This window comes from Hipposideros armiger, unplaced genomic scaffold (assembly GCF_001890085.2).
Source record: "Hipposideros armiger isolate ML-2016 unplaced genomic scaffold, ASM189008v1 scaffold_354, whole genome shotgun sequence".
Classification (NCBI taxonomy): Eukaryota; Metazoa; Chordata; class Mammalia; order Chiroptera; family Hipposideridae; genus Hipposideros; species Hipposideros armiger.
The window spans coordinates 951,935-1,096,113 of record NW_017731704.1 but is presented as its reverse complement, the minus strand read 5'-3'; the positions used below and the strand labels follow the sequence as shown (position 1 = coordinate 1,096,113).

Here is a 144,179-nt window from a genome sequence, read left to right as displayed (position 1 = left end):
CCTACTTCTGACCAAGGAACAATGATAGCTATACCTGTAGCATCATCATAGTTTCATCATTTATACGTACTTTTACTTTTTCTCTCCCAAAGAATATTAGAAATACAAACAAAACATAGATGCAGCAGTCTGAGGTTCATTACCAAAAATTCAATCATTATTTTCTGCTTAGCTCCAGAGTTCCTGCATCTAACACACAAAAAATGTATATCACTTTGAATGACCGCTTTACACTCTTTCAGATTCATGTCTGAGCCAAAGAATCCACCAGTCTTAAATCTCTTTTATCTCTTTTATCCTTTATCTCTTTTACATATCATTAGAACCAACCCTTACTAGAAAATAAAAGTTGAATACCTTTCCATGTCATAACAACCATGTAACCTAAATAAAATGCCTAGAGCTACCTAATTCACCAAGCGTTTGGTGCCACATTCAAAGAACACACCCTGGTAATCAAAATAATTAAAAGCAGCGTATACCTTTAACTGCAGCTCCCAAAACATCAAAAGTAGATCCAATCCATAATTCCTGGCATTGTGATGCCATTCTTTAATAACTCATTCTTTGCCATTGATATACAGCTAATATATGGCATAAGTGAGATTTAATCCTAAATTATATCTGACTTCTAAATTCTTTCCAGCTACATGAAATCTGTTTATAGAAGAAGAAAATATTAACAATAAACATATGACTAAAAATAATAATTCAATATATCTAAAGTGATGACTAAGAATAGTATGTAAATAAAAGTACACACATTTATACATTGAAGGTATTTATCTTACTTTTACACAATAAAAAAATTAGAAGTTTTGAGGAAGCAGTATCAGAAAAATCAAAATCAGCATATTCGTATCTTGTAAGATGAGATTATGCTTCCATGGCAGAAATTCTAGTGTAATCATAATTGAAAGCAGTTTATTCTCTCTTTCACTTCACAGTGGCAAGGATTTGGGCTACTTTCCTCTCATTATTCTCTTGTTGTGGTTTCCGGTCTCATGGTCCTAAAGATAAGTCTTTCTGAATTTCTGCTGCAGCTGCAGCCATGATCTCCACCTCTGCCTTCCATCTGTCAGGGAGAAGGAAGGTGTGCAAGAAGAACCTAACTTTGTTCCTTAATGACATTCCCTGGACCCCGAACTTGGCATTTCCCCTACTTTCTGCTGGCCAGAATTTTGTCACGTGTCAAAACCTGTTTGTAAGAGAAGCAGGAAGGTTTTTTTGTTTTGTTTTGTTTTTTATCTTAGAGAGCTTGACACCAGTTAAAAATTAGAAGGTTATTTATTATGGAGGAAGAGGAGAATGAGTATTGAAGGAAAACCAGAGTTTCTGCTACTCAAACCTAATCTCATTATCATTATCCATGGCTAGGTTTTCCTCTTGTCATTATCAACAGCATCACCCTTTTTTCCTTCACTCAGACTCAAAATCTTCTACTTTTAAATATATTTTAGGGAGGCAATGTGGAAAAATGAGAGATTGTAGAATCATACAAAATTGGGTTTGCACCATAGTTTTTTACTTGCAAGTTCTTTTTATTAAAAAAAGTATTCTATCTTCTTTCTGCCTCAGTTTCCTCTTTTTTAAAACAGGAAAGACCATGGCATTTGACTTTGAGGTTTGCAAACATTACATGAATTAATTTAAGTAAATATTTAGCATCATGCTTGACATGGGGTGAGTATTCAGTAAATATGAGCTTCTTAATACTCTCTTCTTCATTTTGCCTCTTCCTTTCCCCTCGTGATCCACACCAAGTCAGCTGCCACATCCTTGAAAATTAACCTATAGAATACTCACAACTTCTTTCCTTTCTCTGTGCCCAGTGCTCAGCATTATCTCATGAGCACTCAAGTAGCTAAAATAGTTAGCCCCCTAAACTGACCTCCCTGCTTTCATTCTTTCTTCTCTGAAAGCCATTTGACCCAACATGCTAGAATTTTTTTCCAAATAGCAACTCTGAAGAAGATCTATGTTATCTATAGAAAAATTTAGAACTTCTTATATGAAACAACATAGATGAGAGTACACACCACAGTGCTTCACACAAAGGAAGTGAGATCCCTCCTATTTTCATAATCCCTTTACTACATGTGTTCTTGAGCTTGGTGTTTATATGTCCAGATATCAGTTATATGATAACCTTCGTTTCCCGTTGTCCTTTATCCGGCTAGTGTTTTGTTCCTAAGAAATCCCTGCTTGGCCTTATCCAGTGCCTTTCCTTACAAAGTTAATTTTAACTGGCATGTCCACTCCAACTTTTCCATCATCAAAATTTAAATTTTGAAGTAAATATGGCAAAATGCTAATAATAGTTGAACATAAAGAATTTGTATATGGGTTTAACTGTACTGTTCTTTCTGATTTCTGCATTTTTGAAATTTTGATAATAAATATTTAAAGTATTTAAAAAAGAAACCCAACTTGTTTCTCAAAGGTGAAACAACTCTCAAGCTAGAAATATTCATTCTTTCTTCCTCTTCTCCTCCTTCTCCTTCCCCTCTTTCTCCTTCTTTTACACGGCAGATAGGATGTTAGTCTCACACTACCTTTAATTTTTAGCTTACATTATAGTCAATTAGCGTATGGATACTGGTTTCTGCTTATTAGAGCATAAGCTCTATGCGAGCTTAGTGCATGCCTCACTCATCAGCAATTAAAAAACAAGGTACTGACACTAAACCCTGATATTTTAGTCAGTTCAGGCTGCTAATACACATTAATGTAAATTGGGTGACGGAAACAATATTTATTTCTCACAGTTCTGGAGGCGGAACGTCTGAGATCAGGGTGCATGGTTAGTTCTTGGTGAGGCCCTTCTTGGTTTATACACAGCTCCCTTCTTGCAGAGACAGAGAGAGAGCTCTGGTCTATTCATCTTATAAGGGCCCTAATTCCATCATGGGAGCCCTGCCCTCATGACTTCACCTAAATCTAATTACCTTCCCAAGATCCTATCCCCAAATACTATCATATTGGGGACTAAGGCTTCAACACATAAATATTGATAGGACACATTCAATCTGTAGTATCTAATACCTTGCATACTTAATTGAATTAAAAAGCGAGATCTCTATCTAGCACATGTTGTCTGTGAGTGAAACTGATTTTATAAAGAATTAGTGAAGAAAAATAAAACATAAATAGACAAAAGCAAAAATAAAACACTATAAGAAAACATTTTTCAACATTAGAAGTTAGTGAAAAATTTGAAAAAAAAAAGAAAGTTTTCCATAAATTATTGACAATTTTCTAGATGCATGAAGACATTTTGCTGATTAGCATCATTCCCTTCCAGATCATTATTTACATCCAAAAAGAATCTATTAAGAACTGACTCTGAGTTTTCAACCAAGGGAAATCAACAGTCACTTATCCCCAAACTTCATAACACATGACACTGAATTTCAAACATGTGCATGTCATAGGACTCTGAGTCATGAGAAGAGAATTAGAGGTCATAAGATTTGGTAAATTGAGCAAAATAAAAAATGCTTATTATAAATGTGGAAGTTGGCTAGATGAAGAGATACAGATGCATAGAAAAAGGAACACATTACTAAGTATGTAAGAATATATTTGACCTCATAAATAAGTAGTCATTGAGAAATGAGTATCTGGAAGTTGAGTTAGAACCCTCCACATAGTTTTACAATATGTATGAAAAGTATTTTTAAGTTCTATAAATGTCTCATTTCACTCTAAGTTCTTAGTCATTCTTAACAATTTTGACTCTTACTTATTCCCAAGTTAGATATGCTATGACAGCTGCATGATCAATTACTTTAAGAATTGTGACCCAGAGTTGGTAAAAGCAAGAAAAACTGAAACTTTACTATATTAAAGAGCAGTATTAACTTCTGTAGTCTTATAAATTATAAATATAAATTCTAGGCCCTATAGGTTACTTAGCACATTTAAAGCATTAAACTATTCAAAATAAAAATTTTAGAATAATATCTTGAGAAATATCAGTGTAAGCCTCAATTTCCAAAGCAATTCAGTCCTACAGGAGAAGTTATTATTGATCTATTCTTGCTAAAAAACTTATTATCAGGAAAGGTTATCCCTGGGTCACTAGGATGAAGGCTAATACTGAGAGAACAAGAAGAGTAACGGAAGGTCTGCCTATATTCTTAATTGAAAGGCAGGAAGTAGCAGGGTGACGTTTCCTCTTGATTTTTATCCCAGTAATTACGTGTTTACAAGTTGTTAATTAAAGAAACAGAAGTGACTCTTAACCTAGATGAACAGGTATAGCTATACTATCAAAGATGAAAACTAATACTCAAAGCAATTTCCCCCAAAAATTTCTTCCTGATTTATAGATTCTTGCCTAAAACATTGACTTCTTTCCATCTGGTTTTACTTTTAAAGATTATGCGATGCATAAAGAAATTATGCCATTTTGTGAAGGGTAAGTATTCCCTGCTCACAGCACTCATATGTTGTTTGATCTCATGCACCATATTTACACACAAATAAATGCACTGATGTTTTATTTCTTCAATGCAAATTAACACTGTTGCTTAAGGGAGCCTATCTTATTCTCTTAAAAGTCATTTGAAGTATTCCTAACCACCTTTAAAAATTGCAAACTAAATTTAAAAAAGGCTTCTGGGATTAATAGAGGCAAGCACTGTGCCATGCTCACTGATCACTGAGAAGTGTGAGAAAAACATTCTGGTTTCACCATACGAGTACTGGATGGCTTTAGTTTAGACTAAACCTTCCTTCTCTTAGCTTGGACATGAAAAATGGAATAGGAGGGAGAATGGGCTGGAGAGACAGAAAGGAACAAATATAAAACAGACACAGGACTTGAAAAGACCAGTAGCACCCAGTAAATACAAAATGGAATGAAAGATCCTATTTATAGAGCAAAATTGAGGTGAATGCTTCTCTTATAAGCAGGATAGGCATCTTCATAACTGCACTAAGGCACAGTCTTCCTCATGTTTACAGTGCATATACTGGGACGTAGAGTATGGGGTGGGAAACATTGGTACAACAAGAGAAGCAGCTTACAAACTTGGGCTTCGGAGTTCTAGATTCTGGCTTAACTTTGTGAAATTGGGCAAGTTCCTTAATCCCCTAATTTCAATTTTCTCAACATTTAAACTATATGCTCATGGGACAACCCTATTAAGTAATATGTTAATATAAATTTAATAAGTATTATGTTAAGTAATACTTGATGCATATACAGATTACTACATGGCTGTCACTGTGGTAAGTGCTTTTTCATTCATCAGCTCTTTATTCTGCACAACGCAAAGAGGAAGATACCATTATTACCCTCTTCTGTACATGAGAGAACTCTAGCAAGTTAGAGATAACACGTGCAGAGTTCTTGCCTCACTCTCTCATACACAAGTGGCGCTCCATAAATAAGAACATTCTATTTAAAATATTGTCCATGAATTTTATATTGGAGGGGGGGGAACAGAGTTGCATAAGAGATGACTATATAATCTAATTGCTGAAACTATCTAGAGAATATAGCCAGTGATAAATATATTTGGATAGAAAGAAAATATCTCAACAAATAACTAAAGAAAACTATAATTATATCTATCTGAGGGCTCTTATTGAACTAAAAGTTGATATAAATTTATCATCTTCCTTAAAAAAAAAGACTCAATTATTCATCAAAATAGTATAATCATTAAAAACCAAAACTTCCTTCTTTAGATTTAGAATGCTTTTTCCTTCTAAGGTTTAAGAATGAGAATTATGGTTTTAATTCTGACATCCACAAAATTTTGAATCATTAAGTATGAACTTTAGGGAGTAATATTTATCTGGGCAATTCCATTTCATACATAACCAGGATGGAACAAATGATATTTAGTGATTTTGGGTTTTTTAACAAATACTTCTCTGTCTTCCCCGCCCCCTCCCCCCAGGGAAGCAGAATATATAGTTCAGAAAAAGTGGTCAGTTTTTAATAATTCTGCCTATTTCCTTTTTAAATTTTACATCTTAATAATTGTTCAGAAGATGTTCTTTAGCAATAGTCCCAGTTTTCTGACAGCTACATAATACTCCATAAATCCTAAGTCTTCTTCTGTAATTACTTTTTGCTTCTGTGTTCTATCACAGGTGAAATGTCAAATAGTTCTTTGACACAATCTATCTTATCACAGATTTGAGTTACATGTCCTGCGAATAGTTTTGGGCTAGTGTTTGCCCCCTTAGCTCCATTTTAGGAACAGTTGGCCTCAACTTGGTACAAATATTTGCCAAGTTTCTCTTAGGAGTCATCTTGATTTAAAATTTGCAGCTCAGAGGCCAGCTGAGTGGCTCCGCTGGTTAAGAGTTAGCTTAAGAGCGCGAGCTCTGAGCAACAGGGACACCGGTTGGATTCCCACATGGGCCAGTGATCCTGTGCCCAAGCTGAGCTGCCACTGAGCTGCCAAGAGGTGTCAGGATGGCTCAGCTGGTAAGAGTACGTGCTCCTAATAACAAGGTTGCCTGTTCGATGGTGGGCTATTCCCACCCATAACTAAGACTGACCTCGGCACCTAGAGCTGAGCTGCCACCAAGATGGCTCAGTGGATAGAGTGTGCACTCTTAACAACAAGGCTGCTCGTTCGACTCCCAGATGGGATGGTGGCTACACCCACCTGCAGCTAAGATTGAACACAGCACCTTGAGCTTAGAGGTCACAAGCTGCCCATGGGCAGCCAGATGGTGACTGGCGCCCTCCACAACTAAGATTGAAGAACAACAACTTGGCTGGTTCCCTTCCCCGATTCCCCAACACTGTTCCCCTCCCCCAATTCCCCAATTAAAAGAAAGAAAGAAAGAAATAAAGAAAGAAAGAAAGAAAGACAGAACATAAAGTTTACTTAAAAAAATAATAAATAAATAAAAACTAAAATTTGCAGTTCAGGGAAGCCATCTGGAACTTGATTATCACTGGGGAAATGGGGGAGGATATCACTCCCATTATACAATGGAGACAAAAAAGTGTTTATTTCCTCTCATGCTGATTAAGTTTTAAAGGGATAGGTTAAAATGGAGAACATGAAAAACAGAACTTTGGTCCCATATGTTCTCATTGCCTACTCATGTAAATTTTAAAGCACCCTGTGATCTGGCAGCTCCTGAGACCTCCAATAGCAGGAACTGAAACAATCTAAAATTAGATATTAACGGGGAAAGTCTCCGGGCTGTTAGAAAATGTTCTTTTGTTTTCTTTTGTGTCATTAAGTAAATGTTATAAATCATAGGTCAAAGGTTCTGAGATGCTTCCAAAAGTAAATTCCCTTTTACACTGAGCACAAATACCAAGAGAATTATGGCCAACTAATAGGAATTCACTATGAAAGAGAAACACACTCATAACAATGAACTGGTTATATTAAACAAACAAAAGACAAGACTACCAAGTAAGATAAAGTTGAGCCCTCAAACTAGGTAAGAGGTTAGATAGCAACAAACAACAGTTCAGAAATTAATAAACAAAATATGTATTTATGACATGCCATTTTGAGAGAGAGCAAGAATGACAGCAAGAGCTAGAGAGAACTGAAACTCAGAATCTCAGTCGGTCATTACCTATGGAGGAAATGCTTAGCTTTCAGTCATAAGCTCAAGCCTGACTTGCCAGCAACTCAGTGAAGACTTTATGTTTAATAACATAACGGCAAATGCCAGTGAATAGTCCTAGCTACTGGGGGAAACTGATAATAAATAATTAAATAAATCTGTGAAAAAATGGCTTAGAAAAATCTATGAAATTGACAGACTTGGTACAGCATTTCAGATAGAGATAGCAAAGACAGTGAAACTTAAGAATACATAATGTGTGACTGAGAGTGATAGAGCTAGAATGGGGCTGGTGAAGGGATGGTGATAGCTGCCACACAGAAGCTATGAGACTCCAAGTGCCTTGAATGCCAGGCCAAGGAATTTACATGTGATTTTCTAGCCAGAATCTCAATTAATAGGGACTCAGAAATTTACATTTTAACAAGCTTCCAGGATGATTCTTATGCTAAATTATCTAGGCTAATCAGATACAATAACCTTTTGGCCATTGTGAGAGACCATTAGCATAACTGATATATTATTTTCCCAATATAGTATAGCATTATTTTTTTCATATTTTTAGAAAAATACATTATTGAATTTGCTGGTGGTTTTTCAATTGAAACAAGACACTGCCATTTTATAGGCCAAAAATTGTTCAAATATTAGTAGTTACATACAATTCAATTTATTTACCAAAAAATTATAAATATTTAAAGAAAATAATATTAAATATTTTAGGTCTGTTATATCTTGAACCTTATTATTTAACAAAATCTTTGTCACAAACACGTCAAAAACCAAGTCTTAATGAATCAATGTATTCAGTGCACATGCATGTGTCCCATACATGCTAGTTGAGAGCCTAATATGATCAAGCATTGTTTGAAACCTCAGGGACACCACAGTGAAGAAAGACAAAAATATTTGTTCTCAGAGAGCGTATATTAATAACTTGAACCCTTTTCTTTAAAGCTACCCTAGAACTAGGGTTAAAGTAGGAAACACTGGATTTTAATTTTGTCTTGTTCCTGACCTGGCAGAATTACTTTGAGAAAAATATCCAACTCTCTAATCCATGACATAAAAATGTGTTATATAATTTCTACATGTAACCTAGCCATAAAATTCCAAGCTTCTGTTTTCCCCAAAATTTCATAAACTTTTATGCTTTTCTCAGATTTTTATGTCAATAATTTATAAATATCTTCCTTTACAATACTCTTCACTTGCATTTTGCTCAACCTCTTTAAAGTCAGAGTTCCATTTTGTTTATTGCTTCCTTTCACTTTCTTTTTATGTAAACCTCTGACAGGCATGTTTTCACTTTCTTCTTGTTATTCAGAGTCATAGAGCTAGTATGAGACAGCTCATTGTCCTTAAGTATAGCAGATTCTGGACGTTACTTTTCGAAAACCTTATAGAAAAAGACAAAGAACCACAAGAAAGAAGGCTGTATTCCCTCTGAGCAACACCTTCTTGACCTGAACAAACTGTGCTTTCTTTGGGCCTAATGTTTCCAAAATACAAAGGAAAGGCGGGAAAACAAGAAAAAGAAAAGAATGTTGGTTTCAAATATTTATAAAGGCAAACTAGTTTTATATATTTATTTACTCTTAAATTTGAGACATTTAAAATAACAAGTGGGCTATAAGCAAAATAAAGTTCACAATTTTTTTCAATTCAAAATATAGTGAAGAATAAAATAATTACAGTGACTGTCTTCTTCAAATAACTTAAAAGAATAAAGGAGGGCCAAAGTAGGGAAGTATCTGTAATAATAACTATGATTATTTATTCCTTTATTCTTTCATTTACATAAACATTTAGTCAGTAAAGCTGTCAGAAATCAATAAATACGTTTTAAGAGTCTTCTGTGCCTCAGGGACTATAAAGGAGACAAAAATAAAAAAGTTATAAAACATGTCTCCTGCTCAAAAGGATTTTTCATTTACATTTCTGACTTCCACAGGTTGTTATTCTCCAGGGAACTGAAAAGGAAGCAGGAAAGCTCTTGGGACCCCAGCAGGGAGGGAGGAGAATATGGGGTGGGGGGGTGGTCAGTGCATCCTGTCGGAGCTTCAGCCCTGGATGTTGCAAACACCCTGCTTGTTCCTTCTTTGGAACGTTTTGGGGTGGGGGGGTGGGGAGGAGAGTTCTAATAAGGATTAGCGCCTGGGGACCACATAATGAGTTTTCAAAAATTCAAAACCCCAAATCTCCAAATTTTCCATTCCATAAATTTTTCTAGATGGAACTTGTAACTAAAATAAATCAAGAATAGTATTGTGCCCAGAAACAATTTCTCAGGAGTACAGACAAAACTGAATTTGCCTTTTGACTGCGTTAGCCTTGAAATTCCTTCTGGCTGGCTGTCAAGGTGAGTCAATTGGTAGAAAGCCTTAAAGAAATCACACCACAGGCAAGTTGCAGATGTAGTCTCGGAAAAAAATTACTTTCAAGATTTTTATCAGTCCAATGATGCTTCAGTATCCTTGTCTGCATTTGCCTTGCCTCTGAGAGACTAAAATGAAAGGAATTTAGTTTAAGAAATATTCTAAAGGGTATAAATGAACATCTTAGGATTTCTTTGCCAAACTTTCAAAACTATTTATATTGCTATAAAATAGTATAACATACAAATAATAGCAAAAATGGAAAAGTTTTAATTCTCATCTGTCCATGACAATTTGTGTCATAATGAGTGAATGACTGATTGATGGTAAATTAGCATAAGGCTTTGGATTCCTTGATTTCCTAAATCTGAATTCTGAACTCTCAATTTTATGTTCCCTTTCATGTGATTCCTTTGCATTTCTCTCAGCCCTGAAATTAGTCTGCATAGTAAGAATTTTTAGACTTTATACTAGTTTGCCTGGAAAGGATCTTTAGTTTTTGAAGGCTAACCAGTAGGTTTATAAATATTCTTTTCATTTGTTTACAAAGATAATTCCATCCATGTTTATGGATGAGACTCCCAAAGTTTATGTACCCAGGACAATTTAAGACTAAGTACAGTCATATTAAAGAAGCTAAACAGAGGAGTAGATACAAATTAAATAACATAGTATATCCAGGGGGCATCCAATAGAGGGGTTGTGGGATTCTCAGGCTGCTATGATGCCACTTCAAAAAAGAAGCCCCCACTTAGCCTTAATACCAAGAGCTCTTCTAAGTAGTTCAGTTAATCTCCCTGATGAGATATTGGATGCCCCAATCACTGCTGCTTGGACTGATATGGATGTAGTTTGCTTAATGGAATTGGTCAACAAATTATATGTCCTTTATGGCTTCTACATTATGGTTTACTTGTTCAAATGACCTCGGAAAGCACTTTTATAAAAAGGTAATTAATTTCCTGAGTACACTGAGCCTTTCACCAATGTATATGTAGCCTACAGCATTTATTGCTTATAACGATCTTGTGAATTCACCTGGATATTTTGTACTGTCTGCTTATTGGAAAATAAATTTTAAATATGTCTTAAAGCTACTCAAAAGATTTTTCTGGCTTTTATGCAAGAAATATTTTAATAATTGAAGAATGTTTAAGTATATCTATCAATTCACTTATTTATTCATCAATTCATCAATAAGATCTATTCAAGGCCTTGATGTGTCAGGTACTATGGAAATTAAAAGAAAAAACTGGAATCACCCTACCTTGGCCCATTCAGGAGACATAATCTCACCTAAGCAAGATCAGGTGGGAATAATTGCAATAGAATTGAGTGGCTTCCACTACTATGCATCTTTCAACTAAATTAGAAAGGTAAATTATTGGAAGATTTTGAAACAAATGAATGAAATGAGGATTAAGAAATATTGAATTGTTGAAAAAGTCATGACTTATTTTTTCTATATTTTTCATTGCAAAAATGTATCATGACTTTTCTGACAACCTAGTATATACATAGCCTCCTTCTTAGAAGAAAAGATGCATTTCTTTTTTTAAATTTATTTTTTTATTGTGAAATATACATTTTTAAAAATTAGTTTCAGCTGTACAACACAGTGCAACAACAGTTATACTTTTTACCCCTCAAAGTGACAAGCCCCCTCACCCAATCTGCCGCCCCACTTCCCACCCCACAATATCATACATATCTATTACAATTCCCTTCACTCCACTCCCACACTATACTCCACGTCCTATGACTATATATATATATATATATATATATATATATATATTCACTTATAGTTGACATACAATATTATACAAAATCAGCTTCAGGTGTACAGTGCAGTGATCAAACCTCTATCCCGTCCATGATGTGGTCTTCCTAATAAGACATGTGACCATCTGACATCCTAAAAAATATTTGCAACATTATTAATTATATTCCTCGAACTGTCTTTCATATCCCTGTGGCAATATTGTAGTTTCCTATTTATGCTGTCTAACCCCTTCCATTTTTCCCTCATCCCCACCCTGCTCCTGTGTAGAGCCAGAGGTCTGCAGTAAGGGTGAGCAGTGTGGGAAGGTTGCTAGATAGATCTCATTCTCCACTGTGCTGCTGCAAGCCTACATCACAAACAACCTTGAAAGTTACAGAGTGAATTGCCAGTCTGTTAGCAGTTTCTACTTGCTATACTTTGTCTCACTTCGGGAACATTTGCTTCCCCACTCCCTCAAGCTCCCAAAACCCTTTACCTATAGAATTCTACTTCTGCTATAAAAACTGTGTGCAAACGATAAATGGTGCCACTTTTCACCATCAGTAGACAGTGGACCTCCTGGGCCCAACTTTCATCTCTGTGTCTTTCTTTTCTAATCTCCTCATCCAGTCCACTCAGGTTAACCCTCTAGGTGCCTGGCTGACGAACCAGGTGGCCACTGCAGATGAGTGGGCCTCGTCACCCTCCCAACTAACAGCCATCAGTTGTGTCTCTATATCTCTGAGACTATTTATGTTTACTTTGCTCATTCATTCAGTTTTTTAGATTCCACATATAAGTGAGATCATATGGTATTGTCTTTCTCTGACTGACTTATTTCACTTAACATAATAGTCTCTAGGTCCATCCATATCGTTGCAAATGGTATGATTTCATTCTTCTTTGTAGCGGAGTAATATGCCATTGTATAAGTACCACAGTTTCTTAATCCAGTAATCTACTGATGGGCATTTCGGTTGTTTCGAAGTCTTGGCTATTGTAAATAGCTCTGCAATGAACATAGGGGTGCATGTATTTTTTCAAATTAGCATTTTGGGTTTCTCTGGATAGACACCCAAGAGTGGAATTGCTGGGTCATATGGTAGTTCCATTTCCAGTTTTCTGAAATACCTCCATACTGATTTCCATAATGGCTGCACCAATCTGCAGTCCCACCAACAGTGCACCAGGGCTCCCTTTTCTCCACAACCTCGCCAGCACTTGTTGTTTGTTGATTTATTGATGATCCATTCTGACCGGAGAAAAGATGTATTCTTAAGTCATGGAGGAAAAGATAGCTTTCCTTGACCCTTTCTGATTTCCCCTTGATTAGTAGTTCTTATGGAATAAGAAAGGGAGTAACTGATTTAAGCTGTGCTAATAGCTTCTGGCCTGTGACTGAAGCCTTTCTCTTCCTTTCTTTTTTATTTCCAGCTCTAAAGTAACGCACAATGTAATACTGCTTTTTAAATCTCTGAGAAAATGTGAAAACAGGAGAACAGCCTATAGAAAACAGATAAGCATGTTTGTTTGAATTAACTTTATAAACACGCTTCAAAAGCTACTCTTAAAAACTCTGGCCATTGTGGGAATATGAGACACTGGAACAGGTTGGTGGAGAAATTTGAAACCACTTAAATGATATCACATATTCATTAATCTACCTACTCTATTCCTGAGCAACGTTGGTCCTTTCTTGAGAATATTGTCTACAGAAGAAAGCAAAATGCTAGAACAAATTGCACAATAATAGGAGGTGATACATATTATTATTTAACAAAGTGCCATAATCTAAATTGCATAGCTGAATTATTTTATGCATTCTCAGTAGTAAAAATTAACATTCTTAAAGACATTTTCTCTGCTTGTTTGATATAAGCCAGAGAATGAATTCTAGCATATCAGTTAGAAACACAATTCCTCAAAGAATGGGAATAACTGCTAATAACCAAAATTTCCAAGAAAACATAATAATAAGGCCTTGGAATCTGATTAAAACTAATATAAAACATAAAATCTTAAAAAATATAGTAATATGCAAACAATTCACAAATTGTCATTAAATTCTGTGAGAAAGTTTTTCGTTCTTGCTAATTCATACATCTAAAAAGAAAACATCCTTTCATATGCATTTATTCTGGAATATTATTGAAAAACTTTTTAAAAAACTAATCACTCTTAAAGAAACTAGTCATATAATTCAAATTACAAATGCCTCACTTTTATATGAAAATTTAACAGCAATAGCTTGAATACCTAAATATTCTTAAACATTCAATTATATACTTTATTTTTGCTCACATAGGTGCACATAAATGCATTTCTGTGCAGTAGAAGCTGATAGAAAAAATTATTTTCAAGCAATTATATTGGAGTATAGAAAGAATCCTTTATCTCACTTGTTAAATATTTTCTATCCTCAGAATTCTGGTCTCCTAATTCCACGAATATATCTCCATGTAATTTTATCCACAATAGTGTGAGCACTATATGAAATCATCCTTGTTTCAAGTGCCTGAGATTTTGGCATTGTTTGTTAAAGCACTATGACTTTTTCTACTTTTACTGATGCAGAGCCTAAAATTATATTATATCAATTACTTTAGGAGAAAAAAAATTCCAAAAATTGTCCATAGTTTAGTACTATGCCTAACTATATTCAAAGCAATGATTTGATTTTATCAAGTTAGCCAAAAGACTACTCATTTCATACAGAAATCACTCATTCTTTCAACAAATTTTGAGTGGCTACCATATGTCAGTCATATGTCAAGATCTGAGACTAGAATAGTAAATAATACTTAGCATATTCCCTCATTATTTTGGAACCTAGTTTTAAAAATTATAAATGAAATTATTCAGTTTCATATTAGTAAATAGTATTAACAAGATACGTCAGCAGTGGTAGGGGAGAATACCTGGCCTAGTCTAGGGTAGCAGAAAATGTTTGTTTTTATTTTTTATTTTAAGAGAGTAGGACATCAAATTTCACACTTGAAAGATGAGAAGGAGTTATCTGAATTGGAGGCTTTAAAGCAGTAAGAAAATTCATGACAGAGGAAACAGTTTGTACAAAATCTCTGTAGTCCAGGGGAAGAATGTCATGTCTGTGGGGCTAAGATGCTTAATGTGACTAGCATGGAGGTGTGGTGTGGTGACAAGAAAAATGACTGAGGAGTTAGATAGACGTGGATCATGAAGGGCCCCGTGCATGAGAGCAAGGCAAACTGCTGCTTGTTGAATTAAGTAAGGGAGTCAAATGAGCTCTCTATACAGCGGTCTGAATTGAATGAGTGTGTGTGTGTGTGTGTGTGTGTGTGTGTGTGTGTGTGTGTGTGTGTGTTCTTCTCCAGAAGCAATGCATATTGAATATGTGCAGTTAATTTACTTCTCACATGTGATTTTCTTGGAATAACTGTTAGCCAAGGCAAAACCATGTGTATATTGTTCTCAGAGAACACTCAGAGTGTTATAGGTGAAGGAAGATGATAAGAGTGATCATTTTAATAAGGTCAATTATGTCCAGGAGCAAATAAGCTCTAGGAAGGCCACTTCTCAGTAAACTGCAAGCTTACTATTGTCATTTGTGCCTCCAGTTTATTTATTCTTTCCAATTTCTCCCATTTGGTACCATCCTTTCCACACCCTTCTGATGCTTCTAAGTCCTCATGGCTTTCTACCTTAATTCTTAGCAAGATCTGGTGTAAGGAAGTGATTTTCAGTTTATTCACTGCAAAGAAGAAAGAGTAATAACTCAAATAACTTTGGTTTATGGCAACAACAGCACTTCTTTGAAAATCTACCTCAAGTTATTTAATTTTTTTTATATTTCTGGATAACTTCATTTTTTGTGGAGGAAGGGGTGATCCTTTGAACAAGCAATCTAAGAATCTTCTGTCCTCAAAATCATTGCAAATCACAAGTGCATTTATATGGGATCTATGGAAACCATTGAATGTTAAAATTTTCTGAATCTACACTGTTCATGAGCCTACTATTACCTTTTAAATGTATTGAAGAGGAACCAAGGGAAAAACATGGCACCAATTAGTAGGCTATTACACTAAATCAGATAAGGAATAAGTTAACAAAAGCAGTAGAAATGAGTGGAAAAGAGTCTTAAGTTTGGGATAAATTTTAGAGTTAAAAATGAAGACTCAACTTGCAATTCTAGTTCTCATGTAAAGACTTGGAAGTCATCCTTGCATCCTAACAAGTAAAAAGCTGAACAAACTGAAAAATCCACAGCTCCTTTTAGACCCCTAAGAGACAGTCACAGGGAAAATTGCTGCCCCTCAAATTGGAAAGACATAAAGGCAAATGCAGAGAATCACAACTTACCAGAGCAGAAAACTCTTTAGGAACCAGAGCCAGAGTAGGAACACCTAAACTGTAATTGACAGATTGCTGCAGGCTCAGTGTGGATACGTCTGAGAGATAAAAACTTCAGGCGGAACTAGTCATAGGAGGGTCCCCATACTTTGTGAGTTTTACTTCCTGGAGACGAACCAGGTACCCACAGTGACTATCAAACAAAAACCCTCTCATACTGCCAGCAGATGGAGGGAAAAAGACTCATTTTGAAACATGCCAGAATACTCAGTTCTTCTTAACAAGGTCTGTCTTCAGGAGAAACCATTTAACCAGAGCCTAAACTGCTGGGAATTTATCAGAATCTAACAGAACTAGGGGAAGGGAAATAGCCAACTCCAGGCCACTATAGACATAATTCCCACCTAAAGAAGAGGGAGGGAGGACTGAGAAGCCCTTGTAAAGTTTGCAGTCCAGAGGCACAGAGACACTAAATTGATACCTAGTCATAGAACTATAGAATGCTTCTCCTCCCCCACTGCACCTTACCACTACATTACTAAGGGCCTATTTACAGTAGTTCCTTTTACCCAGCACAATGATAAGGCATGCTAAAAATCAAGAAACACATTTGAAGAGGCAGAGCAAGCATCCAAACCAGACTGAGCTATGGCAGGGAAATTAGAATTATCACACCGGTAATTTAAAACAACTATGATTAAGATGCTAAGGGATCTAATAAACAGAGTATAAAGCATGTAAGAACAGATGGGAAACATAAGCAGAGAGAAAAATTGGAAGATAGACACTAAAATAAGTGCTAGAGATAAAATAAAATACTGTAATAGAAATGAAAAATGCCTTTGATGTGTTTATTAGTAGACTGGACACAGCTGAGGAAAGGATTTCTGCACTTAAGGATATCTCACTAGAAATCTCCAAAAATTGAAAAGCACAGAGAAAAAAAATGGAAAAATATGGAACATAACATTCAAGAACTGTGAGAAAAGTAAAAAAAAATATATAACATATGTGTAATAGGAATACCAGGAGAAGAAATAAAAGAACAGAATAAATATTTGAAACAATAATGACTGAGAATTTTCCCATATTAATGTCTGACACCCAACCATAAGTCTAGAAAGCTCAGAGAATACCAGACAGAATAACTGCACAAACAAAACAAAACTATGCCTAGACACATTATATTCAAACTACAGAAAAATCAAACATAAATAATGGTTCCTGGGAAAAAGCCAGAGGAAATAAGACACCTTATGTATAGAATGGTGAAGATTAGAATTATATCTGTCTCCTCCTGAGAACCATGCAAGCTGGAAGAGTGGAGTGAAATATTTAAAATGTTGAGAAAAAAAAAAAACCCACCAATCTAGAATTTTGTGCTCTGAGAAATTATCCTTCAAAATTAAAGGAGAAATAACAAGAAAAAGATAAATTACATAATGATAAAGGGGTCAATTCTCCAAGAAGACATAACAATCCTTCAGATGTATGTGACTAGCAACAAAATAAGGTAGAAATTGATAGAATTACAAGGATAAATAGATGCATCCAGTATCATATTTGGGGACTTTAACACACCTCTGTCAGAAATGGACAGATCCAGCAGGCAGAAAAATGAATGAGGACATAGTTGAACCAACAATATGACCAATCAACTGGATATAATAGTCATCTATAGACTACTTCATTCAACAACGGCAGAATACATAAGTTTCTCAGGCTTGCATGGAACATCCACCAAGATAGACCACACTCTGGGCCATAAAACACACCTTACCAAATTAAAAAGTGTAGAAATCACACAATGTCTGTTCTTAGACTACAATGGAGTTAAACTAGAAATCAATAACATAAACAAGCTGGAAATTTCCCCCAAATACTTGGAGATTAAATAGCATAATTTTATATAACACATGCATTAAAGGCAGAATATCGAGAGAAATTTAAAAATATTTAAATTAAATGAAAATGAAAACACAACTTACCAAAATTTGTGGGATGCAGTAAACGTAGTGCTTAAAGGGTAATTTATAGCATTGAATGAATATATTAAAAAAGAAAGTCACCTAAATTCAATCATCTAAGCTTCCATCTTAGGAAACTAGAAAAAGAAGTGCAAAATAACTACAAAGTAAGCATTGGAAAATAAACAATAAAGATTATAGCAGAAATCAATAAAATTTAAAACAAAAAAATCAATAGAGAAAATTAATGAAATCAAAAGTTGGTTCTCTGAAAAGGTCAATAAAATCAATAAGTCTCTCGATAGCCTAATTAAAAAGAGGGGAGGTGGGACACCAGTTCCTAATGTTAGAAATGAAGGAGAGGACATCATCACAGATCCCAAGGACATTAAAAGAAACAGCAGCTCTATGCCCACAAATCTGATAACTTAAGTGAATTTGATAACCTAGGCCAATTTATTGAAAGACACAAAAGAAGATACATAGATGATAAATAAGCATATGAAAAGATGCTCCACATCATATGTCATCAGGGAAATGCAAATTAAAAAGTCACATACCACTATACATCTATGAGAATGGTCAGAATTCAGAACACTGACAATACCAAATGTTAGTGAAGATGTAGAGCGTAACAGGAACTCTCATCCATTGTTGGTGGGAATGCAAAATGGTACAATCAAAATGTCTTGCAAAACTAAATACACTCTTGCAATATAATTCAGCAATTGTGCTCATTGGTATTCTACAAAAGAGTTCAAAATTTAATGTCCACACAAAAACCTGCACATAGATGTTTGTAATGGCTTTATTTGTAATGGCCAAAATTTGGAAACAACCAAGACATCTTTCAGTGGGTGATGGAAATATAAACTCTGGTATGTCTAGACAACGGAATATTCACTATTCAGTGCTAACAAGAAATGAGCTATCAAGCTGTAACAAGACATGGAGGAGATTTACATACATATTGCTAAGTGAAAGGAGCCAATCTGAATAGGCTATGTGCGATTCTAACTATGTATGGTATTCTAGAAAAGGCAAAACTGTGGAGATGGTAAAATAAGATCAGTGGTTACCATGGGTTGAGGGGAGGGAGGAATGTATAAGTGGAACACTAAGGATTTTTAGGACAGTGAAACTATTCTGTATGATAGTTTAATGGTAGATACACATTATTATATGTTTGTCTAAACCCATAGAATATACGATACCAAGAGTGAATCCTAATGTAAGCTATGGATTTTGAGTGATGATAATGACATGTCAACACAGGTTCATCAATTGAAACAAATATACTATTCTGGTGGAAGGGCTATGCATTGTGTGGGGACAAGGGTATATGGACAATCTCTGTAGTTTCTGCTCAATTTTGCTGTAAACCTAAAACTGCTTTAAAAAATAAAGTCTGCTTTAAAACATGAATAGGCTGAATGTTTCCACAGATGCAGGAATGAAATGAGAGTGAAGGACGAGGGCACCTTGAGTGCTTGAGTCAAAAAGATGCTGCTCAGCACACAAAACGCAGTGTGAGGTAACAGGCTTGCTGGCAGTTGTGGCGGTGGTGCTGGTGGTGGTGTTGATTGTGATCTGTTTTGGCTTGCAATATGTGGTTCCCTGGGAAGCCAACTCTGACACAGACTATTGGAAAAGAAGTTTGTTAGGCAGTGCTCCTAAGATCAATATCTGTGGGAAAAAGTGAATTAGCAAAACTAGGCAGAGTGAGAAGTTGGGCTATAGGGCAGTAATAAGATCTCAACCAACCCCACAGGGAGCTCTGAAGCTGGACACGGCCCTTTCATCTGTCCTTGCTTGAGGAGCCAGTCATTGAATACAGACTAGCCCTCTTTGAGATGTGTGACCTTGGGTCAGGTAGACATTTTTGGCTGAGGGAAATTTCTAGAGAGAACTGACAGCTTACAGCTATCAGGCAGGGCCTTCTAGCAAGTAGGGGAGTAAGTCCTTCAGTCCTGAAGGAGGGTGTGGGTGGCTGGAAACAGCACCTCCAGCAGAATATCTATGGAAAATCCTGGTAAACGTGTCCATTAGGCCATCCAAAGAATAAAAATTATGCTGGAGATGCAATTACACTGGTTAGGTGAGTACTATCAGAACATCTCTTTTTGGAACAGCATCAGAAAGAGTATCATTTTCAAAAAATTGCTCTATGCAAAGCATTATTCTAACATTCTTTCATGTATTAGTTTATTAATTTGTGACAATAGGTAGATTTTAATATCTTCATTTTTAGAGAAGACTTTAGTTCAGTGAGATCTGCTTGACTCTCCATTCCTCTGTATTGTTTACTGAGACAGCTTTCATAGCTTGATCTTTAGAGATTAGAATAGATCTGAATTATGAGGCTCTGTTTAGTGGAAGGGTTTGGGGGAAGCATGCCATTTGAAAATGGGAAGCTCTGGGAAGCCTCTGAGCTCTTAAGGAACAATAGATCAAGAGATTGAAGAAATAAGCTCTCAAAAGGGGGTAGGATGGTGAAAATAATGATTTCACTCACTTTATATTAGCAGAACTCTTCTTTAAAGGCATTGGTCTCAGGTCAAATAAAATTAAGCCAGTGATTATTCAGCAATGTTGGCTGTCCTTTCTAGGCAAACACCATGGTGGATAATGAAGCCATTTCTATTTTCTGCCAATGGTTCATTACTGCCCATAATGGTAAATGTTTGAGTTTGCATCATATTTTAAAGCTAGAAGAGAGGAAGGACAACCTGCATCTTACTTATTTTGCATCTGACCCAAATTGAGTCAACACATACTACAATATAAATCCAGCACCCTGATGCTAACCAACACTTACCTGAAAGAAAGTTTCTAATTTACATAGCAGGTATTTTCAATTTTAAAGTGAATAGAACCCTGATTTCCCGGACAGGTATGAGATTCATGATGGTGTTTCACATAGAAATGTTTATAGGGTACAGACAGATAAAGCAAAAAGTTTGTTTTGAGGAACACTGAAAAGTCCTGGGAGATTTTGTGTTGAACAGCATAGAATTAATGGAAGTGTGTTGAGATATGAGACTAAAAGGGCATATTGGAGCCATATAGCAGAGGGATGAGAATGTCAATCCCCCAAAACCAATGGATGTTTTTGAATGGTGCTTGAGAAAATATATTTAGCCACCTTGTGGAGGCCGAAAGAGAGAGGTGAGAGGGTCAGGCAAGAAAACCCATTACCATGCTTAATATTTCATTATGATTTGAACTCAGGGATGGAGTGTTTATATTCATAAACATCACAGTTTTATGTCATCCCAGGCCTAGATTTCTTCCCCAAACTTCTAAAATATATTCCACTGCTCTGGTCAATAACTATAATCTACTGGTGACATAAACTCGCCAGAGAAGCTCTGGACCTGCTACCAGAAGAAAGCCCACGTACCCAAAGAGCTACAGAAACTAACCAACATATGCTTACAGGATCTGGAAAAGTACATATTATGATTGGATTCTAATGGTGCTCGATCAAAAGAAGGTGGAACATAAAGTAGAATAAAGGAGAGGTATCACATGAAAGCCTTTTCCTTTGATACAGACCATGTATCAGGACCATGGGAGATGGTATTAACATGTTTTTGAAGATGGCTCTTGGAAGCCTGGATATAGAATTGTTCCATGGCAAATAGTAGACAAAGACCACAAAAGGCTCAGAGAGTTAGCATCCTAGATTGAGAAACCAATCAGACTTTAGGAAATGAACAAATAGCTTTCCAAGTATTAAAATAATAAGGAATGCACTGATGAGAGAGGATTTTAGCATTACTGAGACCGTTTTTTATAGGCAAATGTTGTTGAGAGAAAATGCAATTACAGACCTAGGCTTCCTCAAAGCAATGGGAATGATAAGATCCCAAAACAATAGAGACCAGGTGTCAGCATTTAATTATGAGATCCAAAGTGGGTGTAATATTGTTATAAAAGTTAACATCAGAGTGGCAGCCAGAAAAGCCTGGTGTGCAGAGACCTCTGGAAATAGTTAATAAAACAGAGTGTTCTTAAAGTCAAAATAAATGCGTAGGCAATGTGAGTTTTTCTCAATTTAAACAAGTAGAAAAGTCACCGGTAATCATTAGGAGGATAATATCAAAAATATCATGATCCTTTGTCCTATTTCCAGACCTAAGCTATTCTCAGAGGCCTAATCCAATTACTGAAAGTGCCACATGAAGAAGAAATCTTCAACACCATGACAAATGTATAGATTCACTAAAGGTATTTTATGAGATCAGAGTGGACCTTGGACCCGAGAACCAGCAGTAACATCATGACCCTCATTTTCAAATAGAGACATAGGGAGCTAGGTAATAAATGGTATCCCGCACCATAGCAAGATTACAGTAGATCTAAAGGAGTCACAGACCCAGCCAGTAGTTGTGTCTCAAGTATCGAAAAGTATGATTGGAATGAATAATCATAGCAGTTGGAAGACTTCCCTATTGCTTTTGTGGTTTGTACAGTAATAATTAGCATTGTGAAGAATATCAAATGTGATCCTTAAAGGGGATATACTGGTCCAGTTTTTGTTCTTCGTTTGAGTAAATATATGAAGGACTATCTCAGCTTTGAGGCTCCCATAAGATTGGCTGAGTACTCTGTTGCAACTATATTGCACTCCAATTTCCCGTTCTGCCAGGGTTGCTTCTCTCACTCATGTACATGGATTGTTCCAAGTGACACTTTCCAATAAACTTTCCACATGCCTTTTTTTAAATATTAAAGTCAGTTTCTGGGAACTTGGTCTAAAACAATGACCTTTTCAGTTCAGTCTTCCTGGACATATTATATAAAAGTCTAATCTCCTATCCTCTCTACCACTCCCATACTCCTTATATCCATTCTCTGTTTTGTGTCTTAACATTCATTACCATCTATAATTCTATGTACTTTAAATATTTATCATGTTTATTGTTTGTGTGAACCCCTTACTTACTCACACACTAGAATCTAAGTCCTATGAGAGGAGGTATCTACTTTGTTTACTGCTGAATCTCCCATGCTTGGTACATAACAATTGTTGAATACACTGATTGCTGAATAAATGAATCCTACAGTTCTAGAGGTAATATTTCACACGCTTAATCATTTGGGAAGGAAAACCATGCTTTTCCAAAGTGGAGCAAACAATATATATATATATATATATATATATATATATATATATATATATATATATATATTGATCATTCACTATTCACCAATTATTTCAATAAGCAAAATTGTCTTCTATGTACTCTCACTTTAGAGTCTGCCAACAGACAAGAAGAACTAAAGGGCACAATCACTGGAAAGAGTCCTGCCTAGCTAATGAGGAAGGACAAACTGACTGGCAGAAGATTTCTCTTAGGAATTTGGAAAGTGAAGAATTCCCTAGTGGGTGGTAGTAAATGTGAAACATGATGGAGAATATACATATTTATTTATTTTTCTTAAAGAGGGAGTACTATGGAAAAAAGTCAACTATGAAAGAGCAAGATATTACTAGTGAGAAAGAAAGCACGAGTGAAAGCTAAGTTGGGACATCGAGTTAGGAAATGAACAAAAGCCCAACTAAAGTAGAGAAGGTGTTGGGAAACGAGAAGCAATGGGAAATATATTTGCATTGGGTTGTGCGAACTAGGTTACTGATTGTATGGAGGCAATATGAAATAAAGACTTCTGGGGTTTTTTTTATAAGAAAAATATAATAATAAAAGTTGGGTTTTAGAAAATTTAACCTGGTACATACAGTTTAGACTGGGATAGTCAGTGACTAGAGTTAAGAAACCTAAGTAAGACATGGTTAAAATAATCAGGACTGAATTTACTGAGGAACAAGATTAAGGGAGCAGGTAGTGGAAATGTTGTATTAAAGAGACATATAAAAGAAATCTTAAAAGAGACAGGATTTGGGACAGGAAGAGGCTCCTTAGGAAATAATCGTGACTCTCATCTTCTGTGTCAATTAAACTTGTAACACTTTTTATATCCCATAATTATTACATACAATCATGCCCTAATCCATAAAGACAAGTATGTAGAATAAGTAAAGGTTCGACTCCAGTCGACTCCAGTGAATAAAAATACATATTTGTATTACCTCTTAATACATAAGAGCTGCTTCACGTTGGCACTGTAAACTTATTGCACCATCTGAATGTTCTAATTTGAAATGGCGAGTTTTGTTTGCCCTATTCCCTCAAGATCAAAAGACTTCTCTCAGGAAGTCCCCAGAGATATGAGCTATCTGGAGGAAATACCATGCACAGAGCTCCTAGAAGTACACATTTGAGCACCATTAACAGAGGGAGGGTTTGCCTCAACTTTCATGGGAATATACAAGGATATAAAAGGGCATTGCTAAGGCAGCCAGGACTCAAACCACCCAGGGACCCAATGCCTGAAGTCAACAACTCCTATAAGATATGAAAACAAAATAAAGAATAATACAGATGGCAGCCTGTATTGACAATTTCCAGAAGGAAATTGAGCCATTGGAGCCACGTATTGTAGTCAGCCACATGCCACATACTCAGGAGAAATCCAGCTTGGTGACTGAGGAAGCCCAGGTAATACTGGCAGAAAAGGCATCTCCAAAAACGTAGGTTGAAATTTCAGTATTAAAAGCAGGTGGGACATAATTGCATGTCATCTCAAGCTAGGTACTGAATTATAAACTTAAAACAGTGATTAATCAAACTTTTTAAAGGCTAATGTCAATTTCTGAAGATTCCACACAGACCCTGGCCCAGAATAGCAAGAGGAAAAACAACTTGCTCCACGCAGGCTTGTGGGATTTCAGTGACCTTTAGGCCTGAGGTCTCATTCTCTGTATTTTACCGTAAGTAAGCTTTTCTTTCTTGCACAGTCTGGTGCCAAAAGAAGATATTCCCAATCAGGCTTATGCTGTGATACAAAAAAAACAAAGCAAACAAAAAATGCTGCAAAGATTATAGAAGTCATTCTCAGTGAATAAAAGACCATGATGCTGCTGCAACGCAAACAATGTCTTCTGCCTTCTGTGTGTGTGCATGGGTTGTACGCGTGTGTGTGCACATGGGTTGTACATGTGTGTGTGTGCATAGGTTGTACATGTATGTGTGTGTGTGCACACACATGTGTACACAGGGCAATCTACCTCTTTTAGCTGGCCAGTATATAGAAGTCTAACATGATAGTGTCTTGGATAGATTTTTGTTTTTAAGAACAAACAGAATTTATGGCCATGTTTTTTCCTGAATGAAAAGCATCCCATTTTCCTCTTGTCATTTTCTATCAATTTTTCCTCACTATGGAATAAGGTTTAACAATAGAAAGGGAGTGTGCTAGTGTTATTTTTAAGGCTGAGGGGAAAAAAAGCATACATGTTGGGCTAACAGTTGTTATTGTATATATTGACATTATTCCAGACTAACATTGGGCTTTTTCATTGTTTTTTGTTTGTTTGTTTGTTTTGTTAGTCACTCTAAAATTTCTAGGGTATTAAGATAAACACTGAACCTTGGGAAGAAACTCTAACCATATGGTCATCTCATCATAGTACAAAAAGGAAAAAGTTCTCTAGGTCTCTGTCAATTCATTAGCAAGAAATAAATTTTCAACATTTCCTATGGCTAGCACTGTGCCAAATACTGTGGAGGACATCTAAGCTAATAAGATATTGTCCCTACTCTAATGGAATTTATTATTTTATTTCCATCATTTTCTTAGGTTCAGAAAGCTATAATCCTGAGTGAAGCATCATAGACTAACAATCCAGCTCATTAGTAAGGCTGTGTCCCAGGCACCCAGGGGATAGGGCTGAGAAAGGAAACTTTCTTTTCTCTCTGGTTCTCTCCAAACTCCCTCCCTTAAATATAGATACAACTTGTATTTTATGTCAGGATTTTTTAGTCACTGATGAAAAATATCACATAATAATCTAATAAAGTTGATGACTGAACATGTTGGATTACGCAGAAAAATGTGAAAGTTTATAATTTTATACAGAGCAGAAAATGCATACTTCTCCTGAAAGAGTTGGTCAGTTTTAGTCAGTAACCCACTTAGGAACTCTTACTAAAATGCATACTCTTTCAAAGCCAAAAAGGGTACATTTACTTGAATACAAATTATAGAAAGTATCCAGTCAGCTCATAATTGCCATGGAATATACAAGAACCTTGTATATTCAGGGTATTATGTATACTCAATTTTGATATAAAAACAACAGGCAAAAATATATTTATTTTAATGTTTGTGTCCTTTTGGGTTGCTGTCAGAGTGGACTCTGCTCACGGGTGAGTATAAATAAACTAGTCAGTGCAAATCTTGTTCCCCTGGGGCAGGCCCTTTGCATTGTAAAAGCAATACTACAGGATTTGCATGAATTCTTGCATACCTACATTTCCACGTCTTTATACTATCATAACATGGCTTTGGAGGGATGAAAGTTAGAAAGTTTTGACTATGCTTATGTGTCTGAAGCTCAATATTTTATGTGAAAAAGTAAACAAAGCAGGCACATGTATTTAATTTGGAAGCTTATTTCCTTCTTGTATGAATATGCAAAAACCCACCTGTTTAAACTTTGCACATGATTCCACAAGAAGAACAGCGCTGACATGCTGATGGACTGACTATATTATAGAATTTCTTGGTTAGGTGCATTCACAGGTCCCAAAATGGAAATTGAAAGATTTGCCAGTTGCCACAGGTAGCCAACTCTCTTTGTAAGGAAAATATTGATTGACTACCTAACGAGTACTTTATGCTTCATATAAACCCAAAACAATGTACAACATAATCTCTGTCCCCAAGCTTGCACATCTTCAAGAAGTATATGATATTTATTGTGGCAATTTAAGGCATGAATGGAACGTATTTGGCTATATTGACAGTTCTTACTTTTCAGGAAGAACCAAATTACCTACTGTTTCAAAGAACATTGCTTTTTATTCCATTGGTACCAAATCAATGAAAGTCCCTCCAGCACGACACAACAGCTGTTACTTAATGGACCAAAAGAGTTAATGCACTATCTCTAAATTGAATACAGTTCAGTGTCTACACCAAGTGCGTCCTCGATTAACGTTGATGGATTGACTTTTTTACGAGCAGTAAAAGCTCAATTTATACACATGGATCCTTTGAGATACAAATTAAGAATTTAAGATCACACTGTGTTGAATTCTATGTTTGTGGCAATATAAAAATATGTACAAATACAAGAACTACTTCTATTTCTGTGTTTTAGTTGTTTTCTAGTTAACTGACAGATATTAAGAGATTCTCAATAATTTTGAGTCATAATCTAAGCATAGTTACACTATAAATTTGGATGATTCAACATAAATATTCTGATAGCAATATTGGAGTGATTATGAATATTTAAACTCAAATATCTGAAGATCAAATATAAGCTTATTGTTAGTTATAATAACTTAAAATCAGTCATAAAGGTTGCCTATTATTGTGAAACATTCCATTTGAACTACTCATTGCAGATTATCTTTAGTGTATAGATTTTGACAACTTTCTACATCATTGTATGTTATTCTTTAAGGAAGATGAGCAGGATTTTGAAGATGTGCCAGAAGTGGCCACTTAATTTGATCAGGTGACACCCTTTGATCAGGTGACAGCTCAGAAAGCATCTCCTTAGTCAAAGCAGAATCTTAGAGTGAGGGGGTGGGCTTGAGTACTTCAGCAGAGCACGGCTCTTACAGCCTATGTTCAAACCAGAGCTGAGCTCCACAGCTGAAAAAGTTTGAGCTAATAAACTGACAAGTATCTAACAACACAAGATGGGAAGCGGAATTAGTTCAGAGAGCAAGGAGTCAGCCAAAAGGTCAAAAGAACTAGAGAAAAAGCTTCAGGAAGATGCTGAGCGAGATGCAAGAACTGTAAAGTTGCTGTTATTAGGTAATTATTTTTTTCTTTTTACTTTCAAAATCCTGAAGTTTTCTTCAGTTGTGATGTACTGACTTTCTCAAACTTTAAAATTAAGTGTATTACCATATGGGATATTTATTATGGAAATGTGTTTGAAAATTAGATAAATGTTTTGTGTGCTTTATAAATATTTACTTGTTTTGTTCAATATTTTATTACATGCTTTTTGTTATGCAAACAGACAAATATCTACCAGATGACTCAATTTCCCTATGTCACTAATACAACTTACTATTAAGAGAAAACATATACATTTATTATTTTATTGCAGCCTAATCATTTCTTGAATGTGAGCTTTTTAATGCTGAAAAACAATCCTTTAATTACAAGTGATAAATATTTATGTTATTTTGCTTGAACAGACATATATTGAGTTGCTTGATATCCAAGTTAATATGTTATTTAATTACTTGTGCTGTTAAAACCAATTAGTCGCAAGTTATTTAAAGAGTAATGATAAGGTACTTTAAATTATATTAATAATATTATTATGGCTTCTGAATACTACCTGTGATAGTGTCTGTATACTTGAAAAATACTCCATTTAAACATTTTAGGATATTTATACATTCATTCAGGTGAGGAATTATGTATTTCTATCTTTTCATTCCCTCAAAACTCAGCACAATGTCTTACCACAACTCTACATTTGATAACTTTTCAATGAATTGAAATATGTCACACATTTTTCTAAACATAAAAAAAATTCACATGTGGCAGTTACAGGAGAGAAATATATTTTTAAAATGAAAATAAAGACCTACAAAAAATACAAGAGCTTTAATTTAACCCTAGTTGTGTGTCTCTCCTGCTCTTAGTTACACACGAAAGGACTTAATTTGAGGATTGTGAAATTTCACCCAACAAAACGTCCTCACTTTATAAGTGTCCGTTTGCTGTGTTTAATTTGCTCCCACTGGCAAGAGTATCTCAGAAGCCAGCTGTGGGGTTACCAGCACTTGCCCCTCAAAGGAATAAAAATGTTCTTCCCCTTCATGCTCAAGTTCTGTGGCTGCACACTCAACCACAGCACTCGAAAGTGACAACCTAGAGGTTGGTGACTTAGAAAGATGTTGGGGTCAGCTCTCATGAAGCTGGCAAATACATTTTCCCTAAAACTCCAGAGCATTCTATGAGGCTTTGATCAAGAGTGAAAGTAGGGCCGGCCAAGTGGCACGATGGTTAAGAACTGGCTTGGGATGCCAGAGGGCCCCGGTTCAGATCCCACATATGAGGGCCAGTGACACTGCCCTCTACAGCTAAGATGCTGAACAACAGCTCAACCTGGAGCTGGGCTGCCATGAGTCGCTGGCCACCGATAGGCTGCAGTTCCTGTGGCAGTGGGTTGCCATGGGCTACCGTGTGTAGCCAGCAGCCAGCGTGAGCAGCCAGCAGCCAGCGTGAGCGGCTGTCCAGAAGCCAGCGACTGATCTGCCTCGCCCAGGAAGAGCTCAATGATGGTGCCAACTTGGGCCAGTGAAGCAACGTCCTCCACAACTAGACTGAAGAACAAAACGATGGCAACTTGTCTGTTCCCCTTCCCCCAATTCCCCAGCGCTGTTCCCATCCCCCCAACTCCCCAATAAAAATCTTAAAAAAGCAAAAAAAAGTGAAAGTAAGGTGAACCTAGAAAAAACAAGTAAAAGTGAGAGGGAAAGCCAATCATTTCCTGCAAAGGCATTCTGTGTCCCTCTTGTATTAAAAACAATGGTGTAAGAGTCGTGATAAAATACATTCAAAATCTCTGTTTGAATAAAATTTCAAAAAAATAGACATTTTCAATATACTATGTTCTTTTTTGTTTGTTTTTGTTTTTGTTTTGTTTTGTTTTAGATTAAAATGGTGGGTTAGATCAGAAGAAAGGGTATCTTTTGGTATAAGAGATATCAAAGAATAATTAGTGGTACTATTACATCTTTTGCTTTCCCAAGACAGTCACAATTTCATGAATTCAGTTTCCGGGCAGAAGAATTCCTGTTTTTAACTTTAGCTAGGTCGATAATTATTTTACTTATTCCTGGTTTTCTATTAAAATACTGCAAAAGGCTGCTGTGTCTGCATTCCCATCACCTTCATCTAGAATCTCTTCCCCTCCCACCTCAGCCTAGATGACCACCCATGTAAAATACAGTGATCAGTTATCTCCAAATCTCACTGAACACACATGTATTCTCTTCTACTTCAACTAGTTTTAAGGAAGTTGTGATATTCCATTTTCATTTAAGGCTAATTTCAGTCTTTGTGCTATAAATTTTATCACCTTCCATAGCTTATGAATTTTACTTTATGGATTATTTTGTCCCTGCCATTTAAAAAAAGTATTCTCTACTAGGTCTTTCTTCTTGGTGTATATCCTTTCTGCATTAGCCTAAAAAACGTTGACTCAATAACCCCCTGAATTCACCTTATATGGGTACCTTTTAAAATCTTTTTGTATTGAAATACTTCTCCAAGAAGTCCATGCTCACTGCTTCTATTTTCTTACATTCTACATTCCTTTCAGTTACTTGCGATCTTTTACACCCTTTTCTCCACTTAAAAAAAAAAAAATCTCTCACAGAGCTCTGAAAACTGCCAATGCAGAAAATTCAGGCCTCAATAATTTCGAATCTCTCTTCTTTCTTAACTCCTGTAACACCACAATACTTTCTCATTTTTAACATCCTTTCACTCCCCACTTCAAAGCTTGCTTCTTTTCTCCATTCATTAGTGGTTTCACTCACCAAGTTTTGTCCTTGAACCTTTGTATTTTTTCAGTTTATACTCTCTCTTGGGGACCTCATTTCAGGGCTTAACTATCACTTCTAGAATGACTCTAACATCCTTCCTTTTGCCCAGTTCTTGATCCATATTTGCAAATTTCTATTATGTATCAGTGAATTGATTGCACTTTGGGAGAACTCAAAATAATTTTCCAAGTTTATTTTGCTGCCCATTCATCTCCAAGCTTTATGTTTTATGAAGTCCCCTATGATAATTTTTTCCCATTATATCAACTCAACATTTCTATCTTCCTCGACTCCTTTTCTGTGACCTTTTGTCACCAAGTTTAGTTTTAGCTCTGTCTTTGATAGAATGGATCTCATAGTCCCCACTGCTTCTGTTATTTTTTTTCAATCTACAAGAAAGCCCTATGAAATAGATATTATTATTTTTATTATTTAGAGAAGGAGAACATGAGAACTCAAGAAGGTAATTTAGTTTCTAAGATCACAAGTTAGTTTACAGAAATACAAAGCTTTTTTTAAAATTTTTACCTGTGTCAATTTTAAATTAGTATTTGCATTATAAGTACTATGAAAACAGAGAACATGTCTCTCCTTGTTCTTCACTGTGTTCCTACCTGGCACAGCGTACTTCGCACAGGAAAGCATGCATGTGGAAGGCATGAAAGGATGACAGAATCAGACTCCAAATGATTGCTGTTAATTGTTCATGGTGATTAAAGCATAGACATGCATTTGGCATGTGGAAATAGAGCCAGAAAAGAGCCATACATGCCACTCCTTAAGGACTTTGTTTTTCAACTCAGTAGGAAGATATTGATAGGTTTTAAGAATCAGTGAGAATGATAATACTTGGATATTTGTGTCAAAACATTTTTGTGGCTACACTATGAGACAAAGATTTTATGATGAAACATAGGTAGGCCAATTAGGTAATTGTTACTGCTATGCAAATACTTGATGAGATTATAAATTAAGGCAGAAATTACAAGCTGGGAAGTAATTTTTGATGGATATTCAGAGACAAAATTAACAGAACTTGGTGGCTGACTACATTAAATGAGAGGAATGATTGAGGGTAGAACCAGGTATAGGGATTGTTTTATTCATCATTATGTGAAATACAGGACATTAGGTTGGGGAAGAAATGATTTGGAACATTCAAATTTGTGATGTTTGTAGCACAACCAAGTAGAGATAACTATTAAATAGGGTTGGGGGGAGTTATTCCAAGAATGCCTGGTTGAAATATTATTAAATCATCAGTTAATATTGTTCATTACATTATCAAATTAAAGGAGAAAAATAATCATCATAAGTGTCAGGAGATGTGCATATGTGATAAACTTCTTTCATTCCTTCCTGATAAACTATTTGATATATTTATCAAACTATAAAGTTACAGGATGTAAAATACAGCTTAGGGAATAGTCAATGGTTTTATAATAGCTATATATGATGTCAGAGGGGTACTAGACTTGGGGGGCATTATCACTTGGTGAGGGGTGTAAATGTCTAATCATTATGTTGTTTTGTGCACTTGAAACTAAGAAGAAAAAAGGAAAAAAACTATAAATAGAAGGTAATTCCCTTAACCAGATAAACAGTATGTAGAACAACCTTCAGCAATTGTCATACTTAATGGGGAACATTTTGCATTGTTGACTACAGATAGTGAACAAGGACTTATGATGATTAATGGGAATGACATAGTTTCCTGCCATTGACCTTCTTCCCTTCAATGTTTTATCAGGGATTTGGGTGAAGGTGGATAAGGCAGCATTTCACATTCGAATAAGTATCAGAATTAAGAAGGATATAGTGACAGACAATGTCAACATCCCAAGTGATCTCAACTAGCAGAAATGCTTAGCCCAAATGAGCAAAGTGGAATTTAACAGATACCTTAAATTAGGGTTCAAAATCAATTATACCCAGGTAGTATGTGAGATAATCTGTTTGCTAAGAGGTGATGTGAAAAAGAAATTATGTGAAAATGTGAAATTTGAATTACTATAAACCCAATATAAGTAACGAATGTGATAAAGCTACAAAGAAAAGATAAAGAAGGCAAACTAATCATGGCCCTTATTAAGAAAAATGTATTTAAAAACAAGTACCGGTATCAGGGCAGACTTAGGTTGCACCCTTATTCGACTACATCAGAAAATCAGTTCTGTTGAGAAATCTATCTACAGTAAAATTTTCAGTCCCAGTGTTTCAGAAGGACATTGGCTCTTGCATAGCGTGTGGTTCAGAGGGCAAGGGGTCTAAAAGTCATGTTCCAAAAGAAAATATTAAAATAACTGAACATTTTATACTTGACAAGGCTCTTAGAAAAAAAGAGAGGGTGCTTTGTATATGAGGAAAGGTTGAGAGCTCACTATATGTTAGAGTATTTCTAGGTATTTTGTATCTGTAATAAATCTTCCCAAACCTTAAGAGGCAGATATTAACAACCCAATTTTATAAAAGAGGATACTAACTCTCAGATTAAAGAGGATCTAAACACCCAGTCATAGTCAGAAATGAGTGCAAGCCCATATTTGTTTAATTCCAAAACATGAGTATTTTCCTACTAATTTTCCTACCCTCACTCTCAGCTGTTTGAAAGGTTGTCGTGTGGGAGAGACATAGTTTTGTTGTTGCTCCGAGAGAGAGTAATAGTGAGTGGAACAAAAATCAGTTGCTTCAAAAAAGACTACCTAAAGAATCTTTCATGCCAGCAGCCTACCAACAGATGACAAGCAGACACACCAAACCAATATGTCTGTGAAAGTGCACTTCTTTCATGTTAATTTTAAAATGGTGAATTCAAAATTATTAGTAAGTGTTGAAATCATTTGTATTGACATTACCAGTGCATACTTTAAAAAGAAAGCAACATTACAGCAGTAATATGGAAGTCAGGAGACAGTTTCTTTGTTTTAAAGTATTAGGTTGTCGGAAAAGCATGATGCATTTTTGCAATGAAAAACATTGAAAAAATACATCATGACTTTTCTGACTACCCAGTAGATCCAGGACTTTCGATGAGTATTGTAATCTCTACTAGACACACTTTTTTCATGCTAGAATGAAGAGATTTTCAAAGCTGATTGACTTCTGAGGTTTCTTTCTTGTACCATTATGTGATTTTTAAGACTGTCTCCAAAAAATCTTCTGCATGATAGTAAGTTAATATATTATTCTCATTTTGCCTATTTAAAAAGTTGTACCAAATGAGCAATCAAGCCTTGAGTGTGTTCAGCTGAAGTTCAGTTCCAGGCATAGGTATCATGTAGCTTTAAAATTGCTTTTGATATTTCCAAATAAAAATGTGGAATAAAGCCCCTAATTTATTCATTTTAAAATTTATTCTTATGAAGAATAAAACAATTTATAAGTATTAAAGTATGAATTAAGTATAATTTTAATATTTAACTTTTTGAAACATTATTTACTTCAAATAAATGCATAATTTGTTTAAAGTCCCTTGATACCTCTTGACCCAGAAAATAATTTTAGTGATGACTACAGTTTGGAAGGAAGAAATTCTTTCAGGATGCCCTCAGCCTATGCAAACATGCTATTTTGATATCTATATTTGGCACTGTAACATGATCTTACAAAAATGGAATGATTATTGTGAACTAAGACCTAGAATCATTGTGAGAATGGGACTCAATAATTTATTTTTGAAATAGCTTTGCAATAGAGTTCCAAATAATAAATGAGATTTTGGGGAAGTTGGCTTTTCTTCAAGAATTTTTCAGTTACTACTGTAGTTGACTATACTGGACCTTCATATAAAAGACAGATGTTAGTACGTACGTATAATAAGGAATGATCCAGAAACCTTCTGTAAAGTCTTCCAAAGGAAATATTAATATTTTGTACATAGTTTCATTAAAAACCCTAACCTATTTTTAAATGATTGATTATTCTGCTGACCTGAGACACATCATGAATGACCAGCTAAATTATAGAGAATTATTATTTAATAATATGCCCTTTAGCCTCAGAAATATTTTTGAAACTTGCCAGGTGTCACCAGTCTGATTACCAATTGACCATATTTATGAGGTATAGAAGATCATCTGAATGTACATTAATTCTTTGACACAGTCAAAAGTCCCTTTTCCCCAAATTTGTGATACATTTTTGACTAGTCAGTAATACAGAATGAATATATTTAAATTTGGTTGTGATTATTTAGAATTTTTAAATATGTCTATAGTGTTTCTTAATTTATACTATATTTGTTCACAATACATATGCCGGTACAATTCTGGAAAATTCTTTTATGAACTTTTTTTGTTATTCTCAAGGTAGATAATTTATTTAAGTAAGTTGATCATAATTACTTTCACTTAATTTTTTAAAATCATAGATATTATAATATTATTTAAGGAAATGTAACTGATAGAGATGAGACATTCTTTTCTCCTTCTCAGAGTTTTTCCAAAGTTATTTTCCCCAATGTTTCCATTCTGATTGAACAAAATACAACACTAAATATACCAGCATTGACAAATATTGGAGTTCCTATTGGGCCCATTGACTTTCCTCTCACTGCAATTTTCCATATAGCAAAGTTGAAAAAGTGTATTTGAAGAAGTGAAATAGTCTCCAAATAGCCTGTGTAGGGTGATGCTGCCATTCCTAATGTCCATTTCTATTGTTAGAGAACTTAAAATAAAAACTACTAAGAACAGTTTTATAATCTTGTTGGATAACTTTTCTTTCAAAGTGATTCACAGCCTGGAGAAAAATAGCAAATTACCTAAAACCAACAAACCAAGGTATTGTGCAAAGCTCATTGGTTTGCTATTACCATTCTCCCAAACAAGTAATGTTCAGTGATGCAAAATAATATAGCCAGTTGTCTTATGAAAACGGATGAGATGATATTTTAATGTGATTTTTATTTTATTCTCAAATGCTTCATTCTTGGACATAGCAAGCTCTATTAAATATGACAGTTATGCCCAATCGGTCAGTTTGTGCTTGATTATATTAACAAAATGTGATTAAGTTAACAAATTGCTACGGTTGATTTTGTGTTCATCAACTTGGTTGTCACATTGCACACTGTGTGGTATATACCACACTAGCATAAAACCATAAAGAGAAGTATGATGGAGGTTTACCCAAGAGGAAGAATCTACATATCATCACTAGGCAATAAAATATTATTTCCCATAGCTTCACCACTCTGACTTCCTCAATATCATAGAAGGTAGACAGCTGTTTCAGATAACCGCTGAAACTAGATAACATTTAGATAAGCCTGAGACAAAACAAATTTGTTGTGAAGTAGAATTAAATTTAAGTATAATTATAGCTTTTATCACAGCTTAAGAAAATATTGCAAATCGTGAAGAAATATTTATTGTGGAAAAAATGACATATAATACTGAGGGCACAATGTTGTTTTTGAAGTCTGAGTTTAAAGACCTAATTTCATTCATTGAGATTCTATTAGGTACTCTTCCAGGTGCTTCAGATACAGCAGTGAAAAAAACAGACAGAGACCTGTAACTTGTGGAATTTACTTTGCATTGACAGAAGGCAAATAGAAAAAAAATGTTTAAATATGAATAATTGGTAAGCTTGTAGAATTAGAGAAGTGCAAGGAAAAAATGTCGAGTAGGGAAAGGAGTGGGTGATGGCGGGATAAAAAATTTTAAATGGGTAGTCAGGGTCCTCTGATTCAATATATATTTTGACATAATTTGAATAAAATTCTGTGATTCAGGGTTACCAAAACTCATATTACTTCTGCTTACATAAAATCATACTAGTTTTGGTAAAACAAGTCAATTGACTGCCATCCTGGCAAGAGATATTTCTATGTCTATTAGTTTTCTTGAATTTGGGATTTTTCTGGGATGTTTGAAAGTTGGCTTAGTTGTGCTATTTTGAAATCTGTCCAAAATTAACAGGCATACTGAGACTTTAAAAATGTCCTGTGACCCAATTTTTGGAACTGGCAGTAATATATCAAGCTTTTGTTTTTCTTGATACAGAAATTAGTACGAAGACTCTAAATTACTCATTGGCATTTTAGATCAGGCCCTTGGTCAACATCGTATTTCAATATCATGTTTTTGTTTATAAATGTTAGTAGTAACCTGGGGATACATTATAAAAAATACGATTTTGTGTTAACTATAAAATACTGAGTTTTCCTCAATATTTTAGAGATTTGGTGACTCTATCTAAAAATTTTACAAGCAAATTTGTATTACCAGCCTTTACCAACCTTTGGTGACTCACTGCTTTTCTCTTGTCAATAAAGCTAGAACTTTCAAACTTCAAGAAGTTGCCTGAATTTGCTCCTTACCACCCCATCTGTCACATGTCTAGGACTCATAAATAAGTAAAAACTAGAAAGTATGTTTTTATACTCTATCCATACCTTATATATGGTAGCGATTTTAATCAAATTCTCTCATTTTCACTCTCAAGAATAATACTCAGTTTTAGTCTCTTTTCATATGGCAGTCATCCTTATACTATCAATGACTGTAAACATCTTTATATAAGTGCTCTTAAGTCCTGCTGTATGTATCTTATGTTTAAAATATAACTGATCTGTAGGCTCTTTAGGTTTGCTTACTATTATTAGCACCTTTCCTTTGTATAAACAGAAGAGAAAATTCCTCTGTAGCAATGTAAACATGATGGTGAAGACAAAGTCCATCCTTCAATCAGAATAGGCTTTGAATAGTTCTGGAAATAAAAAGTTATTGCCTACTTTTTGGAGTGTGTGTGTGTGTGTGTGTGTGTGTGTGTGTGTGTTTTGCTATTTAATCAAATATGATATATGCATAGACATCTGGGAGAATGAGTGTGATCTAGTGACTATAAGGTTGGGACCATTTCCTTGGACTACAAACCCAGGAGATAATCTTTCTAAAATATGTTCAAATATAGTAGGATTGTTTTCCTTATGTTATATAATTCTTGCTTTAAAATATAAACTCTACCTTGAGGCAAACTTATATCTGGATCTATCGACAATATAGAGAGGTTTTATTTTCCTTTGCTATCCTGGAAAGTAGACACCTAATACCTTTCAAGACTTAACAGAGAATTTACTCTTCTTCTTTCCATAGGAGAGGGGTCTGTTAAAGATTTACCCATGAGAGAGTGATGCTGACAGGTTTTAATATCTACATGAATTTGGTGTGTATCAGTTGGTAACAGTCCCATCTTTTTTTTCAGGAGCAGGAGAATCTGGAAAAAGTACTATTGTGAAACAGATGAAGTAAGTACATACCATTTTAAATGTTTAATATTTGATGTCTCTCCATCTATTTGACCATTCTTGAAATAAATACTTTAGGGGGATCTGATTGATAGTCTAAATCATAGTTAGTAGCAGAGCTATCACAATTCCTGTGCAAAATGCTTCCATCCTTTAACAGAAAGCATCACAGATAAATAATGTTATAATTTCCACTTTTCTTTTAAATTTTACCTCTTAACAAGATGGATATTGAAAACATTTATGTTCTAACTATATTAATCTACCTATAATATAGGGCTTTAATATTGTGGCCATAAGCCATAAACGTTTTAAAATGTGTCAATGATCCTTTTGAATTTAGGAGGAAATAGTATTTTTACACTAATTACCATTTTGCCTATCTGGGAATAAAGTGCATATTTAAATTTAAATTTAAAACTATCCTAGATTTAAGTTTATTTTTGCATTTATTTTCTCTACATTTTTCTCTTTATAATAAAATAAGTAGGCCTGAATTTCCTCATGAGGAGATAATGAACACAAATGTGCTACTATTTAAGAATGCACTGTCTAAGGGAATAAAATGGCAACTAACAAGTGGAAATGAATATGTGAAACCTCATGGTTGTCCCTGCTGGAGAATTTTCAAGGATAATTGTTGCTATAGGAAAAGAAAATCATTTTGAGCTTATTTTAAATTATATGTTCCAGGATCTTGTTCTTTGGAACGTATCACATGAGGGAATGAACCCAGTCAGTGATGAAATTGTCTACTTATAATCTAAGCCACTACTTTTTCCTTCTTTCTAGGTAATAATGTCATGTGATTTTCATATCAACCAATATTTAAGCCCCACTTTTGAATTGTCACCTATATCTGCAACTAAATTTTTTACCTTTTCTCTTGTCTTTGAAGACCAGAACCCTTTTATCCCAATCACTGATCATACTGCTTTTGGGTTCTCGGCTCCATCCTTGCACCCAAATCATGTCTCAGTCCCTTATAACATGACCACTGTGACCACCTGTTTTTTTCCCTTCAGATTTGAATCTTGCTTGAGCCTCTCTTATCCTTTTAACCTCTTCATTCTTGGTGAGGTTAAATGCAATAAGAAAAGGAATGAATATTTCTCATTACCACTTGTAAAATCATGTTATAGCAAATTTATAGAAATGTTTTTTGCAATATACACAGTAAGCTGAGAAAATAATTGTTGATCTCATAAATGCATTTCTGAGAATTTTTAATAATGATTTCAATTTGAAAAAGTATACAAATAATATAAATGTGAAAATATATGCACAAAGAGATTTATATCAGTCTTATTTCAAATAATGAAATACAAGATAAAAGAAAATACCCTAAATTAAAATAAACCATAAGCAAATACATTGTGAAATTAAGGGATTATCCATCTTTCAGTTTGCAATATTTTGCATTCATTAGAAGTTATATGTATACGAGAATGTTTTAATTAAAGAAAATACTTATGTTCGAAAAAAGAAAGATACAAAGTTGCATAACCATCTTTATTGCAATGTCTTTACGACAAAATAATGTTTTTCAAATGTAAGAACATACACCAAGGTTCAAAGCCATTTACTCTCAATAGTGGAATTTAAAGTTACATTGCACCTTAGTTTTGAATATTGTTGGGCTTTTCACATTTTCTCCAATGAGCAGGTATTCTTTCTATTATTTAAAAAAATGAGCCTCCTGGTTCTGACCCATTTCTATTCCTTTTCTCAGAGTCTGTAAAAAATAGCCAACACCAGCTCTTTAATCTTCCATTTTCCGTTGACTCTTCAACCATTTTCATCACTCTTGCCTCTGGCATGTCATAGAAATTGTCCTTATAAATGTGATCTCCTAATTGCCATTTTTTATGAAGTGTTCTTTGAGCTTTTCCCTCTTAACACTTTAGCCTGGCTCCTAGGATGACTCTCTCTCCCAGCTCACCTCCTAACTCTGCTATTCTCCCTGATTCTTTGACTATATCTTAAATATTGGTATCACTAATGTACTAGGACTAGGTCCTTCTTCTCTATTTACTCTATACCTTCATCAGATGAAAATTGCTGGAGCCCCATGATTTTTACTATCACCCTCAAGAGGACTGTCCAGAATATTTCTTTCAAACTCAGACACTTTGTGTAGAGTACGGAAGCACATCCACCTGCCTCTGTAATTCTATGGCTAGGTCCAGATCAGAATAAACAACATTAAATTTATCTCCCCATCTGGCTTCTGTTTCCCTAAGTGAATTATAGCAGCACCAGCCTCTAAAGGAATAAATCTAGGTGTAGTTATGCCAACACTCACCGTCTCACCAAGTTATGGCACAAATGATGTCTCCCAATATGTCATTTATCCTTATTGTCACTCACTGTCATAGTTCAAAACCTCAGCATTTCTGACCTGGATTAATACAGTATCTTCTACCTCCCTCCTCTTCCTTCCACTTCATTCTTCATACCAACTGCTCTTTTTTTTAAAAAAATGAGTGTGTCTCTTTCCTGAATTGAACTCTTTACTTACACTCTCAATATCAAACTCCTTGCCATGGTACATAAGACACTTCAGAATTTAGCTCTTATCTATCTCATCATCGTAAGTTCCCCCATAATTTTGACCTTCCAATTTTCCCCTTCAGAAATGCTGGATTTATGTAGTTCTCCAGACTAGTGTACTACGGAAAAGAGTGTAGCTTAGTGGCTGAGATCATGGGCACTAAAATCAGAATGCATTTCTTGCCCAGCTGTGCAACTCACTAACCGAATAGGTTAAGGGTAGTTGCTTCAGGTATCCATGTCTACATCCCCAAGCCTATGTTCCCATGCTTAGGTGATAATTGTATCCACTTTAAAGGGCTTATTGCAAAAAAAATGAGAAGATAAGACAAATAAAGTAGCTAAAACATTGTGTGACACATAGTGAAAGCTTGATAATTGTGAGCATTATATTTGGTCATGCTGATTCTTCTGTCTAGAAGGTTCTCCTTCTTTTTGACTAATTAGAAATACTTATTTATCCTTGAAAAATCAACTGACCATCACTGTTCCCAGGCAGTCTCCCCGACCCTTACACCTGCTCCCAATAGAGTTTATCTCTTTTCCTTTTCTAGTTCATTGTACCACATGCAGATGTTATTGCTATGCATTATCACACTGTACAAAAATCCTATAATCCAGGACTCTCCAACTGAACTTTCTGTGATGATAGGAAGGTTATATATCTGTGCTTTCCACTATGGTAGCTCCTAGCCACGTGTCTATTAAGCTCTTGAAACATGGCTAATGTGATGAAGAAACTGAATTTTTAATTTTGCTTAATTTTAACTAATGTGTCTGGTGGCTATTGTACTGGACAGTGGAGCTCTGGTCTATATATTTTTGAAGAGGAGGGACTTGTTCATTCATTTATTTCATTCTCTTCAGTGCATAATAATACAGTATGTTACAGAAAATGTCCAGTGAAAGCTCATTAATTTGAACAGAGCTAGGAATCGGCTTGCAGGTAGAGAGCTCTATTTCACTTAAATATATTTATGCAGCCCCTAGAAAAACAATGTTTCTTCAAGTTCCACCACAACTGGGGTTTTTTAAAGTCTGCTTTTGTCATTTGGCTTTGTGATCGATGTTTCCTTATCCTGTGGTGAAAAGACAGGATAGAACTTGTTCCAGGAACAAAACCTAAATGCCCCCAAGTTTACCTAAAACTGCCATTTGAATTTAATAACTAAAACAAGTTTTCCAATTGTAACTTTTGATAAAGAACTGGGATTTCTTTAATATAGTTATTCTTGATCTATCCATAATGATATTTTACTGCATTTTTAATCTACAGTTGTCTATTTTGTTTACTTCACTTATTTGATTGTTTAATGCAGCAAGATAAATATAGCTATATTTATAGTAGAAATGCAGCAATTACTAACAATAAATTTTAAAAATAAAGAATAACTATAGGCACTGCCTTCACTTCTTTCACTGCAGAATTCTTGTATTTGAAGGTTTTAATAACGTGGAAGTCCCTGTGTTCTTTTTCCCCCTGTGCTCAAGTTCCTGTGTGTGTGTGTGTGTGTGTGTGTGTGTGTGGATATAAACCAAGTCCTTAATAACATGACATCCACAACGATGCCTAATGAGTACACATCACTTGAAAAACAATAAGAAAAAACCCCACAGAGGAACAAAAACACATCACGCACAATAAAGTAATTAGCATACGTAAAATTTTTTGCTTTTAATAGGCAAGCCTATTTTAATCTATTATTCCAAAACTATTAGTAAACCTTTAAGTTCTGATTGAATGAGTGGAAGGAAAAGAAGAGTTCAACCAAATAAAATGTCTGGGCGTTGCAGCTTTGAGCACTTAGTTGCTTGCGTACAGATGGGAAAGTGACAAGGGATGTAACAGCGGCCAATTACCTACATTTTGAAAAGATGCCTTTGTTAACTCTATAAATAGAAAGCAGGCACTCCTATTTTCCTGCATGTTTTAAGTGAGAGGAAAAGGCATGAATGTTATGTTCAATTACTTCACTTCCTCTAAACATCATCTTGTAAACACAACACAGAGCTTCAGAACTATGCATGCAACTTGGTTGCGGAAACCTGGAAATATTTCTCTTGAAGACAAATAGCTTTCTAAGTAAAATGCTCACTACTTACCTATTTTTCACAGTGGTTATCTAGAGAAAATGCTAAGTCCTCTTTATATTTAGCATGAGAAGCTCACAAGTATTATAGTAAGCCCGAATGATAATAAAAATTCAAAAGCCATATAATTGTTCAGATTTAGGATTACGTGTGGGCAAGATTCTTCCTTTCTTAACAAAATATATACTGTAATTTTATTTAAGCAAATTATTATTGATGTGTTTTACTATTACAAAAAAACAATTATTCCACTCACAAAAGTTTTTCATGTTTAAATTTTAGGATCATCCATAAGAACGGTTACAGCGAGCAAGAATGCATGGAGTTCAAAGCAGTCGTTTACAGTAATACATTGCAGTCCATCCTAACTATTGTGAAAGCCATGACTACCCTTGGGATTGATTATGTAAATCCCAAAAGTGCAGTAAGTATACAAATGATAACAGTATTAGGTCCTACAATGGAGTTTGAACTCTAAAACAGTAGGACTTAGTAGATTAGTACTAATCTATACCAAAAATTTAAGAATATGAAATATGAATTTTGGAAACATTAATTCTGTTTAGTGTAAGATTTCATATTTTCCTTTAAATGAAACTTTTCTTTTTGATTGTGTGCTATAATCTTATTCAACATTCACTGTTCCTAGGAGTCAACCTAAAATCAAATAATACACTATATTAGAGAAAAATACTGCTTAAGCTTGCTAAATACAAAAGAGTTTATTCCATAAAATCAAACTGCAGTATCTCTCCATTTATTTATTAATTTGATTATGAGTCATTTCATGGAGGCTTTACTTTTAATAAAAACACCACAATTATTATTTTTCAGTGATAATTACAAAGACTATATGCACAGGGAAATGATTGTTTTATATGTTAATTTTTTAGAAAAGAATTCAAAATTGTGTGAGTAAATACAATTTTTCTATAGTAAATATACTCAAGTAGCCATAGTTTTGTTTATAATGTAGCAACTAAAGAGTTTTGTTTTTCTTCTCTTTTATATTTTGTAATATAATTATTTTACATTAAAATATATTTAAAACCCACTAGCTTTAAAATAGCTTATGTGCAAAGTTATAGAACCATTTTAGCTGACAACTGAAACATATAGTATTATCCAAAGAACAATAGTTAGCCACACCCCAAAAAAAGAGTAATTGTGTACAATTAATAGGAAGAGCTCACCCATTTCTGTATTCCCCGCCAGGAACAGCTGATTGCATCCAGGTGTCATTTGAACTGTCCCCACTGTAATTCTTAGAAACCTTGTGATACTAACAATAAAAATAGAGACGAACAGTATAGTAAGCATAGAGAAAAAGTGACATTTGTACTTTCCTGTTCTTCACTTTGCCAGTAGTTTAGACCATGTAAATGACCACTGGAGGCCATTAGGATGAAAAGAAAAAGATCTCTTTCATGCTGCTAATTTTTTTCTTTCTTTTCCTTTTTATGTTAAATTATAGTTGGCGTACAATATTATATGAGTTTCAGGTGTTCAACATAGTTATTCAACATTTATATACCTTATGAAGTAATCACTGCAATTTATCTAGTAACCATCTGTCACCATGCAAAGTTATTATGATACTATTAATTATATTCCCTATACTGTACATTACATCCCATGATTTATTTATTTCATAATTCAAAGTTTTTACCCTTATTTCCCTTCACCTTTTCACCCATCCACCACATGAATGAAATCATATGGTATTTGTCTTTCTCTTTCTGAGTTACTTTACTTAGCATAATATCCTATAGGTCCATCCATGTTGTCACAAATGACAAGATTTCATTAATGTTTATGGCTGAGTAATAGTCCATTGTGTGTGTGTAATATAGATAGATGGTATAGATATAGATGATATAGATATATAGATGTAGATATAGATAGATATAGATATAGATACAGATACAGATATAGATTATAGATATAGATATATAGACATATAACAAATTCTTTATCCATTCATCTATCCATGGACACTTCATTGCTTCCATAGATAGGCTATTGTGAATAATGCTGCCATGAACATGAGTATGCATATATCTTTATGAATTAGTGTTTTTGTTTTCTTCTGATAACTACCCAGAAGTTGAATTGCTGCATCATATGTTAGTTTTATTTTTAGTTTTTTGAGGACCCTCATAATGCTAATTTTAAAGGAAATGGTAAATTCCATTTGGTTCTGTCCCTTTCTGACAAAAAGCATGGCAATGTCCTTAGGGCAAATAGTTCGTAAAGCAGAGCCAGACGTTCTTGCAGGACCTCTTTCCATCTTTAGCCTTGGCCACAATTTGGCTCCAGTGTCATCTGCTTCTCTAGGTTACAGCTTTCCTCTCACATGGACAAGGGGAACATGTAGAACTTGAACTCCATGCCCTTTCATTCTTTATCATTCTATGACTTAGTGATCATTTATTTAAGGGTAGTATATTTATCATCCTACTGTGGCTTTTCCTAAGAACCTAGGATTTTAAACTGGCCCTTAAAACTGGCATAATCCCTTTACAGAAATATACAAAAAAATAAAGGCCAAAGAGGATTAACAACTTGACCTCCCTTAAATTGCTGGAGTTTAGAATATAACCGACTTCTCCTGGTTTCCTTTAGAGAGCTTCTCCCTACACAAGGTGTTTTGTAAAAATACTTTTAATGATTAGGAATATTTCTTACATATTCTTTCTTTTAAACAGTAATAGTCCCTGAAACAGGTATTACTTCTACATCCATTTGAGAATGATTCAACATTTTAATTTGCATGTATAATATTCCATCTATTTGCATCACTGAAGTTGGAAATCACAACCTTGCCTATTGCTATTAATTTAAATATATTATACACTTCATACAGCCCAGCGTTTGCAAATAAGTGATACAAATTTATTTGCAACAACTAAAGACCTGAAATCTGTTGGTTAAAATCTTAATGATCTCGGCTTTCAGGTAAGGATAATAGACTCTGCACAATGCTGCCATTATACTGACTAATAAACAAAAATAAATGCTATTTATTCACACTGTACATTGAATGGAATAAACAGAGTAATGTAAGCAGTATTAAGCAATTAGCACAACTTCTCAGGAGTACCTATGTCCTCATCAAACATCACCATTGTCAGGCTTATATTTTTATTTAAACAAACATAAATGACAGCAGCTTCAATCACATTCTTTAGTAATTGATTTTAAGATTAGCATATTCTATGTCTGGCTTAAATTGTGTATTCAACAGATTAACTGCTGAACATTTTACCTAACGTGTGCCATTCAGAGTTATGACTTCATATGGCTTTCTATTTATCTTTCAATTTGTTTATTTATACCAGGTTATATATTCTTACACAACCATTTGTACATTATCACACAGACTGCTGTTCAAATAGAGAAAGGGTCTTGCTAGAAAATTTACATAAGATTTTTGGTCACTAGTTATGTAAGTTTAGACAAGTTACCTAATGTTGAAATTTCAGTTTATTCATTCACAAAATGTTAGTGCTTTCCTTATTGAGTTACAATGGCTGTTACAGAACAAAGCAGAAACATAAGAAATCCATTTTAATACAAAATATTGCAGAATGTAAGCTCCCAGTAAATATTAGGTATTACCACTTTTCAATAATCACTTTGTATATAGGCTCATTAAAATTTATGTATTGAAGTCAACACATGTATTATCATTTGAAAACAAAATTTTTCATTAAACTATTATTTATGTGGCAGACATCTGTCTGCCTAGACACTGAGGATATACTGCGAAATCAGAAATAAATGAGATGGAAATAGTATTTGCCCTCAAGAGAGAAAAGACTGATATTGAACAAGCAAATACAAAGCATCATCTATCTCAAAAGGGCATCGTAGTTGAGTGTGGAGGTAGAGCCTCCTCGTTCTTAGAAAGAATTACTGAGAAAGGGAATACTATCCCTAGTGGGGATGGGGGAGTACTAGTTAGTTTCATTTTGGAAATGTTAAATTTGTGTAAGCTTTGTGAGATCTCCACAGGTGTGAAGTCGCTAAAAATGTACCTCTGAAGGTCAAAAGAGCCATTTTGGGTAGAGATCTAAATCTTGGTGTTATTGGCATACACTGCAGCATATAATTTACACTAAAAAGTGGGGATGGCAAAAAACTAGGGCTTGGATGGAGAAGAGAATTAGGGAGACTAGAGACTTAGGTAACAGTTTTGAAAAACTCCAAGTATTCTGGTCATTACAGAGGAAAAAGAAAGCTTGGAATAGTAAGAGGAGAACAAGGAGTGTGTCGAATCACAAAATTCAAGAGAGGTATTCTAAAAGTAGGTTCTATATGTTGAAAGATCTTAAGAGATCAAGAATGAAGTATATTTAAAATAATCCATTGGATTTAATAATGTACAGATTATTGGGAATATAATGACAGAGGTTTCAAAGAGTTTGGACACAGAATACAATGAAGTGTGTTGAGAAATGAGAAGAGGATATGGAAACGGTTTCAGGACAACTTATGGAACTATAATCAAGGAGTAGGAGAGAGATGGGGTCTGCAGTTGAAAGGGAGCAGGTCCTTAATTATTTGGGTTTAATATTTGATAGACTAATTTCATGACTATAGAGCTTGTAAAGAGAGTAAAGCTGAAGAAACAAGAAGGGGGCATAAGAAAGGCATCTAGTAAATTTCTATTTATCCCCTCTGAATATTATTATATTCTATTTTACAACATCTGAAATAGCCACTAAACAAACATAAAAGAATGTTGAAAGTTATAACACTTCTATCACACAATTTGGGTATTTTGTAACCATCTTTGACATAGCTCCCTACAAAGTAAACCAAAGAGCATTGATTCCTCAAGATGTCCTATGATAAAACTTCTGTGATCAAATAGCCCTGAGATATTTACATACTGTCCAAATTCTTGGAAATTTGCAAACAATATTAGTATTCAAAGGCTCCAAAAGTCTGTCACACCAAAGAAGGCATTTCTTTCTTTTTTTAGCTGAGCCATCCTGCCACCTGTTGGCAACTCAGTGGCAGCTCAGCTCGGGCCGGGACTCGAACTGCTGTTGCTCAGAGCTCACACTCTTAACCAACTGAGCCACTAGGCTGGCCCTAAAGAAGGCATTTCTAAACTAGCAGTTCCCCAAGTTACTAGTTACGATATTCTTTCTTTCCTTTGACATATATTTTCTGCAATCTTTGAAAATATGACTCTAGGGTTCAGAATGAGTTTCATGAGGTTCTAAGACCACCTGAGGTCTGTAATACTGATGAGGAAGTTCAGGGTAATATGTAGAGAAAATATATATTTTGCTTTATATTTCCAGAACTATGCAACTTTTAATGAGCCATTTTAGAACTACCATAATTCCCAAGCTTTTCCAAATAAAACATAAGGGAATACATTTTTTTCAGGATGCCATTCAAACCTCTTTGGAGCTATTTGAAAAATGGGAAATTATTTGAGATCCCTTAAAGCTTTTCCAGGACACATCATCTGAGCTAAATAGCATTTTTATTTTATTGATTTATTCATTCAACAATATTTTAAGGACACACACTATGTATTAGGTTCTGTTCTCAGTCTTAAGGATGTAGAAATGAGCAAAATAAACAAAATCTCTGCCTTCAAGTGCTTACAGTCTAATGTAAAAGATATGAAATAAAGAAATACGCACTACCATATTTGCCGGCGTATAAGACGATTTTTTGGCGCTGAAAAATATGCCTCCAAGTGGGGGGTCGTCTTATACGCCAGGTACACTTCAGATAGACTGCCCATAGTGCTTGCCCCGTGCCATAGTGGCCTCCCGATGCCCGCCCACTTCATTCCACATACCGTTCAGGCATCAGCAGCACTGCTGGGTGTATGCTCGGCTGTTATGCGATTTTGCTGTTATGCGATTTTACCACACTCGCAAAATCGCACACAGCCGACCATATAACAAACTCTGTATTTTGAGTGGAAATGTTAGGGGGTCGTCTTATACGCCGAGTCGTCTTATACGCCAGCAAATACGGTACATAAGCAGTAAGTAAGTACTATGAAGAAAAATGAAGGAGGGTAAGGGGCTCGAGAAAGAATGGAAGAATAGGTGGCCATGGATGGTATCCCGGAGGGGGTGGTATTTGGGAAGAGACCTGAGTGGAGTAGGAAGTGAACAACAGGAAAGACACAAAGGGAACAGACAGTCAAATGCTCTGAAATTGGCGGCTTGGTGAGTTCAAGAACAGTAAGGAGTCCAGTGCTTCTTTTCTTGAGGAAAGGGAGGGAGAGAGAGGAGGAGGAGGGACAAAAAGAGGAGAAGGATGAGGAGTAGATTTTTAATGAAACAGTGAAATAAACCTGTCATCAATTTAAAACAATAAAAATTAAATTGTATCAGAAAAGCAGCAATTTCTTTTTCGATGTATTTCATTGGTAGCCACCTGACAGTGTACAAAGTATGTTTGGGTTCGACTCTTCTTCTGATGCTTATCATTTTTATTGGTTTGGCAAACTGACCTCCTAGTTTTAGATTCCTCATCTGTAACATGAAAAAAATATAGTGTCTGTATGACTGTTATTGTGAGTGTTGTATGAGATAGTACGTGCACTCATTGTCTCGTAAATATAACAATATGTGCAAGAAAGAGCATGGGCTTTAGAGTCTGACAACCAGAATCTAACCCTAGACTTTTTCATTTGCCTGGTCTCATATCATGGTCAATAATTATTCTGAAATTTAAATTCATAATCTGAAAAACAATTGTCATAAAACAGTTTTAATTATTAGTTTAAATAAACTATGGAGTATATTATTTATTCGACGTACTTGTATTTCTTTCCGCTCTTGTCAGCTCCAAATATATCATCAAGACTAAGAAAATGCTTACTTTCTTTTCTTTTCTCCTCTTTTCTTAATGAAGTCTGACCTCTGCCCTATTGATTTGCCCCAAAAGCATGCAATTAACAACACTTACATGGATGTTCAAAACTTTGTGTGTCTCAAAATGTTTACTATTATTTATTAGTATGATTACAAAGAGGTACATGATGGCAAATAATATTGTATATCAATTTTTAACTACAGTTTTAGAGTATTGCATTTTATTTTCCATTTTTACTCTAATTTTTGGAATTTTATTTCCTAGAAAAAAACATGGCCATGATCAAAGGAAAATAAAATGCCAGTTTAGATCATATTCATTACCTGTTTACTAGCATTTTGACCCTCTGAGGGCTCAATGGACTTACACCAAATTATTGTTATCCCTTTTCATATCATATTCAGAAGTTAGTGATATAAATCAAAATATTCTAATTTCTCCATATAATTTTTCACAGTTTTTGCAATGGAAAACTCTTCTGTGCATTAGCCAGCCATTATAAAGAACCTCAGTTCTATTAACCTTAAGATATGTTGAATATATGTTCAATGGAATTATTTAAAAGAATAAAATAAAAATCATCCAATGGAAATGCTCTGTTTACAAAAAAAAAAAAAGATACGTGATTCCAAATAAAAACACGTTTTCATTCTTGTCACAAAACCACTGCCACAGGGAGACCAACAACAACTTTGTGCAATGGCAAATACCCTGGGAGATGGTGGCATGACACCTGAACTGGCCGAGGTAATAAAACGATTGTGGAGAGATCCAGGAATTCAGGCCTGCTTTCAAAGGTCATCGGAATATCAGCTCAACGACTCAGCAGCTTAGTAAGTAAATGCATTTGGACAGGAATTATTGAAACATTTAAAACTAAAAATTATAACTCTGCTCTTCCCCCTTTCCTTCTACCCCACTCGCCCAATTTGCCCACCTTTGGGTGATTAGGTTTGCGGGTCATATAGGCTGGTCTCATATCAAATGAATTAACTCTCTCTCCTAGCAAGTTTGATAAGGAGGCAGTCAATTATCTCCTCAAAGTCATTAGTAAATGGGTTGAACAGGTTAGACCAAGGACCAGTCCCTGTGTTCTTCCACTTGGCATCCCCATTGACATCAATCCTTAATATCATCACTCTTTGGTCTTGACTGCTGAGTCATTTATGTGTCTAACTGTATTATTATATAAACCAAATATTCCTGTAGTATGGTTTTTTCAGATCCTCTCTGCAGCATTTCCCAAATCCATCATTCTAGAAGATGTGTTGCTTATTTATACAACTAGATCATAATGTAACAAACTATAAGTAATAGTTTAACTTTAAAGAATGATTCTAGAATTTGAAAGCATTTCTTCAAGCACTGAGTGAAATCCTGGAGCTAGCTCTCCAAGCCAAATCAGCAATTCTCTATTTCTTTACTCAAGAATCATTTTGTAATCTTATTTCCACAGAACTCAATTAATTATTTTGTAGTATTTCTTTTCCCCCCATTTCACATCTATAATGGGACCACCAGTTTGTCAGCCCCATAGTCCTTCACTTCAGACCATATCAAAACCAATTATTCATCTCTTTTGTCATCCCATCTCTTCTTCCAAAGCAGTGTTTTGAACCATGTGACCTACATATGAATCACAGTTTTCTGTAATTCCCTGTAAAACACTAGTTCATACTCAGGCCTCACCAGTCTTTGTGTTAAATTATCATTTTAATTCCCCTCTTCATAAATATTTGATAACAACTGTTTGGTTTTAGAAGAATACCTTTTTTTAATTAAAGTTTATTGGGGTGATAATTGTTAGCAAAGTTACATAAATGTCAAGTATACAATTCTGTAATACATCATCTATATATCACATTGTGTGTTCACCACCCAGAGTCATTTCTATCATTAGAATATGATTTTTAAAACATGCAATTACTAAAAGGAAGCAATTTTTATATTTATGTGAGATATAGTGACATAAAAAATGAAAACAAAAAAATTATAACTCTACTACTATGTATTTGATTGTAATTGGTTTGGTGTTGATGAACTCCTTTAGCTTTTTCTTGTCTGGTAAGCTCTTTATCTGTCCTTTGATTCTAAATGATAGCTTTGCTGGGTAGAGTAGTCTTGGTTGTAGGTCCTTACTTGTCATCATATTAAATATTTCCACCCAATCCTTTCTGGGTTGGAAAGTTTCTGTTGAGAAATCAGCATACAATCTTATGGGAGCTCCATTGTAGGTAACTAACTGCCTTTCTCTTGCTGCTTTTAAGATTCTTTCTTTTTCTTTAACCTTTGCATTTTAATTATGATGTGTCTTGGTTTGGGCCTCTTTGGGTTCATCTTCTTTGGGACTCCCTGTTCTTCCTTGCCTTGTATGCCTATTTCCTTCACCAAGCCAGGGAAGTTTTCTGTCATTATGTCTTCAAATAGGTTTTCAATTCCTATTAGGTGTTTTCTGATACATTATCTTTTAAATCATTGATTTGACCCTCTGCTATCAAGTAGGGAATCTAATCTACTGTTGTTTCCCTCTAATATATTCTTTATTTCAGTTATTGTATTCTTTATTTTTTACTCCTTTTTTAATGTTTTCTATCTCCATTTTTGTTTCCTATCTCTTTATTGAAGTTCTCCCTGAGTTCACTGAATATCCTTATAACCAGTGTTTTCAACTCTGCATGTTGTACATTGCTTCTCTCTGTTTTATTTAGTTCTTTTTATGGAGTTTTGTTCTGTGTTTTATTTTCTCTGTCTCCTCATTTTTGCTACCTCCCTGTATTTATTTCCATGTATTAGGTAGGATTGCTATGTCTCTTGGTTTTAGCAAGACTAGGTGTTCTGTGGGGCCAAGTGGTGCAGTCTTTCTGGGCACCTGAACCAGATGTTCCAGGTGTGTCACTTGTGTGGGTTGTGTGTGTTCTCCTGTTGTAGTTGAGCCTTGGTTAGCTTGCACATCAGTAGGAAGGATTGACCTTCAGGCTGATTGTTTGTGAGGACTGGACATGACTACAGTGGAGAATCTGTTGTGCAGGGACTGACCCTGCAAAGCAGGAATTGCTTTAGCAGGTCTCTGGTGCCTGCCCAGTCTGCCATTTGGGTGTGTCATCCTTGGAGGCGGCCAGATGATACTCCAGCTTGGTCTGGAGCTGATCACCAGTTGTGCCAGCTCTGGGGTCTACTAGGAGCGGCCCCATCACAGGCCAAGTTCGGCCACACACAGCCTTTGCCCTACCCAGGGCCACCTGACATGAGCCACAAAGCAATACACAGATGGCCACCACCCATGCTGGGCCTGGAAGTGCCTTGTGAGGTCAAGCTGCAAACTGAGGCTGGCTGTCACTAGTACCAGGGTTGGGGCTGCTCAGGAAGAGGTGTGGGACACACCAAAGTCAGATATTGCCTGTTTGGGTTTTGTGAGTCTTTGAGAGACTTTAGGACAGTCCACAGCATGAGCCAAGAAAGGACATTTGTATGGAAAATCCACTTGAAGTGGCTTGGGTATGCCCACAATTGAATGGAGAAAATCACTATGGTTGGGAGAAGAGTGTTAGCCAGGTTGATAGAGACTTAGATGTGGCGACCACCTGTGTCTCACATCAGGATGAAGGATTGCTCATTAAAGAAACAATGGCTTCTGACTGCACTTCTGTCTGGGAGAAAGTTCCCCCTTCAGCCCTCACTCTCAAGCCATACAATTGAGTTGCTGCCCATGTCCTTAGCAACTTTTGAGTTTTTGCCCCAGATCTTGCACTCAGGGTGATTGAGTCTTTCAGTAAGTAAGTTCCTGCATTGGGCCTTTAAGAGGAGAGCCTGGGACCTCAGAATCCTTCCATTTCACTCAGCCACAGTCTCCACTGGTTTTCACAGCCATAAGTTATGGGGGCTTCTCTCCCTGGCACTGGAACCCTGGGCTGGGGAGTCTGGAGTGAGACTGGGACCCTTCACCTTCTACAGAGGGGGCCTCAGCAGCTGATATATCCCTCCTGATTCTTAATGGTCACACATGGGTGTGGGGCCAGCTCAAGCCATGTCTCTACCCCTCCTACCACTCTTGAGGTGGCTTCTTCTGTATGTCCTTAATTGTAGGGCTCCAGTTCACCTAGAATTCTGATGATTCTCGATGATGGTTGTTCTGTAGTTTAGTTGTAATTTTGTTGTGGTCATGAGAAGAGACAAACACAAGCACTCTACCATCTTGACTAGAACTATCATGTTCATTTTAAATGGCATAACCTGATGGGCACATTGCCATTGGAGGAAAGTTCTGCTCTTGTTCTCTGTGATAAGGTAGAGAATGGATATCATCCTGTGATTATATAACATTTAAGAACTGTTTTTATAAGGTCCCTAGTCACATTTTAATACTGAGAGGGTTCTGTGTATATGGAAAACATTGTTTTCTATATAAATAATCGATAAAGACAGTCACATTTAATAAGAAACTGAAATATGCAATATTCTCATAAAATGTTGCTTTTTAAAGTTCTAAGAAAGGAGGAAGAGAAGGTTAAATGAATTATTGGGTTGTCGAAATAGTCATGATGCATTTTTGCAATGAAAAACATAGAAAAAATATGTCATGACTTTTCTGACAACCCAGTAGATAGATGGATAGATAGATAGATAGATAGATAGATAGATAGATAGATAGATGTAATGAGCTTTGGATACACATTATTAATTAAACATGATTTTTCCTTAAAATACTGTAAGGAATGTATTTACAATTATATTATCATTATGTTTACCAAATTCTTTGCTGTTTGATAGCAAAAGATGTTTGCATATTGTATAGTCAAAATGGACATTTTATTGTATTTTCTAGGCTTTCTAATATTTAGTTTTAGCTTTTGTTCTTTGTTTTGACACATACCGGTATGTATTTTACACTGGGAGTATTTATCACATCATAAAGTTGTATTAAAGCCACAGTCTCAACTGGCTTTCACAGCCAGAAGTTATGGGGAATTCTCTCCCCTGCACTGAAAAGCATTTACCTGTTTTTCAAGAAAAACACATGTACATAATATCTATTTGCTCCCATCTTGTGAGTGAGCCCATACTTTCATGGTTTTTAACTACCCAGGTTGACTTGCAAGACAGTAGAATAACAATAGAAAAGTTGATTTCCTACCTCCTTCTATATGTCTAAGAAAGGTTTCATAGAAAATTTAAATGACTAAATGTTAACTTTTTTATGGGTTGTTTTTTTCCTCTTAGGGGGTCCTTAAAAGGAATATTAAGTAAAAGTTTGCTAAGAAAAATAGTTGAATGGCTATTGTGTTCTTCCAGAAATCAACAGCAAATTTTTCTCAAATACTGGATGATATTCACATTTTAAAACTAGTTCCATATCTATGTCTATTTAATATGCATTATATAATGCAATGCTCTCTTTTTTCTTTCTTTTCCTTCTTTCGTCTCTCTTCCCCCATCCTTTTTTCTTCTTTTTTCTTTCCCTTCCTTTCCTTCCTTCCTTCCTTCCTTCCTTCCTTCCTTCCTTCCTTCCTTCCTTCCTTCCTTTTCTTTCTTTCTTCCTTCCTTCCCTTTCTTTCTTTCTTTCTTTCTTTCTTTCTTTCTTTCTTTCTTTCTTTCTTTCTTTCTTTCTTCCTTCCTTTCACTTTTTGATGAAAGTGAAATATTTGTAATTCTCGCAAATGTAAAGACTTCAATTTGAGGCTGAGGTGAGTCCTAATCAGTGTAAGAAAATTGTGTCATAAAAATTTTACCAGTCTATAACTATCTCTATTTAACAGTGTTTGTTGGCAACAAAACACCCCACCTCACCCCATCACTACTAGCAAACTGAAAGAAAAGCATCTGGCAAACAGATCAAAACAGATCAAAAAGATTTTAATTAATACTTCATGGTTCACCGATTAAGGCTGTCTAGTGTGCCATTTGAATTCCATATGCTTTAAAATTTAGCATAGACTTAACCAGGAAAAATACTATTTTACATGATTAGAAAAAGAGTTAGACTTTTTTAAGTGATTTGAATTATATGTATTTAGGGCCTCTGGTTTGGTTTAAGTTTTAGACCACAGGCTTTAGCATCCAAATTCTATATTTGTTTATTAAAACAAGCATTTGCAGGCAAATTTGTCACTCTGCTAAAGCTTCTCTTTTGCTTGAAATCATTTATACATGCAAATAAAAGTACATTAAAACGTGTCTTTACCAAAGCATTCATTTAGCTCATTACAATGAATTTAATCTCTATCATGGCAGGTATGTTTCTGTTTTATTTTTGTTTTGTTTTTGCTTCTGCATGAACTAAATGACCAGCTGTATACCTACCACATATGCAGACATAGTCAATATAGAATTTAGAAAGAAACTTGATTCACAAAATAAAAAATACACTAAAATAAAAATTTTTTAAAGAACATTCCCTATCATAATAAAAAAAGAAAATAGATAAACTAGAAAAGTTTTTCTGTACTTTTTAGTGATATATTTATATCTTCATTTGTCTCCTTTTAAAAAATGTTAAAGTTTATTAGAATAATAAATGGTGATAAATTTTCACATTATACACTCATGGGTTTCTAAAGAGTGATTGTCTATTTTCCCTTGGCCAAAATCCCTCTGGGGCACTTGTCTATCCTTAATTTGTTTCAACTCAAAAACAGAAACACCCTCCTAAAATAAATTCTATATATTGCTGTTGAATTTATTTTTTTTAATGATAAAATAGCTTTGTTTTTTTAACGCATTGTGCTAGGTACTAAGACATAACAGCTCTACAACTTAGTCCCTGAAAAATTCAACTTTTGAATAATAACTAATATTCAGTTTGATTCTATCTCTCAAATTCTGTCTGGTTGGATGGATGCCCATCATGATCTTTCTGTTGGAGATTTTGTGTAAACTTGGTTAAATAGTATAGTCAATTTTGTCATAAAAGCCTTACCAGGCTATTGCTATCTCTATTTCACAGAAATAGCCAAGTTGCTAAGCTATGAAAGCCTTTGCATTAAAAGTCTAGAATAGAGGTTTTCAACTGTTTATAAAGCATTAAAACACTTTGTTTTAGTCTTAAATCATTATCTGGTTTCAAGGATGAAACTAAGAGTGGGTTCTTTTATCTAATCTAATAAACTCTTCTAGACCACACAGCTAATCACTCATTCCTGGCTCTTACCACTCCTAGATCCTGTGGGCAAAGAAAAGACAGTATTCAGCCTGGTAACAGTAGGGTTTTTAAATATGGCTTCAGGGAAAGAGTGAGACAACAATGTACTGATGGAAGAGGAGGTAGAAATGGCTACAGTGTGTAGGTTCAGCTTTCTGTCCCCAGGAGTGCTGGCTCAGGAGTGGGTCAGCAATTTTATGAATTAGTTCCAGTGCGAATCAGCAAGAAAGTCAAAGGTTCTTATTTTATGGAGCTAACTGGATATAATCATGGCGCTTAATAAAAATTGTTCAGAGTCCTAAGCTAGACAGCCAATGGAGAAACAACACAACAGCTTTCAAATTATAATGTTAAGACCAATCATTCTTAAAATTCAAAGTGCCTAAATACCAACTACAACATTTGTGAGACTAGTCTAGTGACCACCATTACAAGGTAGCATTTTTTTGGATGATGAAACTTCTATAAAGATAACTTTTCTCTCAAACGTCTATCTACCCACCAACAAATTTATCACACATGATAAAATACAAGCTATGGCAACATGTATCTATCTACCTTTAAAAGAGACCCGACCCCATGAGCCAGCTGTGTGCCCGTCAGCACTGAGCAACATCCCAATCACCAGGCTCTTGTAATTCTGATTCGCAGAGTTGGAAAATCACCAGTCTGTCTGGAGTTTAATAATTCTAATGGACCCTAAACAAAAAGTCATTTTTACTGAATCCTGGTATATTCACATGCAAAGTTAAAAGCATATGTGCTATTTTCTCTTTTGTTTTTATTAGCTACCTTAATGATTTGGACAGAATAACAGCTCCTGGATATGTTCCCAATGAGCAAGATGTTCTACATTCTCGAGTGAAAACAACTGGAATCATTGAAACTCAATTCTCCTTTAAAGACTTGCATTTCAGGTATGATCAAATATCTTTTCTAACTATGAACAGAAATATGTATCAGGTTCCACATTTCCTCACAGAGAAAAGCGCTAGCCCATGTTCAAGTGCAGTGAGTCCTTGGGCATGCTCACTAGGCCCAGTTTACTTTGTACCACTCTCTTCTATTACCCTCCTGTAGCCCTGCATGTAAACCCTCATCCTGAGTCTCATCTTTATCTCCAAGAAAAATACTCCTGTCTTGAGCAGTTGGGAGCTCAATTTTATCTTCCCCATACTTGAAACTGATACTCTACTTTGGAAAAAAAAAAAAAAAAGGAAATATATTTAAATAACACTTCAGCAACAGGTGCCAGAGATCCTATTTCCTTTGCCTTCCTACTCTCCCATTTGCTTGAAATAGTCTTATTAATTTGTTTCCTTAATTTAAAAATGCAAATCATTGAGAAGAGCATTATTTGAATGTAATGGTATCTACTAGAACAGCAAGGCCTGTTTTATAAGCATTGTTTGGGTATGAAAATGAGTCCACTATATTTTCATTGCCATTGCATTATCAAGACTCTCCTAGAAATTTTATTGCAAAATTTCTCAATTACTATTCCAGGAAATAGAAATCCATACCTTAGTGTTAGAAACTGTCCCCTGACACGTAAGCATCTCTTCCTCTGAATTGTGGATAAGATGGAATATTAAACATTAAAACCAGGTTCTAGATTTATCTTTTAGTAAAGAAAAGAGTCAATAAAATATAATTAAAGCCATTCACGTATGCAACAATGTGAATATTTCTAATAGAAAACCTAGAAAAAAAGTGACACATTATTTGCATCAATTTGTGAGGAAAATTTTATTTCAGCAGGATAAAAACTTTCACATATTTTAAGTATTAAAATGGGTGATACATAATATCTAGTTAGACTAATTATTACATAGATGGCCAGGATATTTTCAAGTTAATATGGAAGAAAGTTCTTCAAAATGTATCCATAAATTTCAGGCCCACAGATAGTTAATTTTCTGAAAAATGAGACAACAATCAAACCAGCATAAAGGGACCGCAAAGATTGAGATAGACGTTTCTTCAGTCCTGTCATCACTGTGGTGTTGGTCCTTTTGGCAACAACTTTCTTTGATTCAGTTTTTGGGTTTTCCTTTGAGATCCCACATCCAATTGCTTCTCCCCTCTGCCCCTCCTAAGCCTGTCAAAGCATTTTTGGCACACTCCATTTTTTTTTTTCTTATTCTCCTCCTCTTCTCCAAACTTCTCACTGAAACACAGACTAGGAGCCAGGTGTAGTCTTACTGAGTTTCCAACCCCAGGCTCTTTATTCATTAGCAGCAGCTGTTGAGGAGCTAGGTTACCTTTCCTCTTCTTGTCTAATGAGTTTGCTGTAAAGATTAGATGACATAAAGTTCTAGCAGAAAGTTATAACCTGATGTTAGCTTATCTTGCATGTGTTAATGAATTTTCTGGACCCTAGATTGTCTGGATCATAAACCAGTTTTAAACATGAATGCCACATGTTGAACTCCTAGAAGTTCACAACCCTCGTCATTCTCTGTAACAACCGATTTAGTATCTTCTCAGAAATAGTCACTATCATAAATTATCTTTACATTTTAATCACTTTCTAGAACATTCCAAGCCTTAGAGCCTTTGCCCTTGCTGTTTTCTTTGACTCAAAGCTCTGACCTTGGATCTCTGAGAGGGCTGGCTCCTTCTTATCATTAAGTCTTCAAGTCAAGTGCTATCTCCTCAGTGAGCCTTGACCATCCTGTCTATTAATCAACCCTGTGTATCCCTGTTACTACCACACAGCAGTGTGCTGGTAAACAGGCTCTCAGGGGCAGGGGGAAAGGGAAAGGCTGGTTTGTGGCCCTTGATGATTTCTTTGGTATAAATATTATGGCAATGGCCAATTGCAACCTACCAATATGGTGTCACTAAATGCAGAGTTGAAGAGAAATGGAAGCAAACAGCTCTTACTAGCCATGCCAGTGTGAGCTGGTGCCATGACACCATAGATATATCACAATATTTTTTTTTTCTCTTTTTAAAAACTTACTAATATATGAAATTATCTTGTTTCTTTATCATTTTGCTTTTTTTTTTTGGTTTCTGTTTCTGCTTCATATGCTCTGAGCTCCAGGGGGCCAGGGGCCATATCTGTTTATTCCTCTATCTTCTGTAATTATCACCAGGGCTAGCACAGAGCAGGCATACAGTCGATTCTTGTTGGATGAAGAAATGTACTATGCCAAACACTTTATGTATATTATCTTTACATCTTCATTGTAACATGATGAATGGGGCATTGCTATCAGTATGTAGGGTAAAGAATCAAGAAATGGAAGCCAAACAAAGTGAAAGATTTCCCCAAGATAATGCATAGCAGTGCTAGAAATGTGATTAGAATGCACAGAATTCTAACTTCTTATGCTGCATATCATTGATGGGCTATTGGGGTTTTGAATCCACTCTTTTTTTATAAAGTAGATGCTTCTTCCAGTTTTGTTGGTCATTCATAATACCCTTCAGAGAGAAGCGGGAAAAGGGAATTAAATGAAATGACAGCTTGTTGATGAGGTATCTTTGAGTTGGAAGGGTTCTGTGGGACTTCACATGTCTGTGCTTCTAAAACTGGGATATGTGATAATTGTCAATGAACACACAAAACCTCAGAAATCATGTTCATTTCTGAACATCCATTTAATCCAGTACTAAATAATATAAATATTTGTAAATTTTAAAAATAAATATTCTGAGTAGGATACATTTGCATTAATTTATTTAAAAATTAAAGCATTGTTTTGAGGATACATGTTTCTTATTAATAGGCCTCTTCAGATTATACCTCTAGACCTCCACTGGTGCATGATCATTTTACTGTCCTGTAGCTCTGTGGTTACTTTTGTTAAGCATTGTCTTATGTTATATAAGTAGGTGTTTTCCTATTTTGCTTTCATATATTGCTGCCCCTTATGAAGGAATAAGAAAGGTCTTGCTAATTCTCTATTACAGTATCAGTGCCAAAATGTATGGTATTTGTGAAATGGATTGTGAAGCCCAGTTAGCACTTATTTTGACATAACATTTTTTATACTACACTACTATTACCTCTTTGTCATTCACTAGAACAGATTTTTGAGCTCTTTTGTTTCCTTAATAGGTTTTGCTTTCTTTTTTACTCAAGAGGGTGTATTATTAAAGCCATCTTCTATGAGAATGCATGGAATTTCTCTAAAAAAGTGTTTAAACATTAGCATTTTGAAAATATTTAAATTTTACTATATATAAAAAACACACTTATATTTTTTTATGGAACTCTTTAAAATCATTTAAATATGTTTTTAAGTTTAATCTTTTAAATTTAGTCATAGCAATTAGATATATTAATCCCTTAATAAATCTTACAGTTAAATCACCTTTTGGGGGAAAGTGCTGAATAGAATCATCCAAAAGCATACAGGTTTTTGTAGTATAAAATTTTGTAGTATTTCTATATAGAAAGTATAAAAATAATGTACCTTTCAACTTCATTTTAGTAAGTGGTTAGGTACTAAAATATATTACATTAGCATCAATTTGTATTCACATAGCATAAATCATCCTATGACTATTTAAAATTAGAGACTTAATTTACATATTAAATTACAGAACTCTAGGGTTTTAAACAGAAACTTCAAAGTGAAAAATTATCTCTGCTAAAGTACTGTATCACCTTCATGTATCAACTAATTTAATGGAAATTATCTTAGAATTCTTACCAAACCAGAACTCCAATTGTCAAATTGATAAAATAAATTATCATTACAGATAGTAAAGTACTATATAAATGGAAAATGCAATGCAAATGTGAGCCCATTTATTGCTATAAAATAATTCCTCAGAACAAAGAATTTATAGATATACAGGACTTATTAAACAATTATAGAGAAGTCACTTTCTCCTTAATTGCTCCATGATCACAAAACAGAAATTGAAAGAACATAAAACTATAAGGGAATCAAGGAAAAAAGGTCAGCAAATATTACAACATAGAGCTTTAGATTTTGTAAATTTAACGTATCTATTTTCAACAACTTTTGAGTGGATCAGATATGAAATAAATTATAATTTTACTGAATTTAAAGTTGAATCATGGACTATGTTCATGTTTTTGGGGTAGGAATTAGCTCAGGAATGAATGAGTCTGGTGTCTACACAGAAGCTATACTTAGCTTTGTTATTCTCTATTAGGTTTCATAGAGCAGTAACTCATGTATACTATCTATTTCCAGTATGTTCATGGTTAATATTACCAAAATAATAATCTATATACTATAATGTGTAATTTATTCTAGTGATGTAATTTATTTTAATGACTTAATTACTTACATTATTCAATAATTAGAGAAATATCTAGTGGGCATTTAAACTTCTAAACACACACACACTCACACACACACACACACACACACACACACACACACTTAGTAGAAAGTATACAATGTTATTAACAATTAACAATTACAAAAGTTTAGAGACCCTGGCTACCTTACCTTTATAACTCCTTTTGATTTTGTTTTATTAACCACAAACAATTAAGGAATTCAGAATGATCTCTGTTCTTATACTTTGTGTCTGCAAGTACCTACCCTGAATTTTAGAGCTGGGCACAAGCAAAAGACTTGGTTAGGCCATTTTGCTATGGTTGGGTAGCGATGGCACAGATCCACTTGTTGGCCCTGTCAGATGTAGCCATCTTAAGCAGTCATACCAATTGAGATGTAGCCAAAGATCTTGAATAAATCCCACTCAACAAAATAGTTTTAAATGAATTTCTACTCAGATTAGATCTTATTATTCTGTGGTCAAATAAATGAAGATGTCAGCAAGTATGATTTTTCTAAGAGAGTCACATGCTTACAGGATGAGCAAAATCATCTAACAAATTAGCTGCAATAGCATTATTGAGTTTTAGCTATCCTACATTATGTAATGATTTTGCAAGCACTATAAAGGGCAGATTATTGAATAATAACCTATTGTGATATGAAGTATGAATAATCTTGTGTGGTAAATATTTTGCCAATTGTTTATCTTAAACCCATAAACTCAGCAGCTTCCCGACTGTTTAAAATAGACTATAAACTCAATTGTTTAGTCAACTGTTTAATATAAAGTCATAAAACTCTGACATCTTGCCTATATTAATACTATGGGCAATTTAACAAATCAGTGTTCAGCTGTCATTTAAAAGCATGACTGGTCAAGTAATTGATATTTCAGGCACTTAATTTTGTTTAAATTTAAGAATCCTAACTTTAATATTAGACTTAATAAGGAAATATGTATTACAAAATGACAAGAACCCTTTACCCAAATATTGGGATGCAAGTTCCATTCAATATCATATGGTTACCTTACTTATTCAAGGAATTTAAGGATATTCAAACTGTATCACATGTCCATTCATTAACTGTGCATATAGATTTGACCAAACCAAATGTTCATCAGCAAGCATATGAGTTTTTTACAGAATGACCATGATGGAACACACACACACATACACACACACACACACACACACACACACACACACACACACACACACAATACTTCTTCAGTGAAATATGTAATAAGTAATTGCTCTACTTTGGAAATCCCCAAATTGTTTCAATATGATGTAATGATTAACTCCTCTATAATACACCTGAAATTAAAATTTAGAGGAAATGCGGGTGGTAGATGAGGGTAAAGGGGATCAAATATATGGTGATAGAAGGAGAACTGACTCAGCGGTGAATACACAATGTAATATATAGAATTGTACATCTGAAATCTACGTAAATTTGCTAATAATTGTCACCCCAATATACTTTAATTTAAAAAAAAATTAGAGGAAATGCTAAATTGAAAAGAGATGTTTAAAAAATAAATGACTACAGCAGCAGGAAAAATAGTGTAACTTTTATTAGGACTAACGTAATATCCAGGAGAGTCAGTATAAAAGCAAAACTCCAGCCATTGGTCTGATTTGCTAATGAGCATTTCAGTTCAATAACGTTTTTATTACTAGGGACTCCCTGTAAAAATTCTTTTAAAAATTAAAAACTTTTCAGCATGAGACAAATAAGGTTATCCTCTCTGAGGTAAAATATTTAGTTACCATACAGGGAATCTGAGCAGTTATCAAAAGTTACCTGAAGAATATTCTCAGATTTGCAAGATTTGAATATAATCTTATTGAAAATATTAAAGTGATTATAGGAAGAAAGTATCTGTCAGAACGGATGGAAATGGGTTAGCTGGCCTTGAAAGCATAGAAACAGGAGCTCCAAACAAATGCTAACAGGACTAACCCAAGCCCTGTTAAGTGGACAAAACTTAATCAAGGTATCCTGGAATTTGATTCCTACTGCACTATCATCCCTACTGTGGAATTTGAACTTAGTACTAATATTGCATTCATCCCATGACCTTTGTCCTGGTTCCATGATTAGTTAGCGCTCCATTATAGGATGCCCACTATGGAAGAAAATCCTGAGGAGAGAGTTAGAGCTAAAAAGGAAATGGATTATGGAGGTTCTTATATGTTAGAATTTAGTGCATGGAAATACAAGGGGTGGTTTTAGCTTGAAAGCCCACCAGGAGTTTAAACCTAGTGATGTGTACTCCATCCTCAACTCATCAAGTTAATCCACAAGTTAATGCATCTTTGTTCAATCACAGCATCACATTTCTTTGCCAACAAATGATTCATCATATGTTTATATATGATTAAATGGAGAACATGTGGAACACCTAGAATCCAGATGGTCTACACTTTCTGCATTAAAAGAATGGAACAAAACCCCTGGAAAGGGGAGAGTTTTACATTTTTGCCCAGTGACCTGTCTGACAACACATAGAACTACTGTCTGACCTGAGGCAAGAAGGATAGACTCAACAGGAATAATTGCAGTTTACTTGATGAGTGTTTGATAGCTAATTGTAGAAACTATGTATTACCTGGGGACTTCTGGTCTACCTAAATAGATTTAAACTTAATGAGATTCACAAGAAAGATTAACAACTTCCACAGCATAATTACCATTCCTACAGAACCTATCATGGCACCTGGCACTTAGCAGCCTCAACAAATGTTAGTTGAATTAATAAGCTTTGGGCTAGGTGTTTAAAGGGCTCATCTAAAAAATAGGAATAAGAATCCAACTACTTTATCAGTTTATGGTAACATTTAAATGAGTTAATTGTTGTAGCTATGTCTAGCAAATAGTAAACTCTTATCAGTTGTCTTATGTTAAAACAAGATTAAAACATTACAATTGGTGATATGGAAATTTATAGAGGAAATAAATGTTATGATCTTAACTATTTCCATTTCTCCCACACTTTACAGTTAATTTTAATAAATGCAATTTTAATAAAGTAATAGATAAAATTCTATTTTTTAAAGTTAAAAAAGACTAAAATTACTTTTATGGGTTAACAAAACATTGACTAAAATTTAAGTTTGAATGCATAATCTGAATGCATTCTTATTCCATAAGAATGTTGACTGATTTTTAAAAATTATATTTGTTGGCTAACTTTCACATAATATAAACTTAAAGTCAAAACTCCATCCTCTTCCTTCATTTATATTGCAAGTCTGAAGCTGTTGATGGTTTGGCTATCAGCAGCACATACAATAGTCTTTATTGACACATTTAAATTTCTAAACCACATAACTATTATTTATGAACTCTTAAATATTATTTTGAATATTGTGATCATCTTCTCTTTCAATCTACTGAATGGAGTGATTTGCATTGGTGCATTATCTATCGATCTATCTACACTATATACAAGTATATTTGAAGAATTTTATTTCTATATATCTGTTCTCCTCTTGGTTGATATGTGAAATGTTAAGTATAGAGAAATATAATGTACTGTATTTTCAATTATCTTTAATAAGTCAACTGATTGACATTTATTACCCTAAGTATAGTTATTACCTTTGAAATCGCTGTACAGCTTGAATGCTTCTTGGTAATATTTTGTGATTAAACAATTACATAAGCCCCATTATTTCTTTATTTGCCTCTAGTCTTTTCCTTATCAAATCTATGTTCTAGACTCAGATCAAAGTAATCTAACATAAGAATAAACAAACAAAGGAATAATGCTAATTCTCTATGCAAAAATCTCTCATAGTTCCCCCTGGACTGCAACATAAAATCTAATCTTCTCTTGTAATACAAAAGACCCAGTAAACATACTTCTGGCTTAACACCTCAGGCTTTTCCCTGCCTGCTCAAATCATTTGCTCTTGCTGTTTCTTCTGTTGCCTCTACCTGGGACATTCTTCCTAGACATCCACTGGCTCAGTCCCTCAAATCTAACTTTCTTAGGTTTTTGCCTCTCATCTCCTGAAGTTTCTAGTCACTCCATTTTGAATTACATCCCACCCCCTACACTCTCTATTGTATATGTTTCCTAAGTCTATTCACAAACGTGCACACATACCACCACCACCACCAAGCAGATTAGAGAAGCTTCTTGAGGTTAAATATCTAATACCTAACATGATCAATAAACATTTGATGAATAAATGAATAAATATTAGGCCACATATCTCAATGTTTTTACCTTAATCTTCATGGTCCCAAAAATATACATTACTTGCTTACTTCAATCATGCCATGTTCTCCCACTCTTTGATGACTTGCACATGCACTTTACATAAAAATACCTGCTCCACCCCATTAACATGGAATGCATTCATTTATTTAGCAAATATTTATTGCATGTCTATTATGTGTCAGGCATAGGGCCTGGCCCTGGGGGTATAGTCATCGCCAATAAAAAAAAAGGGCCCTGTTTTCATGAAGCACTATTCTATTAAATATGTAAAAAATAAACAAACCAGTTAAAAATTGATTATGACAATTATTGTAAAGGAAATAAAGAGAGCGATGTGATGGAGCTTAAATGAGTGATGGAGAGAGCCTTCTTTGTAGAGGAGATATTGATGCTGAGACCTATTAAGTTGAGAAAGAAGAAGTGTTACATAAGGGTAAAGGGAATCATGTCACATGGAAAGGAGACAAAAGTGCAAATGTCCTGAAGTAGCAAAAAGTTAGATTTATATTAAAGGAACTGAAAGAACAGACTTGTGATTGAACTGTATTAAAAAGAGGAAAGTGGTTATGAATTAAGCTTGGAAAGGTAAGCAAGAACCAAAATAGCTAGAGCCTTAGTGGTCATCAATCAGTTTGTGTTTGATTCTGGAGGGAAAACGGAAGCCATTGGAAAGTTGGTGAAGTCTTTCAGTGGCCCTGGTGACAAATGTTGTTGGCCTACACAAGAGGAGACGAGTTGGAAAGAAGAGGGTGAGTTAGGAACTGCATTTTGGATATGTTCCATACAGAGGATAAGGGAAACAGAGGGATTAAAAATTAAGCTCCCAGCTTCCATATTAAGTTGTTATGTCCACAGTAGTGCCTTTTACCAAAACACCACAAGACAGGAAAGGCCAAATTTTCAAACACCTCCTCTGGATAAATATTATAATCCCTCAGGCTGACTTAAGTCTTCCTCTGGGCTCACATTCTACCTTGCAGATTAGAATATTTATTAAATCATATTATAAAAACCTATTTGTTTTTCTCTCTGCAACAGAGAGCTCTTTGAAGATAACAACTGAATCTTTTCATTTTTGTGTCAGTAGGCCCAGTACAGTGTCTAGTACACAATACAAAAGACAATAATTGTTTTCTAAAAAATTGTATTCAATTTATTTAAACTAAAATACAAAAAAAAAGAATTTGCCATTTCTCCCACCCCCACTCTCTACAGCTTGCAACCACCACTCTGTTATTTGCATCTATAAGCTTGAGTTTATTTGTTTTTTAGATTCCACATATAAAAGAGACTATACAGTATTTGTCTTTCTCTGACTTATTTAACTCCACCCATGTGTAGCAAATGGCAAGATTGTCTTCTTTTTTTCTAGCTGAATAATGTTCATATATGGTTATATATTCATCTATCAATGGTTGCTTCCATATCTTTCTTGGCTATTGTAAGTAATGCTACGATGAACATGGGGATACATATATTTTTTCAAATTAGTATTTTGTTTGATAAATACAAGAAATAAAATTGCTATATCACATGGTATCTCTATTTTTAATTTTTTGAGGAAACTTCTTACTGTTTTCCATACTGGCTACACCAACCTACATTCCCACCAACAGTGCAAAAGGCCTTCCTTTTCTCCACATCCTCACGTACACTTGTTATTCCTTGTCTTTTCACAGCAGCCTTTCTAACAGGTGTGAGGTAATAGCTCACTGTGGTTTTGATTTGCATTTCCCTGATTAATGATGTTGAACATCTTTTCATGTAACTGTTGACCATCTGTGTTCTATAGAAAAATATCTATGTAGACCTCTGCCCATTTTTTAAAGATTTTTTAAAATTAAAATATAGTTAAGATATTATATTAGTTTTAGGTGTACATCATAGTTATTCAATATTTATATACCTAAAGAAGTGATCACCATAAGTCCAGCAGCCATCTGACATAGTACCATGCTATCACAATATTATTGACTATATCTCCTATGCTATATATTAGAGCCCCATGACTTACTTGTTTTATAACTGGAAATTTGAACCTCTTTTTCCCTTTTACCTTTTACCCACCTTTTTAATTTCTCAATTACAGTTGACTTTCAATATTATTTTATGTTAATTTCAAGTGTACAGCATAGTTTACATTTGCATAGGTTACATTTATATAATTTAAGAAATGATCCCCTGCCTATTCTAGTACACTCCTGGCACTATACATAGTTATTACAATAATATTAACTATATTCCTAATGCTATACCCTAAGACCCCATGACTATTGTGTAACAACCAATTTGTACTTCTTAATCCCTTCCCCTTTTTCCCTATCCCCACAACCCACCTCCCATCAGGCAACCATCAATATGTTCTCTATAGGTTTGTTCTGTTTTGTTTGTTTATTTTGTGCTTTAGATTCCACATATAAGCGAAATCATGTTGCACCTGTCTTTCTTTGTCTGACATACTCCACTCAGCACAATGGCCTCCAGGTCTATCCATGCCACCACACATAGCAGGAACCCATTCCCTTCCTTAGCTGAGCAATATTCCATTGTATATATGTACCATCTCCTCTTTATCCATTCATCCATCAACAAACACCCAGGCTGACTACACATCTTAGCTATTGCAAATAATGCTGCAGTGAAGGAGCATTTTCTCCCTGGAAGTAGCATTTTGGGATTTTTGGATAAATACCCAGTAGTGGGATTGCTGGGTCCTTCATTGTCTCTTATTACAGCTTTTGTTTTACAGTCTAATTTGTCTGGTTATAAGTATTGCTACTCCAGCTTTTTTTTTTTTCACTTCCATTTTCATCTTTTTCCCATCACTTTACTATTAGTCTTTTGATCTGAAATACGTCTCTTACAGGTAGCATATATAAGGGTCTTGTTTTCTTATCCATTCACCTCTCCTATGTCTTTTGATTAGAGCATTGAATCCATTTACAATGAAAGTACTTGTTGGTAGATACATAGTTATTGTCATTTTATTATTCATATTTTTTGTCTTTTTTTGCCTCATCTTAAAGAAATCCCTCTAATTTTTCTTATAATACTAGATTGGTGGTGATGAACTCCTTTAGCTTTTTCTTGTTTGGGAATCTCTTTATCTGTGTTTCAATTCTAAATGATAGCTTTGCTGGGTAGAGTAATCTTAGTTGTAGGCCCTTGCTTTTTATGATCTTGAATATTTCATGTCAATCCCTTCTGGCCTGGAAAGTTTCTGTTGAGAAATCAGCTGACAGTCTTATGGGAGCTCCCTGAAGGTAACTGACTGCTTTTCTCTTGCTGCTTTTAAGGTTCTCTCTTTGTTTTTAACCTTTGGCATTTTAATCATGATGTGTCTTGCTGTGGGCCTTTTTGGATTCCTCTCTTTAGGACTCTCTGTGTCCCTGGGCTTGTATGTCTATTTGCCAGGCTAGAGAAGTTTTCACTCATTATTTCTTCAAATCAGTTTTCAATTCCTTGCACTTTCTCTTCTCCTTTCAGTACCCATGTGATGCAAATGTTGGTCCATTTTATATTGTCCAAGAGACCCTTAAACTATGCTCATTTTTTGGATTCTTCTTTTTTTTTTTTTTTTTTGCTGTTCTGACTTGGTGTTTCCTGCTACCTTATCTTCTAAATCATTGATTCGATCCTCTGCTTCATCTAATCTACTGTTGATTCCCTCTAATGTATTCTTCATTTTAGTTATTATATTCTTTATTTCTGACTGGTTCTTTTTTAAGTTTTCTTTATTTTTTTCAAATTAAAATTTATTGGGATGACAATTGTTAGTAAAGTTACAAAGGTTTCAGGTGTAAAATTCTGTAATACATCATCTATATATCACATTGTGTGTTCACCACCCAGAGTCAGTTCTCCTTCCATCACCATATATTTGATCCCTTTTACCCTCATCTGCCACCCCCTCCCCCCCTTACCTGCTATCCAATTTTATGTTGCCCATCTCTTTGTTAAAGTTCCCCCTGAGATCATTGAGCATCCTTATAACCAGTGTTTTCAACTCTGTATCTTGTAGATTGCTTGTCTCCATTTTGTTTAGTCCTTTTTCTGGAGCTTTGTTCTGTTCTTTTATTTGGGACATGGTCTTTGTAGCCCCATTTTGGCTGCCTCCCTGTGTTTGTTTCTTTGTATTAGGTAGGACAGCTATGTCTCCCAGTCTTAGTAGAGTGCTTTATGTAATAGGTGTCCTATGGGACCTAGTGGCACAGTCTCCCTGATCACCTGAGCTGGATGCTTCAGGTATATTCCTTGTGTTGGCTGTGTGCCTTCCTGTTGTAGTTGAAACTTGGTTGCTGTTTGTACATCAGTAGAGGGAATTGACCCTCAGGCTGATTGGTTTTGAGGACTTGCCATGACTACAGTGTAGAGCTGTTGTTCAGTGACTGACCCTATGGAGAAGGATTCACTTTAGCAGGGCTCTGGTGCCTGCCCAGTCTGCCCTTTCAATGTGTCATCCTTGGAGGGGACCCAGTGATTTTCCAGCTCAGTCTAACACTGGCCACTGGAGGTGCCAGCACTGGGGCCCTGCTGCAGACTAAGTTCAGCCACAGCCTATGTCCTGCCTGGGAACACCTGGCATGAGCCACAAAGCAATCTGCAGATGGCTGCTACCTTCACTGGGCTTGTAGGTGCCTCGAGAGGCCAAGCTGCAAGTTGAACCCAACTTCCACTAATGTTGGGCTTGGGACTGCTCAGCAAGAGGTACAGGACACACCAAAGCCAGATGCTGCTTGTTTGTGAACTTTAACAAATTTTAGGAAAGTCCACAGCTTAAGCCAAGACAGGCTGTTTGTATGGAAAAGCCACTGGAAGCAGCTTGTGCCCCAAAGTTGGGTGGGGCAGGGTCTCAAGGAATCCAGGATGGGATGGATAAATGGTGTTAGCTATGTTGATGGAGACTCAGGTATGGCAGCCACCTGCGTCTGCATGCTGGGAGAGAGAGGGTTCGACAAAGAAACAATAGATTCTGTTAGCACTTCTGTGTGGGAGAAGCACTCTGTTAGCACTTCTGTGTGCCCCTGCAGTTCAGCTAGATTCCAGGTGATTCTCAGTGATGGTTCTTCTGTAGTTTAGTTGTAATTTTGACGTGGTAGTAACAGGAGGCAAGCACAGTGTTTACCTACTCCACCACCTTGACTAGAAGTCCATCCATTTTTAAATGGATTATTTGGTTTTGCTATTGAGTTGTAAGATTTGTTTATCTTGACTGTTAACCCCTTACCAGATATATGATTTGCAATTATTTTTCCCATTCAGTAGGTTGCTTTTTTTATATTGTAGATGGTTTCCTTTTTTGTGCAAAAGCTTTTTCATTCAATGTACTCTCATTTGTTTATTTCTGCTTTTGTTGCTTTTGCTTTCAGTTTTAGATTTTTAAAAGGTCATTTGCAAGACCTATGTCAAGGAGCTTTCCACCAATTTTTCTTCTAGGAGTTCTATGGTTTCAGGTCTTACACTCAACGTTTTTAATCCATCCTGAGTTAATTATTGTGTATGGGGTAAGATTATAGTTCAGTTTCATTCTTTTTCATATGAATCCAGTTTTCCCAACACCATTTATTGAAGAGGCTGTTCTTTCCCCCATTATATATTCTTGGCTTCTTTGTCATAAGTTAATTGACCATGTATGAATGGATTTATTTCTGGGCTGTCTATTATGTTCTTTGTGACTATGTGTCTGTTTTTATGCCAATATTATGCTGTTTTAATTACTATATCTTTGTAATAGAGTTTGAAATCAGGGAATGTGATGCCTCAAACTTTGTTCTTATTTCTCAAAATTGCTTTGGCTATTGGGGTCTTTTGTGGTTCCTTACTAATTTTAGGATGTTTTGCTGTATTTCTGTGAAAATTACCATTGGAATTTTGATAGAGATTACATTGATTCTGGATACTGCTTTGGGTAGCATGAACATTCTAACATATTAATTCTTTCAATTCATGATCAGTTCAAATAACTATTTGAGTGAAAGAATGAATGAATGCAGGTGGAGTTTAGAAAACAGCCATGAATCATAGCTTCCAATCTTTCTGTAGATTTTGTCAGTTTAAGACTATACATATACTTTGATCAAAATCTCCTAAGGCTAAGTTTCTTACTAAAACTCTAAACTACTTTAAATTTCCCAGGTGCTCAAAGTTAGTGTGTGAATTATCTTATTCTAGTCTGCATGAGTTAAAACAAAAATGAAATTTCTTTTTTTAGTGCTTGCAAATTGGAGATGCAAATTGGCCCAATAAGAGTTATTTTATAATCAATACAAATTTTAAGAAAACTTTTAAAGATATGGCAGCATCCATTTATAACTCTAAATGTTAATCTTACTGTGAATTATGGAGGATATTTGTAATATTTGTTATTATGTTATGTTTGCTTTTTTAAAGAATGTTCGATGTAGGCGGACAGAGATCTGAGAGAAAGAAATGGATTCACTGCTTTGAAGGTGTTACATGCATAATATTTTGTGCTGCACTCAGTGCCTATGACATGGTTCTAGTGGAAGATGAAGAAGTGGTAAGTCTAAAAGGGAAATAAGGCCAGGGTGAAAAATATGAGTTTGTGGTTTCCAACATTACTACCACAGTTTCCATTGCAATTAAGGTCTTCCAAAGAAAATTTTATTTCTAGACCCTTGTTTATAATGCCCAACATGAATATTTTGCAAATAATGATCCTACACATTCTCATCTTTTAAACCACACAGAACAGAATGCATGAAAGCCTTCACCTCTTCAATAGTATCTGTAATCACAAGTACTTTGCAACCACCTCCATTGTCCTGTTTCTCAATAAAAAAGATCTCTTTCAAGAAAAAGTAACCAAAGTGCATCTCAGCGTCTGCTTTCCAGAGTACACTGGTAAGATACTTTTCCTTTAATTGCATAGTAGTAAATTCTTGTATGGATATATATTTTTGTATCTGGAAAATCTTGACATGTAATATTTATAAATTTGAGGCTTGTGATAATTTTGTTGAGTCATGTGTATGATCCAAACTGGAAAGAATCTTACAAGTAAAGAGGAAACCCTCTCTACATTCTCTGCATTAAAGCAAAGCTCTAATGAATAAATGGCAGGTAGACAGACCAGGGTTGCTATTATACTTGTATATCAAACAATGCTGCAAACTATTATTTTAAACATTATAATAAGAATGTTAGCTTTATTTTAAATTAGAATTTTTAATATATTTCCTAATGAAAAATTGTACTGCTGTGTTAGATCCCAGTGACTCTTTAACACTTGAATTAATTTTCCAGAGAGATAGCATGAATGAATTTGAGAATAGTGACATCCTGTCTTTTTACAGTTTTCCTAGGTTCTAGAGTTTTAGTGCTGACCCTATTAATCAATGACTATAAATTTCTGGTTCTATAGAATGGCTGTTTTTTCTTTGGAGGCAACATTTTTTTTGTAAATAATTATATTCTCTGTTGCCATTGAAATTGCGTAAAATGGAAATACTTATGATTTAAACATAGAATCAAGCCCAATTTCACCATTTATATACATAGGTAGACCAGGTGTTACTAGGGGCATGGCATTCTGTCAGAACAGTTCTGTGTGCTTATCTATGATTTGTGCTTATATCTTTCTTCTACATTTATAAATATTAATATATTCACACATTTATCATGTGATTAAATATAATTATTCTATATTGAATATTTCAAGTTACATATAGACTCATAATTAAAGACTGTATACATTCTTTTAACAACTTGAGTTTATTTCTTAGAGCAGTCTTTAGTTTAGAACAGAAAATACACAGTTCCTCTATATTCCCTCTCTCTAGTCAGCTCCCTTAGGTTCCCCTATTATTAGCATCTTGCATGGGTGTGGTCCAATTGTTACAATTGATAAACAGATATGGATACATTATTAACTACAGTCAGTAGGTTGCATTAGGATTAACTCTGTGTTGCATGGTTCCATGGTTCTACTGGTTTTGTCAAATGCATGTCATGTAGCCACCAATACAGCTTTATACAGGATAGATTCACTGCCCTAAAAGTCCCTGTGCTCCACACATTCATGCCTCTCCCCTCCCCTCCAATCCCTGGCAACCACTGATCTTTTTACTGTTTCCATTGTTTTTACCTTTCCAGAATGTCATATAGCTGGAATCATACAGTATGTGGCGTTTTCTAACTTCTTTCATTTTTCAATTTGAAATGCAATAAGCATTTAAATGTCCTCCATATCTTTTCATAAGATGATAGCTCATTTCTTTTTATTGCTGAATAATATTCTATTTCATAAACAAACTAGTGTCTTTATCATTTTACCTATTGAAGGACATCTTGGCTGCTAACAATTTGGGGCAATCATGAATAAAGCTGCTATAAACATCCTTGTGCTGGTTTTTGTATGGACCTGATTTTTTATGTAAATACCCAGGAGCAAAAGTTCTGGATTGCATGAGAAGAAATTGTTTAGTTTTGTAAGAAATTGCCAAACTGTCTTCCAATGTGCTTGTTCCATTTTGCATTCCTAACAGCACTCCACAGTTCCTGTGGCTCCACATCTTTGTCATCATTTAGTGTTGTCAGTATTTTGGATTTTAGCCATGTTCTTTGTTTTAAAAATTGTCCCTCATGGAATTTTTCTCCTAGTAACAATAAAGTGGGAACAAAATCTCACCTCCTTAGAAAATCTTTGTGCTATTGTCCTAACCTGTGTAAGTTCCCTACTAAGCATATTCTCTTATAAAGTCCATCAACAGCTCACTTTAGCTGCCCTGTATTTATTAGCCTTCATATTTTATTTCTGCTTTTTCCCAATTGACCCATTGTGTATCCTCTATTAGTCTAATCTTTCTTAACACAGCCTTCACTGGCTTTTTATTTAACTCTACTAAAACATCAGTCAGGGATAATTCTCTATAGTCTTACATATCTCATCACAGCTACTTTGTTTAGTTAACAACATAGTCCGTAATCTGGCACATACCATCTGTTCTACTTCATTTCCTACAGTTCCTCTAAAAACAATCTTTGATTTCCATCCGGCCAGATTCTCCAAAGTACACATTCACTTCTCAACCCTATCATCAAGTCTAGTGTTACAGGCCATTCTCACTCTCACTTTTGGTTTTTCACTCATACTATTTTTCTTCTCTATTCTGACTATTCCCCAAGGTCCAGCTCAAATACCAATTCATTCTGTAGTTCACTCATATATAATTTATATTCTTCATTTAGTCATATTAAAGCACATGCACACACGCACATACACATATACACACACAGCCTTTGACATGTCATATATATGACATATACATATAAATATATTATTACTTCTACTGTATTGTGAGCTTCTTGATGCAGAGGTTACATTTCAGTGAGTAAGCATAGTTCGCAGCACAAATTAGGTGTCATGTAAATCCCAGATAATTCACCATTACCAATATTGATTTTTCAATACAGGGTACAGCAAATAGCAGCTCACAAAGTAAAATCCTAAAATTTACTGATATTTATAATTTTATTTTTAATTAAATTAATGTTTACTACTTTAATTTTTTTAACAAGGGCCAAATACATTTGAAGATGCGGGGAACTACATCAAGAATCAGTTTCTAGATCTGAATTTAAGAAAAGAAGATAAGGAAATTTATTCTCATATGACCTGCGCTACAGATACCCAAAATGTCAAGTTTGTGTTTGATGCAGTAACAGATATAATAATCAAAGAGAATCTGAAAGACTGTGGACTTTTCTAATCTATCCTTTTTTCTTCCATTCTTGCTCATGTACATTTTTCAAGATATAAAAGGAAAGAGGCTATGTGATTTGTTTAGTTTTAATAGATATTAAGTTATTTAAAAATATAACTAGCATTATAAAGCAAAAAATTTTCACACAAAGTTTTAATGTATTGTCACCTATATCTGGATAATTTTCCATTTCTCTGGGACATTGTGGTTGAGAGTGTCTTTGAAGTCCTCAGGTCTAAAAACAGATATATTTTGGTAATGCTATGTCAGTACATATCACTGACACTGAGTTTGCTTAGAAATAAACTTCTGCATTGTGGCCCATTTTTAATCATAGAACAATGAAAAATGCAAGGTAACCCATATCACTGTCTAGATTCTGAGGGTCATTCATTTCTGTTAATAATGTAACTGTGGGTGTACTGTAGAGACTATTCAAAGATGATACATGTGGTGTTTTATCGGTCAAAATGAAATGTTCACTATACATGTGCTTGCTATTGGGAAATTATATATGCAAAAGAAATGCATGCAATTTTTGTTTCCTTGGAAAGTATCACTAATGCTAAATTTACCCTTAGAATTGAGGGTTTCAATAACCGTTTTGCACCAATTTGGTTGGAAATAAGGGACCATGTATGACTGAGTATACAATGTAAGGCTTTCAGGTTGAACAAGAGCTCTCTCCATGGACCACTCACTTCCCACGTTTTATTCCACAGCAGCAAGGAACATTATTATAATTGATGGTGTGTGGTCAATTCTAGACTACAAGAGAGAAAAAAATAATTCAATGTCTTAGCATAAGTACGTTTTGGTTTTGTGGATAAGAAGTAGAAAGAGTGAGTAGTTAGAGATTTTTTAGAAGAGAAACATCAAGCATCTCTGTTAGTACTCTGTGGTTCATTCTAAATGTTATATGGCACGCTAATGGCCAAAGCCTCCTTTTCAAAAGCTATTTTGGTGCCTTACAAACCAAAGCATATGATTTATGAATAGAGAAGATGTCTTTTTTTAAGTATGTACCATTTACAACATAAACTTTTTAAACATGTTTCAATATTGTTTACTTTCAACACTTGCAGAAGGTGGTATAGGTCAAAATAGTAGGTCAGGGCATGAGATTTAGAACTACCCTGAAAAGAGAGCTAATTAGGTTTTTATAGTCTAGAACTAGAGTTAAGAGAAACATAAATTAGCAATTTGCCAATCTGTAGCTCAGATTGATTTAGATAGCTCAGTAAGTTACCTTGACTAGAGTGTCTCTGGATTTATTTTCAAAAACACAAACGGAGTTATAAATAAATTTGTCAAGTAAAAAATGTTATAAGAAAAATTATTTTGAAATTTCTTTGCCAAATATAAATTATTAAGGAGACTGAGATACCAAGGACCAAAAAAAGCATGTGAAAATATTTAGTTCAGACACTCAATAAAATTTTCTGGCTAAGAACCAATGTCTAAATGATAACAATCCAACATTTTGCTAGGATACATTCAATGCTATGAGATTTTAAATCAAGCTTATAAATACTATCATTTCATCCATTGCTTCGTCTTTTTTTTTTTCCTACTCTACTTTAACTTTGTTCTTCTCCCTGAGTATGAAGAGAATTTTCCAGAAAGGAGTAAGATAACTTTTTAAGATTTTGACTCTCACTTACCTTTAAGATTCTTCTTTTAGATAACTAGGTGGAACGGGTGGGGGGAAAATGGTTCAATTTGTTTTTAAAAATACATAACACATTTCAGTTTGCAGAAAAAAATGGACAGGCATCAATATTTATTTATGGAATATTGTTGTTTGAGAACTTTAAAAAATACATTAAATGACCTAACTAAAATTAGAGGTAAGTTTGGATTATTAAAACAGAACAAACAAACAAAAAATTTCTTCCAACCCTGTGATTGAAATTAAAAAAATTTTCTTGAAAATAAAAAACAGTTGCTATGCTAAACAATAAATTTTAATTAAGTAGAGGAATGTTTAATAGACAATATATTTTTAAAAGTTTGCATTTTTTTCTTTAATGATCATTCTCCTTAAAATTAAGCCTAGTTCTGATTATATAGTTTTAAATTTTTAATAAAAAATGATTGGAGTAGGTGCACAGCATTCTGAGCTACTTTAAAAAAGTAACAAAATGGAAAATATGGGGAGCTATGCTTTAGCCAGAAGAAACTCTCACTGAGACCAGCAATATTAAAGCTGTTTAGAATTGAAACATCTGTTTCAACTGAAAATTCAACCTTTTAATTGTACTGTTAGGTTTCTTGCATTTATAGAGTCTCAGAAAAGCAGTCGTAGTCATTGTCATTCTAAGTTTAAATGTGCCTATACTGATACTTTCCTGTTATTTGAAGTTTCTCTTTCTGACTTAGAATGTCCCCAAATCCTGTCTGCCTTATATTTTTAACACTCCCAACTCATTCATTTCTAAGATTTGTCCGATGGCAGACACGCTGCACTACCTCAGCGATCTGGTGCGGGTTTATATTTACTTGGGTCAATAACAACTAGCCCACTAGTCCTTCCAGAGTTTTTCCAAAAGCACGAACTAACTGGTCAATAGATAAGTCTTTGCATTGTGGGACTAGTGACTAGAAAGTCAAATGAAGAGGTGTATTAACTGGGTAATATCTTTGTGTCAAATAAAAATGTTGGCAACTCTACAAAGAAGCTCTATGGAAAAGGGGTTTCAAATTCTGTGGCATCTACAATATACATTATAGATATACAATATTTTGTTGATTAACAAAATTTATAAACAAATAGCAGTCTTCATGTACATCACACAAATGGGCAAACCGCTTTTTCAGGCCGTGAGCCTGCCCTAATATAAATATTTCACTTGATCCATTATCCTATTTAATCACAAAATATATTTTAAAATACTTGCAGAGAATTACCCAGGCTTTAATTAATCAAATTATGCATATGACAAAAAATAAGATTCTTGTGTTGATTGATGGCTTTTCCTATGTAACACTACTTCAGAATCAGAGGCGGATGTGTTGGTTAACATGTACGGCAACTAAAAATGAAATATGTGTAAGAACTATAGAAAAATTGTAACTCCTCTAACGTAGAATAACTTTAAAAGCATGAGAGACAACCAACCTCTGCCTGGGATAGAGTGGGTATTCACTAGATAATAGAACCAGTTAAGGCCCTCTTTCCATTTTGTTTTTTTCTGATGTTCTTGCAAACTATGTATAGCCACACGGGGGCACACTTACATCATGTGTTTTTTCAATCCAAATGTTGCAGATGTAATCAATTTGGATTACCAGTAACTTTAATGAAACATATAATAAAATATTAAGAACCATAGTTCATTTTGAACTTCGAGCTCAGTAGTATATGATAGTCTTCCAATAATCACAATATACACTATTTTAGTCAAATTCATGAATAACAAAGCTATTGAAACAGCTTCAAATTTATTTAGTGTTATGCAGATATGTACTCTTTTCTCATGCTCTAATTATTTTGGCCATTATCAAACTGCTGTTTAAATTTAAGTTACCATTAATTTTGAAAAGTGTATTTTTCCATTAATCTGTATTGTGTCTAAAAATCTTGATTAGCTCACAGTGAAAGGTAGAAAAAAATAATTTGATGCCTAACAGCTGTTATGTGAATAGTAATCAATTGTTGCTTATTAATGTGTATCTTTTCAGTAAATCAAAGTTAAATTTTATTCTGCTATAACATTAACCACTGCATTATTCTGCTTATTACAACTTTTTTCATAATCACCACTCCATCAAATCAAGAGGAAAATAAGTGCTCTGTGACATTTTGCTATTACCACAGCACAGCAGCTGCCCACACATTTTTCATTGGCAATAGCACAATTTTTATTTTAAACCACATTTGACACACTAGTTAAGAAATAAATAGTCACATGAAAGAAACAGGAAATAAAAAGATCCTAATTTACTTCACAGGGACAGTAGTGACCCTCTTATTATTATAAATTTCAGATAAAGAATAATATATGGAACACAAAGGCAATGTGTTTGAATTTCAAATTCTATTTGAAAGAGTCATATTTTCTAAATTGGTCAGGCTGAAGCAAGACCTAGCACACATATGTGATTATAAATAATTTTTTTCAAGGTATATTGCTGTGAGTTTTCTTTTCCGAAAATGAAAAATGGTCACATATTAAATATCCTTATACTATCAAGACCAATGGAGGTTGTTTCCATTTTAACATATTAAAAGCCTTACATTGGAGAAAATGATTGTACTTATAGTCAGCACAGAAAGTTTAGCATAAAAACCACACCATGCAGAATGCCAGAGATAAAAGTGATTTATGCTACAATTCTTACCCAATGATAATCTGAATATTTTATTACATCTAAAAATATTGATGTATGAGTGTACATTCATAATAGCACACGTTATATGAAATAATTTGCCAGCAAAAGAAACACTTTGATTTTCCTTGGAGTGGGTCAGGTTACCATCACAGTGAGTCCCCAAATGTTTAGTCAGTCTCTAACATATTCAAGAAACAATCACTTCACGTTTTTATTCACAAATAGGATGTGTTCCCCAACAATGCCTGTAGCAGAGCAGCAGCATCGTCTCCAATTCTTGAAACAAAAGGTAGAGACTTTTATTATAAAAATATATAAACCATATATGTTACATCAAAAACAGAAATTCTTATTATTTTTCCATATTTCTGTTCTGTTATAAATGCAAAAAAGAGTACTGCTAAACAGTAGCCACACGGTTTTGCGATAAAACTAGTGGGCGTATCTGGACAGTTGTATTCTGGGCCACCATGATGAGAAGCCTTCATTAAACTCACAGATTCCAACAGTAAATTACTCAGCAGGTAATTCACTGTGAATCTGTGGCCGTGTTCTCTTGAACTATGTTTTCCCCCTGGAACAGGTGACAAGGTCACTGTAGGGAACCCTGGGCTGTGCTTGTGTACTTGAGTTTAAATCTCAATTCTAGCATCAACCGTCCCTCTGTGGGACATTGAACAATTCTTAATTTTCCCATGTGACTCTTTTTCTTACCTATGGAGGAACTGAGTAAAGAATCACCACAAACCAATATATGGACTGAGCTTCTGAGACAGCAATTTCTTTTGAAAACTGATATCAGAGTAAGCTTGTCTTCAATGAGTAATTAAAAGAAAACAAAAACAGGAAAAGGAATGACATGTAAAGGATTTTTAATTAATATTTAAAATGTGACATTGTTTAAAAATGGTGATTTCCTTTTTTTTTTTTTTCAGTTTTAAATTGAAGGTTTCCAAGTGTTATTTGTGCCTAGGAAGAAGAATCAAGCACCTAACATTGCCTCTACTTGAGGGCTACAGTTCCTTGTTTCGCCTGGTAATCTTGGCAAAGATTACCCCGTGAGCCTTTGGGGCCACGTGAACCTTAGGGGCCACCTATGCCTACACGAGGCTACAGGAATATGTCAGCAATCTGTTTGGTCAAAGCCACTTGTCATATCCCCTTAGTATCATAGAGATTATACAAGCTTCTAGTGAGGAAGTCAGACCCACCAGTATTCAAAGAAATGATAGTACTCTCCTAAAGGCATGTAAAGGGAAGTAATACCATTCTTGCCTGTGCTACCACACTGATGCCTCTGCAAAAAAAGACCCATCAGGATGTTTTAGGAGGCTTGAAATGAGGCTGCTGACCTAGAGCAGATCAATGGATTGTTTGGGTCTTTGCTTAATGACTGCAGCACATCACAGAGGCCTGTGGCAGCTACTCCATTATCTTAAAAAAAAAACATAAAACTTAAAATGTGAGCCTTTCTTCTGTCTACCTGCTTGAAAGGTAGAATTACGTCATATGAAGCATTGTCCTTAATACAGCAAAACAAAATAATAAAGAAATCAACCTTTAGAATCTTTAGACATTTTATTAAGCTTGTTACTCTTACAGTAATTAAAGGGTATTCTGTTTAAATTTACTAGTAGTATTTTATAATCTTCTTTTTAAAACTGTCTTCAAGACTTTCAAAAGCAACTTCTATCCCCAGAATAACAGGACAGACTCTAAACTGCATATGTAAACAACCACTTTACAAACAAATCATGTTTTCACCCGAGTATTAGTTACTTTTAAAGCTGGTACCATCTATACTATAAAGGACCCTTATTTGTAACATTCCAAAAGATTCAAACCATGTACCCGATCAAAGTTGTACCACAGAGCTTTGGGAAATGCTTACATCTCAAAGCTTTCACTACAACTTGGAGAATTAGTGAACAGATCAGTGACACTTTAATGTCTATAAATATAAGTAGATCACAGTGTAGCTCTTATTTGTATGTTTTCTGTAATCCAAATATTTTCTGTTTTCTTTTAAATTTCTCACATTTTAATATCCATTTATATAAAAACATTTCCTTTACTGAGATATATAAATATATCTAGTTGTTTGTGATAGATTTCAGATGAAAATCAATAAAATTTATTCTTGATGAAGTTTAGTGATGTGATCTTTGATACAGACTTAGGAGTTCCATCAGTTCCATTAATCAGGTGTGTGTGTGTGTGTGTGTGTGTGTGTGTGTGTGTGTGTGNGAGAGAGAGAGAGAGAGAGAGAGAGAGAGAGACAGAGATAGAGAGAGAGAGACAGAGAAAGAGAGAGAGACAGAGAGAGAGAGACAGGGAAACCATCATAACATTTTTAGGTTTATAGTCTTGCCATAAATTTATAAACTCATCAAATGTAGGAAATCTCCATAGTTTGTCTTCTTGCTGTAAAGCATGGAGTCAAGATGCTGAATCCAATCTTCTGCATCATCTCACAGTTCATGCAGACCTAAAACACCTTTGCTAAATGTAGTTTAAAAAAGCATTTTTAAATTAGTGAGAAATGCCAGTTACTTACTTTGACCTTCATGAACTCATAAATTTAAGTCCAACCATTCGGTAGTTGTAAATTTTTCTATACAATTTCTGGGACTTCATTAATGAAAAAAGTTAAAAAAAAACTTTAAAAAAAGATTCAATACACTTCTACTGTCCGTGGACTCGGCCTGTGCTATCTCTCAATTGTGTTTCAATTCTACAAAATAACTAGCAACACTTTCAATTTTTAAAGAGATTCCAAGAGACATATTTTTCTCACGCATAATGACCAGAACAAATTACAGCCAGTTTACCATCTATTAGTCTCACACAGTGTGAATGGAGAATGTGCACAATTTGACTTTCCAGTGATCATGTAAGAGTCTACAAAATTTGTTGTGATATTTATCTGCTGAAAACAATATTTTCATGTTGAAAGTCTTTTTCTAAGCTAAATCAAGTCTTACTCCATGAAGAGCCTAGCGTCAGACCTCATCTCAGCAGAGGCTCAGCAGACGTCTGTTTACAATTACCTTTATGAGCTGTGGCAACAAAATGCCCAGCTGAGCCCACAACATCTTACAAGTGCTCCAAACCCAGGAGGCTAGCATATCGACCATCCACATACTAATTGTGACATTAATCTCCAACCATCAGCTGACTAATGATGTTAGAGCTGAATTGGAAACATGTTGAAGTTTTAAATCACTTCATCAAGCAACTCATATTGTACCATATTTTATTACTATTCCAACAGGGAGGGGCAAGAAGCAAGAACAGTATAATTGATACCTAAGTTATGTAAGCTGAATATGATAAAACTGCCATCTAGAACTCAAAGGGCATTATTTATTTTTGATCACCTGTCTATAAGGGTGATCTTTTACTAAATAGGGTGTTTTCCAACTAATGGAGGATTTGCTCCTTTCAAACCCTGGTATTTTAAACCACAATGAATATTTCAACTATATTATAGACTATTTTATCTTTTGGAGGTAGAATATATTCAGTATATTTTATCCTTTCCTTAATGTCCTGTAATCATTATGATGAACAATGAGTATTGTATTGTAATGCAGTGATACTCTGAGCTTCAACTTAGGGGTATAGGGTTTTTGTTTGTTTGTTTGTTTCTAGTGTCAGGTGTAGAAAACAATGTAATAGTTATACATTTCACCCTTCACAAAGTGATATAGAGGTATAGGTTTCATTTTATTCATTGTCATAGAGATTTATATGTGTGAGGAGCTAATTTGAGTTACCAGGAGAAAAAGCTGTTGCCGTTAAAGACAAACAAGAAGAGACGCCGCCCCTCTAGCATGGAGAAAATATAAATAGAGGCAAACATTGCCAGGTAAGGGTTCTTCAGTTAGACACCTGGGCTGGTATCTCAGCTCTCTCCCTGATTAGCTGCATGGCCTGGAGCAAAGTCCTTACCTCCTCAGTGTCCATATACATCACATGAGAAAACTATTAACGGCTACAGGAGGTCAGAGCTCAGGAACAAATGAGATAATGCATGTGGAATGTGTAGAAGAATGCTTGATACAAATTAAGAGATTACTTATTATTAATGGGCAGGGCTGAATACTAACACGCAATTGTAATCTTGTATATAGAACTATAAAGAGGGTTCATAGTATAAGAGAAGACTTGATTGAGTAGAGTAAGGGATTTGAAAAAGGTGGAGGTAAAAGAGGAAGAGACTTGAAAGAAGTAACCTCAAACCGTTCATACTCGTATGTTGATTAAATGATGATGTTAGAGGATTTTTCTATGTATATTGCAAATATTGGTTCATCTTATTGGTAGCACCTGATGATATTGGCAACCCTTATTTCATCTTTACTATAACTATGTTTAATAATTATATTAATTGTGTTAGGCCTAAAGATTATTTTTTATTCATTTATTTACTTGTTAATCCTTCCATCTATCTATTCATCCAGCCACCAATCCATTCACTTATTCATTCAATTTTTCAATAAAGAATTAGTACTATAAACAAGCACTTTGAAAGTTACTGTGGAATCATTCAAGTTTAAGATGAGGGCTCTGTCACCAAGACACTTTCAGATTAATAGGCAGTTTCTAACATTGGACTACTTCAGCAAAAATAAGAGTTGAGGAATTAATTTTGTTCAATTTTTGACATAGAAGGTTAAATAAAGTTAAGTGTTTCTTCAATGCTGTATACCTCTGAGAAGGAGACAAAGTACGCAAGCACCTTTTCAAACCCTTGTTTCTGTAGCAAGTGATTTGGGAAATGTTAGATAATACATTAACAATAATAACATTATTGCATGGACTCTGTGGCAGGTTTTTTGAGCAAATGCCTTTTGTACTTACTTCTTGGTTTTCAGTTCTGTTCAGAATAAGATGATGTGGCCACAAACAAAATTTTAGTAAAATAGGGACTCTTTGTATTTCTTTAGACCATGCACATGGGTAACACTTCAGCACAGTAACAGGCTGCTTTGATGATTGACATAAAGTCCAGGTCCCAGGAGAGGGAGAAACACCCTGGGCCTGGCGAGGCCATCTGGTACATAACGGTTTTGTGCCAGGAGTCAGCACTGCCTTTTTTTCTGAATGGAACTTACATACTACTTTGTGCAGCAATTTTCTTAAAAAAAAAAATAGCCCTGCGTAAGGAAAGGTCCTTGGAGTTCTCTAGAGGCTTCACTTTCATCCTGACTCTCTGAAGTGAATTGAGCAGCCATCGTTAAGTTATGAAATTGTAATGCTTACACCCAAATCCTACCCTAGCATAAATCTTAATTGTTCCAAAATAAGCACCACTGGACTGGTATTAACCTGATTTTTTATCATTTTAAAATGCTGAACCCAAAGACAAGATCATCTCTCTCTTTCCCTAGGAAACCACTTGTCCCTTTGTATAAAATCCTTATGAGGTCATTCATTCATCTGAGTACACTCTTCCTTGACACTCTAATTTTTCACTAAAGTACTGTTGTAGTAACCTCAACGTGGCTTTCTCAGCCTAGCTATTTTCCAGATGATTTAATCCACACAATTGAACCCAGAAAAATGTTAGCATGTAGGTTGAGATTTCCCAAAAGAATACTCTCTGAAATGTATGTGACATAATTGCACCATTGTGGATTAGTATATACAACACATTATTATAGGTATAACCACACTATTGGTATCCAGCTTTAACTAGTGTGCCTCCAGACTTAAGACATAAGTAATGATTTCTTTATCATGTAGAAGGACAAACATGTTTCTACTCTTAACAAAAAATTGGTCAGATGAAATTCAAAACATACTAATGAACCAGGAAAACAAAGGCAAGATTTTAAAATCTGTTGTAAATAAATGATTTTTATTTTGAACTAGATCAATATGAACATTTGGATGGAAGAAAGAAAAGAAGGGAGGAAGAATAGGATGAAGAATCTGATTTTCCCTTAGGATGTGTAAATGATGTCATTTTTCCTTATTACAGTGTCTCCTATAAATTATAGCATAATAGGAATAAAATGAAATTTATGTTATGAAAGCAATAGAATATGATCTCATTAGCACATAGCATGCAAACAGTGATATAGTCAGAGAGGCCAGGAATTTTTTTCTGAATAAATACACTTGATGGAGGATGAGGAAACAGTAATGAGGTAAAAGGAGGAAGGAAACTATTTCAGTCCACAGGAAGTGCATGTGCAAAGGTCCTGAGGTAAGAGAAATCATGGCTGTAGCTCTAAGAAGAAGGGGAAGAATAGAATGAGGTAAGGTTGAAAAGATCAGACTACTCAGGGTCTCTTACAACACATTAGGTATTTTTGTCTTTATTTTAAAAGCAAGTGTTCAGAAATTATAAGATTTGTAATTTGAAAAGATCATGTTGGCTGTGGTGTGGAAAAATGACTAAAGGAAGGAAGACTAGATTTGTACAAATGAGTGGGCAGCTTCAAAATGTTCCAAAAGGAAATCATAATAAACTGAACTAGGACAACAGAGATGGAGAATAAAATGGCAGACAGACTTATAATGCATTCTGGAGGCCAAAGCAACAGATCTTGGTGGTTAATTCATCACTATCAGATGTAGTAGGGGTTAGTGGGCCAGGGGAAAAAAATTCAGGGAGGGTAGTGACTTACTGAAGTAGGGAATAGTAGAAGAAGACCAGGTTTGAGGAATAAAGAGAGAGTACATGAGAATGGTTTTGAACATGATGGATTTGATGTGCCTTGGAGATATCCTAGTAGAGCTGAGTAGGTAGTTGGAAATTCTGATAGAGGTGAGAGAAGTCTGGATTGGAGATAGACATTTGTGAATCATCAAGAAATTGATAGTAATAGAAACTGTGATGCAAATGAGATTGTCTAAGGATATAGAGAAGGGAATAAACAAGCTTAGAACATGGCCTTGAAGAATCATAACACGTATCTAGCAAAGAGGAGGAGACTGCAAAGGAGACTGCAAAAAAAAAAAAGAAAAAGAAGTAGGATTCAGACCAGGGAATGTGTAGGAAAAGACAAAATGGGAGAATTTTTCAAAAATGAAGAACAAGGAACAGTTTTACATATGGAAAAGGTCAACAAAGATGAGGACAGAAAAACATCCATTGGGTTTTGGGACACTGATGTCACCGATTACATTTTAGCAAAGTGATAAGGCTGGAAATCAGATAGCCGTGGACTGAGGAATGACAAATTAATGGTGACAATGAGTACTGACAACATTTCTATTTTAGAAGTCTGGCTATAAACAGGTAAGATACAGCAGTGCTGATTGTTTTAAAACAAAAAACAACAACATTTAGTTTTTGTTAAATACACCATGTGCCTCTGTATCATGGAAGCTAGTAATCTTGCCTCTAACACAACCACCGGACATCCTGAAAAGTGAAACCTGGAAGTAAGGGTAGTTAACATGTGTGGGGCAGCCAGCATCAAAGGAGATCGGAAGCTTATGTTCTCTCTGGATGGACAGTTCTGGGAGGAAGTTTACAGGCTTCTCAGAAATCCCAAGGGGTGGAGCACCAGGTGTACTAACAACCAACTTCATGGTTGTTATTCACCCAGATTCAGCATCACTGAATTGGGTTTCTCAGATGCTGTTCCTCACTGTTCCTATCCTTCATCCCTGCTCTCCAGGAACCCTTTCCAGATAAATCACCTGTAAGGAATCCTTTCTCTAAGGGTCTGCTCTCTGGAAAACTCAGGTTAAAACAAAATGTATGTGAAACATATTTCAATTCCTGAATTTTTGGTACATTTAATTTGATCTGATTGCAGGTATTTAGAAACCTAATAATTCTATTTTTGAACTGTAAAATACAACTTTGTGATAGTGTATGTTTGAACAGAAGTGAATAGCCTCAATCAGATCAAAATGTTTACCATATTGAAAAGAATGCAAATGTAATTCTCTTATTAGGTGTAAAGTGAATGGAGCTGTCTATTTTCTCTCTGCTTTTAGTAAAATGTTCACAGTTACTAATATGCTTTTTAGTTTGTGACAAATGCATGCTGATCAAGCCTTTCCAAATCACCTGCCTCCTCTAAGTTTGGTTGAAGAATCTGGTCCTGTTATTTATCTAGAAGGTTTTGTCTATTATATGTTGGTCTAGCTGATCCAAGTGAAAGATTGCTTTTAATTAATATTATAGGACTTCTTCTGTCATGGGGAGAATGAGAACAATCATAAAACATCTGGAGAAAACAAATGGAGAAACTGAACATGTAGGATGCATGCAAATGTGGAGGTTTGGTTGAGGGGAAGTGACCCTGGCCTGGGTCATGTGTAGGAGAGTGAAATTCACTGAGTATGTCCCATGTTATCAGCTTGAGAAATGAGTATATGATTTGTTTATTGGAACAAAGCAAGATGAAATTAAACAGGAAACAGTGAAAGTATAAAAAAAAACCCAACACTTTTTTTTTAATGGCTCTAACTGAAAACTTAAGAGGGTAGTGAGGGATTGCACTTAATGAAAACAAATTAAAGTCACGGTACTCATGAGCCAATTGGGAGCCTCAAAGCAAACAGAGCATACCAAGGTCTATTACCAAGCATTTTTCATAATGACAGGATGAGCAATCATTTGATTTTTAGCATGAAGAACACAAAGAGAGCTTATGGCTGAATATATAGTAAGAGGTTATCAAATTAGAAGAGCTTTATGAGAGAATGAGAAATTGTAAAAGGCTGTAAGGAAGTACAAGTCGTAATAAAAGGAATAGTGCAATTTTGTTTATCCTTTAAGTACCTCATATTTTACTTTAACTCATGGGTGTGCTTCTTCAAAATGGAACAAATCAGAAGTAATTTTACCAAATATAATAAAATGTACCATGGCTCTCAGCATTTTCTGGCTCTTCGAAACTTAAGCAGATCTATACTCTCCATAGGGATTTCTTATCTGTCTGTCATTCCTCATTGACATATACTTTTTTGGGGAAAGACTTAAAAATAATAGATATTTTCAAATTATTAATATCTAGAGTTAACTCTGCCTGAGAAGATCTGAAACTATGTAGTTTGACTAAAGACATGCCAAGAAGGTTCGATACTACTATCACGTTTCAAATTTCCCTGGAGGAAGAGAGACAGGGAAGACACAGACAGGGGTTGCTTACGTCTTAAATTCTCTATCTTCCCCCATATAATACATTCCAGGGGAGCTAGTTCATGTACATATTTATAAGAAAAAAATCTTCAAATGATTACAGTAAGGTCATATCTCCCTTCTTCATATCTATTTAAGGTCATATCTATTTCTTCCCTCTCCCTTACTGAGAACCCCTTAAAGGCAGACAGTGGCTTTCAAAATAAAAGCCTTTCGAGATTCAGACATGCTCTGACATATACCAAAAGTTAACTATTATTATTTGCTGAGTAATATTCCATTGTATTGATCTACCATAATTTTTTAGACCATTTTCATTTATTTAATTTTTTATTTGGCTAGTTTTAAATCTTTCATTTTTACTTATTTATTTTTATTGAAGTATAATGGAAATATAACATTATATTAGTTTCTGGTGTACAACGTAATGCTTCAACATTTCTACGTATTGCAAAATGATCACCACAATAAGTAGTTAACTTCCATCACCATACATAGTTATAAAATGTGTTATTCCTGTGATAAGAACTTTTAAGATCTACGCTCTTAGCAATTTTCAAATATGCAATACAATATTATTAACAGTAGTCACCAGGCTATACATAATTTATTTTACATGTAAGTTGTATTTCATGTGAAATGTAGCAATTTGAAACCTCAGGATCAAAGAATATGCTTTTCTTTTAGTTTTCTGGAATTCCTCCCTTTTAAAAAATATTTTTATTAAAATATAGCTAACATACAATATTATATTAGTTTCAAGTATACACCATAGATATTCAACATTTACATACCTAAAGAAATGATCACCATAAGTCCAGCAACCATCTGACACTGTACCATGCTATTGTGATATTATTGACTATATTCCCTATGCTGTCTGTACTTTACATCCCCATGACATATTTGTTTTATATCTGGAGATTTGGACCTCTTATGCTCCTTCACTTTTTCTTCCTTCTTTTAAAAATTTCAATTACAGTTGACATTCAGTATTATTTTATATTAATTTAAGGTGTACAGCAGAGTGGTTAGACATTTATGTAACTTAAGAAGTGATCCCCCTGACTAGTCTAGTACCCACCTGACACTATACATAGTTATTACCATATTATTGACTATATTCCTTATGCTTTACTTTACATCCCCAGGACAATTTTGTCACTACCAATTTGTACTTCTTAATGCTGTCACCTTTTTCACCCTGATCCCCAACTCCCCTCCCATCTATCACCTCAATAAAACCAATACCTATCTACAACCATACACAGTTATTACAATAATATTGACTATATTCTTTATGCTATACCCTATATCCTCATGACTACTTTGTGACAACCAATTTTAACTGCTTAATCTCTTCCCTCTTTTCACTCCCCCAATACCCCTCTCATCCGGCAATCATCAAAATGTCTCTGTATGTATTAGTGCGTATTTGTTTTGTTTATTTTATTCTTTAGATTCCACACATAAGTGAAATCATATTGTATCTGCCTTTTTTCTGTCTGACATACTCCACTCAGCACAATACCCTCTAGGCCCATCCATGCTGCTGCAGATGGCAGGAACCCATTTCCTTCCATGGCCGAGCAATATTCTGTTATATATATGTACCACCTCCTCTTTATCCATTCATCCATTGATGGACACCCAGGCTGCCTCCACATCTTGGCCATTGTAAACAATGCTGCAATGAACATATGAATGCACATGTTTGCTCAAAGCAGTATTTTGAGTTTCTTCAGAAAAAAAACACAAGAGTGGGATTACTGGGTCTTTCTTTGTTGATTGTTATAGCCTTTGTTTTAAAGTCTATTTTGTCTCATATAAAGATTACTACTCCAGCTTTTCAAAAATATCTTTTACAATCCCTTTACTTTCAGTCTGTGTGTGTCTTTCAACCTGAAGTGAGTCTCTTGAAGGCAACATATATAAGGGTTTTGATTTCTTACCAATTCAACCTTTCTGTCTTTTGATTGGAGCATTGAATCCATTTACATTGTTGATAGATATGTAGTTATTACCATTTTATTATTTATTTATATATTTATTTATTTGTCTTAAAGAAGTCCCTCTGACATTCCCTGTAATATTGCTTTATTGGTGATGAACTCCTTTAGTTTTTTCTTGTCTGGGAAGCTCTTTATCTGCCCTTCGATTCTAAATGATAGCTTTGCTGAGTAGGGTACTTTTGGTTGAAGATCCTTACTTTTTATCACTTTGAATATTTCATGCCAATCCCTCCTGGCCCAGAAAGTTTCTGTTAAAAAATCAGTGGACAATCTTATGGGAGTTCTCTTGTCTTTCTCTTGCTGTCTTTAAATTTTTCTCTTTTTCTTCAACCTTTGCCATTTTAATTATAATACGTCTGTGTGCGGGCCTGTTTGGGTTCATCTTGTTTGGGTTCAACTCTCTGAGCTTCCTGGGCTTGTATGTCTACTTTACAAGGTTAGGAAACATTTTAGTCATTATTTCTTCAAATAAGTTATCAATCTTTTGGTTTCTCTCACCTTTTTCTGGTGCCAGTATGATGCAAATATTGGTACACTTGCTTTGTCCTAGAAGCCCCTTATACTAACCTCATTTTTTAAATTGTTTTTGCTGTTTCAATTGAGTGTTTTCTGTTACCTTATCTTCCAAATCATTGATTTGATCTTCTGCTTTGTCTAGTCTGCTGGTGATTCTTTCTAGTGCATTTTTCATTTCAGTTATTGTATTCTTCACTTCAGACTGGTTTTTGTTTATATATATAGTTCCTATGTCCTTTTTTATGCTTTCTATCTCTTTGATGAAGTTCTCACTAAGTTCTTTGAGCATCCTTATAACCATTATTTTGAACTCTGTATCTGGTAGGTTGCTTGTCTCCATTTTGTTTAGTTGTTTTTCTGGAGTTTTCTCCTGTTCTTTCATTTGGGATGTACTTCTTTGTTTCTTCATTCTGCCTGCCTCTCTGTGTTTGTTTCTATGTATTAGGTAGATCTGCTATGTCTCCCAGTCTTGGCTGGGTGGCCTTATGGAGTAGGTGCCCTGTGGGGCCCTGGCACATTTTTTTCCTGATCACATGCTCTGGGTGCTCCAGGAGTGACCGTTGTGTGGGTTGTATGTACCCTCCTATTATAGTTGAACCTTGATTGCTATTGACACATCAGTGGGTGGGATTGCCCTCAGGCTCATTGGCTGTGTTTGGCCATGTCTACAACTTATGAGTTGCTGTGCAAAGGACTTACCCTACTGAGTGGAATTCTCCTCATTGGGCTCTGGTACCTGTTGAGACTGCCCTTTGTGTGTGCCACTTGTGGAGCTAACTGGGCAGTTCTCTGCTATAGTCTGAAGCCAGCCTCTCAAGTATGTTGGTTCTGGGGTCTCTTAGGAGGGGCTCTGGTGCAGGCCCAGGTCACCCACTGCTGTGATCAGTTGGGGACTACCTGATAGGAGCTACAAAGCAATCCTCAGTTGTTCGCTGTCTGTGCTAAACCTGGAGGTGCGTGGGAAAGGCCATACTGCAAACCAAGGATGGCTGCCACCAGTACGAGGCCTGGGGTATCTCTGCAAAAAGACACCCTGAGGCCTACTGCATCCTGCCAGCTCCCTTAAGGTTCAGCCACTGATAAAGTCTTGTGCGGTATACAAGTTGGGTGAGGCAGGATCTCAGGGAGTCACTAGAGTGGGAAGAGTTGCAGTTACCAGGTTAATGTAAATTATGGTTTGGTGCCAGTGCTGAGCCTGGAGCTACTCAGTAAAGTCTCAGAGCACACTGAGGCCAGTCCCTATCTGCCTGGAGCCTGTGGACCCTGATAGTTTTCCAAGAATGAGTACAATGTGGGTGGGGCTGGCTGCTCACCACGAAAGTACTTCCAGTGTTGGGGAAATTGGGTGGGACTGGGTCCCAGAGGGGATCACCAAACCAATGCAGATTCAGATTTGGCCATGTGGGGAAGGGCTCAATACAGGAAAAATGGTGCCTGCCTCTGGCTGCACAGGAAAAGGACCCCACAGAGGGAAAATGGTGACTGTCCATCTAGTTCTTGCACCAAAGATACACAACTCAGTCTCTCCCTGTAGCCACACAACTCATTCTTTCCCCATATGTCTCCAATGCCCCCTGAGTCATTGTCCCTCTGCAGGAGCCCAAGGTGAGTGCCTGCGAGCAACTGAGACTGTGTGAGGATCTTTTAAGAGGATGCCTAAGTTTCCTGCAGCCTTCTGTCTCAGTGGGATGGTTGGAAGCCCCACTGCTTTTCACAGCCAGGTGTTGTGGGTGCTCCTCCTCCAGGCACCAACCTTCTATAAATCAAAGTTTCCTGATGATCTCTCCTCCATTTCCATCATTTGCTAGAATGGGTCACAGAACTCAGGGGACAACAGTTTGTTTATTAAATTATCAACTTATTATAAGAGGATACAACTCAGGAACAGCCATATGGAAGAGACACGTAGCACAAGGCATATGGGGGAGGTGTGAAGAGCTCCCATGCTCTCTCCAAGCATGCCATTCTCCTAGCACTTCCCTACTATGTTCAACATTCCAGAAGTTCTCAGAATCTATTCTTTGGGGTTTCATGAAAGTTTTATTACATAGGCATAATTAATTCAATCATTAACCATTATTAATTAATTAAACCTCTAGTTCTTCTGGAAGGTTGGGAATAGGGCTGAAAGTTTCAACCCTCTATTTACAAGTTTGGTTCCTTTGATAACCAGCTCTCATCCTCTGGTTATCTAGAAGCTTTACAAAAATCACCTCATTGATATAAACTTAGGTAGTTGAAAGGGCTTGTCATGAATTACAAAAGAGACGTTTATTGTTCTTATCACTTAGGAAATTCTGATCATTTTATGAGCTCTCTGCCAAAAACAGGGAAAGGCCAAATATATATTTTGTGTTATAAATCACAATATCACAAAGGGACACAAGGAAACTCTTTGGACTTGGAAGTATTTGTCAATCGCATTAATGTGATGGTGTTACAGGTATATACAAATGTCAAAACTAACTAATTTGCATATGTTAAATATATGTAAGTAATTGTATTTAATTATGTCTCCATTAAATTGTAAAAAATACAAAAATTTTATTACAAGGTGCAGTCATTATTAAATGTATTTCTCAGATTGGTTATCAGCCTCCATGGCAGAGCCTTGTATTTTGATGGTATCAGATGCTCTGAAAGGTTATGACTGGACTACAAGTCAGAGAAGGAAGCCCAGCACAGCACATCAAAGGGATCCAGAAGAGGATGGAAGGAATCTGATGACCTGAGGAGGAGGACAGTGTTCCAGGGAAGAGAGACACAGGAGTCAAAGGAGGAGGTTGTTCTTTCAGGACAGGGCTCTTTCATCATTTTTCTATATAGATAACAGGCACTGTCTGTATCTAGAGTTGTTTCTCTTACTCATCCTCATTTTTTGATTTAGGGAACATCTTCCAAAGTATACTGATAGAACAGTGGCAAAGGAAACTTTGGGAAGGCAATCTACTTTGTTATTGGTTCTTCTGAGCCGTGTTGGTCTCAACTCTTCTTAGGATTCTTAGCTCATGAGAAAGCATTGATGATGGATTCAAATACTTACATTAAGATTGTGGGAAGAATATGGTGTGGTTTTTTAAAAGATCATAAGATCTGGAGTCAGGCCTGTGTTTGAATCCTAGCTTCACTAGCTTTGTGACACTGGATAAAGTATGTAATCTATTGGGTTGTCGGAAAAGTCATGACATATTTTTCTATGTTTTTTGTTGCAAAAATGTGTCATGACTTTTATGACAACCCAATATTTAAGCCTCTTTTCTCAGCTGTAAAACAAGCATCTATTAGTTAAATTACATACACAAAGCTCCTGTTAGGTTGCTCAGCAAATCTTAGCTTATTTCCTATAGGTAACTCTGAACATTCTAAAGCTAGAATTAACCTATTTTCAAATTTTGTGTTCATTAAGGAGAATATCTAAGATTGCCATGAAACATAATGTTTCTTAATCTTCAACCAAAAGCTTAGTCACTAGATGGTTTTCATTTTTCTTCTATTTCTAAAATTCCTAGTCTGTGTCCTTGTTACCAGCACAGGGGTTCTTGCCCCTCTCAAGATAGAAAGCAAGAAAGTGGGCAAAACAGTTTGCAGAGAATAAGGTTTATTAAAGCAAAAGCTTGTTGCACCAATGGAGCACATTTAAAGGAGAATTGATCTGGGTCCCTGAGGTCTACAGGCAGAGCGTTTTTATGGGCCTGAGGGGTTAGGGGCTGTGTTAGTTTTCATTGAGAGGAGGAATATTCATGAGTTTTCCTGGAATGGGATGGGGAATTTTGAGAATTAGGCTGCCACCCTCTTTGTGGTTTTATGTGGGCCTCTCCGGATCTGTCATGGCGCTGGTGGGTATGTTTAGTATAGTAATGAGGACAGGTCACCCACAGGACAACTTCTCTAACTGGTGCACAGGTGAGGTTTTGGGGACCTTTCCTAAATCTGATTACATCTCTTCTGTAGTTACCACGTCAACCATTCTTGTTTCTTATCAGTGGGAAAGTATGACTTGAGGTTGCTTCCCCAGCAGCAGGTTTTGGCCAGCCACATCCTCAGCAAACAACCACAATTATTCATCTGCACGTTTAATAATTATACCAAACTCAGAGAATATTTTTTTAAAAAAAACAAATGATCCAATGAAGTAATTAGTGATTTGAACCCAATTACTAAAATAGCAAACATGGGATGTGTCATATTCACAACAAAAACCTGAAATAGTCAAATGTCCTTCTAAATACAAAAATAAATTCCATCTTGTAGTAATATCATATTCTGTTTATATGGCCAATAGCTAACATTACTTTCTTACTCATACTCTCAAATTTTAGATGACGGAAAGTCTTAAATGCATCAATTTCCAAGCATTGATTTTGTAAAATTCTACTTATTATTCTGAGTTTTCAGAATTATGTTTATGTTTGATATTAAATTAAGATTTATTTGGTCTTGAAATTGTTGATGTAAGAAACATCAAAACCTATAGAGAATTTTTATGAGTTAGTTGAGCCAAACTAATAACAATTGGTGGGAAGTAAAATCTCAATAGATTGAGAAAATGCTTCAGAGAATGGCAATTTTGCAGCTTATTTTATACATTAGAATCAAAGGAAGAGACAGGGAGGGTTACATAAAATCCACTGGTGGTAGATTAGGGAAGCAGGAGAAAGCAAAACGGGGAAATCTCTGGGAATGGATAAAAAGTAAAATGGAGAGACACATACTTCTTTTACTTCGTGGGTACAGGATAGTTAATAATTAACATTTACAGCACAAAGAGATGGTATTCCGCGAACAAGATAACAACCAGAGGCTCGGTGTTCTCCTGCTTTCATGGGAAGTTGTGCTCCGAGGAGTCTGGAAAAGGGGATTACTTTGACTTTTGAAGAGTACGTTATCTTAGATGCAAAACAACAACATACAGGCTCACTAAAGATAAAGACTGACCTTTGTCAAGGAAGCTGCAGGCCAAGGATGTGATGACCAGCCGTGACTCGAATTTAGTTAAGGATTTTTATGTTCAGGGCCAGCCAAGTGGCGCGTTGGTTAAGAGCTGCCTTGGGACACTGGCTCTGAGCAGCAGGGCCCTGGTTCGGCTCCCACATGAGAGCCAGTGACGCTGCGCCCTCTACAGCTAAGACGGTGAACAACAGCTCAACCTGGAGCTGCGCTGCCATGAGTTGCCGGCGACGGCATAGGCTGCAGCCCCTGCTACAGGGGGCTGCCATAAGCTACCATGTGTGGCTGGCAGCCAGTGTGAGTGGCTGGCAGCTGGTGTGAGCTGCCAAGAGCCGCTGTGAGTGGCCATCCAGAGGCCGGCGTATGATCTGCCTCACCCAGGAAGAGCACAATGATAATACCAACAAGGGCCAGTGAAGCAACGTCCTCCACAACTAGACTGAAGAACAAAATGACAGCAACTTGTCTGTTCCCTTTCCCCGATTCCCCAACACTGTTCCCCTCCCCCAATTCCCCAATAAAATCTTTAAAAAAAAAAAGAATTTTTATATTCAGACCATCCTATGTGGTCACTTTAGGCCTCTGAGTTTGTCAGGTTTAGTATGTGGCCCTTTTTTCATCTACAAGACTAATCTATAACCAGTTCATTTTCTAAGAAGCTCCCTTACAACTCTCAAACAGAATTGACAACATAGGTCTTTTAGCTAATAAGCATATAGTATAGTAAGGAGCAAAACTATAATCTATGTATTTCACAAAATGCGTTTTGAAGGCAAAACCCTATCATTATAGGTTCATTTTCTTCACAACCTTTATAAAGTGCACTTTTCAAAGGTCTTTCTTTGTCTTGTACTGTGTTCAGGTACAGTGAATGGCTGAGTATGTTGGTATGTGCTGCTTGTTCCCTGGTGAAGAAGGAAGGGTGAAGCTATGTATTCATGAACAGGCATTGCCTCAAGAAGCCTTCCTATTATTGCTTTCTAAGATCTGTTAAAAATAGACATTTAAGAATCAGAAATACTTAGCTTAAGCCTTCATGTTTCATGTCCACTCTAGATTTGTATTTCTAGACATTAAAACAGGTCACAAACCTGGTCAAACAACCATTACATTCCAAATGTCAGCAATTGATATCCTCTCCTAACTTATGGAAAAGATGAAGGTCAACATAATAGAAATACTAATACACTGGTTAAAAGCAAAGTTATACAGACCTGGTTCTAAGCAATACCTTCATTGTTCTGTGATCTTGGGTAAGTTGCCTAAACATTAAGTCTCAGTTTTATCATCTATAATTCGTGATTAATAATGTCACCCCATAAAACTGCTGATTGGATTAAATTCCATGTATAAGGCACTTAAAGTTTCTGGAATAAAATACATGCTTAATAAATGTCAAAGAAATAATAGTTATTGAATGAGCTACTTAATTTTTTCTGCAACTAAAATAAAATTTACTCCAAAAGCAACTTTCCACCCTATCTCAACATTTATCTATTAGAAAGATGCTTCCTTTTTAAGGTTCCACTCTATGCTTGTTTTGTTTTATGCTTTATCATCTCATTTGCTACTTTCCTCAATTAACAATTCCTTCTCTTTTAGAGTTTTTTCTTTGTACTGATTTTTTTTCTCTGATTACAAACATCTTTCCTACTTTGAGCTATAGCCCCATCACAGTTTTTCTTTCAAAATCAAAATTGCTAAATATTACCCTACATTGGCCACCTCTGTCTCCTAGTCCTTGACCCTTTGTTATATATTACGTCTCTCAATCTGCCAAAACTATTCCACCCAAGGTCACCAATGTTTGCTCTCCTTTTCGCCACATTTAGTGTCCATGTCTCTATTCTTGCTCTTCACAAACTATTTGTAGCACTGATATGGTTTTCTTCTTCAGTTTTAGAACACAGCTCTGTTTTCTTCTTCAATTTCACCTTTCCACCAACTGCTTAAATATGGACACACCCTTGGATCAGCATTTTTGCCTCTCTCCTTTTTGCTCTGTGCTGTTAATGATTTTATTTTTATTTATGTCATATCCACACAATGGAGCACTATTTCACTATAGAAAGAAATGAAGTATTGATACATGCAACAACATAGACAAGCCTTGAAGACATTATGGTAAGTAAAAAGAGGCCTATCACAAAAGGCCACATACTCTATAATTCCTTGCGTATGAGATTATTTAGACTAAGCAAATCTATGGAGACAGAATGTGGATTAACAGCTGGGTGGAGTTGGAGGGTGGGGATGCTGATTGATTGCTAATTAGCACATAGTTTCTTTTAGGATAGAAACAATGCAAAAATTAGATTGTGCTAATGGTGGTGAATATACTAAATATATTGAATTGTACACTTTAAATCGGTGAATTCTAAGGTATGTCAATTATATCTTAATAAAGCTATTGAAATTTAAATAAATACATGCGCAAATAAATCTCTAATAAGCATCCAAGTTAACTTTTTAGAAAATTGTTTTTACTTAAAATAAAAGCATTTCATTTTGAAAGTGTTTCTGGGTTAACTCCATTTTTATTTCCAAAGCCCAACTTCATGACTTTTACACCTTCCTGTGATTATAGACAGATAGATACATAGATAGATAGATAGATAGATAGATAGATAGATAGATAGATAGATAGATAGATGTGTTCTTATCTAGGTATTCAGGGAGTCTTTGAACCTAGAGAACCCAAAGAAAAAATTCTACCATTATTTACTATTTCTAAAAAAAAACAAAAAACCACAGACTAAGGAAATTAGTAGGATACCAGATTCATTTTATACTTAAAGGGGAAACTTTACATACTTCTTTTTTTAAATTTGTAGTAACAACTCAAAGCCTATAACCTTGAGTTTTCTTAATTACAAATTCTCTCTCTGTCTTTCTAATTTGAAAATGGAAAAGATGAAGTTTTGGATATCTATGACTATGTACATGTGACAGAGCATCCATAAGTCTTCTAACAAGGTGATGTATCTATTTGTTGAAGATAAGATGATAGCAAGGACAGATATATTTTTAGCTGTGGATGCTAACATTCCATAGAAACCTTGTCTTCTAAGGAAACAATGTCAGTTTGTTTGTTTTTAAATTAATGCCATATACGACCTTTGTTTCACCAAGATTTTTACTCCTGCAATAAAATGAAGGTAAATGACAGGAAGATGGGACTACTTTTTTCAGAGTGAGTGATCTGTCAAGTACACAGGGAAGCTGCTCAATGTCAAGCTTAGGTTATTAAAAATATCTTAATGCACATGCTGCTTAAGTTAATTCAGCAGCAATCAATATATGGAGGACAGGTTTGGGTTTTGTTTAATGGTACCTTTATTTTTCATAGGAAAATCCAGAGTATTGTTTTCTGTCAGTAGATTCTATTGAACCATTGAAAGTAATGAGGAGCCACAGATCTTGATTAATCTAGTTGATCAGAACTAAGTACGTTAACTCTATTTTCTGAAATATACATTCAAAAACTAAAATGCAAAGAAATTAGAAAGAAGAAAATAAGATAAGCTTAGCAGACAGAGGATACCTGAGTAATGTTTAAAATAAAGGTAAGAACCGTATACTACAATATATCACTAGAAATATGTGACATCTCAGAATTATAAGAAAGTGCTTTTGTTCTCAGACATGGTTGGTGATGTTAACAGTTTCAATTTTCACATGGGTGAATGGTTGAATAATTTTTTAAAAGCATCTTTGTTGCTAATTCTTGAAGTTCTCATGTATAAATATTTTTTCTTTCTTATTCAAAACTATGTTTTCTTAGCTTATTTGATGACAAAGATATTTATGATAGACTGCATATATGAAAAATACTTTTATGGTTTCTAAAAGTTTTCTTATGCTTTATCTCAGTTCTCCACAACAAAAATCCCTAGATCTTGGATGGGGCAAAGATTGTTATATATAATTTAAAAATGAAGGGACTGAGGTTTAGAAAGCTTGAGAAGGTTGTCTAGGGTATGTGGCTAGTAAATAACATGATCAAGAATAATATCAGTCCTTTTGACCCTAAACTCAAGTGTTCTTCCTAAAAATTTTATTCTGATTTACTTTCAAGTAGAAGTACTTTTTTTCTCTTTTCAAATAAGAAGGATAATACACACACATCAGAAAATATTCATATAATGTACAAATTTATAGAGGTAAAAAGTGAGAAGCCATGAGTGTTAAATTCCGGTGCTAACTACTGTTACGTGATAGCTATCCTTTCATTTTCTTCCTTGGCATACACATATTAGGATTTGTAACAAAATAGGTTTATATAACTGTCTTAGCTCAGGCTGCCATAACTAAACACCATAGACTGCATGGCTTAAACAATAGAAATTTATTTCTCACACATCTGGAGGATGGGAAGGCTTAGATCAAGATGCCAGCAAGGTAGGTTTTGTTCCCAGTCCTCTCTCGCCTTGTAGGCAGCCACCATGTCATTATGTGCTCACCAGACCTCAACTTTGAGGGCCCATTGAGAGAAAGAGAGCAAGCTCTCTGGAATCTCTTCTTATAAGGGCACTAACCCTGTCATGAGGGCCTCACCCTCAGGCCTCATTGAACCCTAATTCTCTCCCAAAGGCCTCATCTCTAAAGACCATCACATTGGGAGTTAGGGCTTCACATATGAATTTTGGGGGACACAAACATTCAGTTTTTAACAATAACACATACTTTTCTGTAAACTATTTTTTCTAAACTATATTTTTAAAATATTCCCTGAGAGTACAAACATATTATATCATTAATTAAGTGGCTATATGAGGTGTGACAATTAAGTTCGCAAACGTTGCAACGATGTTGCTAACCTTTTTTTTGATATCAGAGGGATTATCATTATGAATTTGTACTAACTGGACAAATAGTTAACCAAGTTTCCTGTTTGGAAGTGCTGAAAAGGCTGCATGAAAAAGTTAGATGACCTGAACTTTTCTCCAACAATTCATGGCTCTTGCATCACGACAATGCACCAGCTCACACAACTTTGTCCATGAGGAAGTTTTAAGCCAGTAAACAACTGTACTGGTATACCCTCCCTACTCACCTGATCTGGACCCCAATCACTTCTTTCTTTACCCAAAGATAAAGGAAATATAGAAAGGGAGACATTTTGATGACATTCAGGACATGAAGGGTAATATGACAACAGCATTGATGGCCATTCCAGAAAAAGAGTTCCAAAGTTGTTTTGAAGGGTGGACTAGGCACTGGTGTCGGTGCATAGCTTCCCAAGGGGAGTACTTCAAAGGTGACCATAGTGATATTCATCAATGAGGTGTGTAGCACTTTTTCTAGGATGAGTTTACGAACTTAATTATCTGACCTCGTATATTAATCCACTGCATGGATTCAATAAAATACAGTTTGCCTATTGAAGTATTGCAAAAATAAATGTTCTATGTTATTATAAGCACATATTGAGTTGGCAGTTCACACACACACACACACAAATGACTCTGTTGGCAAGTATGAACATTCATCAATTTAAATAGTATTGTTATTAATATTTGTTGCTTGAGAAAAATTCTATGATAGAATGACAACTTGGGGCTTAAACAAATTAATAGCATAAAGAATTTTCATATCTATTACCCTATTTGATTCTTCCAAGGACTGTATAAAATAAACAGAGTAAACACATTTAACCTATTTTTACACATTAGGAAGTCATGGGATAAAGAGTTAGAAATTACTTGTCTAAATTCATGTTCAAATAAGAATCAAAATTAGAATTCAAGACCAGGTGTATAGGAGTTAGTGGTTAATCTTTATTTTCTCTGATGCACTTACAGAAACAAGAAGGGACCATGTGGAAAGTGTGTGTTGCTTGCTTGGAACCTAGAGCTCTCTTACTTTTGGAATTCTTTTCAGACTACTTCTATACCTGTTTGCCCACTCTCATCTTTTCTCTCTAGGGCATTTTTGCCCAGATGCACTTCAAATTCATATATGGCAATTTCCCAATTTTGTGCCCATTTCCTTGGAATTGACACTCTAGACTGTGTCTTTACACACAGCAAAAGAAGAGAAACTCGGAATACAAGAGCTGCCAACAGAAAATATACAATGCTCATATCCCAGTCTTACTACATACATACAGTTTCTTCATAATTTAATGAGAGATATTCAAGGTTGTGGAAAAGACTAGGGATAAATATGTGTAATAAGTATCTGTACATCATAACCTTCTCTCAATGGAAGATATATATGAATACCTCTATCTGACTGTGCTGATAGTTCTGTTGATTTTTTTTGTTCTTGTTGTTTTATCTACAGAGGTCATATCACCTCTGTTTATAGCAGTGCTTTTAACAAAATAAAACTTTTTCTACCCAAAACAGAAACTCACTCTAATGAGCAGAAATTTGATCATTATGGCTTGGAGAAAAACTGGAGCATGACAAGGATTATAGTCATAATTTATGTTTCCAATAGACACCAAAAGTTTCATCAAGGAAATAACCAAGACAAATCTTGTACCTAAAACATTACATTAATTAATATATGCAAAAGTGGACAAAATTACAGGAAATATATCATGAGGCATTAATTAGTAAATACCAGCATTTCAAGAATGGGATTTGGAGATAAAGTGTGTAACAACTTATATTGATAGGATATCCCCCTCATCCCCCTAAACTTTCTCACACTCTGATATTTTCTTGCCTTTTTTTACTTTCTCAAAGTGGCTGACTCATCATCCATTGAATATTAATTAAAGTAAAAGTGTGGTATTTTAAAATGTAAATTTTTCTCAAAGGATTTGGAAGTGGGTGTTGGTTATTAGTGCTTCAGACTTCTGGTATCAAATAGTATAATTTAATTGCTTTCCTTTTAGATGCACCTGACATCTGATTCAGGGTAAGACTGCCAGTGTGAGCGGTGCAAAAAGGTTTCATACAGAGTGCTTTCATGGCAGCGGGGAAGGTGGTCATGCATGGCTTCTTGGCATATCACGAGGCTTTGGACAGTAAGAGGACATTGAGCCCAAGAGCATGGAAGGGGGTGTTACAAGCCGCCTGGGCCAGTGATAAATAGGGATGAAGCCAAAGCCAGACTCTGTTCTCACTAATGTCCCTCCAGGAGGCTGGTCCTTGAGAGGACAAGTAGGGTGTAAAATAAGTATCTTTGGCACATATAGAATGACACTGACGTTTCCCAATTACCAGTTCATAGATCTACACATCTCATGTTTTAGACATCTTCTCTTGCCGTGCACTTCGCTATAGCCCAGAGAGTCTTACCCTGTGACTCATCCTACTGTTTCCCTTGCTGGCTCTCCGGTTTCTACTCTCTTACGTATCAACAAACTAATGTAGGCATTAATAGCTCACACAGACTCATTGTCCTGTGATCTCAAGGGTGTTTGCACACCATTCTTCACTACTAAACTCCAAACAAAAGGCGAAATATGGAATTCAATAATTACTGAGTGGGTCTATTCATTCTTTTTCCAAAAGAGGACATCACACCAGTATCAAGACCAAACCAATTTAAAAAACAAATTTTATCTTAATAAAATTGTTCAGCTGTCGTGATTCACAGAGTTTATTATCTTGTTTCTTGAAGATTATTCTTGGATTCCAAGACAGATTCACAAAGAAATATGCCATTCCTTTCACCTACCAAAAATAGTTTATTTTGCCAATGTCTTAAATCTAGATAGGTAAGTATATTTGGATAGGCACAGATGAGTTTCTTCGTTTATGGAATTATTAATTTCTGCTATGAAGAATTTTTTTTAAGATTTTTATTGGCGAATTGGGGGGATGGGAACAGTGCTGGGGAATTGGGGGAAGGGGAACAGACAAGTTGCTGTCCTTTTGTTCTTCAGTCTAGTGGAGGACGTTGCTTCACTGGCCCAAGTTGGCACCATCATTGTGCTCTTCCCAGGCGAGGCAGATCAGTCGCCGGCTTCTGGACGGCCACTCACTGCGGCTGCTGGCCGCTCACGCTGGCTGCTGGCTACACACAGTAGCCCATGGCAACCCACTGCCACAGGGGCTGCAGCCTACGCCTTCGCCGGCGACTCACGGCAGCCCAGCTCCAGGTTGAGCTGTTGTTCAGCATCTTAGCTGTGGAGGGCAGTGTCACTGGCCCTCATATGTGGGATCCGAACCAGGGCCTTCTGGCGTCCCAAGCCAGCTTTTAACCATCGCGCCACTCGGCCGGCCCTATGAAGAATTTTTTTTGATTATCATACTGAGGCCATGTGATTGTGTTTGTGGATCCATATCAGAACATTGTCAAGGTCTCACATTTCTTCATAGAATCCATATTAATATATTGATAACATTTCTAGTTTTTTATTGTCTTAATTTGTGACATTTCAACAGCTTTTAGTGTAAGTTTTTCATTTTATATGTAGTCTAATTATTGTTAACTTTTTCAGTTTTTCTTGATCGTGCTTATTGTCAGTTTTTGTATTCTAATCTACACTCAATATTTTTATTTCTTAATTCTTACTCTCATTCTATAATTCTACCTATTTATACATTTATGACACTTCATGAGATATTTTATGTAGGTTTTTACATGTTATAAACTTTATCATTCAGCATTTTCTCCTTTATATTGTATCTAATTTTCTCTATTTTTATAATTATTTTTCTGATTTATAATTTTTATTTTTGAAATCACATATTACTACTTTAAATACTCTTACTTATTGGTGTCTATTTTTTTCTCAGTTTTAATCCCTTATTAACTATCTGGTTTCCATTTATTAACTTAGTTGAATTTTTCATATTTTTAAATAAATTGTTTTATAATAGTCACAATAATTATGGCCATGGGTTAGGTATGTGGGTAAAGTCCACACCACAAGTCAGGGAATTGGGAAGATGTCTCTGACTCAGTTATCTGTGCACCTACTGCTCTAACTCTCTAAATGCATAGCCTATCCATTCAAGAAGTGCTTTCCACAAGTCCCTACTATTTATACCCAGACCCTAAAAATAACAGGTTATTTCTCATAGGAAAAATTGTCCCTTTGCTATAGATGTTATATTTAAAATATTGTTATCGGATGCCATAAATCAAGTTCTTTACATGATGAGCTTGTGTTTGTTAGTATTTGTTTAATGTCTGCTCTGTGACATGCATAAACTTTAGAGGTGGAGAAAATATGATAAAATCCTATTTTGGTTAAGAAACTGATGACTGGATAATGAGGGGCCAGGTGGTACTAATCTTCCCAGTAGACATTCATGGCAGGAAGCATAGGAAACTGCTACCATTTCAACATTTGCTCCATGCTAATGTATTTATTAGCAGTTTGGTCCTTGTCCCTTTTCCTTAGGTTGTGGTATAATTTACTTGGTGAATGACTCTCATTACCCTGCCTGCCACCCTTCATTTTGATGGTGTGAGAGAAGCTGGATAGACAGGAGGTTATGGGTCACATGCGTCATTCGGTTGTTCCTATACATTTTCAGAAACTTTCAGTGGGTCTGGACCCACTGAGAAAGATAGATGCTAACAAAAGGAGAAATACACATGATTCATGCTGGATGTTTCCTGGGGTGTGGAGAGACCAATGACTTGTCTCTTATGTACCAGAAGCGATGTGTGACATGGAACATTTTCCGTTGTGATAAAAAACAAAACAAAACGGTGAATGCTGCAACAGAAAGGCAGGAACCTTCAATATGGGAAGTGGCACAGGGAACCTTAGTAACAGCATTGTAACAAGTGTCAACTTGTTCAGTGCAGTCAATCGGGTGTGAGCTATGGTTGAGAGGTGTGTTTTAAAGTGTGCCGTAAATCATCCTCCATCATGATAACACTCCATGTCACACATCGCTTCTGGTATATGGCAACTTCTGTCAAATAAAAACATTATGATGTATCCTCATCCACCTTATTCACCGATCTGGCGCCATGCAACTTCTGGCGCTTCCCCAAATTCAAAATGATTGAGGACATAAAGGCAGCCATGACAATGCAACTAAAGACACTCACAAAAGAGGACTTCCAGAACTGCTTCAGAAAGTGGCAAGAATGTTGAGATAAGTTTGTTCAAAGTGAGGGGGAGTATTTTAAGGAGGATTAATGGCAATGTGTCTTTTCCTATAATAATTTTTTTTAATTTAAACATTCACTGTATTTTTTTATCACACTTCATACTTAACACATTTATAGGAAAATTTTCTTCATTCTTTAGTAATAAAGAATTAATTACAATAAGCCCAATTTGTTGGCAAACACTATCCAAAGACAGACAACTTGACCGTGAGTTAAATATATTTCATCTCAGAAGGATGATGCTAATCCTTTATAAAGTCATCTCATCTCCATTTTATTTGGGGTTTTTATGCTTAAAATGAGATGTGTTAAGTGAAGTGAAGTTTTCACTTGATCACTGCACCAGCAAAAGGCATGCTAAATTCCATAGTTCCTTTATTAATCAATATTAATCACCACAGGTAACTAACTTCTTGTGTTGTAATACTCAACAAAGAAGCCAATATAATCAACTCACCTACAATAATGTCATTTCACATACATGGAACAATCTATCAAGTCATGAAATTCAATATATAATCGATATCAGATACTAAGTAAGAAAAATGTACATGACATATATAAAACATGCATGAATTTTATAGACAAAAATGCACAGAAATCTCTTTATAAGAATTCCAGGCATCAATATTATTGTCTTTGTAAAATAAGATTTTATATTAAGCATGATAGGAAGGATTTAAAAATAATACAGAAGTTAGAATTAGAAAACTATTATGTTCAAGTTATTTGTAAATTGTGAGGTTTCTAAGGAGACAGGCTAATGTTCCAAATAGTGATGATCAGCATTTCATAGGATGAGAGATGGGCTGTTACTGTGAGTAAAGAATGACAACTTCAGATCGGCTAAGTATATTATCAAAATGAGGCATTAATGACATGGAAAATACCTCCTTAGGACTGAAAAATAGTGCTGGGTTTCGACCTTTTATCTGACCTTCTCTAGAGTGTTAGAAAGATTTGTTCAAAGGCTAACTGATTTTGTTTCTTACTTTCACATTTACAGATAGTTAAAAATAAAACTTATAAAAGAACAATCACATCTTTCTGATACTTTTATTCATATTGCTATTGCATGGTTTATGTGTCCCCTTTAGGCATTCTTACTTCAATGATACTGTATTTATTGGAATTTACTCTTCTTTTTTCAAGCATTTGAAAAACAGTTTATAAAATAATAATTTATCTTAAACAACTTATTTAAATAATGACTGAAGTCATAATCATTTATGAAATTTTATAGATTGGTTTGCATCTTATTTCCACTCTATGTGTCAAAGGATGGGTGGCCACGAGAATAATATAAGAACATTTTGCAGTGGATGTTATTTTCCTTACATAGAAACAGCCATTTGAAATAAAAACTCAACACTTTTAGAACACAATACTTAACTTTTTCTTAAGTAGAAAATAAGCAAAACTGACATACTAGTTAGATCTCTTGATTTAGAAGCAGTTTTGGTGATTTGAAAAGTAATTTGCCAAGCTACAGATGTCTAGTACAATTAGATCTTTATATATTAATAATAAGTAAAGCTATATACCCCACCAGTTTTTCTGCAGGTGAGTAGAACACCCCGGAGTCAGTCATATGGCACGGCTTGAACTAATAACAGACACTTAGGATTATCTAAGAAGCTCATTTGGGACTGAGACAAGCAGTTCCTAATTCTAGTCTCCTGGGCCATCATTCAAATATATTATTATTCAAATAGCTAATGAGACAGGAAGAGCTCTAACAGTAATTGACTTGTATACTCTTGGGAAGTCAGCTCTGAGAGTAGATCTAAATAAATTCCCCAAGTGTATTGTAGACAGAACGTATTGTAATTAATTTACTAGTCAGGCCCAAAGCATTATGAGTGAAAGAATTGTCTAATTCTTCCTTTACCAACTGCTAGATTCCAACCACTCTAGGAAAAAAAATAAAAACCTACTTTCACATATTCTGAAATAGATGTGATTTGAAATATGAAGCATGTAATATATACTATATACATGTCTCTGCTTTTCCAAAGTATATGACAACAATGAAAATACAAGCACCCATATATGGTACAGCATGATTCTGGATATCATAACAGTCCAAATATGTTAAATATTGTGATATTATTTATATTAATATCAACAATTATTATTGTGTAATATATATGCCCTGTGTCCTAAAAGCTAATTTACTTAGAGATTTTTAAAACTTAATTGTAAAATTTTAGTTCAAAATGACAAACTATTTCTTCCCAAACACCATTAAAATAAAAATAAGATATATATGTAAATCCACAATTTAGAGTGGGAGAAAAGTAAAACCTGGGAACCTGTAAAGGAATGTCCCGGTACAATCAGGCTTAATTTCTTCACAGAGCTTGGAAGTACGAGGTTTTGAAAAAGGTAACATGATACTGTAGGGATCTGGCCCACAGGCAGTGAGTTGGCCGGCAGTCAAGGTCTCCCAGCCAAGGGAACGCTGCTCACCAGACAGCCAGCTCTGTGCTGGCGGGAAGTCAAGGTCCCCCCAGCCATGGGAACGCTGTGTGCATGAGCGCAGGCCTGTAGGTTTCTCCCACGAATGATTTCTCCTGTGAATGCCCTTTGTTTTCTGTACCTGTATAACCTTGCTTGTTCCTCACCCTCTGCGTGCGGGTCACTACTCCTCCCACCTGTCGCCAGTGGAGACTCTCCCCATAAACCTATGTCTCGCACTCAGCCACCTGATGTGTTCTTCCGGCTTAAGGCTTCTCAGGCACAAATCTTGGAATGACTCCGACTCGGTGGGAACAGAGATATGGAGCAGATACAAGATTTATTAAAAGTGCACATTAATTGTATTTAGTCTCCAGATCTGGTCCTGAAATGACTGCATTCCTGCACTAACCCCAGAAAAACCTAAGGTCCCACTGTTTGGAGTAATTAAATTAGAGAGTTTGCAGACCAGCAGGAGATATAAGACTAAGATTAGAGAAATTCACTGAATGGTGAAACTCTGTTCCCATACCGTTTCTAGTATGAGGGTCAGCAAACTAGACACTACCTGAATCTTGTCTACAGGCAGGGGATCATAGATTCTTCTGCAGGAAAATGCAATGGTCCCAGAAAACACAATATGTAAATATTGGGATTAGTTGGTATCCAAATAAAAACATTATGTACATGAAACCCAGAAGTCAACAAACACTAATTATGCACAGGCAGCTCCAAATTCACTCATATATGAACAGATAGCCAAGGGTCACCAGAAATTTGAAGAATGCTTCCAACAAAAAAAAAAAAAGGAAAGAAATGCCAAACTAAACAGGCAGAAGCAAAAGGGACTGGAGAAACTAGAGATAATATAAAAAGTCTAAAATTAATATTCTCAGTGTAGAAACACATAGAATATTACACATATACAAAAAATAGGGTATAAAAACAACGCAACAAAGAATAGGAAGAAAAGCTATTGCAAATTAGTAACAACATATCAGATGTTTTAAAAATGCAACAAAACATTTTGCAAAATCTAAGGAAACCTGTCCCCCTCTCCCCCCCAACACACACAGGAAAGGACAAACAACAAAAAAGACAAAATAACATATCGTGGGAGTAAAAAGAAAGGGAAATTAGATCATTCTAGGTGGGCGAACGTGCAACTAAAAAGAGTTTCAGAAAGAGAGAAGAGAGGGAAGGCATTGTTCTCCAGAGTTGGAAGACTTGTGTTCTGGCAGCTATTGCCAAGTAACAGAATAATACCCTAAAATTTAGCTGCTTTAAAACAATCATTTGATCATGCTCTTGGCGTCAGGGGTTAGGAATTCAGGCAGCAAACAATGAGTATGGCTTGTCTCTGCTCCACAATTTCTGGGCCGTCACCTGGGAACACTTGATAGCTCAGGTTAACTGAATGATGGGGAGTTGGAATCATTTGCAGCCATTCTCACTCCTATATTTGGCAATTTATGCTGGCTTTCAGCTGTGACCTCATCTGAATCTACATGAATTACACCTGGCTTTTCCAAGTGGCCTGGCCTTCCACACAGAATGAAAGTTACAAGGAAGACAGATTTCTTACATGGTGGTTCAAGCCACCAGTGTGAATGCTTCTGCAAGCAATATTGAAGATACTAGTACATCACCTTTTATCCTTTTATGAGCTAGCCTTGGGAAGTCACACAACATCATTTCTAATGCATCTACTGATTATAAATAAGTCACTAAATCTAGCCCAGATTCAAGCAGATGAGACAGAGACCCCAACTCTCTATTGGAAATGTGTCAAAGGTTTGCAGATATGTTTTAAAAATGTCACAGCCTGAATTCCAGAATAAAGGCTTAGCATAAAGAGTATAAAATGTCCTATAGCAAAGCATTGATAGTAAAAATTTTAAAACATTTTAAATTAATGTATGTTTTTAGAAGTTTTCAGAGAGGGAAAAACAACAAAATATAAAGAATAAAATATAAAAGTTATGTGGGATTTTTGAAGGTTTACACTAAAATCTAGAATACTATATTGATGCCTCCAAATTTCTATAGACTCAATTTTTGTCAAAGAGGCCAAGAAAGTTAAATGGGAAAAAATAATCTTTTCAACAAATGGTGTGAGAATAATTAGATAGCCACAAGCAAAATAATAAACTTGTTTCCCTGACTCACACTGTATGTGAAACATTAACTCAAAATAGACCAAATACCTAAATATAATCGCTTTTATTACATCTTCTAAACATTTAGAAGGAAACATAGGTATAAATCTTTGTGAGCTTGGATTAGGCAATGGTTTCTTAAATATGGCACCCAAAGCAGAAGGAACCAAATATAAAATAAATAGCACTTCATTAAAATTAAAAACATTTGTGCATCAAAAGAAACTATCAAGAAAGTGAAAAGACTATATGTGGAATCTAAAAAACTGAATAAATGAGAAATGTAAACAGAAATAGTCTCAGAGACACAGAGGAAACACTGAGGGTTACCAGTTGGGAGGGGGTGGGGATGAAGGAGAAGGGGAAGGGATGAGATAATGCAAATTGGTAACTACGTATGGCCTCAGTGGTAGAAAAGACAGTCTGGGGAATATAATTAATAATGTCGTAAATATTTTTTAGGGGGCCAGTTGGACTCATGTCTTGTTAAGGAGACCACTGCATAGACAGTGTAGAGGCCTGACCACCGCACTATATATCTGAAGCTGATATTGAATAATATTGTATGTCAACTATAATTATATATACATATAGTCACAGGATGTGGAGTAGAGTATGGGAATAGAGTCAATGGAATTGTAATAGATAAGTATGACATCGGGGGTAGGAGGGCAGTGGATGGGGGAAGGGGGGTTGTTACTTTGTGAGGGGTGAAAAGGATAACTATTGCATTGTTCTGTACACATGAAACTAAAAAAAAAAAGAATAAAAGAATAAATCAACCAACCAAACATACAAAAAAAAGAAAGTAAAAAGACAAATTTCAAAATGGAAGAAAATATTTGTACATTATATATGTGATATGCATTTAGTATCCAGTATATATAAAGTGTTCTTACAACACAACCATAAAACAAACAATATTTTAAAATGAGCCAAGAATTGAGTATATAGTTCCCCAAAGAACCAATAAGCACATGAAGAGAAATGTTCAACATCATCAGTAACTATGGAAACACAAATCAAAATCACAGTGACAATCCACTTTACATCCACCAGTATGACTAGAATCTAAAACAGAAAATAAAAAGCATTGGCATTGATGTGGAGAAACATGAACCCTCACACACTGCTGGTGGGAATGTAAAATGGTGCTGTGAAAAACAGTTTGGTAAGTCCTCAGAGAGTTAAACAGATTTCCATATGACCCAGTAATTCCACTCTTAGGAGTATAGAACAAAGAGAGTTGAAAATATATGCTCACACAGAAACTTATACATGAATGTTCATAGCAGTATCATTTATAATAGCCCCAAACTAGAAGCAACCCCAATTCTATCAACTGCTGAGTGGATAAACAAAATGTGGTATAACCATATAATAAAATATTATTCAGCTGTAAAAGCAATGAAGTACTGATTCATGCTACAGCATGGATGAACTTCGAAAACATTATGCTAAGTGAAAAGAGCCAGACACAAAAGGTTATATATTGCCTGATTCCATTTATATGAAATGTCTAGAATAGGTAAATTCATAGCGACAGAAAGTAGATTAGTAGTTGCCAGGGGCTGGTAGGAGAGGAGGTAACTGCTTAATAGTTATGGGATTTTTTTTTTTGCATGGGGGATGGTAATAAAAATGTTCTGGAATTAGATAATGGTTGAAGGTGTCATCTTGTGACTGACTTCTGAACAGACTAAAAACATCCCAAATTATATACTTTAGATTGATGAATTTTGTGGTAAGTGAATTATATCTTGGTAAGAATATGTACATATGTGTTTTAAGATAAAATAAAAAGTTTAATGTACATCTGTATCATCTCATTAATAGCCTCAGGAGAATGACACTGGATGGTGGTGACTAAGGCAGTTCTATCGTTCATTATAAGCTTTTGAGTATTATGAATTTTAACTTGCACTAAACTTGTCATTATAATCACTTTAGTATTAATGATTTTAAAACTATATGGTTATCTGATATTAATATTTTTATATAAACCTTTTTATGTATAGTCCAAAATATTACTCATTTAGCAAAGTATATCACTTTACTTAATACGAGCAATTAGAGAATAACCTCTATCCTCTTTTATAACATTTCAATGAGTCTGAAATTTAATTACAATGTACTTTCCAAAATATAAATTTTATTATTTTCTAGGTCCAATGATGTATCTAAGTACACATTGATTTACAATGCAGAGGACCAAACCATGAACTATTAAACCCAGAATGCCTGAATGTACAGTCTACAGTCCATTTAGGCCAGTGATAATCAGTTTTTGTTTTAATTTTTTTTTTTTTTTTTTTTTAGGAGAACAACCGAAAATGGAGCCAGGAGGCCTCTGGAAAGCTAAGCTAACTTACCCCCCTCCATGTGAAGCTGAACTTTTGAACTGGGCTAAACCAAATGGCTACATCCTGATACAGTTCCTGGAACTGGCTCTACACCACTAAACTCTCAATTGAAAAAAAAAGTTTTTTTCACCTAGCAATAGACACAAGCAATTAATCATGTGTACCATAGTGTAAGCCTGCTTACCAGCAACAATCACAACTCTTCAAAGCAATTTAAGTAATCCTTTTGAAAGCCACCCCTCTCCCCCCCCAAATACCTTTTCTGTCTTTACAAGGTCTGTCTTTTTCCTTCCCCCTCTGAACACAGTTGGGGTTTCTGCCCAAATCTGTGTCTCCTGGGTTGCAATTCCTAAAAGAATACCTCCAAATAAAGCTTTTGCTTGCCTTGCAGTTCTTTGTCAAAGTGATTGACAAGGCCATAATAAGAGCACTTCCCCAATCCTAGAATTTCTCATAGAAATGAAGAAGAAGTAAATCCTCTGAAATGTAAAACAACACTATTTCTGATTTCTGTGCTTTGTTCCATCTGATATGATGAAATTATCAAGGAAAACATCTGTACCTTATAAATGTATCCAAGGTATTGTTGGTACAGCAAAGAAGGAAGTAACTTGGATAATCACAGAAACCCAACTGTGAAACCCAAAGTAATTGCTTTCCAGGGAGCAGAGATGACCTACAAGATTGTTGTAGCTTTCAGATCCCGCTAGTGGAGATTATTTTAGTCTCTTCATTGGTTTGCCTCACTTGTATTTAGTTGTTAGTCATATTACATAATTAACTATGAAGCAATGATTTTATATTTAGTTTTATCACATTTACTACCTGTTTGGATTTGTAATTATTATTGTTTGTTGTTTTCAGGACAGATGAGATTTGGTTTGAGACTAGGATAACATGAATCTGGCTTCCTTCTCATTTCAGCTCCCTCCTTGCTGAGAACTTTACCACAAAGAACCTCCTAGAATCCAATTGTTTAGCTGTAGAGGTTACACCTTGACCCTTGTGCCTGTCTTGGGACCAAGTGTTATGTATTTAATTCCAGAATTTCCAGATAACAAAGAAAATGATGGGAAAGGAATAAAAATGGTAACGCCCACAGCAATAAAAACAATAGGAAATGGGGCTTCAGTAGATGAGAGTTTACAATAAAGATGCAAAAGACAGAAGGCAGAGGGAGGGGTGTTAGCTGTTAAGCAGAGAGGAGGAAACCCCCACCTAAAACATCCTAAATGGGAGCTGCAGCTAGAGAGAATCCATAAAGCCAAGTGGAGCTCCAGAGAAACTCAGAACTCAGAGATCATAAGTAGAAAAGGGGTCAGAGTGGGGTTGTCACATTAAAAAGTTAAACTAACTGGAATTCTATAAGGAAGTCTCTTTTGTCCTCTATACACTACCAATAGTCACATGTTTAAGTCTAATTACAAATCACCAAGAATCTCTCTTTTTTAAAAAAGTGACTTGGAAGCACCAGAGAAAATTATGTGGAGGTTAGCACTGCAAAGTTGAAGCTCTCTTCTGGCATTTAGGGTACACTGTCAGAACCGCTGGCTCTGCACCATTCATGCCAAAGCAAAGTTGTCTGTAATCCCCAACTATGTACTTTGCAAAGACCACAGTCACACTTTTTAGACAACCAAGGACAGACAACCAAGGGTCATGTGACATTTGAACAGAGCTTTGATGTAAAAAGTTGGCAAATGGGAAACACAGGAAAAAGTGATCTTGGAAGAAACTGATAATTTAAGAAATAATAAAAAATTGGGCCAGCCGAGTGGCTCTTTGGTTAAGAATTGGCTTGGGAGCGTGAATGCTGAGCAGCAGGGCCGCTGGCTAGGATCCCACATGAGGGCCAGTGACGCTGCACCCTCTACAGCTAAAATGGGGAACAATAGCTCGACCTGGAGCTGGGCTGCTGTGAGACACCGGTGACGGCATAGGCTGCAGTGGGACTGCAGTGGGCTGCTGTAAAGCTACCGTGAGTGGCTGGCAACCAGTGCGAGCTGCCGTGAGCTGTCGTGAGCTGCCGTGAGCAGCCATCCAATGGCCAGCAACTGACTGCCTCAGCTGGGAAGAGTGCAATGATCATAATACCAACATGGGCCAGTGAAACGACGTCCTCCACAACTAGACTGAAGAACAAAAGGACAGCAGCTTGTCTGTTCCCCTTCCCCGATTCCCCAACACTGTCCCCTTTTGCCAATTCCCCAATAAAATCTTTAAAAAAATAAAAAAAATGAAAAATTAAATATTCTGATCAATGTCCTCATACATGTCTAAAGAAATTACATTCATAAAATACAAATAAAAAGATACAACAAATAGAATAATAACAAAGTATTGTCATTTAATATATATTTGTAGAAATTAAAACAAAATAATAACAATAATAAAGGAAATCTTCTAGAAATATAACAAAAAAGCAAAAAGAAAAGAAATAGAGAACATTCAAGAGGAAGCAAAATACCAACCCAACAAATCTAGTATCTAATTAATGGGAATTCAAAAAAAAATAGGAATGAAAAATACAGAAGGAAAGAAGTTATCAAAGAAATAATACAAGAAAGTCTTCTGGCACTGAAAAGAGTCATGGGTCTTCAATAAGAAAGGGTCCAGAACTACCGAAAGAATGAATAAATAATGACTCATATCTAGGAATATAATTTAGAAAATTTATAACATAAGGAACCAAGTCTTTATCTCATGCCTCTGCCTTGTTTTTGATAGCGCTTTCTTCAACTTTGTACATTTTCTTAAAAACTGCTTTCCATACCATCAATCAAAGTTCCTCTTATGAGCTTGTATACCTGATCCTGAAATCTCATGTCAAGATTCTGGCCTAGCATCTGTGCCTTGACACCCCTCAGGTCATGTTCCAAGCATGTCACGTGTGAGGTCACTCCGGCCTACATCCTGCCTAACTGATCACGCACATCTGCATAGTGCCCATTAGTCCATTCCCCTCCTTGCTCCACTTAGAATTTCCAATCTCTTCCTATGACCACTTTCCAAGATTGCCTTATCAGGGGTTGGCAAACTGCAGCTTGCGAGCCACATGTGGCTCTTTGAGTACGTACATGTGGCTCTGAAGTAAAATTGAAAATGAAAATAAAAAGCTATCATAGTTTCATTTATAAAATTTTTAAAGGCCATTATTCACATAATGGTGATTTCATTTGTTTTATAGGTCTCTCAAAACTTCAAGAGACAGGACTGGCTCTTCCATCTTAAAAGTTTGCCAACCCCTGCCTTAGATAATCCATTGTGGGGAAAGAATATATTTTTGTGTTTCTCAAGTGCTGGGACTTTGAATGAATTCTGCTGAAACTTGGGATCCTCAGCTAAGAGTTGGACTTGGGAAATTAGTTGACAAGTAACTGTATAGATTGTGAGAGAACTCCAGAGATACTGACTTAACTCTAGAGGTACATATTTACATTTCAGGGAAAAGAAGGCCTGGGACTTTGGAGATGTACTTAGCCATAAAATCCAGAGATACTGGATATTATGTGACCCTTGGAGATATGTATTTACATTTACTTGAATTAAAAAACTAGAGTGAGAACACAAAATCTTTTTCATCCATCTCCAAGGAGCAAAAAAAACAATTTTTCTCATTTTGGGAGGGTAGAGGGAGGCAGTTGCCTCTTCTGTATATAAACAGATAAAATCCATTTTTCTCTGTTTCTCTCCTATGATACAGATTTTGAAATTTGCATTTAAAGGACATTATATCTAGCTTTCATCTCATTGCCCAGGGGTAAAAATCATAGTGTGAGGAATTGCACACTCGTTTTTTATTTTTTAAGCAAATAATGATAATCTATCTTTGATCCAGAAATCTTCATGTGTACATTTGGAATTAAATTAATAAATACGAGTATGTAAAATCCAATGCCTATCCTGCCCTAACTCAAGACTGAATGTCAGTCTTCACAACAGCTCCAAAGGTCTAAAATCAAAACTCTCAAATGATAGCTTTTGAAGGAGAGAACTAGATATATTTTTTCTATTTGTAATCTATAATGATACCATAATACATTTCATAATAATGTGAGATTACCAAGAAGCAAAGTAAATTAATGAATTTTTTCTCACTCAACAAAAGATACATAATATTAAACTATTTGAGGCAATTTATTTATATATAGCATTGAATTAAACATAAAGGAATGGCTAAAGGTGGAAAATAATATTTCTAGCTAGATTTAGGCCACATTCAAGGCTAAAATAAGCTGAACATTTTAAAGGTCATCTTATCTCATCACTTCTCGGCCTTCCTACGTATAAAAAGTAAGTATATGGTGATGGAAGGAGAACTGACTCTGGGTGATGAGCACACAATGTAATATATAGATGATGTATTACAGAATTGTACACTTGAAATCTATATACTTTTACTAACCAATGTCACCCCAATAAACTTAATAAACTTTAAAAAAAAAAGAATGTACTGTAGAAAAACAAAATACAGCAATACCTTGGTTTGCAAGCTTAATTAGTTTCAGAAACAAACTACTCATATTGCAAGACATCGCTCATTTACCAAGTTAAAATGTATTATTAGGTTGGTGCAAAAGTAATAGTGGTAATGGCAAAAACCGCTATTACTTTTGCACCAACCTAATAGATATGTTTCTTGTTTTGCAGAACACTCGTAAACCAAGTTACTCGCAATACAAGGTTTTACTGTATATCAAATATAATTTTGTATCTTGGACCAAGATTATCTTGAGCTTCTGTATTTGGCAGGAGGTGGGTGGTTTAGACTGTACTTTCCCAAAAGATTTCATTGTAATTTTATCAAACTTTATACCTCTATTGTGAATATGTATATGATGAAGTTCCCTCTGCATTTTTACTTTATATCAACAATACATACAGAATAGCAAAAGTTTTGCACTTTTGATGTCATTTTGAGATTGACATTTTTTATTCCCTATGGCTTATGTTCATAGAAAACAAATAATTAGAATTGAAGTCTTTGAGATCAAGTTATTCAACTTAGTATTGATGCAAATTTTGACAGAGGTAAGCCTATACCAGAAAATAAGCTGGGAGCAATGCCATTAGCCCCAAAGATTTCCTGAATCAATCTTTAGTTTGGTATCCCAATACTTGTAGTTTCAGTCAAACTGTCCCAAGAGCATTATTTCTCCAGGTCAATAACTATTGGTCATTTTCACTACAACCGTCCTGATAATCCCATCACTTGAGAAATCAAATCATCTCTTTCCTCCACTCCAAATCTTAGGCTGCCAAGGAGAGTCAGCCTTGCTGCTAAGCATCATTACAAATCCAGGCATACCTGAAGACATTGTGAGTTCAGTTCAGTTCCAGACCACTGCAATAAAGCAAACACTGCAATACAGTGGGTTTTAATCCTTTTGCTGGTGGAGGGTCTTGCCTTCAATTCATAAAAAATGCATCTGTGAAGCACAACAAAGTGAAGCACAATAAAACAAAGTATGCCTGTTTATGCTTTTCTTTTGAATCAACCCATAATCTGTTTAGAATTCAATTTCTTGACTGTAATCAGGCCTAAATTCTTTTTCTCAAAGCAATTATTCACAATCTTGAGTATTAGCTGCAAATTTTATTTTATTCTTGCTCCAATTACCTTCATCTAGTAGTTGATTTTACAAAATAATCTTTCAAAAACCTTTCCCTCTGCTTTCATACATTGCCTTATAATCAGCCATCCTTCTTTTCTACCTTCAAGTTTTTTGTTTGTTTGTTTTGGGGTTTTTTTTATCTACCTTCAAGTTTTAATGGGAGAGGTGTGCCTTCTATTTTTCATGGTTAGCTCTTTCACTTGTGATCTTGATTTCATCCTCTTCCACCTCCCCAGGACTTGCCCCATCAAGTATCTTCTCTACCTTTTGTTAGTGCATGAAAGTATCCCCTTTGGAGACTACAAATATTTTCTGCTCTTTTGTCCTAAGTCACCCTAGATCTCCATCAAACAAATTCTCTATCTCCCAGTCAAACTTCTTTGAAGACTAGGAACTTCCCCACATCTCACGTAATGTTAAATGCACTGCGATCTGTCTTTGTCTGTCAAAAACAAGGTCAGTAGTAACATCCTAATTGCCTATATAATGGCTAACCTTCAGTTTAATGCTACTTGGTTCCTCTTTGACATTTTATTAGGCCAGTCCATTCTTGAAATAATTTTCATTCCTCAATCCAAGGCATCATTTTCTCCTGGTGCTCATGCTGCCCATATGACTTCAGGTTTCTCCTAGGTACCCAACACATATCACTTTTCTGGTCTTCCCCATATTTTCTTTGAATAATCTCATCAAACTAAGTTCTTATAGCACCTGTGAATCAATGATCCTCAGTGTTTTTTTGTTTCTGTTTTTTTTTTTAAGTTTATTGAGGTGACAATGGTTAGCAAAGCTACATAGATTTCAGGTGTACAATTCTGTAATACATCATCTATATATCATGTTGTGTGTTCACCATTCAGAGATAGTTCTCTTTCCATCACCATATATTTGATCTCCTTACCCTCATCTACCACCGCCCCGCCCCCTTACCCTCTGGCAACCACTAAACTCTTGTTTGTGTCTATGAGTTTTGTTTCTTCATTTGTTTGTCTTGTTCTTTTGTTGTTTTCAGTTTTATATACCACATATAAAATCATATGGTGAAATCATATGGTTCTCAACATTTTCTGTTTGACTTATTTCACTTAGCATTATAATCTCAAGATCCACCCATGTTGTCGCAAATGGCACTGTTTCATCTATTCTTATGGCAGAGTAGTATTCCATTGTGTATATATACCACATTTTCTTTATCCAGTCATCTGTGGAAGGACACGTTAGTTGTTTCCATGTCTTGGCCACCATAAATAAAGCTGCAGTGAACATTGGAGTACATATATCTTTACAGATAAATGTTTTCAGATTTTGGGGGCAGATACCTAAAAAAGGGATTACTGGGTCATATAGTAATTCTATTTATAATGTTTTGAGGAACCTCCACACTACCTTCTATAGTGGTTGCTCCAATCTGCATTCCCATCAACAGTGTATGACGTTTCCTTTTTCTCCACAGCCTCTCCAACACTTGCTATTATTTGTCTTGTTGACAATAGCCATTCTAACTGGTGTGAGGTGATACCTCATTGTGGTTTTTATTTGCATTTCTCTGATGATTAGTGATGTTGAGCATTTTTTCATATGTCTATTGGCCATCTCTATGTCCTCTTTGGAGAAATTATTCAGGTCCTCTGCCCATTTTTTAATTGGATTGTTTGTTTGTTTTTGTTGTTAAGTTCTATGAGTTCCTTACATATTTTGCAGATCCTCAGTTATTTATCTTCATCTCTCTTCTCTACTTGGCTCACCTCCTCGTAGAGATAGAGAAACTTCTATTCAGAATTTTACCCTTGGTAGAGATTTAATTTCCATAAGAAGTCAATCCTATATTATATAACTATATGACTGCACTTAACTAACTGGCAACTGGAAAAGTGGGACTCTAAGTACCAGCCAGTAGGGGAAAAATTAAAATACATCACTGTAATATTTTTCAATATTAAGTATTTGCTCAGTTGAGTATTTATTGAGTATTGCCCAAGGGATACATAGTATTCCTCTACATGCTCAAAAATGTACCCTTGGATTAAGTCAGAACACTAAACGTTCTGATAGATTCCTGAATTGCTTATTATTGCCCTTGTTCCCCAAATTACTTTTAGAAACTATCTTTGGCATGATACGTTGGTCTGTATTGAAAGGTAGTGTAAGAAACAGTTCCAGGATACTTATCACAGTATATACTCTAAAAATGTTGAGGATGAAAAATATGTGATTTTAAGAGTTAAGACAGAAAGTGATGTCAGCAACATGTCAACATAATGGCAACATTCCTTTCTTCTCTTTCCTTCCATTTACAACTGAAATCATAAGCAAAAAAAAAAAATCACCTTTGCACAGCACACTCCAGAGATCCATCCATGTACCCAAAAGTGGGTGAACTGGACCTTGAAGGAGATTGCAGATCAAGGGGAGTGGCAGAAGCAGGAAAGGAGGTGGCAACGGCAGAGGTGGCAGGTTCTTTAGCCACCAGCACAACTTTTCTGGAAGAGGGTGTGGAGGGTGAGTGGGGGTCTGTCAGCCATGCATGCTTTGAATGGAGGGACCAATTGCTTTCTCTGAGGAAAAGCTGCAGTGACTGGGGGAGGGAAATTAAAGGGAAGAAGACAGGTAGGAACTGAAGAAAAGCATTTCCTGCTGTCTGCCCTGGGATTCTGGCAAGAGGACCACCCACAGGCTTCTGGGTGGTACACCTCTCTTAAGTTTCCCCCGACTGGGCCATGGACATACCCCAAACTCCAAGTGCTAAGTACATATCCCTTCCCACGCTGCCACCACCTTTTTTTTCTCTGCCAGCTTTGTCATGGCCACTCCCTGCCTTAGCAGAGTCAGCTCTAATGAGAGAAACTAAACACGTGCTATAGCACCACCTTCTGGAAAACAAAAGGAAGGCTCCTAATTAATAACCTATCAACTGCTAGAATCAAAGAAAACAAAGCCTTACCTAAACAAGAAAATGTTCACTACTTCACATACAACAGCAGAGACACTTTTCATCAAACACAATAAAAAATGCTGGTGGTATGGTATCACAAAAAAATGACAATTTTCCAGCAACCAAACCCAAAGACTCAGAATATTGCAATCTGACTCATAGAGAATTAAAAATAGCTGTTATGAAGTAACTCATTTAGCTACAAGAGAACTCAGAAATGCAATACAATGATCTCAAGAATATATTTAATGAACAGAAAGAGTGCTCTACCAAAGAGATTGAAGTTCTAAAAAAAAACATGAAACAAATTTGGGGACTTAAGAATTCAATAAATTGGATCAAAGATGCATTACAAAGCACTGGAAATACTCATATCAGATGGAATAGAGAATAACTGAGCTCAAGGGCAGGAATCTAGAAATGATTTGGATGGAAAAGCAAAGCGAACTAAGGTTTTTAAAAAGTGGAGAAACCCTATGAGGATTGGAGTCATTGTGATAGTCAACATAAAATTAATGGGTATACCAGAAGGAGAAAACAGCGAGAAGGGAGCAGTAAATGTATTTAAAGAAATAACAACTGAGAACTTCCCAAGACTGAGAAAAGAACTGGATATCCATAAAGCTAACTGAATACCATATTATCTCAATGCAAAAGAGGCATTCTTCAAGATACATTATATTAAAATTCTCACAACTCAATGATAAATAAAGAATTTTGAAGGTAATCATGGGAGAAAAGACAGTAGCCTACAAAGGAACCCCTATTAAGCTATCAGCAGATTTCTCAGAAGAAACTCTATAGGCCAGGAGGTAGTAGAATTACATACTCAAAATATTAAAAGATAAAAACTGCCAACCAAGAATTAAATCCTGGCAAAGTTATCTTCAGATATGAAGGGAAAATAAAGGCTTTTTCGAAGCAAACAAAAACTGAGGGAATTCACTACCACTAGACATAACCTAACAATAATGTCGAAAGGAGCTCTTCAAGCTGAAACAACAAAAAAGTACATTATACTCTGATTAAGGTGATAACTATATGGTCATAATTAGAAAACTGTAACTTTGAAAAAAATAGTATAGGGCTGGCCGAGTGGCGCGATGGTTAAGAACTGGCTTGGGACACCAGAGGGCCCCGGTTCGGATCCCACATATGAGGGCCAGTGACACTGCCCTCTACAGCTAAGATGCTGAACAACAGCTCAACCTGGAGCTGGGCTGCTGTGAGTCACCTGCGAAGGCGTAGGCTGCAGCCACTGCTGCAGTGGGTTGCCATGGGCTACCGTGTGTAGTCAGCAGCCAGCATGAGCGGCCAGCAGCCGCTGTGAGCAGCTGTCCAGAAGCCGGCGACTGATCTGCCTCACCAGGGAAGAACAAAAGGACAGCAACTTGTCTGTTCCCCTTCCCCCAATTCCCCAGCACTGTTCCCATCCCCCAATTCCCCAATAAAAATCTTAAAAAAAGATAGTATATTAAAGGCTTAAATATAGCATAAAGGTTAAAGGAAAAAAGCATTAAAAACATCTATAGCTACTGTAATTGGTAATAAATTCACAGCATAAAAAGATAATTTATCACATCAAAAGTGTAAAAGGGAAAGAGTAGAAAGATGGAAACTTTATAGGTGAATGAAGATAAATTGCTATCAGCAAAAGGAGGACTATTTTATCTATGAGATATTTTGTGTAAACCTCATGGTAACTCCAAAGCTAAAATCTGGTGTGAGACTTGAAACATAAAAAAAGGGGAGACTTGAAACACATTGTGATTCGTAAAACACCAATTGGTGTTTGTAAAAACACCAATTTACAAAGGTAGACAGAAAACAGAAGGAAAAAGAAACAATAGAAAGACAAAATAACCAGAAGGCAGAAGATAAAATGGTAGTAGTAAATACTTACATATCAATAATCACCCTAAATGTAAATGGATTGAATTTACCAGTCAAAAGCCACAAAGTGGCTAGACGGATTTATAAAAAAACAAACAAACTAGATGCTGTAAAAATAAAATTCAATTCAGCTCTAAAGACACACGTAAGTTCAAAGTGAAAGGATGAAAGATAATATTCCAAGCAAATAGAAACTAAAAGAAGGCAGGCATAGCCATTCTTATATTAGACAAAATAGACTTCAAACCAAAAAGAGTAACAAGAGACAAGATCATTATATAATGATAAAGGATCAGTACATCAACAAGATATAACAATTGTAAATATATATGTTCCTAACATCTGAAAACTTAAATATATTAAGTAAATATTAACAGGTTTAAGGGAGAAATAGACAATAATATGTAATAATAGGGGACTTTAATACTCCATTATCAGCAATGGCTAGATTGTCAGACAGAAAATCAATAAGAAAACATTGGAATTGAACCACACATTAGAACAAATGAACTTAACAGACAAATACAGATCATTTCATCCAACAGCAGTAGAATGCACAGTCTTCTCAAATGTACATGTACATGCAATGTTCTCCAGGACACATTAAAAATTTAATAATGAAATCCTATCAAGCATCTTTTCCAACTATAATGGTATGAAACTAGAAATCAATTACAAGAAGAAAACTGGAAAATTCACAAATACTGTATGAAGATTAAATGACATGCTACTAAACAACCACTGGATCAACACAGAAATCAAAAGAAATGTTTAAAAAAATACCTTGATAAAAATAAAAATGGAAATGCAACATATAGCAATCAGCTGCATGCCTTTAGACTAAGGATACATTTGAAAAAGAAGAAAACCATCCCAGTATCAGTAGCCTCAAAAACAATAAAATACTTAGGAATGAATAGTGGAAGATCTGTACAATGAAAACTACAAGACTTTGCTGAAAGAAATTGAAGAAGACACAAACAAATGGAAAGATATCCTGTGTTCTTGGATTAGAAGAATTAGTATTGTTAAAATGGCCATACTACCCAAAGCCATCTACTGGTTTAAATGAAATCCCCATCAAAATACCAAGGGCATTCTTCACAGAAATAGAAGATACAGTCCTAAAACTTGTGTGTACCCTGAATAGCTAAAGCAATCCTAAGGAAAAAGAATAATGCTAGAGGTATCACACTCCCTGACTTCAGCTTGTACTACAGAGCCACAATAATCAAGCAGCATGATATTGGCAATAAACTTGTGTGGAACCACAAAAGTAATATTCAAAGAAATCCTGAGGAAGAAAAATAAAGCCAGAGATATTGCACTTCTGAATTTCAAATTATACTACAAAGCCATAGGCATTTAAACAGTATGGCACTGGCACAAAATAGACACATTGACCAATGGAATAGAATAGAGAGCCTTGAATTAAATCCTGGCATATATGGTCAATTAATATTCAACAGGGTATCCAAGAAGACCCACTGAGGACAGGATATTTTTCTTCAACAAATGATGCTGAGAAAACTAAAGACACACATGCAGAAGAATAAAATTGGACACCTATTTCACATCACTCACAAAAATGAAGTCAAAATGAACCAAACACTTAAACATAAGACCTGATTCCATAAAACTTTTAGAAGAAAGTCTAGAAAAGAAGCTCCTTGATATTGATCTTGGCAATGATTTTTTGGACATGATGCTAAAAGCACAAACAACAAAGGAAAAATCAACAAACAGGACTACATTAAATTTAAAAGCGTCTGCACCAGCAAAGGAAAACATCAACAAAACAAAAAGACAACCTAAAGAATGGGAAAAATATTTTACAAACCATATATCAGATAAGGGGTTAATATCCAAAACATATAAAGAATCAGTCAATTAAAAACAACAACATAGCAGTCTGATTAAAAAATGGGCAGAAGAACTAAATAGACATTTTCCCAAACAGGGCATAAAAATGTCCAACAGGCACATGAAAAGATATTCAACATTAATAATTATCATGGTAAAGCAAATCAAAACCACGATGAGATATCACCTAAGGCCTGTCAGAATGGCTAATTATCAAGAAGAGACAGCAGCATGGGTGAGGATTCGGTGAAAAGAGAACACTTATACAGTGTTGATAAGAATGTAAATAGCTCCAACCACTATGGAAACTATTATACATGGAGGTTCCTCATAAAATTAAACATAGATCTGCCTTACAATCCAACAATTCCACTGCAGGGTATATGCCCAAAGAACATGAGAAGAAGATTTTGACAAGATGTAGGCACTCTTATGTCTATTACAGCATTATTCACAATAGTCAAGATATAGACACAACCCAAATACCCATCATGGGATGAATGGATAAAAAAAGAGGAGGTTCATTTTTACAAAGGAATATTATTAAGCCATGAGAAAGAAGGATATCCATTTGTAACAACATGCATGGACCTTGAGCACATTATGCTAAGGGAGATAAGTCAGACAGAATAAGACAAGTACTGTATGATATTACTTATATGTAGAATCTTAAAAAGTTAAACCTATTAAAAAACAGAGTAAAATGGTGATTATCAGGAGTGGGGGTGGGAGGATAAGACTGATAGTGTTTAAGGGTACAAACTTGTAATGAGTTTAATAAGCCATAAAGATCTAATGAATATAAAAATAACATTGCACTATAATTTTATAATGTGATAAATATCACTACACGGGCAATCACATTATGATATATAAATGTATCAAAGTAACACACTGTACACTTTACACTTATACAATGTTGTTACATGTCAAATTTAATGAAAAATAAAAGTATTGTAAAATATCTCAAATAATTCTATATTGATTACATATTGAAATTAAAATTTTTTGGATTAAATAAAATACAATATTTTTAAAAGAATTGGGATAGTTTTATGGTCATTACAGAATCCTCAAATTATTAAGAAGAAAAAATATGACTTTTTCAAAAGTCACAAATCCCTATTCTACATAAAAGATGAAAGTTTACATTTTTTATTTTGATATATTATGAAATATATTGTCAATTCAATACCTCTAGTTAATGACCTTAAGTATACTGCATAGAACTTGCAACTTATAGATGTATCTTAATTGATTTATTAATTCAATTATTGTTAAGTAGGTTGGTTTTAATATTTTACTGTATAAGTAATTCTTCTATTAATAAAATGGTTGTTTTAGTCCTTTATGCAATGAGATTTATAATTATGATACTCAGTATAATCCCTAAAACCTTTATTAATCATATTCTCCAATTTATCTAAATAAAATTCTAAAAAAGACACTTCAAAATTTCTGAAACACTAAAACATTGACATGTTCCCATGTAAAAAATATCAAAGTTAATTTTATAGTGACATAGTTTAAGGATAGAATATAAGATTTATAAGTTCTCATATGCTTCCTTAGCATTCAAACACATTCTTGCGTATGCATATAACATGTATAATTTACTGATGATTTAAAATATTGGATTCAAACTAGAGAGGTAAACTATTTAAAAATTTAGTTTTACAATACATTCATTCTAATTGTAGGTATTACTCCAGTAAAGGAAGAAAGAAACCTTAGTGGGTCATTAGATGTGCTATACCATGTTAGTCAATTTTTATTTTTTTATAATTTACTATTTAAAAATTAGTTCATGTCATATATAATTCTTATATATGTCAACCAGTCTATCCAGAATGACAATTCTTACCCACATGTCTACCTACCTTATCTATCCAATTAGTAAAATGTCTATCGTCTTCATTCAAGACTCAGCTCCTTTTTTTTGTCCCATTTTGTGCAGACTTTCCTAATTCTTATTCCCAAGAAGAATTTGTCATTCTTTAATGATTGTACCTTACCTTCAAATATCTGTCACATTGTTCTTATCATGCTGCATAAACTCTCTCATATTCCCCTGAAATATAGAGCTTCTTAAAGACAAAATCCTTGCTGAATAGTTACATATATCATCCAAGGACTTAGCACCTTATCATCTTTGCATACTTAGAACCCAGCACAAGTAGTGGCTTAGCACTAATAATCAATGACTGAATGAACAGGTATTCTGAGGAAATTTAATTAAGGATCATATTTGAAATTTCTTGTGCCCTTTTAATTTCAAGGTCTAAGGAGATTTTACTACACAGAGAATACCATTTAAGATGTAGTTGTTTCCTTCTTATCTTTCCTATTTCATAGACCTAGCACTCAAAAATACATTAAGAAAAGAATATAAAATGATAATTGGTAATTTGCAAGAATGGTATTTTTATAAATTCATCCTTGGCACAGAGAATATTATGATCACAACCTGTCACCCTCCTAAACATCATTTTTTATGATTGTGAACAAAATATAACTAGTGGAGGATAATTTTAGAAAGAAATATCACCCTGATTTCTTAAATGGGAATGGAAAATTCCCTGTGTTATCACAAACATATCAACGTTATCTGCAGAAATGTTTTTAGATGTAAGTGCTAGAAATATTCTTATGTGTAAGGTTACCACAGTGATAACTACACACAGTATAAATTCAAAAATATTTTAAAATAACAAATTCAAACAGTTCAAGCCTAGAAAATACTGAAGGAAAACAAACTTCAGTATTTATATCCCTAGTGAATATTTATTTTAATTACATTTTGGTAAAGCCTGTACTGTTTTTGAAAAACAAGAGTCTTATGCAAATAGGGTTTAGCCTTAGCAAATACATTAGGGAGGTGAAGGTGAGTGTAAAGGAGGTGTCCGTTCTCTTCCTATCCACATGCATTCTTGGGCACTGACTAATAGAGCTCTCCTCCATTTCTTTCAAGATGCTTTGGATAACTAATAATGCTGGGTCCTGTGAGGTGTTTCCATTTTGGTAGGGACTTTTTAAAGAGACAGTGTCATGAAGATCTTAAAGAAATGCATCTCGGGCTGGCCGAGTGGCTCAGTTGGTTAAGAGCTCAAGAGTTTGAGCTCTGAGCAACAGCGGTTCGATTCCCAGCTTGAGCTGAGTTGCCACTGAGCTGCCAACAGGTGGCAGGATGGCTCAGATTTAAAAAATGCATCTTTAATCACAAAATTTCATCCAGAGTTTGGCAGCAGTAGATGGTGGTAGCTCTTTGGAGAGGGCCTCAGTCATACTCTTCAGAAATCACACTCTGTAGCTCCCCCACACACTTAGGCTGCATCTTAATTAACCCTTTGTAGAAAATTGCTCTCTCTCATACAATAGTCTCTCCCTCTGTTAAATACAATTTCCTCCTCTTTTCTGAACTGGCTGTAACCAGGGGTAGAAAGAAGCAAATCGAATTGGGGAAATGTTGACACATAATATTATAGCATTACAGTTTTTTAGCAGTCTATTTTAATAAAAAAATTTAATAAACAATATATTGATTGATCATTGAAAAAACTTCTGGGGCAGGTAGAGTATATGTTGTCATCATCCTAATTTTACAGATGAATCGATTGAAACCAAAATCACTGAGTGGAGTCTATTAAGAGAAAGAACTAGGCCAGGAATCCAGATAGTATGCTTCAAAATTCTATGTCCTTGTCCCAACGAAATAGAAAAAGCAACATAGGCCTCAAAGGGAAAGGCAAAGAAAATTTCAGTTAATATTGAAAATGTTTTTATTTATGCTGAACCACCCCTCTTGCACATACAGCTGCAAAGATTTTAAACAAGAAATGACTCACACAGGAGCAACCCCATTCTAAGAGACAGAGCTTCCTACAGTGTTGAAAGTCTACTCTGGTAGCCCAGGACAGTAAGAATTCCTGATAACCTGCACAAGTGAAATGTTTTAAGAGTCATGAACTCAGAACCAAGGTCTTAAATGAAGTAAACAATTAGTTTTGACCCTGAGCCTGGGAAGAAGGGACCTTTTGACCACATATCCTGGGATATCTTATATTTATTTCCACTCTAAGAATGTAAATATCTGTTCTCTCTCCTCCCCCTCTCCCCACTCATATGTTACATTACATACATGGCATGTTTAGGAAGGTGCACACAAAAAAGGACTTTGCAGAAATGAAGAAAGGACCAAATGCTCATAAACTAATCTAATGGTTATTTGTCTTCAACTCTACTGATAGTTGCAATCTGCTTTTGCATTTTGCATTCAATGTTACCTGCCCATTCTTGAAAAGACATTAACCAAAGTCAATAATTTATTCTAAAGCTACCTAAAAATTCCTTGGCATTCTAAAAAATGCAGGGTTAAAGAAAGTGGATAAAAATATCTTTAAAGCATGTCAAAATAAATATAAAGAGCTTCATTCCAAAACAACACCATTTATAGAATTTAATACACTAAAACATATTTGTGTGCAAATAATAAATATGCCACCATACAATCTGATTGAAGAATTCAGAAAAGGAAAAAAAATATATATATATATATATTTCATGTGCAATGTACTGAAGTCATGCCAGTTTTAGTTTGGGCAAATTATTCTGTGGGAGGAAATGTACATTAATAATGTGTCTACAAAGAACATTCACACACTGGGAGAACATCAATATTTTCAACCACCAGGTGGCAGGAATGAAGCTACAGAACTCTAGAATCTAAAGATTCAGATTGTACTCAGAAAATTATAACTCGGTCCCCATCTTGATTTCATTTTTCGTTGAACAGACATTAAAATACATTGGCGCAAAATTCTGCTCTGTGTTAAGTAGAAAAATATTATTTTGATGAATAACAGATTTCCATTTCAGTGGGCTGCCAACTCATTATTTTCCCATCAGTTAGATTATAGAGTCTTTTAAAAGAATCATTTTTAAAGACAAGCTACAACAAGATCCGGACTATGAAAGAATTGCCCACTCAATCAGCTTCTCCTACTGAAAGGCAGTTTAAATGGATTCCACCTGTTTCTAACCATGCATACTCCCCTTGTTGTACATTCTCAAACTTTTATCCTTCTCATTTTTCAAAAATGATCAGTTGTCTATGTATCCAAATTGCTCTGAATAGTTGGGTTTGCTTATGTCATTCTATCATATGTGCTTGTATGTTTTCAGATGATCTCCAGTACTGACAATATGGGTTTAAATTTTATTTTTGCACTAATTTGTATGTATTAGGTGATTGTGAAATAATAATAACAACAACAACAACAATAATAATAATAAAGAGGAAATGTTGGTATAACATATATACACTTTGATTCTAATAATCTGGAATTTTCTCTTTTCAGTGGTGTAAGTAGTGATATTTCAATATTTCTCTTACCTTCCATAAAAGATACTATAAAAGAGATACTTAGTTGATCAAATTAAATGGCTTCTAAGATCTAATATTTGAGCTTCCTTAAATTAGCTAGAATTTTAAATACCTTTGATGTAATTACTTTATTAACATAAATTAACATTAGTAGAATAATGTTGAGTGTTTATTGGGTGCCAAAAAGTGTTCCAAGCATTATAAATGGATTCAAAATTTAAACTTCAAAATAACCCATGAGATAAGTGCACGAATGTCCCCATCTTACAGTTGAGGACACGGAGCCATATTTAGGTTATATGTTGTATCCAAATTCTCACAGGTAATTTGCAGCTGAGCCTGATTCACATCCAGGTAAGTCAGATTTTCCAGTGTCTGCTCTTAACCATTGCTCCATTCACCTACACTGCATTTTTATAAAAAAAAAAAATTATTCACTGTTTATTTTGTACCTTTATTTACAAATATTTATTGAGTGCTTACTTGGTACCAAGGATTGAATATTCACAGAATTTTTTTTTTTAATGGCATCTACCCTGGAAGCCATAGAGTCAGCCTGGTGGAGAAGAGGACATGTGATTAATGAGGACAATTGAGCTTTATGGGTGCTGTGACAGTTACGAATGAGATATGAAAAGCAAAGCAAAGAGTGGATACATTTCCCAGAAGGTACTTTGTCCAAGTGTCTTCTGACAGGTGACAGGAGAAGCGTTGTAATGTAGGTCAAGATAGAAAAGGCATATACACGTGTAGAAGCACCAAAGAGTTATGAGTATTTAAAGAAATGCAAGTAGTTAATTATTATAGGAGTTTCAGTTTAAAAGTGTATATATTTATCAACACACATTGAATGATACTTAACAAATGTACATTTAACAACATGCAAATATCAATTTAGCAAAATGGTTGCCAGTTTAAAAAAGACAAGTTCGGAGAGTCAGGAAGAGGCCGCAGCAGTTGGCTTTGCATGACATGTTGAGAATATGCATTTTACCATGTATACTATATACTTCAGGAGCTTTCAAAGAACTTTAAGCAAGGAAGTCACATGACCCAAAATATGTTCTAGGAAATCGTTCTGGTAGTAGTGCAAGGATAGACTGGAGTGACATAAGGCGTGAGATAAACAGGCCATGTAGGAGACTATTGCAATAGTAAAACACAGGACAATGAGGGCTGGACTAAAGATGAAGAAATGAGCCTGAAGCTATTTGATGTGAAATTTACTGGCCTGTGAAGGGATGTGATCTAGGGCAAAGGAAGTAGAATTATGTTGTACCAGATATGAGCAGGCTTGTCTACTGGGACTAGAGGAGAAGTGGCAAAGGTGATGACCAAGGGGTTGTATTTGTTGCCATTGCTGATCACCTTGATTTTCTGTATATGGAAATGTGCTAAGTCATAAGTCATCTCTAGAGAAAGTAGCTAGTGACCATGCATGGAGATAACTTGAGGAAAACAGTGAGGATTTATAATAACAGCTATGGAGACTAAAGAAGTGAACTGACCAGAGGCCTGGAAAATGATGTCCAGGTTAGGGATGAAGTAATGATAGGTACATAGAAAACTAAAGAGAGAGAGAGAGAGAGAGAGAGAGAGAGAGAGAGAGAGAGAGAGAGAGAGAGAGAGAGAGAGAGAGAGAGAGAGAGAGAGAGAGAGAGAGAATCATTAACCTCAAGGGAAAGAAACATTATAGAAGAAAATAAATATAAGTGTAGCATATCACATGATTAGCTGTGAATAATAATCACATGGTCATAGTCATATAAATAATAAATCTTGATCTAAAGAGTAAATAACTATGTCTATTTGCATATTTGCAAGAGGGTAGGAAGGTAGAGTATGAGTGGGGAGATGGGGATAAGTGAGCGATAATGTCAAGTCATCCTCTTCCTCTGTGAAGTCAATGGCTAATATCTCAAACTGAAAATTCAAGAAAAATCTGTACACACATATTCTTTGTAAATCTCAGTTCAAATTCTAAGAGAAACAGCTAAGATTTGAAAGTATTGCTTCTAGTGTATGGGATGGGGGTTTGTGTTTTGGCAATTACTGGATTTTATAATAAGCTGTGTAGAACTATTTACATTTTTAAAGTATACCCATGTATCACTTTGATAGAAGTATTAAATTTAAAATAATTATTTAAAGAAATCAAGAAAAGACATGGTTTGGAAGCCATCTTAGGGAATGAGGAGATGACACCTTTGTTTTGAGACCCTGTTGCACACAGAATGGGAGGCATCTCAAAAGGAGGGTGAGTTTGGGTTAGCGTGAGAAGGGGTAAGATGCTTGAGGATGTAAGCAGTTTATTCAAAGGAATTTTAAGATTCCAAAGTGTGAAAGGAGAGAATACTTTGGAGGGAAGTCTCACTCAATAGTACGGGGATTTTTAAAAATTATAAGAAAGTAGCAGATTCATAAAAGTTATCAGACAAATGAGATTTTTAGGTAGATAAATGATCAATGTCTTGGTACATTTCAGGGGCTACATTTGATGTTGAGTTCAGAGATTTTTTAAAACTCAAAAGCCTTAACAAGAAAACTGTAAAGGTCTTATGACCCTGGTGACTGTCCTACCCCTGATTAGACAAATGGATACTTGACACAAAGAAAGATGAGAGAAAATTATTTTTCAAAAAAATTCATTTCCTTCCTTTCCTCCTTAGAATATGATGATGTTAACAGAACAGGCCGGAAGGCTGCTGAACAACTTAGAATAGCTCCTGAACCCTTCCTTTTTAATATGCACATATAGGTTGACAATTTAAGTAACAGAATTCATGCCTTGAAGCAAGAATAATACTATATTCAAACATTTCTAGGATCACTTTTTTCTAACTCAAAAAAAACCTCATAGCAAGCAAGGCAGAGCATATCGCAGAAGGTCAGCAGTGAAATGAGATTGCTTTGCCTCCTGGCAATCATGAATTTGCTCCCTGAAGCCAAGCAGAGAACTTCCTGGCTGAAACACACACATTCGTTTGTTGGCAGTGTTTTTTGGGTTTTTTTGTTTTCTTGTTTCTTCTCCTTCTCCTCCTCCTCCTCCTCCTCCTCCTCCTCCTCCTCCTCCCCCTCCCCCTCTTTCTCTCTCTCCCTCTCCCTCTCCGTCTCCCTCTTCTTCTTCTTACCTTCACACAATTGATTCAAGAAAGAGATACCTTAAAAGTAGGTCAGTTCCTATTCGCACAGTTTGGAATACATATTTAAATGTTTCTTAGGGACTAGAAGATAGAAATAGTACATTATTGAATCTAAAAGAATTTACACTTGTCCAAATTGTTGTACTGTAAGCTTCACCTTTTCTTTGATCTCACTTTATCACTTTATTTAGGGATTTAAGAATCCTAAGGTCTTGAGAACAGAGATTCTCTCACCCCACCCGAGATTTCCATCATTCCCTCTTGCTGATGTGGTTCCACTACTGAGCCATTAGCTGCTGGAAACTTTATTATATAGTAAAACAAAAATCTGACTCCTTGGTTTTTAACTGATTTGCAGTTTGGAAACTTAGAGAAATATTTTCAACAGAATAAATTCCTTATTTCTCCTGTCCTCTGCTCTGTATAGTCTAAAGAACTTTTAGTTCCCCAAATGTGATCTGGTGACATAAGTCTCATCCTCACCTATTCTCCTGGACAAAGCCTCCTAACTTTTTCAAAGTTTAACTATCTATTTTGAATTGCATCTCAGGTTAATGACAAATAACCAGCTCAAACATAATGCCTGTGTCAAATTGTCCTCAACCATACAAGATATGATCAGTCCCTGTAGCCTAATATTGTTTTTTATTTATTCATACTTCTACTGCATCGGTTCTCAGGATGCAGCAGGCATGACATCACCTGGAGGACTGGTTCACAGATCCCTGAGCCCCATCCACTGGGTTCCTGATTCAGCAGGCCTGGACCGGTGCCCAAATTTGGCATTTCTGACAATTTTTCAGATAATGAGGATGCTGCAGTTAGGGACCACACTTTGAGGACCTCTGGTCTTATGTTTTACATCTCCATTTATTACAAGTGTTAATCCACATGTCTGATGTCCCTTTTAAGTACAATCACATTTAATGCCCATTACACGTGATGACATAGAGGTTAAGAGAGATTAAGTAACGTACCCAACGTCACAGAAACAGGAAAGGCATAATCCAGATTCAAACTAAATTAAAAAATTATCCTAAGTAAATACCTACTGTCTGACAGACACATCATTACATATCAAAGCATTTCTATTTTAAAGAGAAAACACTGATATAGGAGGGGAAAAGCAGTACTTAACATCCTCTTCTGGATATAGATAACTAGCATTGCCTCCTCAGATTAAAAGAATTTATTAGCTCAAAAGTAGTAGCTGAGAAATAATGGTTCAGAAACTTCTGGAAATGTGAAAATATTAATTTATTATGTTTTTTTTATATAAAAGCTATATCGGGCAGGGCAGCAAACTGCTTGCAGAAAAAATATAAGCAGACAAGTTATAATAGTATATAATTTCAGCTAAAGATAGTTTTCACTACTCTGTAGTTAAGCCAACAAGGACTTGAAGTCAAGGTTATCTAAATGAATATAATTCACCTGCTGATAGTCAAGAATTAAACATTTTATGATTACTGTTTTATAGGCAAGCAAACAAGAAGAAATAGATTTCTCCATGAGAGTACAATAGGTCAGGAGCAGGTTAAAAAAACATTTCCCTGACTTCCCTAACTTGCATTAGTATGTTAATCATTGTGAGCAGACTGGAGCATTACCTAAAAGAAAACCTAAAAGGCTGATACTCTGCCTATTTTCCAAACAAAAGAAAAAAGAAAGAAAAAAAATCTTGTATCAGGTGAAAATTTACTTTAAATTCCATTGTACTATCAAGTCATACTCACTGAATTTAATAAATATGTTTTATAGAAGTTTAATACAGCAATGATGATACACAAAAATAACAACATGATTTTGGGGAGGGCTTTGAATGTGAGGTTCAGAACTTTAAGGTACCTAGATGAAGATGTTTTAGTAAAACAAAAGCTACCAGAACTGTGTTGGAGAAAGACTGATTTTCTAGTACGTAGATTACATTTGGAATGTCTTTGTGAGGAACAGAAATAGAAGGTAAGGCAGCTTTGAATCCTAATAGAGATTTTAGGGATTGAACAGAAGAAATGAAATTGACAGGAGTTACTGTGGCTCTTTGGACTTCTTATCTGACAGGAATGAGAGATGGTCACTGGTCCGTGAGTTGTCCATAAAGGCGAGGTACGTATCTTATTCATGTTAGAGCATCAGTGCCTAGCCCAGTTCCATAATCTGCATGCTATTTTTTTTTTATGCATGAAAATGAGAAGTCAAAATGACCTCAAGGTTTTGAGCTTAGTACCTAGGAGCGGTATACTGGGGTTCAATCAGTCAAGAAAGACTGATTGGAGGAAAAAATAATAGGTTGGACAAGTCTAGTTGAATAATGCTGCATGTATTTTACAGGCAGTGGAATGTGGGGGTAAAGTTTGGAGAGAGTTCATAGGAAAAAGAAATATAGTGGCAAAAGTTGAAATGAGAGAGTAATGGAAATACCTAGAGGAGAAAGTAGAAAGAAAGAAGAGGGCATAGAACAGATCCAATATCTAAGAGGAGTGGAATGAGAACTTGGGAAGAAGGCAGAGAAAGAACTGCCAGAGACAAAACGGGAGGAGAACCAGATAATACATAGGAGGTAGGAGAGAGACAGTCTCACCAACACGAAGATGTATAATTCTTAGCTGTCATAAAATTGAGCTGTGGTTATGGCTAGGTCACTTGGCAAGAACTTGACGCTAATAAAGCTGAATTTGGGGAAAGAATTTGTAATTGCTGCAACAGAATACAATCTATCATATTTGGTTTATAAATCTGCTTTCTATATTTGATTCTGCAAGATTCTTGGGTACAATTAACCAGCATCCACTATAAACTACATGCGGAGAGATCAGGAAGAAGAGAAGTATATCCAATATCAATACTTCTATTTAAGCATTGTCCTCAGGCATCTGGCCAACACAGTAAGGCAGTAAAAACAATAAGTATCAGAATGAAAGAACCAAAATTGATATTATTTACAGATTATGTTATTGTCTATATTAAAAAACAAACACAAGGGCCGGCCGAGTGGCTCAGTTGGTTAAGAGCTCGCTCAAGAGTTTGAGCTCTGAGCAACAGCAGTTCAAGTCCAGCCCGAGCTGAGCAGCCGCTNATAGATAGATAGATAGATAGATAGATAGATAGATAGATAGAATAATAAATAGCTATGAGGAAGATGTGGGCTGCAGACAGGTTTGGGAGTCATCATCATAGTGAACGGAGTGGTCAATATTTTTAACCAACAAAGAAATGGACTGTAAAGGGCCTACTAGAACTGACAACAGTGATTGTTGACAATGGTAATCGGAGACCTTGGCGAAAGACATACCCATTTAATACTGAGGGGAAAAATTAAATTTCAGAGTTTCAGAGTTGAGGAGTAAATTATAAGTGAGGGATTGGAGAGAACAAATGGAGGTCACTCTGAGGAAATTTGATTGAAAACGAAGGAAAGTGACCAAAACACGTGGATCAAACGGGGTTGATATAAGAATCTTATGTATAGTAATAGGCTCCAGGGGAAATAATAGAGAAGGTTATGATTGAAGATAGAGGGAGAAAAGAATGAAATCTGAGGCAATATCTAACATGAGATAGAAAGGAAGGGCATCCTGACACTGAGAATACATTAGTCTTGGACAGTGGGAAAGAGATTTCTTTCAGTGAGACATAACTAAAAAAAAAAAAAAAAAACACAAAAATAGACAAATAATGAGATGACTCAGCAATTTACTGTTATTTATTTTCTTTAAAGTACTAATTTCTTTTCCCCAGGAAAAAAAAAGTTAGAAAATGTAATTTTGGAGGAAGGAAGTGTAACTTCCCATTCCTGAAGTATGGGCTGGCTGTGCATAGTGACTTCCCTCCAAAAGTACAGAATGGAAAGAGGAAAAAGTAAAATAGAGTGACTTTACAGTAGTGGAGAATCTTGATTGACACTACTTCAGCCACGTGATCAAGGTCAACATCAACTGTCATAAATCATGTAGATAGTAAAGTACACTTGCTTGATATGATATGATGAAAAAGATACTTTACTTCTGTGGTCTTCCTCCCCCAAATCCATTAACTCCAGTCTAGTCATGAGAAAAATCATCAGACAAATCCCAACTGAGAGACATTCTACAAAATACCTGAATAGTAAGTAATTTTCAAAACAGTCAAGGTTATCAAAAACAAAGAAAGTCTGAGAGACTGTCACAGCAAAAAGATCCTAAGGAGACATGATGACTAAATGTAATGTGGTATCCTGGACTTTTTATAAACAAACATTAGGTAAAAACAGGAAATCTGAATAAATTGTGGACTTTAGTTAATATTACTATATCAATATTGGTTCACCAATTATAAAAAATGTGCCATATTATTATAAGGTGTTAATAATAAGGAACACTGTGATGTGGGGGTTGGGTATATGGAAACTCTGTACTATCTGTTCATTTGTTCTGTAAGTCTAAAACTACTCTAAAAATAAAGTCTGTTAATTTAAATAGATAATTATTCAAAGATGTTACTTATAATACTGAAAATGTGAAGTACATAGTAAAAATTAACAAAGATTACAAGATATTTATAGATATATAATCTACTGGAAGACATTTTAAAAATATAAAAAATATACCGTGAGCAATGAATCCAGAGTCTCAATACTGTAGGCATATCAGTTCTTCCCAAACTGATCAAGACTGTGAGCATTGTCAGCTAATATTGCAAATATTTTTGTGGAATTTGAAAAGCTCAATAAAAAGTGTATATGGAAGTATAAAGACTCAAGAATAGGTAAGATACTCTTAAGGAAGATCAAAATGTGGGAAAAATTACCTTACCAAACATCAAGAAGTATTATGCAGTTATAGTAATTAAGATAATCTGGTACTGGTTAATGGTACACCAACTGAGCCATCCTCTCCTCCCTCCCACAACAAAAAGCCCACACATATTTGGAAATTTGACTTATGATAGAATTGATATTATTATAGGTCAGTGGAGAAATGATAGAGTTTTCAATAAACAGTGCTGAGGTTACTGTTTAATGTTATGCTACCATGAAATTGAACTTTTCCTTCAGATTATATATAAAAAATCAATTGTGTAAGATTTAAAGGTGAAATAATCTATAAAACTTTTAACTGATAATATAGAAGGTTATCTTTATGTTGTCAGTTAAAGAAGGACATCTTAAATAAGACACAAAGTTACATACACAAAGGGAATGATTAATAAAGTCTTATGGTAAAAAGATAGTATAAAGAAAGTAAAACAGAAGCCAAAAACTGGGGAAGTATGGGGTAGCACCCAAAATATATAAAGAAACCCTACAAGTCTATAAGAAACACACATATCCAATAGAAAATGCCTCAAAAGTCATGTAAAGGCACATCACAGAAAAGGAATCATGAACAGCAAATAAATATGAAATTATATTCAACCTCACAATTAATCAGGGAAATGAAAATGAAAATCACTATGAAATACATTTTAATACCCACAGAAACGACAAATATAAAAGCCTGACAATGTCAAGTATGGATAAGGTTTGAAGCAAATGGAACTTTTATAAAATGATGATGTGAGTGCCAATTACTTCAAGCATTTTAGAAAACAAATTGACAGTTACTAACAAAGCTAAACATTTAACCTAATAATGCAACCTGTGAGTATTTACTCTAGAGAACTCCAGCACATGTGCACTTTGACAAAATTACTCATAATAGGATTGCATATTTATGGAACCAAAACAAATGGACATTAGCAAATGAATCAATAAATTATTATATATTGATATTGTGTAAATATAAGACAATAACCAGCATGAATGTATTGTATTCTTAAACAGCCAAAAGAATGAATTCTGGAACATAATGTCTAATAAAATTAAAAGGCAAATCATAGATGGTTTTGTGCAGTGCAATTTCTATTTAGAATCATGAAAACATTAAACATGTTGTTTTGGCATACAAAGATATGTAGTAAAAGTCAAAAAGCAAAGCAAAGGAATGTTAAACAAAATTTATTGTTTAATTTCCTCTGAGCAGAGAGAAAAGGGAATGGAATTCAGTAGGATTACAGGGGAGATTGCAAAGGGAATGATAACCATTTCCTTAAATCAAGGGCTGGACGGGATGTGCATTTGAATCATCATTCCTAATACCTTACACAGGTTTATACATTTTTTAGTTTACTCCACATTTTGAAAAATTGTTTTAAAACATAACCAGTGTGACACCCTCTTGAAGAGTTGGAACAAAGTCTTTTCTACAAAACAATAAGACATCTCAGAGCAAACTTAAGTAGATTGCATTATTTCTCTAATTATTTTGCCCATTTTTCTGACAACATGCTAGGAACACAAGAAGAAAGAAAATAAAGACCCAACTGTTGAAAATGTGAATCATTTATGTTATATTTCTGAACCCTAAGGATGGTTCAGAGAACCTGAGTGGGTATGAGAGGACTGTAGAAGAATGACCTTTGTCAGACATTTAGGACAAGGTTTGATGTTACACAGTTTTCACTCACATCACTTGATCAACTGCAATGCTCAGCAAATCAGTAATCTATGATTCTTTTCATTGGCTAATTAGGATTAAACCTTCATTAATTAAAAACCCTCTTTGTTTTTAAAAGAAATCTAACAATGAAAGAAGTGATTGACACTAGAAATTTAAGATCACCAACAAGGGCCAGTACAGATGTGATCCAGCTCTCATTTTCAATATAATACAGACTTTTGGAGCTAAAGCTCCTTAGAGATGTTTTGTTTCATCTTGCCGTGGTCACATTAAATCTGAACCTGCTGTTGAGGAACAGAGATGGTATTGTCAATGTCTCCTACTTCTTTGACATGTACCATAATGATTGAGCTTTACAGTAAAGCTTTGAGGAACATTGTGATGACTGGCCCAAGACAGATTCCTCAGCCTTTCATTAGGAGCAGGAAAATGCACTGGCTGGTGTATCTTAGAAGATAATGTCACAGTCACAAAATTAAAAGGATTGTCTGCTTTATGAAAGTTTAATGTACTTGCTAGAACCAGTAAATAATAGAATAGTAATTTCCTCCTAGAGAAAAAGTTGCAATTTCAATTCAGCACGAGAGCAAACCATTACTATTAAAAACTCATCATTCTTTAAGGACTTAATAACGCTATTTAACAAAAGCACTTAGAGTTGAATTCTGAACCATATAAATGTTTAAGAGTGCTTGTTATGATCACTGAGGTATAAGGCAAAAACTGAAGGACATCAACAGGGAAAATTAATAAAGGTCATTATAGATTTTCACTTTAATTTTAATGCCTGGTTCTTCAGAGACAAAAAAAACACATATAAAGTATCATAAGGGCCCTTTGTCATGATTTATGGTTCTTGTGATGGCTGCTCTAGTTAAACTTATTGGCTTAGCAAGAATTTAGCATCATTGTAGTTTTGCAGCAGCATGAAAAGTGGTTGTTCATGTCTTAGGAGCATTGTATTATGGAACAAGTGAATATATTTTTAGAACAAATTGCTGAATTTCAGTGTCACTTGAAAATCCAGTTTGTAAAACTACAGAGCTGAAAGTTGAAGGAAATATCATGTGGAGTTTCCTAAAGGAATATGAAGAAGTAAATTATTATTATAAAAGGCATATTATTATTAATAGTGATATGCCTTATTCTTGCCACAAGTAATACATTAATTAGCATGGGCTCAATTTATGATAGCAAATCTCAAGCAAACATATAATTTACTCATAATCTCATCCAACAGCATCTAAAAGCAGAAAAAAATTATTCCTAGTAGAGGCTCATCACATGAAATCATAGAAATGCATACATTTTCTACTCTTTTAAATAATTTCTAGGGATCTTTACATAGGAAGTTGTCTATTTTTTGTTTGCAGAAATTACTCTGAGTTGCGAGTTAAGAATATTAGAATCTTGGCTCAGCTCTGCTACATTATTTGGGGAAGTCACTGTGTGTCCCTTGCTCTACTTCAGTCTTCTGATCTGTAAACTGGAAAGAATGAATTCATTTTTCCCAAACTGGCTTCCATTGGCATCATCAATATCTAAGGAATTATTCTTAAAACCTGATCTCCAGGTTTTAATTGGTTAAGTCCTAGAGATCAGAATTCTTTTTTAACCATTTCTCCAGGTAATGCTGATTCATAAACAGGTTTATAAATAAGCTATATACTTTTAAAGATATTTTTTGGCTCTGTGATTCAATAAAATATACTTGTTGGTGAAGGTTACAATTCAGAGGACACTCATTTTAGAATTATAAGAGACTTTGATTGTAATCAAGTTAACCTTAACATTGAAATTATGCTGAAAATAATGCTTTAAAAATCAAGAAATGTTCAGTTCCATGATATAACTCAAAGTCATTATTACTGTTATGTACTATAGGTACACACATAAAGCCAATTACTAGACATGCTTACGATATGAAAGGTTAAATCCACATGTGACCTAAAGAAATAAAATCATGTTTTACATACTACTTATGGGATCATTCTCACTTTATAAAGATACTTTATTTTATTGAGACAATATATTTTATGAACACTTTCTAAAACATAAGTTTCCAATGACCATCTAGTTTTTATTCAGTTGGCTTTCCAATGTCCCTGTCCAACCCATATTTTCTATAATAGCTGCAAAAGCTGAATTAGCTCCAAAACTTATCCTCATATTTTTAAACTGACTGACTTTCTGTATGTTGTTACCTGGCATAAATAAACATAGAATACTGGAAATTGTTTGACAGAGTAATTTGAACATAACTAATAACAAGCTCTTCTCCTTAATGATATTGATGATAATCGGGCCGCTAAGCCAACTGTCTGTTGAGACTAATCCAGTTGCATTATCAAGAGCAACTTACTTATTCACAATGGCCAGAGAATATTCATTGAATCTTTCTAAGAGCAGTGTCATATCATTCACATACATTCATAGGAAAATTAAAATATAATTTGCACATCACCCAGGATCGTGCCTGCCAGCCCAGATGCTTACTGGATTTTTAGATGTGGCCCATGTGGCCATAACAACTGGGGGTCCACACTGAGGCTGTGCCAGACTGTCATCAGCATCTCACAGTCAAAGACCAGTGAAAACATCTGAGCTATGTGTTCATGGCTCATTTGTTCACATGCTAGCAGAGCAGTGGAATAGCTGTGTGGGAAGCCTACTTTTTCTTCATGTTAAATGTTGGCCTAAAAGATCCAGATTTAAAGCTTGTTATAAACAAAGAAAGCAGCAAGATTTGAAATAATAAACCTAGTAAGTCTTTGCTTTTGTAACATTCTTGCCAATTTTCTCATTGTTCTCCTTAAAGTTTTAATTATGTTTTATAATATTCAGTTATAATTTTATTTATACTTACTTAACCACGCTCTGAATATTGTATAAAAGAGAGTTGGTATTGTCTGGGACTACAAGTTATCTGAGAAGTGGCATCTCCATGACCTGCCATGTTGGTAGTGGCTGTCAAAGACCCTGAAGGGAGGGTGAAACTGAAGACAAAGTGTCACACCTGGAAGCTTTCCTAGAGGTTCTCAATGAGGTGCTAAAGTTTTGGAAATTTTGTGTTTTGCTTTATTTTCACAAGAAACACAATAATTTAGGAGAGAAACTACCAGAGAGCTTTAG

The 144,179-nt window shown here is 35.2% G+C and overlaps 1 protein-coding gene across 4 annotated transcripts; it reads left to right on the top strand.

Moving 5' to 3' along the window:
• Positions 1-24,417: 24,417 nt before the first annotated feature.
• On the top strand, positions 24,418-77,083 carry GNAT3 (G protein subunit alpha transducin 3). Of its 4 annotated transcripts, none has more exons than XM_019661579.1 (8): positions 24,418-24,571; positions 37,874-37,916; positions 42,843-42,984; positions 50,097-50,254; positions 57,345-57,473; positions 72,463-72,592; positions 72,783-72,936; positions 75,613-77,083. In XM_019661579.1, the coding sequence occupies exons 2-8, from the start codon at positions 37,912-37,914 to the stop codon at positions 75,801-75,803; spliced, it is 909 nt and encodes a 302-aa protein (XP_019517124.1). In that variant the 5' UTR covers positions 24,418-24,571; positions 37,874-37,911; the 3' UTR covers positions 75,804-77,083. The 4 variants fall into 4 exon arrangements, with proteins under 4 accessions (XP_019517124.1, XP_019517123.1, XP_019517126.1 ...); XM_019661578.1 differs by lacking the exon at positions 24,418-24,571 and adding an exon at positions 27,710-27,905; XM_019661581.1 differs by lacking the exons at positions 24,418-24,571; positions 37,874-37,916 and adding an exon at positions 42,498-42,552.
• The last annotated feature ends 67,096 nt before the right edge of the window (positions 77,084-144,179 follow it).

Bases quoted from the DNA above. Each gene is read 5' to 3' on its own strand.
- GNAT3 (XM_019661578.1), top strand. From the start codon at position 27,788: ATGGGAAGCGGAATTAGTTCAGAGAGCAAGGAGTCAGCCAAAAGGTCA. The intron at 50,255-57,344 runs GTAAGTAAATGC...TGTTTTTATTAG, and splicing joins CTCAACGACTCAGCAGCTTA to CTACCTTAATGATTTGGACA. The intron at 72,593-72,782 runs GTAAGTCTAAAA...TAAACCACACAG, and splicing joins TAGTGGAAGATGAAGAAGTG to AACAGAATGCATGAAAGCCT.